Consider the following 144,179-nt stretch of genomic DNA (forward strand, 5'->3'; position numbering starts at 1 on the left):
ACTCTAGTAGATGTTGATGTTAAAATTTAGTAGATGAGGTGACCTTTGAAGCTCTGTCTTGCTTTTCAAGTAAGACAGAACAGTGGTCAGAAAGCGGCCTGTTGGTTGTTCAAATCACTTGGTTCCAAGATGGTTATAGTGATGTCTTTATCTGTGTATTTTGTTCTGCCAAAGAACAGGAAACACTGAGGCTGGCCCTTCGCTATCTCCTCTCATATCTGATCCCTCTCACTCAGTCCCGCGATATAGAAGGCCACAGATGGAAGATCCTCCTTTAATCCTAATCTGATAAAGGGCTTAAAGTGTATCCTGCTTATAGCTCAGTGGGGATGGACAGTATATAGACGTATGTAAGAGCAAGAAAACAAATACTCAGGGTGCATCAGAATAAAAAGAGGTGTTTAATGCACATATTTGTTTTATACATGATGGCCAGCTGTCAGATTACACTATAAGTGCGGAGGCAGAACATTTTTGTAGCTGTTTGCACCCATTTGTCATAAATGATAAATACAGTTTCTGCTTCTTACTAGCCATGCACAATAATGGAGATTTAGTGCCGGTTCACACTACCGCGGCACGACTTCGGGGGCGACCTGTGAAGTCGCGTGCACTGCAACTTCGGCGCAACTTGCCGACTTCATATAATAAATGTCAATGCAAGTCGCTCTGATGTCGCCCCGAAGTAGTACAGGAACTATTTTCTAAGTCGGAGCGACTTGAGTCGCTCTTATTAGAACGGTTCCCGTAGCACTGCATGGACCGTGACTTGTCAGGCTGACTAGTCGCATGACAAGTTGCGGTAGTGTGAATGGGCACTTATAAAGCCTGTTTTTTTCCCTTCCCTCTGTGTTTGCCTGTAATATATTCTTTTAATGGGTAACTAATTTTTCTATAGTGTGCTCTTCCATAGGGCTTTCTTAAGACTATGGGAAAGGTGGGCAGCACCTTACCAAAACATTGATGAGCATTGCAGTAATGAGTACTGCAGTATGCATACATTCATTTTGATTTGCACCCTAAAGCAGCCTTCTCAACTATTTTAACCCCCAGAGAGACCTTTAATATAATTTTCATGTCTCAGGAAACCCCTGCTAAGACTAGTCCATCGGGGTGGTGTCATTGGGAAAATAACCCTTACATTGGTGAGCTGGAAGAATGTTCCCCCTTAAGCCTGGTACACGCTAATAGTTTCTTTTAGTTCAACCCAGTAGGTTAAACGGAAAAAAAATGAACAGCTCCGATCAGAGCCGCTGAGCTAACAGTCCGATGGTAGTACAGCTATGTCCCCCGCTGAGCTGTTGTGTTCCCGCCAGAACACTCCGGAAGCCTATTGACTGCTGGTTTTCCAAAATGCTCATCGGACATAAGCTGGCCAAATGTCTCCCAGCTTCTGGCCAGTGTGTACTAGGCATTAGGCCCCTTTTACATGGGCCGGATCTGATTTTTCTCAGCAGGGGATCTGTCCATTGATCCCCTGCTCAGCTGAAGAGAGCGGCCAGATGACAGGTTCATGTCCACTTTGCTTATGCAGAGTGTATACGGACACAGCCCACTGTGCTCTATGGGCAGTCATATGTACAGTATGTAAACTGACTGGCTGTGAGCTTACACCCGACTGCCCCCTGATCCGATCCAGCCAGACAGAGGGGAATGGATCCCCTTTTGTTTGTTTTTGCTGGATTGGATCAGATCGGAGGTAGCCAGGTGTAAACAGACACACGTCAGTTTACATCCAACTGCCCATAGAGGAGAAAGGAGGGTCCAATTGGGTCCGGACCAGATCTCTTGTGTGAAAGGGGCCTAATAGTTTTGCTCAGATTGGCACCCTAGCAGTCATGCTGATAGCGCCGCCAAGTGGTGTTGAACCTGGAACTAAATAGGCACTATTAGATGGGAGGTCGATTAGCATCAGCTCAAGGAACCTCTTGAGGAACCCTAGGGTTTCCACGGTACCCTGGTTGAGAATAGCTTCCCTAAAGCATTTTATCTAATCTAATTATCGAATCTTTAAATGTACACTGCTTCGATTGTACCAAGGCAGGTCTGAATATCCTATCATTCGTATATAGCCAAAAGCCATATACTGTATAAGTAAACAAATAAGAGCAGAAAGAGTTCGCATTGGATAGTGAATACAAAACCAATTGAAAAAGTGAAAGGAAAAATTGGACTTTCAATAAATTGACTCAATCAGGACATATCATCAAGCTTTTTATGGAACTGTGTATCCATGCAAAATTGATTATTTATCAGGTATTGTAAATGTTATTTCTGGTAACACAGTCACAAATATTATTAAAAATACCTTTTAATAATGTGTATTACCTGTATAAGACTAGCATCAATATAAAAACATACACATAAAAAATGAGACTGCAGCAATATATTAGAAATTTTAGAAACTACAATTTATCAGCCTTTTAATGCTTATTAATAGCATTAAATCCCATATAGGTCATATAAGACAAAGTCTATCATAATATCGATAATAAAGCCTTATCATTCAAAAATAATTTACAAATCAGATCTACACTCTCTATTGAATAATTTACGATATAGGGTCCTCAACAGATCCACAATGCAGGAACAATGTGTAAATTCTAAATGTTGGCAGATGACGAGTTCAAGGTAAAGTCTCCTGATATAACGCAGTGTGGGATATCAATTCTCATATATAAAAGGTGTTCTAGAAAAAAAACAGCTTTCAGTATTACACTAGATCCATCTGACTAGAATTACTACCTTCCACACCAGTTTATCCAAGTGATTGAGATTTGCTTTATCACTACAAAGGCACAACACTTTTGGAAATTGGCACACTAGTCAAACTGTATGATTTGGTACACAAGACACGCTCATTTTCTCAAAATGGTTTTTGGTTTATTATTTGACGCACACCATTCCATCCTTGTTTCTGTGCATAAATTCTGGCACATATACACGTGTTTATTTTCTCCATTTTTTTCTGCGTGGAGGACCCTACATTGTGATTTATTTCATTAGAGAATGTAGCTCTGAATTATGGGCTATTTCTTAATGATAAGACTTTATCATGTCTATTATAACAGACTGAAAAAGGTGCTTGTTAAAGTGGTAGTAAACCGCACTTTTTTTTAAAAAAAAAAACCCTGCAAGACAAAGGCATAATGTGCATCACATACTAGCTCATTATGAAATACTTACCTTAGAACGAAGCCCTCCAGAGGCGCACTGTCACCACTGACAGGGCTTCCATCTTCACCTGGTCTTCCTTCCGGGTTCATACCCTCTAGTTAGCTGATTGGCCGTGAAGCGATGACGTCACTCCCACGCATGAGTCATGGACCCAGGGGAGTCACGAACCATAGCACGGTATGCCGTCCCTTTAAAACGCATGCGCTGTTGACATCACTGGCTGTATGTAGTGTGAATATTTCCAAAACAGTGCAAGTTTATGAGATATTCACTATACCTACAAGTAAGCCTTATTATAGACTTATCTGTAGGTACGCGTAAAAGAAAAAGGGTTTACTTTAATAAATTCTTGTTATTGATTTAGAAATCAATCTAGGGCACCATATTATGCTATGCATATGCCTTTGACTTTATGCTAGTCTTTAATACACAGTATTAAAAGCTACTCCGATCATTCACAACATAAGTGGCAATCCAGCTATAGGGCCATAAACTGCCAAAACTCAATGATGCACATGGGGAGCAAAAGTTGGCCTGTGTAGTCCGATTGAATAGAGTTGCTATTGTTGCTTAAATTGCTGAAAAAGTTCATGCTGGATCCAATAAAATGGTGCCAGAACACAGTGCATTGCAGTTTTTTGTGTATGGGACCACATAGTCACAGACCAATCAGGGTGGCCATGCTGACCCGTGTCCACAGCCAAACATGCCCACAATGGGCACCTGAGCATCAGAACTGGACCATGGAGCAATGGAAGAAGGTGGTCTATTCTGATGAATTCAAGAATTGTGTAAGGAACACAACAATGAAGTTAAGGTGTTGACCTTGCCTGATGGCCCCTACATTTTTCACATCTCAACCCAATTAAGCATCTGTGGGAGGTGCTGAAAAAACAACTCCGCTCCATGAAGGCCTCATCTTGCAGCTTACAGCACTTAAAGGATCTGTTAATGAACGCTTGGTGCCAAACACCACAGCATACCTTCAGAGGTCCAGTGGAGTCCATCTCTCGACGTGTTATGGTGGGTGGTCATAAAATTTTCAGTAATCGGTGTATATTTTATGAAATTTGTCATTGTGTTCCCAGATCCCATGTTTTAAATAATCTGTTTTGATGGGAACATGTTCCCTAAAAAAGTTTGGTAGATAATCAAAACATAAATGTAGCCTTATAACAAAGCAGAAAACAATAGCTGATTTGATCCATCATTGCTGGCCTCCATTTTAGCTGTAACTGCTAGGCAGCCCAAAAGCAAATCAAAATGCAGCATAGAAAATGAAAACAATAACTTTTTTGGCTGCTGTAACAAAACCCTTGTTTCTCCATTGCTTTGGTTTTAATAATGTATCTGATTCATCCCATATTACTTGCATCTGTTCGAGAAGGTCAGGAGGATAAATCTGAGGCTGCGGCCAGATATCTGGCTTGCTACATAATAGGATTGCACAGAGATGTTAATTAGTGTTGTTGTCTGAGAATTAAACACATGTATGCGCTAATTATGGAACTCCACTCGCTACTGCTTGCATTTAAAGGCCAACTCTGGTCATTTGTTTAATAGAATGAAGTGTTAAAACTTCTGTAAGGTTTATATCTCTGTCTTTTACAACATTATATACCTATAAAAAGTTTTTTTGACAAATGGCAACCCTTTATAGAGCAAGAACTTACGGACGCGGATATTCAATATTTAATGAAACCTTTCAGATATACGGATTGGTACTTAAAGGCTGAATTAACACGAACTTTGGGAAAATTAAAGATAAGTGCTCTGTAGGTCTGACCTCCTTCCCAAATTGATTTATTTCATGATTATATTTAGGCCTTATATATTTATAAGGAGTGGCAACGGATTAATACTCTAGGATATACATGAAAATACCCATATCCAGTAACAATAGCAAAAAATTTAAATCAATCAAAGGGACCAGCCTATGTTAAGATGTTGAGAAATTATATCTTTTTTTTTCTGTATTAATAAGTATTCATTTTTTTTCCCCCCTTCTCCTCCCTTTCTCTTTTTTTCTTCCTTCTCCCTATCCTAGAATATAGAGTAAAGATTTGTGATATTGTGATTACTATTTTTTCTTTTCTTATGTTTGTACGATTTGTTTGCTACAAAAAAATTAATAAAAAGAGATTTAAAAAATAAATAAATAAATAAAAAGTTCCCACTGGGCTTATTGTATTCAGAATACCAGAATAGTTGCTGCACCTGATTTCATGCAGTCGCTGTTTAGCTGAAAAATTTCCATCCAGTTCCTTCAATTTTTAATTTGAAGGAAATCAGATGGGAGGGGGGCAGACAACAAATTTCAGCCAGTTCATCAGTGCATGACCAGCTTTATAGACCTGCTTCTTCTTCCAACCTGAGGACTTTGACAGCGCAAAGACACAACTTTTTTTGCAGCTTCATTGTGAACTTACAGAGCGGTAATACATCAAAATATTCATCAAAGTCACTTTAATAGCTTTAGTAACTCTCGCATTGCCAAATGAGGAAGCTATAAGGTATTTTTCATCAATGCGTCTGCAGACTGAACTGCCTCTGCTCCCCCATACCAATTAATCAAGATCAAATCCTTATCCAGCAACTTTCAATTCCCACTTTGAATTTGAAACGGCAGAGACTTTCGAGACATCGCTTTCATCAGGCTGTTTGATATGCTTGACAATGACAGATGGATTGCAGGTGTGCAATTCATGTATTTTATACCTTCATTTACGTAATAGGCAGAAAGGTCGTTTTTATTGAGCGTTAGTCGAGATGTACAGTCTGTGATCATTATGTTTGCTCGTGGTGCCCAAATGAGCCTTCTACGTTTATTACTGTAATTCAGTCAGGCTGTGTATGCAGTATGCAATGTTTACAAACCAGGCGCTCCTGGGATGCCTGTACGGTGGAGGAATAGAAGTAAGCCTGTGAGGCTCCCCAGCGGTTGTTCTGCTGTTAGCCAACTAATGGCTCAGTAAAGAGATTCGCACCCAGGGCAGCCATAGGAATAATTCCAGTCCAGAAGTCAAAGCAATAATCACAAATCTGGCGCTCCTGGGGTGCCTTTAGGGTGGAGGGATAGAAATAAGCCTGTGAGGCTCCCCAGCGTTTTTTCTGCTGCTAGCCAACGAGCATAGGATGACTTGATAAAGCGCATAGCGCGAAACATGTAGTCATGGCAACCATATAGCTTGTGGTCCACCCTGGTTCCTGGTACTTCCCCGCAAGTGGCGCCTGTCCGGCTGATGTCACCGCTACGGAACTTACAGCAGAGTCCTTTCATCCTCGCGCCGGCTGGTTTCCGGCTTTGTGCACACACTGCTCAGCAGTCCTGGGAGACTGACCTCCTCGCACTTGTGTTGCTTGCTGCCAGGTGCCCTTATCCACTCCAGCCCAGGGGGATGTAAGCATTTTATGTACTTTGTTTTTCGGTTATCAATACCAATAAACTGTTAACCCTTTCTATACTGGATGTTCACCTGACTTTCTTATCCATTGCATCCCGGTGTGGTTCATGCGCTGCCTTCCTCATGTACTTTTGTGTATGCAGTATGGAATATGCTTGTTGCTTTGTTTTTTTATTTACTATAGGCCGCAACAATGGTAAAAATATCCTGTGTTGGCAGCACACTGGAGAGTCAGATGGCTGCTCTTGCATCCAATGCAGCTGCTCGGGTCTCCAGTGGTCTGATACACCTTCCTGCGCAACGCTCCAATTACAGCACTGATCAGGGAGTGTTAGGCCCCTTTCACACTTGTGTGACTTGTCTTGCGACTTGGGACTTCAAAGTCGCAATGACATGTCATACCCCATGATTTCCAATGAGTACCATTCATATCTGTTTGACTTCAAGTCGCAGCGACTTCAAAGTAGTCCCTGCACTACTTTGGTCTGACTTTGATTGCGACTTGAGATCCATAGACCTCAAGATTACACAGGCATCACTTCAAGTCACGCGACTTTCAGGCCGTACAAGTGTGAAAGGGGTCCTAATGCTGTTGATTGAGTGGTAAACTAAAATTACAGAGTTGTGTCTTACATTGACAGATATTCATTTTATATTATACATTTTAGGGTGTTTAGTCATATGTTTATTGGTATTTAACAAAAGATAATATGTATGACCTATTATCGAGGCATCCAAATCACCACGCCCTCTTATTATCTCTTTAATGGTCGGAGGGGCTTCATAACAGTTGTCCCGAGAATAAATCAACTCAAAAATAGTTAACAGCAAAGTATAGTAAAGATTATATCAGGTGTGATGTAGATTAAGTTCCTTGACCCATGTCATCCACCTTTGTTCAAATCTGAGCACAGATTGGTTTAAACCTGCTATATGTTTTTCACATGTGTATTGGATATTCACTCTGTATATCCTCCGATATGCTCAGTGCTATTTCCTGTTTCCATTTACTAGTTATGGACATGCGGGCAGCTATTAGTATATGGGAGATTATTGAGAGATATTGTTTGGGAAAGAGGTCAAGCCTTATTCCAAAAAGGGCTAGGGAGTGGTGTGGTGTAGTAAGTATCCCAGTTACCTGTGAGATTAGGTGAAACACTGAGTTCCAAAAGTTCCCCAGGACCTTGCATGCCCATAGGGAGTGGTACATGTCACTAGCTTGACCACAGTTACGCCAACATGTGGATGAAGTATCAGGGAACATATGTTTAAGTTTGACTGGTGTAATATACCACCTCTACACTATTTTTTGGCATTTTCCAGGTGTGAAGTACAGTGGGTTGATTTTGGGGTTGTGGATAGTGCCTTGTTCCACTCTTCCAGAGAGTATTCTGTCTGTAGTTCCTTTTTCCATTTATTGATTTGAGGTGGTTTGTTTTTGGTTCAACCTTATTTTGAGGGGAGAGCAAATTTACACTGTAATACAAGTTGTACACTCACTACTTTACATTGTAGTAAAGTGTCATTTCTTAAGTGTTGTCACATGAAAAGATATAATAAAATATTTACAAAAATGTGAGGGGTGTCCTCACTTTTGTGAGATACTGTAGGAGGTCCTGTTTGATGCTTTGTAAGAGGTTAGGGAAGTTGGCTTCGTACAATATAAAGTGGAAACTGGAGTAGTCAGTTTAATACCCAAATAGGCGATTGTTTTGTTATCCCATATATAAGGAAACTCCAGTTTAAGAGTTTGGTGGCCAGTATACTAATTCCCAAAGGGAGAATATGTGACTTAGTTACGTTTTATTTTGTAGTACAAGATCATCCCGAATTTCTTTATTTCTCCTGGTACTGTCCTCAGGGAAGGAGCCACGTTTGTTAGGGTCAGAAGAATATCATCCGCAAAGAGCCCGATTTTGTGCTAGTAATCAGCGATGTTAATTCCTTGTATCAGGGGATTTTGGTGAATGGCTTTGGCAAACAGTTCCACTACTAGGGTAAAAATAATTGGGGTTTGGGGACACCCTTGCCTAGTCCCATTAGTTATCTCAAACTGGTCTGATAAGGTGGTAGATGTGTAAACCTGGGCTGAGGGTCTAGAATATAATGCCAAGATGGTTGAATATATAGGGCTTGTATGCCAAAGGCTTGAAGGGTATTCCTAAGATATCCCCAATGGACCTGGTCGAAAGCCTTCTCAGCATCTAATGTTAAAAAGACCACAGGCTACTTCCTGAATTCCATGGTTGCAAGGATGTTATTCATCCTCCTAGTACCATCTGAAACTTGGCGAACTTTAACCTCTTTACCACTAGCCACTGTGCTGCTACTGCGGCACAGTGGCTCGTTATTGTCTAGCGACGTAGACCTACGTCGCTAGACTCCTCCCCCTATAGACGGCGCTCGCGCGCCGCCGGAGGCGTGCTCCCGCTGCTTTCATTCACAGCGGGAGTCGGGCCAGGGGAGGAGCGCCCGCGATCGCCGCTTCTCTGCCCCGATCGTCGGGGAATCCAGTTTGGAGATCCGCCCGCCTGTGTAAACAGAGCGGGCGGATCTCCTAAGTGACAGGGAGTGACAGATCGGAGTGTTCAGCATAGCCGCAATGTCGCAGTCCCGCAAAAAAAATCGCAGATCGCCGCCATTACGCGTTAAAAAAAAAAAAACACCAAAAATGACAGAAATCTTTCCCTTAGTTAGTAAACGCAATAACTTTTGCGCAAACCAATCAAAATACGCTTATTGCGATTTTTTTTACCAAACATAGGTAGCAGAAAACAAATTGGCCAAAAATTTAAAAAAAATTGGTTTTTACATCTTTTTTGGGGGGAATTTCATATAAAAAATGTTAAAAATATTGATATTTTTTCAAAATAAACGCTCTTTTTTTGTTTATAGCGCAAAAAGTAAAAATCGCACAGGTGATCAAACACCACCAAAAGAAAGCTCTGTTTGTGGGAAAAAAAGGACGTAAATTTCCTTTGGGTACGGCGTCGCATGACCGCGCAATTGTCAGTTAAAGTCGCACAGCGCCAAATCGCAAAAAGTGGCCCAGACGAAAGACAGCAAAATGCTCTAGTGGTAAAGTGGTTAATTAAACTAACTTGGCCCGAGTTATTTAGTGAGGGTGTGATATCAGCCAAATGGTTAGCTATTATTTTTGCAAAGATTTTTAAGTCGGTATTTAAGAGCGAGATGGGGTGAAAATTTTGTGGACTAAATGGCTCCTTCCCTAGTTTTGGTAGGGTGACGATAATTGATTTAAGCATTTCATTAGGAAAGGATCTGGAGGTTGCAGACTCTTGGAAAAGATTTTGTAAGTGTGGGGTCAGGATGGCTTGAAAGGTCTTGTAGTATTCTGAAGAAAAACTGTCCGCTCCTGGTGATTTATTGTTAGGGAGGGATTTGATGATTTTGGAGATTTCAGTCAGTGTTATAGGGGAATTTAGATTCCGTAGAGTTTCTTCAGCAATAGTTGGGAGGTTGAGGGAGGTGAGGTATGTTTGTATTGCTTTGGTGTTCGGTTGGGTAGTTGGGTAGTATAAGTTTGTATGAAGGTTGTATAAGGCTGGGTAATAGTCTCGAAAAGAGTTCGCTATGTCTTTTGGATGAAGAATTTTAGTATTGGTACCAGGTTTTAGTAGGTATGGTACTGACCTTTTCGATTGGCGCATTTTAGATTGTTTAGCCAAGAGCTTGCCAGCTTCATTTCCCTGGGTGTAGTAGGTGGCTTTCAGATTATGGGTCTGTTTTTCATGATCAGTCAGCATAAGGAGTCTTAGTTCATGTCTGTAATTCGTCAGTTCGTGTAATGTGGTGGGGTTGAAAGTTCGTTTATGTAGGGATTCTAGGGATTGGATTTTAGTAAGTATATTTACTATAGACTGCAACCTGCGTTTCCTTTCCCTCGTTGACGCTTGTATCAGCAACCCTCTGGAGTAGGCCTTTTGGGCACACCAGACATTAGACACCTTGGAATCAGGAGTTGAATTAATGTTGAAAAAGTCCTTGAGTTGTACATTAAGTCGTTTTCTACAGCCACGGTTGTTAAACAAAGAGGCGTTGTTGCACCAGAGTCGTGTCGAAAGTGGTCTTCTGTCAATGTCAGACTAATGGGAGCATCGTCCGACCATGTTATTGGCATTATTTTGGCTTTAAGAACTTTATGTAATAAGGTCAGGTCTGTGAGGAAGATGTCAATCCTAGAATGTGAGCCGTGGGGTGCTGAAAAGTATGTATAGTCTTTTTCTGCAGCGTGTGTACAGCGCCACTGGTCATATAGTAGGTTTCTCCTCAGGAAGTTTTGGAGTACCTGTCTCTAGGGATGATCGAACTATTGAAAAGTTTGGTTCGACCAGAACACCCGAATTTCAGGAAAGTTCGGTTCGGATTCCAGAACCCCATTGAAATCAATGGGACCTGAACTTCTGGAATCAAAAAACACCATTTTTAAGCCCTAAAACCCAATAAATGCCCCTAAAAAGTGCCTAGGGTTCTGGGTCATGCCCCATTAACTATTAATCACACAATAAAAAGTTCTTAAAAATTGTCATTTTTGATAAAAAAGCCAATTATTGAAAAAAAAAAAGAGAGATTTTTTTTTATTTTGACTTTGGATTTAGTATCTGGGGGGTCGAAAAATTGTACAAGTGAAGTTTCAGCTCTGTAGCATGTCCAGAACCATGAAAAGAAAAAAGATAATTTTTCAGTAGAACAGGGATGTGGGACCCTCCTTTAACACCTATATGATATTTTTTCCTGGTTCTGGACATGCTACAGAGCTGAAACTTCACAGGTACACCTTTTAGACCCCCCAGACACAAAATCACACAAAAAAAGTTCTTAAAAATTGTCATTTTTGCTAAAAAAAAAGCCAATTATTGAAAAATTATTAAAAAAAAAAGAGATTTTTTGATTTTTACTTTGGATTTAGTATCTTGGGGGTCTAAAAGGTGTACATGTGAAGTTTCAGCTCTGTAGCATGTCCAGAACCATAAAAAAAAGATTGTTTGTATTAGAAAACTTTCAGCACAGGAGGTTGGCTTCGCTGCTGTAACACCTTGCCGGTTTAATAGCAGGCATTTTTTTGGGTTCTTTGCAGTCAGGAAAAACATCTGAACTTGTGTATAGTGGTGCTGTGCACAAGCTCTGATGTTTTGCCTGCCTCCAAATACCCCCAAAAAATGCCAGCAAAAACACATTTTTTTTTTTTGACGCTAGCGTTTTTTTTGGCATTTTTTGGGGTTCTTTTGAGGCAGGCAAAACATCTGAACTTGTGTATAGTGGTGTATATACACACATACATATATTTATATACACACCTAGTCATATATAGGTGTGATAGTAGCAGAAATATATGCTTGCGCTAATGAAATCATTTACAGTAATATATTTCTGCAGCTATCACACCTATATATGGCTAGGTGTCTATATACATATAATTATGTGTGTATATATACCACTATACACAAGTTCAGATGTTTTGCCTGCCTCAAAAGAACCCCAAAAAATGCCAAAAAAAAGCGCTAGCGTCAAAAAAAAAAATGCCCAGGTGTGTTTTTGCTGGCATTTTTTGGGAGTTTTTGGGGGCAGGCAAAACATCAGAACTTGTGCACAGTACCACTATACACAAGTTCAGGTGTTTTTCCTGACTGCAAAGAACCCAAAAAAATGCCTGCTTTGAAACCGGCAAGGTGTGAAAACCGAGGAGAGAAGCTAACCCCCTGAGCTGAAAGTTTTCTAATACAAACAATCCTCTTTTTTCTGGTTCTGGACATGCTACAGAGCTGAAACTTCACAGGTACACCTTTTAGACCCCCCAGACACAAAATCACACAAAAAAAGTTCTTAAAAATTGTCATTTTTGATAAAAAAGCCAATTATTGAAAAAATTAAAAAAAAAAGAGAGGTCTAAAAAGTGTACATGTGAAGTTTCAGCTCTGTAGCATGTCCAGAACCATAAAAAAAAAGATTGTTTGTATTAGAAAACTTTCAGCTCAGGGGGTTGGCTTCGCTGCTGTAACACCTTGCCGGTTTAATAGAAGGCATTTTTTTGGGTTCTTTGCAGTCAGGAAAAACATCTGAACTTGTGTATAGTGGTACTGTGCACAAGTTTTGATGTTTTGCCTGCCTCCAAAAACCCCCAAAAAATGCCAGCAAAAACACACCTGGGCATTTTTTTTTTGACGCTAGCGTTTTTTTGGGCATTTTTTGGGGTTCTTTTGAGGCAGGCAAAACATCTGAACTTGTGTATAGTGGTATATATACACACATAATTATATGTATATAGACACCTAGCCATATATAGGTGTGATAGTAGCAGAAATATATTACTGTAAATGATTTCATTAGCGCAAGCATTTATTTCTGCTACTATCACACCTATATATGTCTAGGGGTATATATACAGACATATATGTGTATATATACCCCCTATACACATGTTCAGATGTCATGTCTTACATCAAACATGTCCTCAAAAAAGCACTGGCAGTGGCAGCCCCTGCAGCATAAAAAATGCTTGGCTGGTGAGAAGCCATATTCCAGTTCCGAAGCAACTCAGAGAAATGATCATTTCTCTATAGCGGTCACCCTGCTATGGAAGGGTTTTGTCACCCTGCCATAGCAGTCACTGCCAGTTAACCCTACACTACACTACGGTCCCTTTACACTTAACACTTTCCCTACAGAAACTAAATTTTTGAAGCTAACTTAAGTGTAAAGGAGCACTCTAACTACACTAGATATCCCTTTCCTCACACTAATAAATAGCTAAATGACACTTTTAAAGTAAAATTAACAGAACTGCTTCCACTCTCTTCCATGTCCAGTATAACAATGCTAGGAATATGGCGGGGGCGATCTTATATACTGGGGGGCGTATTCACTAATGATTGGTCTAGGGACCCCCTAGTCACTCCAATCACATTCCTAGCATTCTCCTGCCCCCTCAATTGGCTTTTGCTAATGGTTCTGGTCCAATCACAGGCTTTTAAAGCCCATTTCCTGAAGCATTGCATTTTGGGCGGTTCTGGTTGCCGAATTCCGAACTTTTTGGGCAAAAAGTTCTAAATTCGGCCGAACCTCGAACACCCAATGTTCGGGCCGAACCGATGGTCGACCCGAACCGTTCGATCATCCCTACCTGTCTCACCTGGGTTCTAGGTTTGAGATATCCAGGGTTGGGTCTATAATGGTGTTAAAGTCTCCCATCAACAGAAGTCAGCCCTTCCGGACTGCCTCTATTTTCTTATAGAGAGAATTTAAAAATTTAATCTGACCAACATTAGGAGCATAGAGGTTAATAATAGTATATAGAATATTAATAATATTGCATATTAAAATGATGTAGCGCCCTTTAGGATCTGTATAGACTTTGTGCATGGTAAAGGCCAGTGATGAACCAATGGCTATGAGTACTCCATTTTTCTTAACTGGGGCATTAGCGGTAAAAACTTGTTGGAACAACCTGTGGGAGCACTGTGGGACTTTAGTGGGTCCTGTATACAGCTTTAGAGCATGCAGCTTTAGAGCTTCTTTCCGTGCTGCCCTGCGCTTAAAAGGGCTGTTAAGCCCATGAGTGTTAAGTGAGACTAGATTGATAGGCATGGCGCAAGCATTTTGTTATGAAGAAGCGTAAATTACCAGTATCTTGGATGGAGGGTGTCCCTAGAGTCGTCATGCATGGGTTGTCAAAGGGGTCTTCAGACTTGTAGGGTATATACCAGAAACCCTTTAAAGTGATAGGTAGGCATCATGGGTGGTGAGTGTTCATCTTAAAAAATCAAGAAATGTCTGCAAGGAGTAAACATAGGTACCATGTACCAAACCATAAGTGAATACAAAGCAATTAGAAGGCTCAAAAACAAAAAAAAATTGTGCCATAGTTGCACTTAAGAAAAAAAAGAAAGAAGAAAAAGACAAAGAAAAAAAGAAACAGCAAAAGTGCAGGTAATCCCAGTGGATTATCAAGTGGCATCCACTACTTTAGGATGAATTAGGGTCTCTTTGAACTCTAATGGGAACCCTCCTGTAGTATTGTATTGCAGGGGTGAGTTAATATGGAAGTCCTCAGTGAAGATCTAATGGGTTAATAGCCCTTTCCAATAAAGGAAGTACATTATGCACCGGGGACTGATCAGCAATCTGAGATATCATAAGGGTGTCTTGGTGGAGAATTGCTACCTCTTCATTGGGCAGGGTCCTCTACAGGTGGGAGTAGATTCCATGTTCGGAAGAGACGCAGGCCTTCATCAAGTGTTGTGATTACATATTGTCTGTTGCCTCTAATGATCAGCAATTTGGCCAGTAGGCCCCATCTATATAGGATCTTGTGGTTCTGTTGCATCTTTGTAATGGTGACTAGTCTTCGTGCCATCAAAGTATGTTGGAAGAGATCTGCAAATAATTTTATCCCTGCATAGGGGTCTGGTAGTGGATTTGCTTGTCTCGTAAACTGGAGGAGGTTTTCTTTCACATGGAAAAAATTAATATGAGCTATCATCTCTGGGGATGTGCTCTGAGAGGAAAGGAGGCTTGGGTAGTCTGTGGGCTCGGTCAATATCGATTTCCCGTGCCGGGATCTCTGATAGGAGAGTGGATATCAACTGGTGGATAAATCTTTTCAGGTCTCCAGGTAGCACTGATTTTGCAACACCTCTAAATTTGAGATCGTTACGTCTAGAACGGTCCTCCAGATCTGCAATTTTTATTTTGGGTTGAGAGATTGTGTCTTCTGTATTCTTGTATACGTCCACTAGATCATTATGGGCCATTTTTTTTTCCATATGGTCCACCCTATATCCCAATTCTGCTACTTCGGTTTTTTTGTGTGTGACTGCAGAAAGCATGTCTTTGTGCAGGGTACTGCGGAGGGCGACTAGCATATTTTTCATTGTAATATCCATTATAGGCTGGCCTGTGGTGGGGAATTGTGTAATGAGATCATTAGAGTCCCCTGCTTCCACCATGGTATTGCATTCCCCTGTTTCCTCATCCCTTTTATATGTGTCTTGTAGTGAGGGATCTAGTCAGGGCCTGGATTTCTGGGGGCTCTGGGAGGGAGAAGCTTGATTACTTGCCTGCTCCGATCCGCTTGATGAGGAGCCCACTGCCATATCCAGCTTGTGGTTCCCATGGGGATGCCTGCCTCGTGGTGCCGCTGCAGAGGAGCCCGCGCCATGTTGGTTGTGAGGGCCACGGGCTGTAGTGAAGAAATCATCTAGCTGTCGGGGTCTGCCTTGGGACTTTTGCTTGCTCATTTTACTCCCAGGTGGTGTGGAGAGGGCTCTGCAGGTCTAGGATTGATTTTCGGTCCCCCTTGTCGCTGACAACCGCTGCAGGAGGCTAAGGTGTCCCGGAGCTTTATCACACTGTGGCCATCTTCCAGACTGCTGACCACACCCCCAGCACACAATATTTTAACCACTGTTGCAGCACATAGCATGTAAAAAAAAAAAAAAAAAAACTGTTTACATGGGCAAAACAGGTCATTTAAATGCAAACCTGTCACTAAAGAAACACTAGGTCTGCCATTGCTGCCCCTCCTTGTGAAAATGCTAATAGCCTGGTTTTCAACCTGGCTCTCTTACTTTAATGCTCACAATCACTGGCTCTGAACAAATATGCAGACATAGACCTACTTGGTCCTTGTCAGTGACTTAGAAAGATTTAAAACTAAGGGATCAGTATTCCAGCCAGGCAACTAGCATTTATTATTATTATACAGGATTTATATAGCGGCAACAGTTTGCGCAGCGCTTTACAATGTGAAGGAAGACAATACAGTTACAATACAGTTCAAAACAGGAGGAACTATAGGGCCATACTCGTTAGAGCTTACAATCTAGAAGGGAATTTAAAAAAAAAAATTAACTCATTTTTATTGACAAAGACATAAAACATTGGTACAGTTACCAAAATGCTCAACACGAGCATAGAAAAGAATGAGGTTCATTATAGAACATAAGGATAGATTCACAGTAACAGATGTACAGCATAATACAGCATAACAGTCCTGATACATATTCTCAGAAAAATACAATTTCAGAATTAATGATGGGCTAAACACCCCCCTGTTCGGTTCACACCAGAACATCTCCCCCCCCCCCCCCAGTCCATACCAGGCTCTTCGGGTCTGGTATGGAATTTAAGGGGAACCCCATGCCAAAATCCATACCAGACCCTTATCCGAGCTTACAGCCTGGCAGGCCAGGAAAGGGGAAGAGCGCCCCCCCCCCCCCCCAACCATACCAGGCCACATGCTAACATGAGGAGTGCCTCCCAAAGCACCTTGTCCCCATGTTAATGGGGACAAGAATCTCTCCCCGACAACCCAAAGGGCTTGGTATAGATTTTGGGGGACCCCATGCCGTTTTTTTTTTTTTATTCTGTCATAGGGTTCCCCTTAACCACCTAAATACAAGACACTTTCACCCCCTTCCTTCCTAGACCCATTTTCAGCTTTCAGTGCTCATTAGTATCTATGGGAAATATTGGACTGCTTGGCATGGCACTGCTCCCTGTCTTTTGCATTGGCGCCTATGGGAACTATTGGTCAGCTTGACATGGCACTGCTTAAGAGAGAAAGAAAGGAGGCGCAAACATCTAGTGCATTACCCTTGGACACCTTTTAGAACTTTCATACCTTCCTCAGAGCGTGACTCCCGAAACATTTCAGAGGTCCAACGACAGGGATGAATACCTCCACGTGTGATGGACTAATTTAAAGCAATACATGCTCTTTATGTGAATATGTTAATGGCTTTTTAATAAAAGTCTGGAAGGTGTCCAAGGGTAATGCACTAGGTGTTAGCACCTCCTTTCTTTCTCTCTTATGCACTTCTGCTTGGAGTTTCCCACCTGAGGAGAGCGGCATGCCTATTATTCCCATTGGAGTGAGCGTTTGGGTGATAACATTGTTTTGACGTGGCACTGCTCCCTGTCTTTAACATTGGCATCTATGGGAAATATTGTGTCAGCTTGACACGGCACTGCTCCCCGTCTTTAACATGAGTGTCTATGGAAAATATTGGACAGATTGGCATGGCACTGCTCCCCGTCTTTAACATTGGCCTCTATGGGAAATGTTGGACAGTTTGGCATGGCACTACTCCCTGTCTTTAACATTGGCGCCTATGGGAAATCTTGGTCAGCTTGGCATGGCACTGCTCACGAACTTATTATAAGTGACAGCGACACAAAACTTGGAGAGCAATGAGAGGGGACCCAGGACTACAACATATCTATACATTTTAAAAGAGGAGTATGCCTGTACACTACACTGAACTAACTCAACACACTATTCACTAACTACCTGCCTAATCTCTATTGTCACACACTATACACAGCTGCTGTGTAAGCAGCAGCCTTATATAGTGTGGGGTGTGGACTTAGCCCCTGAGCCATGATTGGCAAAAGGCACCCTACCTTTGGGCAATCATGACTCTGACAGGACATTGTGCTGGTATTGGCCAAAGCATACAGGTCAGGTGCAGTCATGCAGTGCATTATGGGGTGCTCATCGGCGGGCAAACTTCACAAACATCGAGCTCATCGGCGGGCGAACACACAAACATCGAGCCCATCTCTACTCGGAACTAGGAAGGCTAAGAAGAATCAAATAAAATCATACATATATTCGTCAAAACATGAACATTTCCATAAACTCCATTACCTAATGCATTTAGCAAATCTCTCAAGTACAGTGAGGGGAAAAAAAAGTATCTGATCCCCTGCTGATTTTGTATATTTGCCCACTGACAAAGAAATGATCAGTCTATAATAGAATAAAAAAAAAATATCCAGAAAAACACATTTCAAAAAAGTTATAAATTGATTTGCTTTTTAGATTGTTGGCAATCACAGAGGTCAGACATTTCTGGTTGTTGGCCACTATATGCACACATCTTAGGAAGGATTTTGTCCCACTATTTTTTGCAGATCCTCTCAAAGTCATTAAGGTTTCTAGGCTGACGTTTGGTAACTCGAACCTTCAGCTCCCTCCACATATTTTCTATGGGATTATGGAGACTGGCTAGGACACTCCAGGACGTTAATGTGCTTCTTCTTAAACCACTCCTTTGTTGCCTTGGCCATGTGTTTTGGGCCATTGTCATGCTGGAATACCCATCCATGACCCATTTTCAATGCCCTGTCTGAGGGAAGGAGGTTCTTTCCCAAGATTTGAAGGTAGATGGCCCCATCCATTGCAGTGAAGTTGTCCTGTCCCCTTAGCAGAAAAACACCCCCAAAACATAATGTTTCCACCTCCATGTTTGACGATGGGGATGGTTATCTTGGGGTCATAGGCAGCATTCCTCCTCCTCCAAACACAGCAAGTTAAGTTGATGCCAAAGAACTCAATTTTGGTATCATCTGAACACAACACTTTCATCAAGTTCTCCTCTGAATCATTCAGATGTTCATTAGCAAACGGGCCCTGTACATGTGCTTTCTTGAGCAGGGGGACCTTGCGGGCACTGCAGGATTTCAGTCCTTTGCGACGTAGTGTGTTACCAATTGTTTTCTATGTGACTATGGTCCCAGCTGCCTTGAGATCATTGACAAGATTCTCCCATGTAGTTCTGGGCTGATTTCTCACCTTTCTCATGATCATTGAAACTTCACGAGGTGAGATCTTGCATGGAGCCCCAAACCGAGGGAGATTTACAGATATTTTGTGTTTCTTCTATTTTCGAATAATCACACCAACTGTTGTCACCTCTCACCAAGCTGCTTGGCAATAGTCTTGTAGCCCATTCCAGCCTTGTGTAGGTCTACAATTGTGTCCCTTACATCCTTGGAAGGCTCTTTGGTCTTGGCCATGATGGAGAGATTGGAATCTGATTGATTGCTTCTGTGGACAGGTGTCTTTTATGCAGGTGACAAGCTGAGTTTAGGAGCACTCCCTTTAAATGAGTGCTCCTAATCTCAGCTCGTTACCTGTATATAAGACACCTGGAATCCAGAAATCTTGCTGATTGATAGGAAATCAAATACTTTTTTCACCCATTAAAATGCAAATCAATTTATAACTTTTTTGAAATGCGTTTTTCTTGATATTTTTGTTATTCTGTCTTTCACTGTTATAATAAACCTACCATTAAAAATATAGACTGCTTATTTCTTTGTCAGTGGGCAAACGTACAAAATCAGCAGGGGATCAAACTTTTTCCCTCACTGTATGCAGCATAACAGTCCTGATTCATATTCTCAGCAAAATACCATCACAGAATTATACAGGCTAAGAAGAATCAGATAAAATTATACATATATTGGTCAAAATATGAACATTCCCATAAACTCTATGCTTTTAGCAAATCTCTCAAGTATTAGTAATAGTAAGGGTAGAAGAACACCATGCATCCCATACATTATTGTATTTTTTTGGGTAACCCCTATGTTCAAAAATGATTTTTTCATAGGGAAACACTTGATTTACCATTTGTAGCCACTAATGGACTGAGTGAGGGGTGGGTTGGATCCACTTAAGTGCCACAGCTTTACGGGCCAAGAATAATGTTTCCATTAGCATAGTCATAGTATGTCTGCCCACTGTTCCTCATCCAAAACACCTAGCAAGTATTTTAGTGGGATACATGGTACGGGTATAGATAAGACTGCAGACAGTACATCCATCGCCCGCTTCCAATATCGTGCAATAACTGAACACAGCCACAAAACGTGTAAAATCTGCACGTGAACAAATACACCAAGCACATGTAGGAGCAGGTACGCGATGCATGACATGCAGTCTGACGGGGGTTAAGTATGATTGATTCAACATATAAAGGTATATGAGTTTGTTATTTAAAGCTGGGGATACAGATAAATGGGATGAACATACCAGCATTTTAACATCTTGCCGACAGTGCTGTAGTCAAATGACGGCTACAGTGCAATCATCCAGTTCTGGGAGGACGTCAATAGAACTGCACCCCATGTTCCAAAACAGCTGCGGCACATACCTGGCACACTCTGTGATTGCTGTGCCCATCAGTTCTGCCTATCAGTGCAGCCTCATTAGTGCATCCTCATCAGTGCCCACCAGTGCCGCCTCATCAGTGTCTATCAGTGAAGCCTATCAGTGCTTCCTATCAGTGCAGCCTATCAGTGCTTCTTATCAGTGCCACCACATCAGTGCTTCTTATTAGTGTCCATCAGTGCAACCTCCTCAGTGCACATCAGTGAAGGAGAAAAATTACCTAGTTGTAAAATTTTATATCAGAAATTAAGAAAAACTTTTTTTCCAAATTTTTGGTCTTTTTTAGTTTGTTTAGGAACTCATGATTAACTCCTGATCTGTGCCCACCAGTGCCACCTCATCAGTGCCTATCAGTGCCAGCTATCATTGCCCATAAATGCCACCTATCAGTGCCCATCAGTGCAGCCTCATCAGCGCACTTTAGTGAAGGAGAAAAATTACCTGTTTGCATAATTTTAACAAACTATAAAAACCTTTTTTTGTTTTTTAATTTTCGGTTTGTTTAGCAAAAAAAAACAAAAAAAACAGTGATGATTAACTACTTTCCGCCCACCCACCATCAAATTACGGTGGAACGGTGCGGCTCTCGTTCTGGGAGGACATCATAAGAAGGCGCCCCAGAACGGCTGCTCTTGCGTACCCGCGGGGGCATGCAGAGCGGCGATCAAGGCCGTGACCCCGATCTTGGTAAAGAGCCAATGACATGGCTCCTTATAAATGTGATCGTCAGTGTCTAATCACAGCCGGTCACATGTAAATGCAGAAGTGCCATTTATTGGCACTGTCAGAGTGTGTGGCGAGGAAAGCCAATCAGCGGCTCCTCCTCAAAGGGGAGTGCAGGACAAGTAATCAGGGCACTGATCATCAGTGCCCTGAATACAGTAAAGCAAAAACAGTGCACATCAGTGACCCCAATCAGTGCCCACCAGTGACCTCAATCGGTGCCCATTAGTGATGAAAGTCAATGCCTATCAGTGCCTGCTCATCTGTGCCACCCGTCAGTGCACATCAGTGCCTCCTGTCAGTGCCCATCAGTGCTGCCGGTCAATGCCCATCAGTGCTGTCCACCAGTGCCACCTATCAGTGCTACCTATCAGTGCTCATCAGTGCCCCAAATCAGTGCCACCTATCAGTGCCCATCAGTGTAGCATATAAGTACACCCTCATCAGTGCCCATCAGTGCAGCCTATCAGTGCCACCTCATCAGCGCACATCAGTAAAGGAGAAAAATTACTTATTTACAAAATTTACTGACAGAAACTAAGAAAAACTCTTTTTTTAAAAATTTTCTGTCTTTTTACTTTTTTTTATTAAAAAATAAAAAAACCAGCAGTGATTAAATGCCACCAAAAGAAAGTTCTATTTGTGTGGGAAAAATGTTTTATAAAAATATCAAATGGGTACAGTGTTGCATGACCGCGCAATTGTCATTCAAAGTGCGACAGCGCTGAAAGCTGAAAATTGGCCTGGGCGGGAAGGGGGTGAAAGTGCCCACCCAGTAGGCAAGTGGTTAAACATAGGGCAGCGATAGCATTCCCATATAAAAGGTTTACTGTGGGAGCAAATTTTTTTTCTGCTGATGATCTGTGAAAAAAAAAAAAAATGCCCACCCAAGACATTTCTAAAATTCAGTAAAATTGGGTAAGAAAGGTCGCAGGGCGTATACACCAATAGAGGTGGAGACGCTCATTTCATGGTGACAAGCCATGTGTTGCAGTGTGTTAGTCTCAGCGCTCAGTACATTGTGGTTTCATGTGAGGAAGTATCGGAGCCACAGTCTGCTGCTCACATACATATACTGAGACGCTGACTATGACACATCTGGAGGTGGGGGGGCTGACTGAACATAATACCCTAGATTCTCAGTAACGACAGAGGCAATGACAGATAACTACAGAGAGCTCTCTGCTGCGCGACAGGCTCTGCGAGACAGCTACCAAAACCTGCAGAATGTCGCTGATTACTGCGAGAAGAACTACATGGAGGTAAGATTGGGGCAAAGTGGAAGGAATGGGTCCTTTAAGAAGCCCTTGCTTCAACTTTACAAACTCCCAGCTAATGCCATGTTTTTTCTTTTTTTTTTCACCCTGAAAGAGAAACACATAATGAGCTAGTATCCATCGCATACTAGCTCATTATGAAATACTTACCTTAGAACGAGCCCCCGCCCGTGCCGCCCGCTTACCTCTATTACGGGTGACATGTTCAGTCGCCCATCTTCCGGGATCGCGGCATCCGACCATCTGATTGGCCGGAGCCGCGGTGACGTCACTCCAGCGCACGCGCGCGGGAGCCCGAAGGTCACGGCACGGTCTCTGAAGAAACGACACCAACGGCCGTTCCTTCAGAGCGCATGCGTCAGTGACGTCACTGGCTGCGTGTAAGGTAAATATCTCCTAAACGGTACATGTTTAGGAGATATTTACAGTACCTATAGGTAAGCCTTATCATAGGCTTACCTAGAGGTACAACTTGCAGAGGAGGGTTTACTTCCTCTTTAAATGCTAACAATGATCTTCTCTTATTTCCTACTTTTTGAACTGTTAAAGATAAATGTTTTGTTATATCTGTTTAAACAGGGTAAAAAAATACCTGTTGATCCTGCCAGAAATCCAATGAGCTCAAAAGCTCTTGTGAATTCTGCCTCTGCTGAAATCCCAACCAATGTTACCACCTCTGATAACTGTAGTCTATCAGGAGGGCAGCCTAGAGAGAGAATTCTGCTCCTCCAGAGATACAGTACAGTGTGTGAGTGTTGTCACCCTATGAAAGGAAGTGTGTTATTGATAGAATCCCCAAGTGATAAGAAAGAGGAAAAACCCTGGAAAAAAGAAAACAAATGCACCCATCACACATGAAATACACACACTCACCGGTCACTTTATTAGGTACACCTGTTCAATTGCTTGGTAAAGCCCCGTACACACGTACTGATCGTCGGCCGAACAATCGGCCGTCTTTTGTCCAGGGCTGTTGTGTCTGTTGAAAACTGCAAAAGACTTCACACGAATTTTGTCGGCCAACAACAGCCGACTGCAGAAGTGATGTCATGTGATGGTTAACTTTCCTTGTCTTTTTCCTTTTCTGAGCATGCCCAATCTTGCAAATCTGCTGTCTGTCGGCCGAAATCTGTACTGACTGGCGAACAATCGGCCGTTCTGGTGTTGGCCAACAAAAATTTTAATGCCTGCACGACAGATTCTGTTCGGCCGAAAATGCGCTGTCGGCTGTCGGAAGCATCATACTAACAAGCCTACAATCGGCCGATCGGTCGTCGGCCGAATATTTACGGCCGACAATCGGTACGTGTGTACGGGGCTTTGCACAAATTGCTAATCAGCCAATCACATGGCAGCAATTCAGTGCATGTAGGCATCTAGAAAGGGGATTTAAGGTGGCATGGCTGTTGGTGCCAGGCAGGCTGGTCTGAGTATTTCAAAAACTGCTGATCTACTGGGATTTACATGCACACCTATCTCTAGGGTTTACAGAGAATGGTTGATGTCAGAGGAGAATGGGCAGATTGGTTTTAGATGATACAAAAGGCAACAGTAACTCAAAAAACACTCGTTACAACCAAGGTATGCAGAATACCATCTCTAAAAGCACAACACATTGAACCTTGAAGCAGATGGTGCCACTCCTGTCAGCTAAGAACCGGAAACTGAGGCTACAAGTCACACAGGCTCACCAAAATTGGACAATAGAAGATTGGAAAAAAAAATGGTCTAATGAGTCTTGAGTTCAGCTGCGACGTTCAGATGGTAGGATCAGATTTTGATGTTAACAACATGAAAGCCTGGATCCATCCTACCTTGTATTAACAGTTCAGGCTGGCTGTGGTGGTGTGATGGTGTGGGGGATATTTTCTTGGCACATTTTGGGCCCCTTAGTACCAATTGAGCGTTGTTTAAACGCCACGGCCTACCTGTGTATTGTTGCTGACCATGTCCATCCCTTTATGACTACAGTGTACCCATATTCTGATGGCTCCTTCCAGCAGGATAATGCACCATGTCACAAAGCTCAAATCATCTCACCACTGGTTTCTTCACCATGACAATGAGGTCACTGTAATCCAATGGCTTCCACACTCACCAGATCTCCATCCAGTAGAGCACCTTTGGGATGTGGTGGACTGGAAGATTCACATCATGGATGTGCAGCCAACAAATCTGCAGCAACTGCGTGATGCTATTGTGTCAGTATGGACCATAATCTCTGAGGAATGTTTCCAACACATTATTGAATCTATGCTACGAAGAATGAAGGCAGTTGAGAAGGCAAAAGGGGGTTCAACCCGGTAGTAGCAAGATGTACCTAATAAAATGACCGGTGAGTGTAGATACATAGATACTATGTTAAGGTACAGATACACTTTTATGTTGCCTCATCAAAATAGAACAATGGGAAATTGACCAAACATTTTTCTCCCAATTGATTTCTTGCTAGCTGAAACAGTTGATCCTGGAGACAAGTTGTATTTTTGGCACAGAGGGATTGTTCTCCAGTGTAGAGGATGCCAACACAGGAAAGAAAAAGGTGCAAAAAAGGGTCGAATCCAAAAAAAAAAGTGGTTCATACCCAATGACTGTCACCACACATTCGCAGGCAGGAGCTACTCACTGACACACAGGGGGTCATAGTCTTATATTAGCATTTTTTGACCAACCTATGTGATTATAAGGAGTCAGTGAGTACCTTTGAGGGAAGATGTTTGATGATGGTCTTTGAGCTTGGAGCAAAATTCTATTCGGATTTGATATTCAGTTGGAAGTTTGAGCTCCAGCTATGTTTTTGAACTGCAGAAGAAATGCAAAGCTGTTATTAAAAAAAAAAAAAAGGGATACGTTAACATTCAGGAGCATTAGGATTAGAGTAGGGGTTCAGGAATTTTTAATGTGCTTAAGATAGGATGGTATTCTTTGCTGTGGGGGTTCTGTGCCAAAAAACTACCAGATCCGTTATGGAGAGCTTATCGCGTCAAATGCTGTTACAATCATTTCTGTTCAGCACATTACTACTGTATTATTACTCCACATTGATCAGCATCTTCACAAACATCACTTGCAAGGAAGACTGAGCTGCCCTAACAGGGACACAGTATATTGCCAGCTAGAAATATTTTTTGGGCTTCATCAGGCTTTTCATTGCCAGTGTTGGTCATGTCACTTAAAAAAAGTAATTAGTTACCTGAGTAAAAAAGTAACCAATTACCAGGGAAAGTAACTTGCGTTACTTTAAAAAGAAAAAATCAAATATGTCAAATAACTTGTATGAGTGGTATTTGCTGAGTGGTACTGGCTGGCTTCATGGTACACTGGTACCTGCGTGGTACACTGCCGGTGTATAGGGTTGGTGGATAGGTGTATATAGTGGTCAGTGGATGTATAGGGTGAGTAGGTAGGTGTATAGAAGGGTCAGTGGGTGTATAGGGTGGATAGATAGGTGTATATAGGGGTCAGTGGGTGTATAGGGTGGGTAGGTAGGTGTATATAGGGGTCAGTGGGTGTATAGGGTGGGTAGGTAGGTGTATATAGGGGTCAGTGGGTGTATAGGGTGGGTAGGTAGTTGTATATAGGGGTCAGTGGGTGTATAGGGTGGGTAGGTAGGTAGGTGTATAGAAGGGTCAGTAGGTGTATAGGGTGGATAGATAGGTGTATATAGGGGTCAGTGGGTGTATAGGGTGGGTAGGTAGGTGTATATAGGTGTCAGTGGGTGTATAGGGTGGGTAGGTAGGTGTATATAGGGGTCAGTGGGTGTATAGGGTGGGTAGGTAGTTGTATATAGGGGTCAGTGGGTGTATAGGGTGGGTAGGTAGGTAGGTGTATATAGGGGTCAGTGGGTGTATAGGGTGGGTGGGTAGTTAGGTGTATATAGGGGTCAGTGGGTGTATAGGGTGGGTAGGTAGGTGTATATAGGGGTCAGTGGGTGTATAGGGGGGTAGATAGTTGTATATAGGGGTCAGTGGGTGTATAGGGTGGGTAGGTAGGTGTATATAGGGGTTAGTGGGTGTATAGGGTGGGTAGGTAGGTGTATATAGGGGTCAGTGAGTGTATAGGGTGGGTAGGTAGTTGTATATAGGGGTCAGTGGGTGTATAGGGTGGGTAGGTAGGTGTATATAGGGGTCAGTGGGTGTATAGGGTGGGTAGATAATTGTATATAGGGGTCAGTGGGTGTATAGGGTGGGTAGGTAGGTGTATATAGGGGTCAGTGGGTGTAAAGGGTGGGAAGGTAGGTGTATATAGGGGTCAGTTGGTGTATAGGGTGGGTAGGTAGGTATATAAGGTGGGTAGGTAGATGTATATGGGGGGGGGGGGGGTTGGTGAATGCACAGGTACAGTGCAGGGCTCTCACGGTTCCCCTCGGCCAGTCCACTCTCCCTCTCCGCTCTCCTCCATGTCACACATGCCAGTACCGCAGACATCAATGACAGGGTCATAGAGGAGTGAGAAGGAATTACACTACTGCTATCTAGTGGCGGTAGATGTAATTGCGGTAACGCCGTTTAAGTAATGGGAACGGCATTACCGCAGGGGGAAAAGTAATCAATTCAATTACTAGTTACCCACAAAAGTAACGGTGTTAAGTAACACTGTTTACTTTAACGCCGTTATTCCCATCATTGATCATTGCTCATCCATCAGCTCACCCACTACTCACTTAATTTAAACAAAACCCAATTTTCCCATCTTTGTACATGGTTTTGTATACAGTCTTCAAGTGTATTTAAAGTGAAAAGTCTCCTTGGAATGACTTCTCCATGAACATTAAACAGCCATTCACATGTGACTTGACCAATGCATAGCATCATGTTTGACTTCTGTCTGCGATCAGGCCGTCCAGCAATCAGTATTGGAAACTGCTGGCCATTTACTAGCGACGGCATGCAAGAGTAATTGGCGGATGAACTTCCAGTTTAAATCCAAAACTTTTTTCAGCTTTTGATAGAGTGGTTGCGGAATTAGAACCCATATCAGGTTTTTTTTATGTCCATCTCCCTAATGGAGAGATGCATTCAATTTGCCCAAGCGACCATCGATACCAAGACTGATATTGACAACAAAGTTGTCATCAGAACAGGAAAAGTGGGGAAATCTGTAAAGAAGAAGTCTCACCATGAACATTTTCTTCAGGGCTTTGTGGACAATCTGCTGGCTTCTGGTGTACATCCACGGCACAGTGCAGTAGATATCTACTAGTCGTGCACCCACACCGGAACGGATGTCAAATTGGGAGCAGCAGCTGTCTCCATGTAGCCAATGCCTCACAATTGACATCAATGGGACCACCTGCAATGGGATGCACAGAACACCTGTGCATGCCGTGTGGATTAACACGACCCTCACATGGGTGTATGGTGTAGTATGCTCACGTGAACAAGGAATTACAAGAATAGAGGTGAACAGTTGCAAATTCTTTGTTGATGATGGGTGCGTAGTTCTGTTATAACTTCCTTTGTAATTCCCCCTGGGTGAATTTATAAGGAAGAAGTGGTGAACATATATTTGCTTATAAAAGGGGAAAATGCAGCGCTATAAATAAAACATTAACAAATTATATCAGTATCACGATGAAAAATTTAAAAAAACAGTGTTTAACTAAAATAAAACACTTGACTATTTCAGTTAAACACTGTTTTTTTAAATGTTTCATCTTGATATTGATATCATTTGTTAATGTTTTATTTATAGCGCTGCATTTTTCTTTTTTTTTATGCACTTTTGGTGTTTATATATTTACACTAATTGCATGCTGCTGCTTTCTGACCATTTAGGCGCTGACACTAGATTTACTGATATATTTGCTTTTTTATGTCATATACACATTGAACAGCACTCTGGCTTTGTAAAATTTGATTGAAAATAATAAAAATTATAATGGAAAAAAAAAGAACAGCACTCTGGCCCGAGTCTCAGTTTTCACAGCCAACCACTGGGGTTAAAGTGGTTTTAAAGGTTCATTTTTTCCTTTAAAATAATAAACATATCATACTTACCTGCTCTGTGCAGTGGTTTTGCACAGAGCAGCCCCAATCCTCCTCTTCTTTGGTCCCCCGCAGGTGCTTGGTGCCCCCCTCATTGCCGAGTGCCCCTAGAGCAAGCTGCTTGCTCTGGGGGCACTCGTGCGTGCTCGCTCCCGAGCTGCCTCCTTGTGTCTATGGGACACACAGAGAGCGGCTTAGTCCCTCCCCTGCTCCCTCCTCACTGGCTGTGATTGACTCAGCCAATAAGGAGGAAGAGACCCGGGAGAGCCACTGCTCTCGTGCACATCACTGTATTGTACGTATTGGGGGGGGGGGCTGTGAAGGGAGCTGCACACTGAATGTTTCACCCTTTACAACCTCTTTAAACAAAGGCTTGTCATACCCAAATATTCCTGTATGGAACACTGTCCACACATGGGCTCTCAATCAGCGGAGCATTTCCAGAAGCATAAAGAAGTCACCATCCACAAAAGTGATCAGTTCATTCTAATGCGACCCACAAAAAAGATGTGCTTAGCCACGATCAGTGGTGGAGCAGCCAAAAGCCATTCCCCTGCAAGCCACTTGCAATGGCTTCTTCATTAACCTCCCTGGCGGTATGATTGTTTCTGATTTTAGGTGCTGAAAGCGGTACCATTATTTTGCATGTAATTCTTAAGGACGAGCAGCCCAAACCAAATATTTATATATGATTTTTTTTTACTGTGCGTTCTTCTTTATAACATCTCGGGTATGATAAAGTTTGAAACACAAAATCATAAATTATAATATAATAAATAACTATAAATAAGTTAAAGTGTATATATATATATATATATATATATATATGCGTGTGTGTATATCTATATATATATGTATATATATGTGTACTGTATATACGTATACATATAGTATATATATATATATATATATATATAGGTATACATATATTATATATATATATATATACTGTATATATGTATGTGCGTGTATACATATATATATATAGATATACGTGTAACATGATAAAACTCAAGTTATAATGTGATTAGGTAATTTTGATATATTCGCTTCTTATTCAAGTGAATGGTGAGTTTTTCATTATATTAGGTCCACTTTGTTATTCCTGCTCTGAGTTTTGCATATGTTGTCAAAGGAATACTATTATTCCTGAAAATCCTAGATGCATTAGGATTAGAAGGAATTCCAATAGCTTTATAGCACTTTGTAGAAAAACATCCTGGGATGATAGGGATAAAATGTGTATGATGTCAATTTTAAATAAAACATAGGCATTAGATGGTGGTAAGATGTACAGGGATTTTTTTTAATGACCTCTTTTCCAACCATACCATCAACATAATTTTATTACAGGTATTTATATAGCACAGACAATTAAGCAGCACTTTACATATATAATATATAATATATATATTGTGACAGGAAGTCAGGTAAATCTGTGGATGTAGTCACAGACAGGAGATACATTTCCACCTGGTTTAGAGAATTCACCAATTACTATAGGGTGTCGGCTGCAGAGATAGCCAGCAGGAAGTTGAAAACCATTCAGCTGTTCAGAATGAGGAAATGAAGGCCTATATAATTTGTCCAAAGGAAGACTAAGGATTGCTGCCTCCTGCCGCTGTGTGGGCTGGGAGAGGAGGACAGTCAGATGTGTGCCCCCTGAAAGCTGTGTGAGCATGGGGAAGACCTCCTGAAGCGATGTGGCTGAGGAGGGTAACAAGTGTGAAGACTACTCAAAGTGAGGTCTTGGATTGTTTCAAGGTGAAAAGAAACCAATGGACATTTCCTGTGTGAAGGGGAAATTAATTAAGACTGAAGACTACTCAAGGTGAGGTCTTGAACTATTTCTATGTGGAAGAAAATAAATGGACTATTGAGTGTCTGCTGTAGGATCAGCAAAGTTTGCTCCAACAGTAGGTTGGAGACAGACTTCATTAGATAGGTTCCAGTGTGTGGAAGGTAGCCGCCCACAGTGGCAAGGATTTTATTTATGTTTATTTTGAATTATGCTGTTTTTGGAGCCCCACAATATATATATATATATATATATATATATATATATATATATATATATATATATACATATACTGTATATACACAAACACAATATATACAGTATATACTGTATATTACATTGACATCAGTCCCTGCCCTTCAGGAGCTTGCAATCGAGGGTCCCTAACACACACATGCATACATACTCTAAGACCAATTGAAGTGATTGTAAGTTCTCTGATTTTTATTTTCTATTAAATAACAAACATGTTATACTTACCTCCTCTGTGCAGTGGTTTTGCACAGAGCAGCCCTGATCCTCCTCTTCTCGGGTCCCTGGCTGGAGCTACTGGCCCCTCCCTCCTGTTGAGTGCCCCCACAGCAAGCAGCTTGCTATGGGGGGCACCCGAGCCGAGATGCATCTCCGTGTATCCATTAAGGATGTGAACTGCCGTTCGGCCCTGTCCCCTCTCTCTCCTGATTGGCTAACTGAGTTTGATTGACAGCAGAAGGAGCCAATGGCACTGCTGCTGTGTCTCAGCCAATCAGGAGATAGAGTCCTGGATGGCTGAGACACTCGTGGACATCGCTGGATAGAGAGGGGGGTCAAGTAAGTATTAGGGGGGCTTAGGAGGGCTGCTGCATAGAGAAGGCATGTTATCTTATTACATAGAATTCATTAAGATAAAAAACCTTCTGACTTCTGAGCTTCTTCTTTAAGCTATGAACTGCCTTTGGAGTGTGGGAGAAAACCGGAGTAAAACCAGAGACAGGTGGTCCATTTACATCTGACCAACCATAGAGGATAACAATTACGATTTTATTAGGTAGATAGTGGGTTTTGTATTGTTGAGACAATGTGTTAAATAAAGCTATTTTCTACATTACTATATGTGTCAGATCACTAGGTCCTCTTACATTATACTTGTTTATGGATACAGCACACTGTGTGTACATTTGAGGTTGAGCTCAGTCAGGTTTTTACATCTCCTTTTTTCTGATTTTTAACCATAGAGGAGAGCAAGCTGTGTCTGTGTCCGCGGGGCGGACACCGACCTATCTTCGCCAGCTCAGCAGGGATCAGCAAACAAATTCCCTGCTGAGCAAACAGATCTCAGAAGGATTCAGCCCTGTGTGAAAGGATCCTTAGGCCCCTTTCATGCAGGTGTTCAGTCTAGATTAGTTTGTCATTTTTTCAGACGGATCCAGACTAAACCACAATGCATGTCTATGGATGGGCGGATGTAAATGGATGATCATCTGTTCACCTCCGCCTACATCCATGTCCATTCAGGTACATTTTTTTAAACAGAACAGTCAATGAACAGAACAGAATAGAAGTAAACGGATATAAATTGATGCCATCTGTAAATTGAAAATAATAGGATTTTTGACTTACCGTAAAATCCATTTCTCTGATGTTCATTGACGGACACAGCTCCTAATCTTAACCATTGGGTTATACTCCCCCCCCCCTACAGGAGTAGGACACTAGGCAGAAAAAAATCAGGCTATGTCTATGGGCAGTCCCAAGGGGTATACTCCCTCTCTCTGCTATAGGCACTCAGTTTTGTTCCAAGCAGTGTCAGAAGAATTACAACTCCACAGAGGGGTGGGTGTTGTGTCTGTCAATGAACATCAGAGAAATGGATTTTATAGTCAAAAATCCCATTTTCTCTTTCCTTCATTGACGGACACAGCTCCTAATCTTCTTAACCATTGGGATGTCCCAAAACAGTGTTAAATATGAGGGGTGGGAACAGCAAAAAATAAATTCCCAAGGCTAAACTATAGCCAACCAAGTAAACAGGAGCTCAACCAAAACAACTGGAGCCCACTGAAAAGAACAATACACCCTCAAAGAGGACCAGGTCCTCTAAACATCAGCCTGCAAAACTTTGCGGCCAAAGGCAGCATCTGCAGAAGCCACCACATCCACTTTATAGAACTTTGTGAAAGCGTGTATGACAACCTTGCAAATCTGCACTGATGCCTGATGACGGAAGGCCCGGGAGGCACTGAGCGCCCTAGTAGAGTGCACTTGACAGGGAAAGGAGGAACCTGACCCTTGATGGAATAGGCCTAAACCACTGTCTGTCTGATACATCTGGAAATAGTCGCAGGGAAAGCAAGCAACCCTTTCTGAGGCCCATCCGTGAGAACAAATAGTAAGTCTGATTTCTTAAAAGACTCCATAGCTTCCGGGTACACCCTAATTGCCCAGGCCACATCCAAGGCATGCAAAGCAATTCCCTTTGGCCTGGGACACAGAGAAGGTAACACAATGTCTTCATTCAAATGAAAATCAGATACAACCTTTGGAAGGAACGACGGACAGGGGTGAAGAACCACCTTATCTATGTGAACGACCAAGTAAGGTGAACGACAGGATAACACAGCTAATTCCGACACCCTGCCAGCAGAGGTGATAGCCACCAAAAAGTCCACCTTCTGGGACAGCGCAAGCAGAGGAATCTCCCGAAGATTCTCAAATGGAGGCTTCTGGAGGACTGATAGCACCAAATTGAGGTCCCAGGGTGGTAACGGAGACGGCACTGGAGGAGCAAAGTGCCGAACTCCCTGAAGAAAGTACGCACCAGGGAGTGTGTTTTCAGGGTTTTTACTCAAACCTGTTTACAGTTCCCAGGAAGGAAGGCAAGGTACATCCAATCCTGGACCTCAAGGTGCTGAACTGCTTTAAGCTGGTGACGAAGTTCAGAATGGAGTCCATTCACACGGTGATCGCATCCCTGCATTAGGGGGATTTTCTTTCCTCTATCGACATCAAGGATGCTTACCTTCACATTATAAAATGTGTCGGTCACAAGCGCTTCCTCCACTTTGGCATGGAAGAGGAGCATTATCAGTTTGTGGCGTTACCCTTTGGTCTCGCCTCTGCTTCTCGGGTCTTAACAAAAGTGTTAGCTCCATTGCTAGCATTGTTACACCAATGGGGGATTGAGGTACTGGGCTACTTGGACGACCTCCTTCTGCGAGCGGAGTCTCCTACTGCTCTGGTGAAAAACTTGGAAATCACCATACGATCTCTGAGGGAGTTCGGATGGATTCTACATTTTCAGAAGTCTGCTCTGCTTCTGTCCACAAAGCTGGACTATCTGGGTTAGCCAGAGTGCTCCTTCCTCTGGACAAACTCCAGGAACTGCATGCTGCGATTCATCTCCTGCTGTCCAGCAGATAGTCATTCCTCTGGACTTGCATGCGGTGCTGGGCCTGATGGTGTCTACCTTCGAGGTGGTTCCATTTGCACAGTTCCATTCGAGGTCCCTGCAAAGGGAGATTCTGGCCAATGGGACAAGACTCTGCAGCCTCTGGACAAACAGATCCGGCTGAGCTGGGGAACAAAAGAGACCCTGGTATGGTGGCTTTGTTCTCAGGTGCTTCGGCTGGGCAAATCTCTCCTCCCCTTGTATTGGACAGTGGTCACCACAGATGCCAGCCTGTCTGGCTAGGGAGGCGTCCTCGGCAAAAATTCTGCACAGGGGATCTGGACACTGGAAGAGTCCAGACCACCGATCAATGTTTTGGAATTCCGAGCGATCAGACTGTGCCCGGAACATTGGACAGATTGTCTGCAGGGATGTCTAGTGCACATAATCGGACAATGGCATGTCAATCACAAGGGGGGCACGAGAAGTGTCCTGGCGGCTCTGGAGGTAGCCAGCATTCTAAGGTGGGCAGAATGGTTCGTTCCACCCCTCTCCGCTGTACACCTTTCCGGGGTGGAAAACTGGCAGGCGGATTACCTCAGTCAGCAGGCGTTGGACCAAGGGGAGTGGCCCCTTAATCTGGAGGTGTTTCATCAGTTGTGTCTCCGATAGGGCATTCTCCATCGAAATGAGGGGGCTGTCGGCCAGGAGGAATGATGCAACTCAGGCTGAGACCCGGTCGTATGCGACCTTACAAGGCAAGTGGTGGGTCTATGTCGCGGCCGACCTAGCACGGAGCTGAGGTCTGCACGCACTCATTGACCAGACTGGGGTGACCACTGGATCTATATTTTCCAGCCCCTCACCCAGTCTGGCAGTTGATTGTAGATCTCACAGGAAAAAACCAAGAGAAAAATTCTATCTAAAAATAAAAAATTTGTTAGGACCAGAGATCCCAGCAAGGAACTAGGTTCTTACTCCTGATTAGGCAGTAAAAAACTGAGCACCTATAGCAGAGAGAGGGAGTATACCCCCTGGGACTGCCCATAGGAGTAGCCAGATTTTTTTCCGCCTTGTGTCCTACTCCTGTAGGGGACAATATAACCCAATGGTTAGGAAGATCAGGAGCTGTATCCGTCAATGAATGAAAGAGAAACATGACTGAACAGATGATGTCCGTGTGAAAGGGGTCTAAGTGTTATGGACCTGTGTTAGTGTAGGTGTAGGATTATAGTTGGTGGTTGTAAAGTGGTTAAGTGGTGATGAATAATTATAGGGATGGTTAAGTGTTTAGAGTTCATGTAAGAGATGGTTTAGTGTAAGAAATGGGTCTGGTGTAGGTAGCTATATAGCATAGTGCCCATTTACTTACCATGCTCAGATGCAGAAGGCAGGCCACTTTAATTCCATTAATATCAGCAAAAATCCATTCAGAGCAGGAAAACAAGAAAAAAAGATGATAGTCAACAGGCTGCAACCTTTTCCCACAGTTCCCTGGGTTCCTGGACATGCCCATGCCCAAGAAGTAAAAATTCCTCAGCTTCCCTTCATTGGCAGCTCAGAGAGGCCACACCTGGTGAGACAAAGGTAGATGGGCAAATGATCTGAAGCCAGGTTAGGGTCCTGTCAAAACTAAGGTGCAGCCACTTCAGTAAAACAAAGCAAATGTAGCACTGCCCCCTAGGGAGCTGCTGAAGATTACACTTTAAGGATTCCCCTGGGTTACCCATAGCAACTGCAAGCAGAAATCTTTATATTCTTGGCTCAGTCAAAGATTAGTCCAGGGAATGTTGTTTTGTGTTTTTTTGTAATTGGGATGGGAGAAGGGATGAGTGGGATACTCCAACTGTTAACTATTCACAATGCTGAGGACCCTAAACTTGAGAATGCGGCAAGGCCGCTACTTCGGCCTGCCACTTGAATGAAGATAAGGTAAATGTGTCTATGGAACTTCTCTTCAGGGTACTTCCCTAGTACCCCCTTTCTCTCTGTGCCAGCTGACACCCATCCACTGACTCTACACTCCAGAGCGGTCCTCTTCCTGGGCAGACCCATGCGCAAGTTCCTCTGTACTCACGGACACTGTTTTTCCAGATTCACAGATGCCCCAACTCCTATAGTCAGCTTCTCCTGGACCTCTAGGTTCAGCCTCGCATACACTGGTTCCCCAGGCCGACTGCCTGTGACCACCACCAACTGTTGCAGAAGAGGAGGCAGCCGCCACCCTCCTGGGACCTGGCTTCCCGCCCACAGACCTCTACCTCATGTGTCCATGGCTTTTTATACCCTATCCCATAATGCACCCCTGTCTGTGCCAACCCCTGAGACAGTACCAAAAGCCTGAGTGTCATTGGTCAGGTTTCCTCCAGCATCCAACTTGCCTCCCATTGGATCTGCCGGGGACACTCCCTGAGACCAGATCAATCACACTCTGGGCACACTGAGTAGACCTAACTATCAATCCTGCTCCCTGATAAGCCGAATGCATAAATGTTTTACCTGCTGCTCTTCTGGTAAGCAGAGAGAGCCAAAAACTACACTTCTACCTAACACCTGACTAGGAGGGTGCTACACAAAGAAATTCCAAATAAACCTAAATCAGAACCTTATATGATTATCCCCATCAGAGTCCCCCCTTACATCAGGGTCCTCATCAGAGTCTCTCACTTACATCAGAGTCTACCCTTACACACTTGCAACATGGCTATCCTCCTGTAAATGCTGGGGGAAAGCGCATGGTTGGTTGTTAGGATGCCTGCAGTCCAAGCAACCAACAACAGTACAATGACAGTGCAGCCAAAGGGAATCTGTCCTAGAGACTGGAGGGGGGCATAAGAGATCATGGGCTGACCTGAAGACCTTTTTATGACCTCTATGAGAAACGACTGACCCTAGCTGCAAGCCGTCATAATTTGGAGACCCCGGTTATAGAGAATATAATATGCAGCCACATGTTACCCTGATTAAGGCACCTAGACATTGCTGTAAAGAGTCCCTGTTTGTTCAGCTTTCCTAATCAGTCTCTGCAGTGTATGCATGTTCTTTACCATCATCAACTTGTTTTCATAATTTTTTAGTGAATGCAGGTTTTTGATATTCTAAATCAAAATGCTCTCAAAGTTTTATTACTTAAAAATGATTGATCCTCTTGAAGAGCTGTCCTTGGCTTCCCTACAGGCTCCCGACAAGCGCAAGGCTCTGGAGAACACCATGGCTCTAGTCACCCAGACCCTGGCCAGCGTGGTGTCTCAAGTAGGAATTGCTGCCAGATACATGTCAGAGATGCTGGAAGAACAGAGCTTGGTTCTGCAGAAGGAGGAGGCTAAAGTCCGAATTATCTCCCAGGTTAGTTACCAGCTGTTTTCACAAAGCATGTGTTGCCTATGGGCAGAATATTTCCCATGCATCCTAAGACCTCTTCATAACCCTTTCCTCCAACAGGAACCACAAAAACTCTAATGTGAATCTGTACTACATTTTTTAAAAAAAAATTCTGCAATATACACCACATAATAGTAACTTTACAAGACAGAAAAGCCTTTATAGCATGCATCTATGATATAGTTTTACATTATTACTGTGGCCTGGGTTTCCCTGCGCCAGCTGCCACCCTTATGCACAATGGCAGTGTCCTAACTGGCCATTGAAACAATGTCATATAGTCCAATGGAACTGCAGTTGTCAGGGCTTAAAGTATTACCAAACTCTGGTTTAAAAAAATGATATTCTAGTATGTATTCTTAACTCAGAAAAGTACTGTCTTATGCTCTCAGCCTCATCAAAATCTCTAAATACTTTTTTTTTTTTTTTTGCTGCTGTGATCCACCTTCCAGTCAGAGGGTGGATAGGTTCGTTCTCTCTGGTCCCACTGCATGTAGGAACATAGTCACCTTGTCCTAGCAACAAATGATACTGGGGTAGATTTAATATAATCTGGTGCAGCTATTCATAGTAGCCAATCAGCTTCTAACTTCAGCTTTTTCAGTTAAGCTTTGGCAATACAACCTGGAAGCTGAATGGTTTCTATGCAGAGCTGCACCAGATCTTTCACTCTCCAATTTTAGTAAATAGTCCCACTGTGTAGCTGACAGCATCTCAACAAATAATGTCACTGTGTAGACGACAGCATCCTAGCAACTAGTAACACTATGTAGCTGACAACATCCTAGCAACTGGTGACACTGTGTAGATGACAGCATCCTAGCAACTGGTGAGATTGTGTAGCTGACAACATCCCAATAACAAATGACACTGTGTAGACGACAGCATCCTAGCAACTGGTGACACTATGTAGCTGACAGCATGCCAACAACTAATGGCACTGTGTAGATGTTAGCATCCTAGCAACTGGTGACACTATGTAGCTGACAGCATCCTAGCAACTAGTGACACTGTGTAGCTGACAGCCTCCTAGCACCTAGTGACACTGTGTAGCTGACAGCATCCCAACAACTAATGACACTGTGTAGACGACAGCATCCTAGCAACTAGTGACACTATGTAGCTAACAGCATTTCTAGTATGGCATCCCAACAACTAATGATGCTGTGTAGACAACAGCATCCTAGTAACTGGTGACAGCATGTAGCTGACAGCATCCCAACAACTAATGATACTGTGTAGACAACAGAATCCTAGCAACTAGTGACACTATGCAGCTGACAGCATGCTAGTACAGCATCCCAAGAACAAATGACCCTGTGTAGACAACAGCATGCTAGCAACTGGTGACAGTTTATAGCTGACAGCATCCCAACAACTAATGACACTGTGTAGATGACAGCATCCTAGTACCTGGTGACACTGTGTAGCTGATAGCGTCCTAGCAATCAGTAAGGCGGTGGCACATGCCAAGATGTATACACATTACAACCACACTCTGAATATTAGGGCTTGTCTCTCTACCCCGATACAGAGTTGGTTTTAATTGCCTTTAGTTTCCTTAGTTATGAACTGGAAGTAATTCTTTTTGAATTTGTCACAGCAGTAGCAACCTATTGTGAACGTGGTAGAAGTAAGTACTATATGTCGCACATGTCAGAACTCTTAACGAAACTGTGGCAAGGCTTTCATAAAGTAGGCACAGGACTTTCTAAATGGATCATGCCACCAGAAAAGTGTTGCACATGCTTTATTGAATCGCTCCTAATAATTTGGAAGGGTGTGATAGCTAGGTATCCACAGGCTTTTGGCAAAATAGTCTAGTATCAAAAGCCTAAAAAAGTTTTAACCCTTCCTCATTGTGTCTCAGCCTAAAAAAGGTTTGGCTAAAGTTTTTAATTTACCTTAGTCAATGTGCATAAATATGAACAGGAGCGGAGTATGTCCTTAGCCTAGGGATGGAAGTTGGAAGGTATTGCACTGTAATAAACACTATCTACAATGGAAGATGGAGAGCAAACAGTGAGAGTTCTTGTGCAGACCTTTGTGCACTGATAAAGGTAGAGCATGCGTCTGATAGCACAATAAAAATAAAACTTTCTTCACCGACTCTGCAAATGTAATGCTATGGACATAATATATTTAGAGATATGACTAAATGCTTCCATCTACTGTTATTTTGGAAAATTGTTTTTTTTTTTCATTGAAATAAATTCCATTGTCTTTTTTTGATGATTTTTGCCGTTGGAATTTGCTAGCTGTCAAGGTAATTTTAGGAATAATTACATATGCAGCTCCTTCATTTTCAAAGCCAACTCCCTAAATTGTACGAAGCAGACTCTGCAAAGAAGGACAATGATGGGCCAGCTCAACTTGAAACAAATATTTTAGTACTGAGAAATTACTGTGGGGTTATCCCCTGTCACCAGGTATCTCTCTGTGGCTACAATATCAATATTTAGTCTATGTCTCTCTTCTGCCACAAAGGGTGTCACTCTCTTGTAGTTATTTAAAAAGATGACAGCATCACAGGTTTGTATCAAGTCCAGTAGAAGGTTTATTAGAAGTCAGAGACCATAGTCAATGCATTTTGGTGGCTCATCACTCCCTTTTCATTAGGGCTGAAGAAGAAAAAATAATAAAATTACATAAAACAATATAAAACAATATACATAAAAAATTGTCAGAGCAAACAACCTATTGAAAAAGTATGGTGCATTGATGTAATAAATACGGTATATAGAATGCATAATCATCTCATTTGTTTACACCTAAGAGGGCTTTGTATGTGGATTCTGCATCATATAAATATATGCAGTTTATGTTGTGCTTACCCTCGAAGGACCCACTGTTTCTTGGGTCCCCTGTTTCTGTGCCCACAACTCTGCAAATAGCACCATACAAACAATTGATGTAGAGAGCAACCCCACCTCCAAAACCATATATTGGGGTTATCCTAACTAAGGGGAGCTATGCCATCATAATAGTTCAGCAGTCAGTAATATACCCTCTATCTTTTGCTGGCCAGCTTATTGGGGCCCAACTCTTATGTTGCAGCACCCAGGATAATGTCTCTTTCTAATACTTGCAAACAACACTGTTCATCTTTGTTAAAGTATAATGGGGTTTGGCCAATAGTCTCTCACTAACCTCTGCAATAGCAGGTGATCTCCCTCTGTTCCCTGTTTGCAGCACAACTGATCATTGTTTGTGGTGTCCTTCGCCTTGATCAGTCCCCATCAGCGTCTGTGTCTCCAGTGTCCCATAATGCCTGCCTCTGTTCCTCTCTCCCTCTCAGGTGCAGTGGTGAGTAATCTGCTGGCAGCCTGAAGCACACACAGTCACTCTGAATGTCCTTCACACTCTCTTTCTTGGCCTGGGAGCAAAAACCTACCCCTTTTCCTTCCTGTTGTAGGCTGTAACTACTCTGATATCTGTAGTTTCTTTCATAAGGCAACTTAATCTATTAGGAACTATTTTTCCCACAACCCCCTGTTCTTTACAGCGTTCATAGGGATCCAAGCGATCCTTCCTCTGTATGGTGGGCAGACCCAGCGGGCTACACAGGTTCTGTAATCACAGTCACAAATGCAGCTGTGCCTGTCCCTCTTTTGACAAAAGCAAGGACAGCATAAAAAAACAATGAAGCTGCAGCTGCTCCTCACCCTTTGAAGTGCGGACCACGACTGTAAGAAAAATAAAAAAAAACCTGTATATATATATATATATATATATATATATATATATATATATATATATATAATTACGAACAGTTTATACGAGAGGTGTCCAAAAGTTCATGGCCCGAAATGGAAGGAGTGACCACACAGACATGAAACTGGAAGAAGAGGGTTTGGAGTGGTCCATCAGCAACAGGCAAAGTGATGACAACAGCCTTCTGGGGGTGCTGCACACCCTCATAATCCCAGAAGACTGTCATCATCACTCTAGCCACTAATGGAACTCTACAAGTCTTCTTCCACTGTCTCCATTGACTACAGGAGGGGGCAAACTATTTGTAAGGAGCGAATGAAAACAGCATTTCATGCATGCACCATTTTCAGCGGTGAACATCTGGAAGAGTAGCTTGGTGCAGTGATAAAGTAACATGTCTGTGTGGTCACTTCTTCCATGTTGGGCAGTGACATTTTGGGACGCCCCTCATGTAAAGATAAAACAAAAAAAAAAAAAAACACAAAGATCTAATACAAATAGGAATATAATCATAAAACCCCATGAAACGATAAAAGCAATAACCAAGGAAACACTGCAGATAATATATAACAATAAAATTATACAATAGTAAATGATCGATCGTGATCAAATTACTCACACAACCAAAAAGCCAACCAAGAAAAAAAAGAAACAATATTTAAAAGTAACCATACTGTATACTGTATCCAGAGAGGAAGAAGAGTTTATTGTAATAGATGACATAATGATAACTTAATTAGCAGTCTGAGATATGGACGGCGAGAAATATACTATGAGTATTCTGCGTAAGAATGAATAACATATGAGGATTAATGCATGCAGAATAAAAAAAAAGTGTTAGTAAGGAATAGCAGGGGAAAAGGTGTTGGAATTATAGCAGGAAAAATAAATAGATATATACATGAGCCAGTACATATGGTTGAGATGAAAGGTACCCTGTTTGGCAGGATGTGAGAGAGAATTTGTGAGTAGAAGAGGAGGTGGAACTCAGAAGTCAACTACCTGTGCATGGCCAATGAACTGTGAGAGGGGAATTCTCCTCCCTACAGCTGCACATACTCAAACTGGAGGGGATGTTCATACCATCATTGGTAACGTAACCATATTAGGTCAATGCCATTGACCTGATATGGCTATGTGGCCATCCTAAGTCTAAGTCAATGTCATTGACATAATATGGCTATTTGGCCATCATAAGTCTAAGTCAATGTCATTGACCTGATATGGCCATGTGGTCATCCTAGATCTGAGTCAATGTCATTGACCTAAAATGGCCATTTGGCCATATTAGGTCAATGATGTGTTGCACATATGGTTAATAAACTTCACAGTGCATAAGGGGATGTGTGAAATTAGGGTGCTTTAATAAATGGTAGCTGCAATGAAATAGAGTACATTTGTCACTCTGGGAACGGGTGTAACTGACAGGACGTTCCCACCAGAAACAAGTAACTAAGTTCTCCTTTTCACTTGCTGTGCCTTCAGAAATGTGTCCTCTCTCTAAAAACATAGTTTTATTTGCAAGATTTTATTACTGAGAATATGATAGAATTTTATTTTGGGAGGGGGGGGGGGGGTAATTTATACATCATTTCTACTTTCCCTAACAAAATGTTATGTCATCCTGGACATAGGCAGATATGGTATGGTACAGCATAATTTTCTTTCTGTCTAGCAATTTCTTTAGGGGGTAAGGGGTAAGTAGCTGGTGAGGCATCCTCTCTATGACAGTTGCTCCCATGGGTGGTCAGTCACAGTTCCCCACTAGGCCAATTGCTGGTTATAATACCTGGTGGTATCTTCTTGCTAGTACACCAAGCTATTTGTTAAACTCTTTTCATAACATATTTGTGTAAGTTACTGTAATTCAAAAAGGGATGATAAAGAACTATCTGACACACTCTTACTTTTGTCCCTTCCCTCACCTAAAAGGCTAAATATACATTTGTCAAGTTAGTTTTTATTATTTATGTTTAGATTAGAACTTATTTAACAATGTCAGAAGCCGCAACATTTGGCCAAGGAAATAATTCAAAATGACAATATACAGTTCCTATAAAAATGGTTTAAATGTAAACCAGTAAAACAGGGCCTAGAAAGGAGTCGCAGTGAGCACCAGGATATACAGCGGTCGGTTAAAAACGAATAGGTGGGAATAGAAAGCATGGAGGCCTTAACTACCAGGTTTTTTGCCACGTCAGGTTATAGTTACCACTAATAACATTGTTCATTTTTGTGGCCAACTTTTTTCCTCTTTAATTCAGTTCCATCACCTAAAACTGTACTTGCCTTACTATCTACAATCAAAGTTCATGGCCGAGGAATGACAGCTGCTTTCCAGGTTCCCAATACAAAAGTAGTAGCAGAAAAAAAGACAATTGAGGTTTTTGCATTGTAAAGGAAATAATATAATAGAAGACTTGGGGGACAGTATCAGAAGGAGAGTTAAACAGTGTAGTTACAGATAAAAAGTGTAGCATTTACCCCCAGAGAGGTCACTGAAAATAACCCAGGTCTCCCTTACCTGTCCAGAGGCTGCCAGCCCAGGTACCAGCTCCAGAACACACGGGCAAAACCTAGGTTCAGTCTCGGGTGTCTTTTTGAAGAATTATTGCAGTGCTTGGGTAGAGAGATGAGGGTGCAGGATACTTGAAAGCAAGCACAGGCATTAGAGAACAAATTCTCAGGAAAAGTCCTTCCGTAGCAGCCTTTAAAGAAAATTAGCTAGCCATCCCCTCTACCTCCAGAAGTTCTTAAAAAAGAACTCCAGGCAAAATTTGTATTTTCCCATGCAGTGGGGCTGTGCCCATACAGCATGAGTTATCTGCTCGTTTTGTCCAGTGGCGCAAAGAAAAGCTATCCTTTCCCAATCCTTCCCCACTGCATGGGAAAATAAAAATGTTGCCCGAATTTCTTCTTTTAGTAGTGCTGGAGGTAGAGGGGATAGCTAGCTAGTCTCCCTGCGAGCAGTCATTATCTTTTTGAGGTTGAAGGATTATAAGAGGTGCATGGAAGTCAGCCAGCCCCCAGTCTGATGTACTCACCCTCCAGTCTGTCACCAACCAAGTAGACCTGTCTCATGATACAAAGAACAGGGGTTTAGTTGACACGCATTTGCAAACGCATGTGTAAGCTGCAGAGCCACGACATGGCACCCTGTTTTATCTGCAGTCCTAACACTTTCTAATTTAATGTCTCCACACTGGGAGCACATGGTTGCTAATGGATGGATGGGGGAACAGGTGGGAGGGAGACAGCCCAAACCTCCCCCAACCCACCCCCATCCATGACTGGTCTGTTGTCTCAAAACTCAAATAACTAAGTTGTAACGATGGTACAAACTGGAAAGGACCAGCTGAGAAGCATTAAACCTCCATCCCCTTTAGGGATGGAGACGCCGGGCACTACCTGCTTGGGTCTCACTTAAAGTCCCACCAAGCCTATTGTGTCTGTGTCATTATCTTTTTAGCAACTTCTGGAGTCTAACCCTCAAAGCACAGACACAGCTGGAGCTCTAGGCAAAAGGTCTTACTCTCAATGTACAGAGACAGCTCCCCAACCAGCTTCCCTGTAACACTCTTTAGGGAAAGAGGTCCTTCTCTATCCCAGATTCCTAAGCTAGTGCCTCCTCCCATTTTCTTTTGGTTCAGATTAGTTTAGGCCCTTGGCCAAGCACATGCTGAGACCTCATAAGAACAGCTTTTCAGTAGCACAAGCTGCCTCCCAGGGGCAGAGGCCCCAGAAGAGAGAGCACTCTGATCAGACCCTCCCAGACATTTAACCTTTCCCCAGCCATAACTTCTAGGCTTCCCTCCCAGGGATTGGCTGGGGTCAGATACATTTTCATCACTCAGTGATTAACCCTCTTAATCTTTTTCTGGAAGCTTCTTCCAGAGGCAGGCAGGAGCAATTAACCACCAGGCTTTGGGATAGACCTGACCAGGCCTGGAAAATAAATTGCTACTTAGATGGGTGCAGCAGAGCCAAAAATGTAATTTATCCAGCTTAGGGCAGAGTGCTACAAAAATATCTATAAAGTGTTACTAACTCTCTTGTAGCTGGACTCCCCAGTTTTCTCTAGAATCCAACAAATCTATTGGATGAGTGTAATGTCATCATAGGGTTTATAATGGCTGCAGCAATAATTAAAACTTGGAAAGGTGGGGATTTCCCGCCACTGGTGGCCATTCAAAAATATAGGAAGCCAGCACTTTGTTTATACAAACCTAAAAAAAATGTTAAGGTTGGATTTACTTTTAAAGGCTCATACCTGCTTTGTTCCCTTATGCATATAATAATTCAAATGCTATTTCTTTCCTAGTAGAACTGTAATTACAGCAGAGTGTATGGAATGCAGTGTGCATACTGGAAGCAGTTATAAGGCTCCGTTCACATATTGGCTTCCCGGATCGTGGGCAGAATCTCTGCGATTCTGAATCACGGCAAATCGCAGGATGCCCACGCAATTTCCGTCACCTACAATGGCACCCCAAACGTGGCACGATTTTGCAGGTTTTGTAAAATTGAGCAAACAGAAGTTCTTGTACTCGCCGAGTGACAATCGTGGCAAAATCGCGCTGCATTTAAGGTGCCATTGGAAGTGATGGAAATCACGTGGGTGTCCTGCAGTCTGCCGCGATTCTGAATCGTGGGCAGAATCGCGGTGATTCTTCCCGCGATCCAGGACACCAATATGTGAACAGAGCCTTAAAGTATTTAATAAAATCATCTGCATTCCATAGACACAGCTGTGTTTGTATTGTCCCCAAGTGGTAAGGAAATTATAGACTATCATCCATGCCTATGGTATATAACATTACAATAAAATTTTCATTCTATTTTTGTCTGCAGTTAATAGATATCCATGGCGAAAAAGTTTCCCGGCGCAAAATTGGAGGTTTGACAACTTCGAAGAAGTTCCCACACACTCAAAAAATTGTGTATGGAGAGAACAAAGGGCCACAGTCCACGTATACCAGAAATCCCATTAATTTCTCTTCCCTTGATAACACTGGTCATGGAGTCATGGTGAGCCTTTCAGTCCTTTTGTATGCTATTGCTCTTCATAAAGCCTAATTGAAGCCACATAAATGGATATTACATCAGATAAAAATTGTACATTGTACATTTTGTGTAGTTTTACATCCACTTTCCTTTGACAATAGTTGTGCAGGGTTCTTAAATACGATTGTGCAGTACAATAGCCACCAGAGTTTGACCTAGTACATTCAATAATCAGCTCTCAGTAAAAGACCTGGTCAGACACGCCCCTTCTCTGCAATATAAGTCTGTGTGAAGACACTTGTGATGAGGGGTGTGGTTATGCTTAGCGATGCCAGCACAGAGCACTGGTGTGGAAGGACAAAAGACCTTTAGGAGAAAAAGGGTATCCTAAGGCAGCATTTGTCAATCTTTTTTCAGTCCAGGCACCCTTTAAAATTACAGACAATCTCAAGACACCCTTTAAAATTCTGCACAGTCTCAAGGCAATCCATTCTAAAATGCAAAAAACTATGCTAATCGGTTTACATAATGCAGCAAAATCCAAAAGTCTAAGTTGAACACTCAAGGTTAGATGTGATTTATTCTTCCAAAGCAAATACACTTTTTGCACACTGGGCCGCTGATAGGGGGGGGGGGGGAACCACCAGTTCTCCTGTAGAGGGCCCGGGCACAGAGGAGGGGGCCCAACAGCATGGGGAATCAGTGTGGTCGGGCAGAGGGACAATTACAGAAGGAAGCTCTGTGTTGCTCTCTGCAGCAGCTGAAAGCCAGTTGCTCCCCCTCTTGCCAGCTTTCAGCTGCTGCGGGGAGGGACACAGACACAGGGCATCGTTCCTGTAATTGCTTCTCCAAAAACAATCCCCCTACCTATTCTGCCTGCTTCTTTATATCCCCCCCTCCCGCAGGACCGCAGGCTTCCCTGTCCTGTAAAAAAATAACAAATTGTAGAAAAAAAAAAAATAAACATTGTAATAAATAATTCTAAAAAAAATGTAAGATGAAATAATTTTAAAAGTTTTTAACATTAAAGAAAAAAATGATATAATTTTTTCTAAAATGTAAAAAATAAATTAAAGGCTAATTCACACAAGTTCTCTGTTATGTTTGTGTCTGCTAATAATGGTTTTAGTGTATTTTTAGTAAAATTATTGTCTTGATATATTTGGGGGGTGGGGGGGCCCGGGGGGGCCCCTGCCAGGTAGGCTGTATGAGGCCCTGTGATTTCTAACAGCAGCCCTGCTGACTAGTCATCCAATGTTTCTCTTCAACCCTAATTTCTCTCCATCAGTCAGTGTCAAACAAGGATGGTCAAACCAGGATGCTGTGGAGGCAACAGACATCCTCGTTATCAACTGATGACGTCATTGGTTTTTAGGATGCCAGTGTCTAGTCCTAATGGTGCATTATAAAAACCAATAGTTTTTTTGTAACCAAATGGCAGGCTTCACTCACCTGCTGGCTTGTATACAATTTTTGATCCAATTTTTAGGCATTTTGCCAAGGTACCTATGAAGAAACCTCAAGGCACCTCAAGGGTTAGGAAAGGCTGTGTTAAGGTATTACCAAGAAAAATCTGTCACAAACTATAACATGTGGAGGCACAAAACTATAAACAGGTAGGAGACTTTAACTGGGTTTTAAAATGATTCTAAAGGCTTTTGTTCAACCAATAAACATCTTATACTTACCTGCTGTGTGCAATGGTTTTGCACTTAACGGCCCCGAACCTCCTCTTCTGGGGTCCCCCGTCAGTGCTCTCCACTCCTTTTATTCTCTGAGTGCCCTCATAACAAGCCACTTGTAATGGGGGCACTCATGCAGTTGTGGTCCCAAGCAAGGCTGTGGTTGTCCAATGACACGCACAGCTTTGCTTATTCCCACCCCCTGCTCACTTTTTATTGGTTTTGACTGACAGCAGCAGGAACCAATGGCTCCCACTGCCATCAGAGCCTCTAGTGAGACCAGGAAGAGGAGATAAGAGCTGCAGCAAATGGGCACAGCACTGGATCGTAAGATGACTCAGGTAAGTTTTTAGGTGGGGTCTCTGGGAACTGATATTGGAGGTTTTTTTACCTTAATGCAGAGAATGCATTAAGGCGGGGGTGTCAAACTCAATTTCATCAGCTTCAGCATTAAGGATGCCCTCATAGGGCCAGTTGTATCTGTAGGACTATGTATATGTATCCAGGATGCAGGGTGCAGGAACTTAACATCATTCCCACCTTAGATTGTAAGCTCCTTGAGGGCAGGGACTGATGTGAATGTGCAATGTATATGTAAAGCGCTGCGTAAATTGACAGCGCTATTAAGTACCTGAAATAAATTCCCCCCACTGAACCGCATCAAACGGTAGGTGTGGCTAAATTGCACTAACAGTGGGAGAATCTAAAAAGGGGCAATATACAGTAGTTTTAGGGGTGCCCTATCCACAGAGAGTAGAGTTCAGGTGTGCGCTATATCCATAATGCAGAGTTCAGGAGTATACTACATACAGATTGCAGAGTTCAGGGGTGCGCTATGTACATAATGCAGCGTTCAGGAGTATACTACATACAGAGTGCAGAGTTCAGGGGTGCGCTATGTACATAATGCAGAGTTCAGGAGTATACCACAGAGTGCAGAGTTCAGGGGTGCGCTATGTACATAATGCAGAGTTCAGGAGTATACTACATACAGAGTGCAGAGTTCAGGGGTGCGCTATGTACATAATGCATAGTTCAGGAGTATACTACATACAGAGTGCAGGGTTCAGGAGTGTGCAAGGCACAGAGTGCCTTGTTCAGGAGTATGCTACATACAGGTTCCAGAGTTTAGTTCAAAAGCCATGGGTGCAAGTGCCACATAAAAAGACTGAGGGGCCAGATTCGGCCCAGGGGCCTTGTGTTTGGCACATGTGCATTAAAGTAAAAAACCTTTTTACCTTTATAACCCATTTAAGAATGGCAAAAAATGTTGGGTACACCAATTAATCCTTAGGGGTCTGTTTATAAACAATTTTCTGTGCAATGTCTCAAGTATTCCCACAGTTGTCACAATTAACCCATATAATTTGCCGAATGCGTTTATTTCCTATGATCATCAGCTCCAACTAGTGGCCATATTGCGGCATTTTCCTGAAATGCCTCAATCAGAAAATGATGAAAATTCCTTGAGATGGCTGTGAGGATGCTTGACACATTCTCACAATATTTAATAAATAGACCCCTTATCAACCAATACAATTCCTCTTAAATTGATCTGAAATAAAATGAACAAATCTGATGTGGTGACTGCTCATTATTACTAATTCTAATGTTCCTTTAAATAAGCCCATTTTACAATAGAAACGTAGAGTGATTGCCTGATTAATAACAGTGAGAAAGTATAATCAGTGATTATACTTTCTCACTGTTATTGCAGAAGTGTCAAGCAAAAAGGTCCCCAAAGCGGCTTTCATATCTCTTATTGCAGTTAGCCTACCAAATTTCAACGTCACATATAAAAACCTGTCAACCGCACACAAAGAATACAATAAAGTAGTGAAGCGCCTCATAGTAATAATTTTGGTCCCAGAAAATGCATGTTTTAGTCTGAATAAAGCCAAGGAGTAGCCACACGGGGGGGGGGGGGGATAAATCTTTCAATTCTTTTTTTTTCCTTTTTACTCTAGGGGCCTTCTCTTCAGGCCTTTAATAATTCTGTTTTGTTTTTTTTCTTCATTTAAAAAGACAGTCTGCGGTAAGTATGATTAAATGACATCATTATTAATGTGCTATTTATAATGGACTTTTAAGAAATCCGTTTAGCCAACAGCTGGTGAAAGCAATGCTGATATTATACAATGTCGGAGCCAGCAGAGCAGAAAGGCGCCCCATACAAACCACAGCCAGAGTGTTGAGCCATACCGAAAAGAGAAGTAGAACTAAAAACCAGAAATAAAATGAGACAAGTGAAACAATGACTCCAGTTCCCAGCATTGGCTGTATATATCTCAATGTCCAGTCTCTGTGGAGAGCCTGTTTTATAGAATGGAAGGCCCCATTAATACCTGAGCAGAGCAGAAACGTGGGCAGAAATGCGCGTTTCTGTCCACATTTCTGCAAACGTGTGGAAAACACGCTACGATGGGCAATACGCTTGCGGTGCAATAATTCCTAATGGCACCCCAAACATGGGTAGCAAAAATGTGCTATGCCAACTGCACTTGGCTCAGTGCCAAAATTTGGCACTTGAGTTTCTTTGGCACGTTTTTAACGTGACAGGCAGCCTATTCAAGTCCATTGGCTGTTAAGCGAAAAACATGACAAAAATGTGCTAAAACGTGTGTCTCAAAACACTATGCTAAGATGTGAATGTAGCCCTAGTAAAAAATTGCTGTCATTCTCACAGGTTAATCTAAGGGTGCTTCAGCAGCCAATAAAGAACTGTTCCAATGGATGTTACCGAGCAGCCGGCTTTATTGTATCAGAGGGTTATTGCTACATTTCAAAGGCATGTTTGCTTCAGCATTGGTTCCCAGTCTCCCAGGTAATCCGCAGTAAAGTATGTTTTTTTTGTAGACATCAGGGAGGAGTCCCCCATGCAACTCAAATTGGGTCCGTTTTTTTTTCACCTCGAAGGGTAAGAAGGTAGCTTTGCTTAACCTCAGAGGTGTCTCTAGGAAATTATTAGGGTTCAAGAACTCCTCAAGGGGAGAGGCACTGACATTTGATCAGGGGAGGACTGGGCCAGGGGGCAGGGGGGCAATTGCCCCCTGGGCTGCTCTGATGCCCTGTAAAAAGGCTGCACTGCTTCTGCCACAGACATGCCTAAATGATTCCTGGTGAAGAGAAGTAAGAAGTCCCCGCTGCTGACCTACTGAGTGCAGGATGAAGACAACAACAGAGCACAGGCCTCCCCCCCCCTCCGCCCACCCCCCAGCATGGATGGTGTAAACTGTGTCTGAGCAGAGGCTGGTTCCATGCCCCACAGGAGACTCTCCCCCGGCAAGCTCCAACCAACCTGTCCCAGCCCCCCCAACTTCCCCCTGCTGGCCAGGTTAGGAACCCAGATTCGGCCTAAAGAGTACCTGGAGCGAAGCTTCAGCCTGGAATGGGGGTCAGAAGGAGGCTGGGAAGAGGGAGAGTGGGAGGGGGGCCAAGCTGCTGCACCATGGGCCTCAGGATTGTACTTGCCCCGGGCCGAAAGTTGCCAGTCAACCCCTGCATTTATTGACGTAACACTTTTTTGGGGGCTGCCGGAGAGTTGTGGCTTTGCATATGTTGTACACTGGGACTTATGTTAAATAAATCCATACTCTACTTTTGACATCCTTTTTTTTTTTAAGTTTCACTTCCATAGCAGTAGACTGAATATCCTATAGTATTATACAATGAAGCCAAATTAAGTAAGCGTGTTCCTGATAATTGATCAGTTCCCAGCTGTCTTACAGTGCTGTGATAAAGTATTTGCCCCTTTCTGATTTTTTTTTTTTTTTGCATATTTGTCACACCTAAATGATTCAGATCATCAAACGAATTTTAATATTACATAAAGATAAACCAAATAGATCCAAAATGCAGTTTTTAAAAAAGCTGTCCAAACCTTCCAAACCCTATATGAAAAAGCAATTGTCACCCCCCGACACACCCTTGCTAAATCATGAATAAACTGTGATTAGCCACATTTTTTGGAAGGCTGAGTTAAATTTCACTTGCCACACCCAGCCCTGATTACTACCAGACCTGTTGATTTAAGAAATCGCTTCAATAGAAGCTGTCTGACGAAGTGAAGCACACTTAGTCCCGGTTCACACATATGCGATGCGGGAACCCTGCAAATTCATGTTCCAAAATGTGAACACCCATGCGATACGATTCTGGTGCGGACTTAAAAAAGGGTCCTGTGCGAGTTGTGTCCGAATCCGATGCAAATTCAGCCATACAATGCTAAATTTGCATTGCACAGACATTGCATGTGAATTGCAGAGTAGAGATGTACAGAACTGTTCGCCGGCGAACAGTTCCTGGCGAACTTCGCATGTTCGCGTTCGCCGCTGCGGGCGAACATATGCGATGTTCGGTCCGCCTCCTATACATCATCATTGAGGCAAACTTTGACCCTGAACATCACAGTCAGCAGACACATTCCAGGCCAATCAGCATACCTCCCTCCCACCTCCTATAAATAAGCAAGGGCAGCATCCATCTTAGATCATTTCTGTGTTACTGAGAGCAGGGAAAGTGCTGGTGCTGCTGCTGCTGTTATAGCTGGGGACAGTTCCCGGTCTTGTTAGCCAGTGTTCTTGGTACACTCCTGCTGTAAGGACAGCACCCCAAAAAGCCCTTCCTAGGGCTGGTATTTGAGGTTTTTTTTGGATATATATATATATCTATTGTCCCCAAAAGCCCTTTTGAGGGCTGGTATTTGTGTAATTTTTTTTGTTCTGTGATATATATATATATATATATATATATATATATATATATATATATATATATATATATATATATATATATATATTGTCCCCAAAAGCCCTTTTGAGGGCTGGTATTTGTGTAATTTTTTATGTTCTGTGATAGATATAGATATATATATATATATATATATATATATATATATATATATATATATATATATATATATATATATATATATTGTCCCCAAAAGCCCCTTTGAGGGCTGGTATTTGAGTATTTTTTTAATATATATATATATGTAGCATGTCCAGAACCAGAAAAAAAAGATCATATAGGTGTAAAAGGGGTTCCCACCATCCCTGCTCTACTGAAAATTTATCTTTTTTTTTTCTGGTTCTGGACATGCTACAGAGCTGAAACTTCACAGGTACACTTTTTAGACCCCCTAGACACTAAATCACACAAAAAAAGTTCTTAAACATTGTCATTTTTGATAGAGAGCCAATTATTGGAAAAAAAAAAAACTTAACAAAAAAAAATGTCTTTGGATTTATTGTTTGGGGGGTCTAAAAAGTGTACCTGTGAAGTTTCAGCTCTGTAGCATGTCCAGAACCAGGAAAAAAAGATCATATAGGTGTAAAAGGGGTTCCCACCATCCCTGCTCTACTGAAAAATTATCTTTTTTTTCTGGTTCTGGACATGCTACAGAGCTGAAACTTCACAGGTACACTTTTTAGACCCCCTAGACACTAAATCACACAAAAAAGTTCTTAAAAATTGTCATTTTTGATAGGGAGCCAATTATTGGAAAACTTAAAAAAAAAAAAAAAAACTTAAAAAAAAAAAAAATTTCTTTGGATTTATTGTCTGGGGGGTCTAAAAAGTGTACCTGTGAAGTTTCAGCTCTGTAGCATGTCCAGAACCAGAAAAAAAAATAGAATCAGGGTTAGGGCTAGGGTTAGGGTTAGGGTTAGGGTTAGGGCTAGGGTTAGGGTTAGGGCTAGGGTTAGGGTCAGGGCTAAGGTTAGGGTTATTTTTAGTGCTTAGGGTTAGAGGGTTAGAGTTAGAGGGGTAGGGCTACTAACTCTAACCCTAAGTATCTCACCGTAACCCTAACCCTAGCCCCTAACACTAAACCTAACCCTAACCCTCTAACCATAACCCTAACCCTCTAACCTTAACCCTAACCCTCTAAGCCTAGCCATAAAAATAACCCTAACCCTAACCCTAGCCCTAACCCTAACCCTAGCCCTAACCCTAATTCGTAATTTTTTCTGGTTCCGGACATGCTACAGAGCTGAAACTTCACAGGTACACCTTTTAGACCCCCCAGATGCTAAATCCAAAGAAATTTTTTATTTTTATTTTTTTTTAATTTTTCCAATAATTGGCTCTCTATCAAAAAATTACAATTTTTAAGAACTTTTTTTTGTGTGATCCCTCTCCAGCATGCCACAGTCAAGGTGTTTGTCCCCTTGAAACAACTTTTCCATTACTATTGTGGCCAGAAAGAGTCCCTGTGGGTTTTAAAATTCGCCTGCCTATTAAAGTCTATGGCGGTTCGCAATGTTCGCCGGTTCGCGAACATTCGCCGATGTTCGCGTTCGCCGTTCGCGAACAGCGAATTTTATGTTCGCGACATCACTATTGCAGAGCAGTGCGTTCCGAATCACATGCGATGTCTGTCATTGTACATATGCGTGAAAAGATCTCAAGAAGCAACACATCATGCCACAATCTAAAGAAATTCAAGAACAGATTAAATACAAAGTAATTGACATGTATCAGTCTGGAAAGGGTTACAAAGCCATTTCTAAGACTTTGGGACTCCAGCGAACCACGATTATCCACAAATGGAGAATACTTGAAACAGTGGTGAACCTTCCCAGGAGTGGCCGGCCTACCAAAATTATAACGACGACTCATGCAGGAGGTCATAAAAGAACCCAGATTAATATCTAAAGAACTGCAGGCTTGTAAGATTCTGGTACCTTTGGTACCCTTATTTCCCATTTCTACCTTAATATTGCGTCCCACCTTGCTAACTAGGTGGAACGCATACACCTTTAAGAACGATGACATCATCGCCGAGCGCCGCTATGAGCGGCTATTTCAATCGCCGGTTTTCTCTCACTCATTGCTCGTTCAAACCGCATGCTTGACCAGTCTTTTCCTATGCTGCCGGAGCTTCTAGCTATTCCTTTGCCTGAACAAAACCGGAACCTCGCTACCGATCCCGTATCTCGCTACCGGATCACTCTCTTGCTACTGGACCTTGCTACTACTAACCCAACTAGTGATAAGTACCCCACAGGGGATTTCTTCCTAACTAACTTACACTATCTACCTCTGCATACTAAAGGACTGTTACTATGTAAGCACTATTTCTATCATCTGCATAACTTCATAGATTGCTAGCTCTTGAGCCTACCATCATCTACATCATTGCACTAGGTTACTCTCTCTTGTATACTTCATCTTCTGTCCCTACCACCTGTTACTATACATGATTGCTAAACCTATCTGCATACTACCTATCATCACCTACCACTCTCCTGAATATTACTACTGAGTGCTCACCATTTCTAACGCCTGTCTCTCACCTCTATACTATCATATACATCCTATCACTCCAGGAACATCATATTGAGTGTATGTATATTTGCATAAAGCAGGCTGTGCACGGTGATGAGTCCTGAGAGTTGGATATGTTTGTTCAACACATCTCTACATGACTACTGAGTGTAATAATTCTGCAGCTGCAAATTCACTAACAAAAAACGCAAGAGCGTTACAGATTGAACGAGCCATAAAATATGGATTCAGCAGAATTACCCACTCAAGTAATGCAATTAAAACAACAAGTAGATGCATTGATACTTGCTCTTACAGAGGTAAAAAACGAAAATCAGGCTTTGAGACAGCAGGTTGGCCGTCTTGCACAGCTCTCTGCTGCTCAGCCCCGTGAGCCTAAGATAAACCCTCCTCTAGTGTTTACAGGTGATCGGAAAAAATTTAGTGAATTTAAAAACGCATGTCAATTGCTTTTCTTGTTAAAACCTCATACCTACCCTACTGACCAAATTAAAGTCTGTACCACTATTTCCTATCTGACGGGTGATCCCCGTGCCTGGGAAGACTCTCTCTTTGAGAAAGATGATCCACTTCTCAATTCCTATCCTTTATTCCTAGCGCAACTCGCTAGTTTATATAAAGACCCCAATAGGCAGAGTACTGCTGATACCCAATTGAGGGCTTTAAAACAAGGAAGGAGACCTGTTGAAGACTTTGTGGCAGAGTTCAAGAGATGGACCCTTGATTCAGGGTGGAATGATACATCTCTAAGAACTCAGTTCAGACTCGGCCTATCAGAAGCCGTTAAAGACGAGCTCGCCCGAGCGGATTTACCTGACACCTTGGATGCCCTGATACAGACCAGTATCAATATTGACAGACGACTGCGAGAAAGAAAGGCTGAGAAGATGGGATTGCCATTGTCCAGTCCTTCTCGGATGTCGGCTGTTGACCCTACTCCTATGGAGGTAGGAATGATACGTCCACCTTTATCCTTTACCGAACGTGCCAGGAGAAGATCCGAACATCTCTGCATGTACTGCGCCTCCCCGGATCATTTGTTAAGCGGCTGTCCCCTTGTCCGCAAAAAAGAGGGTGAGTGTTCAAATGTCTTGCTAGGGGGACTAACGACTTCCTTTTCTAATCCTTATCTTTTTATTCATTTGACATTACAGTGGGACCAAACTAGGATCACCACCAAGGCTATGATCGACACAGGATCTTGTGGGAACTATATCGATACTTGTTTTGCTACCTTAAATAAAATACCTATTATTTCAAAACTCAAACCTGTCTCTGTTAGTTTCATTAACGGTATTCCGTTATCCTCTGGTCCAATCACCAAACAGACACAAGCACTCCTTGTCACTGCCAATGAGTCTCATATGGAGACTACCACTTTTGATGTACTAACCTCACCACATTTTCCCATTATTTTGGGACTTCCCTGGTTACACATACATCAACCAATCATTGATTGGAAAACAAGAACTCTAACCTTCTCTTCTCACTATTGCGAAACCACGCGTAATCTCTCATCATATGGAAAGATCCTGTCTGTGGTGACAGATGAGATTATACCACTATGTTACCAGGATTTGTCGGAAGTCTTCCTTGAGAAAAATGCTCAAGTGTTGCCTCCCCATAGGGACTATGATTGTTGTATCGATCTACTCCCTAATAGCAAGTTGCCTTTCGGTCATGTTTATCCTCTTTCACAGGATGAACTCTCTCATCTCAAGGAATACTTGGATGAGAATTTGGCGAAAGGGTTTATCAGACCTTCTACTTCCTCTACTGCTGCAGGACTCTTCTTTGTCCGCAATAAGGATTCAAGTCTCAGGCCTATTATTGATTACAGGCAATTAAATACCATTACAATAAAGGATCGCTATCCCTTACCCCTCATTCCTGAACTTATTGAACAGGTGCGCGGGGCTACCTACTTTTCGAAATTGGACCTAAAAGGGGCATACAACCTAATCCGAATCCGTGACGGGGATGAATGGAAGACAGCATTCAGAACCAGATACGGATTGTTCGAGTACCTTGTGATGCCATTCGGGTTATGTAATGCTCCCGCAGCCTTTCAACGATTCATAAATGACATCTTCAGAGACTTACTTGATGTTTGTGTTGTAGTATATCTGGACGATATACTTATTTATTCTCAATCTTTATCTGAACACATAAAACATGTAAGACTCGTGTTGTCCAGACTACTTGCACACAACTTATACGTAAAATTAAAAAAATGTTTATTTCATAAAGAAGAAGTACTATTCCTAGGATACATCATATCTAAAAATGGAATCAAAATGGATATGAGCAAGATATCCTGTATTCTAGATTGGCCTGTGCCAACAACTCGTAAAGCATTACAAAGATTCCTCGGATTTTCTAACTTCTATAGGAAGTTTATCAAGAACTTCTCTGCTATTGTGAGACCTCTCACACAACTCACAAGTATAAAAAAAACATTCAAATGGTCAGAAGAAGCAAATGGAGCTTTCCGCTTGTTGAAATCAAGCTTTACTTCTGCTCCCATACTACGCCATCCAGACCCATCCCTTCAATACATCCTGGAGGTAGATGCGTCAAATATGGCAGTAGGAGCAGTTCTCTCCCAACGACCAACAAATACTTCACCACTTCACCCAGTTGCTTTTTCTCAAAATCACTAAGCAGCCCCGAGGTGAATTACCCAGTGGGTGAAAAAGAGTTGCTTGCCATAAAATTGGCATTGGAGAATTGGCGACACCTACTTGAGGGTACTCGATTACCAGTTCTCATATACACAGATCATAAAAATCTTCAATACCTTCAGACTAACAAGACTCTTTCCCACCGGCAGGTACGATGGTCCTTATTCTTTTTAAGATTCAACTTTTTGGTGACCTACACTCCTGCAGACAAAAATAAAAAGGCGGATGCGCTGTCACGATTAACCGAGGATAACTACGCCGAAATACCTTCAATTCCTATAATACCCTATGAACGTATTGTCGGTGTTGTTCGTTCCCTGAAGGAAGAGATTTTGCACAGCATAGGACTGGATTCACCTCCACCACAACTAAGTGCTGATGCAGAAGGCTTCCTCTATTACAACGACAAACTTTACATACCCCCTACTATGCGTACCAAGATTTTGGAATTGTCGCATGATGTGCCTATGGCAGGACATATGGGTATGACTAAAACATTCAATTTACTTACTAGGCAGTTTTGGTGGCCTGACATGAAGACGACCGTACAAAAATTTGTTTCTTCTTGTGACATCTGTGCAAGGTCCAAAATTGACACTACAAAACCATCTGGTCTACTTTGTAGTCTACCAATACCCCAGGTTCCATGGGAAGTTGTGTCCTTAGACTTTATAGTAGAACTACCACCTTCCAAAGGATTTAACACCATTCTAGTGTCAGTGGACCATCTGACCAAGATGGCACATTTCATTTCTATTAGAAGATTACCTTCATCCAAGCAAACAGCGGAATTGCTAGTGAAACATGTCTTTAAGTTACATGGTATTCCAAAGACCCTTCTGTCTGACCGTGGTTCACAGTTCATCTCCAAGTTTTGGCAAGCTCTATGTCAGATACTACGAATAGAGCGAAAACTTACTTCTCCTTACCACCCTCAGACCAACGGACAGACAGAAAGAGTCAACCAGTGCATTGAGCAATATCTACGTTGCTATACCTCATACCTACAGGACGATTGGGTGGACCTCCTCCCGCTGGCGGAATTCGCTTATAACAACGCAACCCACAGTACTACTAAGCAAAGTCCATTCTACTTGAACTATGGGTTTCATCCCACTCTTCTTCCACCACGCATCCTTCCATCAAGTAACCCAGTGGCCTCTGATTATCTCACCCAAATAAAGGACTCTCTGGGTTTACTCAACACCACCATATCACATGCCCATAGTCAACAAAAAAGGTACTACGACCTACGTAGAAAACCCTCTCCTCAATATGCTATTGGGGATCTTGTTTGGCTATCTACAAAAAATTTGAGATTAAAGATCCCTAGTAAAAAACTTGGACCTTTATTTCTGGGACCCTTCCCAATTAAGAAACTCATTGGAAAAGCTGCAGTGCAACTCACCTTACCGGCAGATCTCAAAATACATCCCATCTTTCATGTGTCGCTACTAAAACCACATGTTCCTAACCAAGGAATAAGGCCTACCATCTTGCCTCCTTCTCCAATACAAGTTGAAGGCAGAGAAGAATATGAGATCAAGGAGATTCTGGATTCTCGTATCCACAGAGGAAGACTCCAATATCTCATAAGATGGAAGAACTATGGACCCCAAGACGACACCTGGTTGGATACTGCTGATGTTCACGCACCTAGGCTTATACGAACATTTCACTCGAAATACCCGGAAAAACCAGCGATATAGGCCTTCCGGAGCCGGCCTTAAGGGGGGGGTACTGTAAGATTCTGGTACCTTTGGTACCCTTATTTCCCATTTCTACCTTAATATTGCGTCCCACCTTGCTAACTAGGTGGAACGCATACACCTTTAAGAACGATGACATCATCGCCGAGCGCCGCTATGAGCGGCTATTTCAATCGCCGGTTTTCTCTCACTCATTGCTCGTTCAAACCGCATGCTTGACCAGTCTTGTCCTATGCTGCTGGAGCTTCTAGCTATTCCTTTGCCTGAACAAAACCGGAACCTCGCTACCGATCCCGTATCTCGCTACCGGATCACTCTCTTGCTACTGGACCTTGCTACTACTAACCCAACTAGTGATAAGTACCCCACAGGGGATTTCTTCCTAACTAACTTACACTATCTACCTCTGCATACTAAAGGACTGTTACTATGTAAGCACTATTTCTATCATCTGCATAACTTCATAGATTGCTAGCTCTTGAGCCTACCATCATCTACATCATTGCACTAGGTTACTCTCTCTTGTATACTTCATCTGCTGTCCCCTACCACCTGTTACTATACATGATTGCTAAACCTATCTGCATACTACCTATCATCACCTACCACTCTCCTGAATATTACTACTGAGTGCTCACCATTTCTAACGCCTGTCTCTCACCTCTATACTATCATATACATCCTATCACTCCAGGAACATCATATTGAGTGTATGTATATTTGCATAAAGCAGGCTGTGCACGGTGATGAGTCCTGAGAGTTGGATATGTTTGTTCAACACATCTCTACATGACTACTGAGTGTAATAATTCTGCAGCTGCAAATCCATTCACTAACAAAAAACGCAAGAGCGTTACAAGGCTTCGCTTGCCTCAGTTAAGGTCAGCGTTCATGATTCAACAATAGGAAAGAGACTGGGCAAAAATTGCATCCATTGGAGAGTTCCAAGGCAAAAGCCACTGCTGACCAAAAAGAACACAAAGGCTCGTCTTACAGTTGACAAAAAACATCTTGATTATCTCCAATATGTTTGGCAAATTTTCTGTGGACTGATGAGACAAAATTTAAAGCTTTTGGAAGGTGTGCGTCCCCGTACATCTGGCGTAAAACGAACACAGCATCATAAAAAGAACAGCATCCCAACAGTCAAACATGATGGTGGTAGTATGCTGGTCTGGGGGGGCTTTGATGATTCAGGACCTGGACGACTTGCCATAATTGATGGAACCATGAATTCTGCCCTCTACCAGAAATTCCTGAATGAAAATGTCAGCCCATCAGTTCCTGATTTCAAGTTCAAGCGCATTTGTGTTATGCGGCAGGACAGTTGTCCAAAACATACTAGTAAGTCCACCTCTGAATGGCTCCAAAAAAACAAAATTAAGGTTTTGGAGTGGTCTAGTCAAAGTTCAGACTTAAATTGAGATGCTGTGGCATGACCTTAAACAGGCCGTCTATGGTAGAAAACCCTCCAATGTAGCTAAATTAAAGCAATTCTGCAAAGAAGAGTGGGTCAAAATTCTTTCATGGCGATGTCAAAGACTTATTGCTAGTTACAAACGCCTAAATGCAGTTGTTGCTGCCAAGGGTTAGGTTTAGGGGGCAATTACTTTTTTACAAGGAAAAAGGCCAGGAAGATTTGGATAGCTTTTTTCCCATAATAAATTAGATCATCATTTGAAAACTGCATTTTGTATTTACTTGGGTTATCTTTGTGTAATGTTAAAATTTGTTTGATGATCTGAATCATTTAAGTGGGACAAATATGCAAAAAAATAAAAAATCAGGAAGGGGACAACTACTTTTTTTACAGCACGGTATGACAGCTGGGACCTGATCAATTATCAGGAACACGCTTACTAAATTTGGCTTCATTGTATAATACTATAGGATATTCAGTCCACTGCCATGGAAGTGAACTTTAAAAAATAAAAAGGATGTCAAAATTAGAGTTTGGATTTATTACACGTAAGTCCCAGTGTACGACATATGGCAAAGCCACAACTCTTCCCCAGCCCCCAAAAAAGTGTTGGGTCACAGATAAAATTTCAGTGCCTCTCCCCTTGAGGAGTTGCTGAGTATAGTATAGTATAGTTTCCTAGAGACACCTCTGAGGTTATGGAAAGCTACCTTTTACCCTTCGAGGTGAAAAAAAGGGACCCAATTTGAGTTGCATGGGGGGCTCCTCCCTAATGTCTACAACGAAAACAAACTTTACTTTACCTGATTACAATTACAATTTGAGTTGCATGGCTACAAAAAAATATATACTTTACTGCGAATTACCTGGGAAACTGGGAACCAGTGCTGAGGCAAAAATTCCTTTGAACTGTAGCAATAACCCTCTAATACAATGAAGCCGACTGCTCGTAACATCCATTGGAACAGTTCTTTATTGGCTACTGTAAGAAAATACCATGCCCAGAAAAATAGATATTTACAGAAAAATTATGTGCTTAATATATTTGATGATATTATGATGAGAAATGGGACTGGTTTGTACTTGGACTGTTTCCTGTCTCTCAGTGGGTGCACCGGATGCGTTTCTTGGTGGTGAAAATATGGAAGAAAATGGGAGGGTGATTACACAAATAATAATACGGACATTAATAAATCATATCAATATTTGTAATCCACGCCCACTTCTCTCTATTCTTTTTAGGGGTAGGTCAGTAATGAAACACACAACACACACTGTAGGCGAAAAAGATTATATTGTACAAAGAATTAATTTGAAAAACCTTATCACAGACAAGGAAATATTATGTGAATCAAGAATTTAAAGATATAAACATTACAGACACATTAACAGCGGCACCCAATGCTAGCAAATAATACAACCCCTGCACCTAAGAAGACAAATGCCTTTTGAACTTACAAAAATATTCAAGCATCGACTGGAGTTCTAGCTAGCAAGCACATCCAATATTCTACTCCTCAGTCAGGTCTGCCCTTCAAGTCTGCAGCCAACGTCCCCCTCGGCAAGATCTCTCTCCCAATCTGGCTATTTAGTCAGGGTCTCACCAGATACTCCTCAGTCAAACTCTTTGTCAAGCTCCCCGTCATGCCACCATCAGGGTCTCCTCTGTCCTCTCTGGCCTTCAGTCAGGGTTTACCAGCTACTCCTCCGTCACACTCACCGTCAGGTTCCTAGTCCTGCTTTTTCCCTTAAGTCCAGTCTTTGGCTATTTTTTACTCCATCTCCCTATTTGCTATTGTAACGGAACCTCAAACCACACTGTACTTGTGGACTTCCATCAGTATACGGCTTCCTCCCAGTCATGAACATAGATACCAGATTTTCCCAGCCGCCCTACATACAAAGCTATCTGACAACTTAACTTGTACTGGAATCTCTGTTTATTGAACAGTCACAAATAATTTATATACAGCATGGACCTCCCCCTCCTGATCAGATTACCACACACACAGGTCAGGGGTTGCCTGATTACATTATCATAAGCAGATGAAATTGTATACAGATATAGAATTAACCTGAACTAATTATCTAGCCATCTGGACAGAAACACTGTGAGGTCATTAACATTTAACAATGAAATAGACAAACTTAACACAATCCACATCGCATCTCAGTAGACAGACAATAGGGAGAGCCTGCCAGTGACAGTCTGTCCGTCTCCTACTTTGAAGTACATGGAATACACATCTGAGCATTACTTTGATTATTTAGGAGTCACCGACTTCATGGAAACAGGCTATAGGTCTCACAGTGTAAAGTGGGATTAAATCTTCATATTTCTTGAGAGATATTGTTGATAAATATTACTCTCCCATTTGAAGTTATCCAAACCATTTTCTCAGTGTCCATTAAGTATCTGTCTTTCACTCCCAGTGATGGTGAGTACCGTCACAGCTATCATTCAGAAATTTCCAATTTGCTCCCACAACACAATCAAATCTTTCCCAAGAAAGCGATTGGACGGGCCCTGAGTCTACATGGCTATGATGCTTAACCAATATTAACGTCATGGCGCCTGAACCTGGATTTCAATATTTACAACTTTGTTAGCCTATCTCCTGACATAAACAGTCAGCCCACCTTGCATCCCACAGCCCCATGAGCTATGGTGCCGATGAGTCTACAAAAGGCCCCCACCTATGTTCCACAACCTTTCCAAGACAAAGGGTAAACTTCATTACAATGCATTCTGACAGCAAGGATACTTCCCCACTAGTAGAATATAATGATTGGTGCTGCCGGCTATAGCCTGCGGCGCTGATTGAGAGGAAATTTTCCAACAAGCTGATTAAACAGAAGTTGATCAGTAGATCAACTTCTGTTCAGCCAAAGTGCCTGTCCATACATGGATTGAGATTCGTCCAGTCCCTGCCGAACTAGCGGAATTGCCTTCTATGGATGGTCATCCTTAGGGTTTAGCACCTCTGCCTTGCAGCACTAGGGTCATTGGTTCAAATCTGCATGTTCTCCCTGTGCTTGAATAGGTTTCCTCCCTCACTTTAAAGACATGATCGTAGGTAAATTGGCCCCTGTCTAAAATTTGCCCTAGTATGTGTATGTATGAATGTGAGTTAGGGACCATAGACTGTGCGCTCCTTGAGGGCAGGGACTGATGTGAATGTGCCATATATATGTAAAATGCTGGGTAAATTGTTGGTGTTATATAACAACCTGTAAGAAATAGTACTTTGCTTGGGACTACAGAACAAATAATGTTTATGTTGTGCAGAATTCCAGTAGTTTTGCAAAAGGCAACTGAGAAGGGCTGGCACCACTCCACCACAAAACTGTTGTTTGTTGTCAGCCCACAACAGGGCTTAAGAGCTAATATCTGGCAGACTAACAGGTATTTTCCTTTACTTTCATGGGTCTTTAAAGGGATAAAACTTGGGAAGAATTGGAATTTGCTGCCAGGCAAGGCTGTAGGGTCAGTGGCCCACTAGTGGTGAATGCTGGCTGAATTCCTAACAAAAGTATTATTCTCTATAATGCAGGACTCTGAAACACAGCAATTATCAAAAACTGGAACCATGTCACGCAAGATAAGTGTAAAATCGATGACCCAGTCTCAGAACTCATTTGGGTAAGTGCAGAATAAGATTGATTATAATGCAAACAGCTGTTATGGTTTCAATCCAGGGATCTCCAAACTTTTTGAGCAAAGGGCCAGTTTACTATCCTTCAGGCTTTAGGGGGGCTGGACTGTGACCAGTGGGAGCAGAAAATACCTTGGCATCAGTGAAAGAAAACAATGCCCCGTCATTGGTGTCAGTTAAAGGGGTAGTTTCCCAAAGCCTGGATAAAGGTAAGCAAAGGGCCACATCCGGCCCTTGGGCCACAGTTTGGAGACCCCTGGTTTACCACTTAAGGACCAGAAGGTTTTACCCCCTTAATGACCAGGCCATTTTTTGCGATACAGCACTGCCTTACTTTAACTGACAATCGTGCGGTCATGCGATAATGTACCCAAAAAAAAATTGATGTCCTTTCCCCCCCCCAAATAGAGTTTTCTTTTGGTGGTATTTGATCACCTGTGCGGTTTTTATTTTTTGCCCTATAAACAAAAAAAGAGCGACAATTCTCAAAAAAAAACAATATTTTTTACTTTTTTGCTATAAAATATTCCCAATAAATAAAATGAATCAACTGTTTTCATCAATTTTGGCCAATATGTATTCTTCTACATATTTTTGGTAAAAAAAATCCCAATCAGTGTATACTGATTGGTTTGCGCAAAAGTTATCGCGTCTACTAACTAGGGGAAAGACTTATGTTTTTTGTATTACTAGTAACGGCAGAGATCAGCGATTTTTAGCGGGACTGCAACATTGTGGCGGACAGATCGGACACCTAACTGACACTTTTGACACTTTTGGGGGGACCAGTGACATTACTACAGTAATCAGTGCTAAAAATATCCACTGTTACTGTACTAATGACACTGGCAGGATAGGGGTTAACACCAGGGGCGATCAAAGGGTTAAATGTGTGCCTAGGGGGTGCTCTCTAACTGTGTGGGGGTTTTATTCACTGGATGAACACAGAGACCTGTGTTCCTAAATAAGAGGAACACAGGATCCCTGTGTTCATCACTGACAGAACAACGGTCTGCCGTGTTTACATTGGCAGACCGCCGTTCTGTCTCCATGGAAAGCGATCGAAAGTCCCCAGCGGACATTGCGTCAGTCGGACCCACTGATTGGCTCCCCCTCTAGCCAAATAGTTTACTGTATATATATATGAGATAACACAACTTATGCTTAAACTATCACTGTGTGTTGATACAGAAGAAGCTGTCGGATTAAGGATCCAGTCGCCCCTCCCTTGGTTCCTGATGCGTTTGCATGTCCAGAGTGAGTATTTTTTAACTTTCAATACATTTTCATGAGAAGATATCAAGATACAGGCATAAATATAAAAGAGCATGTGGGTACGAGCAATGCACAAATACACTGAACAAAATTATAAACGCGACACTTTTGTTTCTTCCCCCATTTTTCATGAGCTGAACTCTTTGGAGACGGCTTGTGGTAGAGAAATTAGCTTTCTCTACCACAAGCAACAGCTCTGTCGGACATTCCTGCAGTCAGCATGCCAATTGCACGATCCCTCAAAACTTGCGACATCTGTGGCATTGTGCCGTGTGATAAAACTGAACATTTTAGAGTGGTCTTTTATTGTGGCCAGCCTAATGCCAGACCTGTGCAATAATCATGCTGTCTAAGCAGCATCTTGATATGCCACACCTGTGAGGTGGATGGATTATCTCGGCAAAGGAGAAGTGCTCACTAACACACATTTAGCCAGATTTGTGAACAATATTTGAGAGAAATAGGCCTTTTGTGTACATAGAAAAAGTCTTAGATCTTTGAGTTCAGCTCATGAAAAATGGGGGGCAAAAACAAAAGTGTTGCGTTTTATAATTTTGTTGTTCAGTGTAGTTGCCCGAGTTGTAGTGCCCAGTGGCATAGGACCATATCAATGCACAACAGGAGCCTATAGAATCTCCAGTCAGTGAAGCAATGGCACAAACGTGATCTACAAATATTAGGTATTTAATTAGAAGGCTGGTAAGAAACAGGCTATGATGTAGTGCCAAGTTCGAGTGGGGGACAAAGTTCATTTTGAAAAGGAAGAACATTATGTTGGTGGAAAGTTATAAAAGAAAGAGATGAGAAGGTTCAGAATTCGCATTTTTTTTATTTATTTTAAAGTTAAGTCTAAAAAGTCTAAAATTAAAAAAAAAAAATCTCTTTCTCAATTGTATATAAAAAAGATAAAACAATCTTGTAAAAACATTTTAAAATAAATAGTTCCCTGAATATCACTACAAATGTCCCATTAAGGTGCTGGCAGGGGGAGCCTATATGCCACATACCTATCCCCTCTAGCAGCAAAGTAGGTGGTCACTCCCTGTCTTGTTAACTGGTTTTGGTAATCAATGCTTTGAGCCCCTAGTCAAGCATGCATGTGGGTCAGCAGTGGTAAAAATAAAAGAAACAATGCACTAGAAAAATATTTTTAACGTGGTTAATTGTAGAAATACATTTAACTTTCCAGCAGTGACTAACACTGTCCCCCAGTGAGTCTCCTCCAGAGCTGGAATGCCTGGAGAGGGCAAAGGGCTCCCTCAAAGGGTGCCAAGTCACACGGGTCCCTTCTGGACATCCTCCCCAGCAGGGACGGACTGACCATTCGGGGATTAGGGCACTGCCCGAGGGCCCAGGGTCAGTAGGGGGCCCCATGATAGGCTACACACTACAGAAAGAAGCTAGGAACTTCCATGCAGGCTATGCTGTGGTAGATATTGCCCACTCTATGTGGCTGAGCTGCAATTTGTAGGTGGGCTTTGTGTGTGGACACAGTGGGCCCCATGATCTCTGATTGCCCGGGGGCCCCATGAGTTGTCAGTCCACCCCTGCTCCCCAGTGGAAAGCTGAACAACGCTGTTTTTGGGGAACTCCTCTGAAAACACACCCTGAGTGCTATAAAGCAACAAAGAGGGAAAACCCCCAGTGGGACTTTCTAGGTCTTAAATCATAATTGAAATACTAATCAAAGCAAAAAAGCGATAATCTTTATATAAAAAAAATCAATTTTATTTTACACAAGTATAAAAAAGGGAAATGGGAAATACAAAAGATGACATAAATACATAGGACAACATGTGGGTGGCTAGCCCTAAAATGACATCATCATATGAGTATATAGGTACATAGGCAAAGACACATATAGTAATAATGAATACACCCGACACATTTCTGGAGGTTATCCGTCTTCAGGGGTGTTGAACATATTTTGTGGAGTACAAAGTACCTATAATGATGGTAAGTAAATTAGATAAAGCCATACATGACAATCAAATATGCACAAAACGGTCTCCGGATAGTTGGAAGGAGGTCGGACATAATCCCAAATGCAACAAAGGGAGGAGGACAAACCCAGGGGATCAGCGAGACCCCCAAATAAACGGCAGGAAAAACCCAGGGCCAAAGGCACTGATAGGCAAGGAATTTTAGCTGTAGTTAAGTGGCAAATGAAATGCCGCCATGGAAAGATTCATGAAGAAAAAGAGGGTAGATGTGTAGACCTCCTGCAGGATGTGAGTCAAGACCAGCACGGAAGTGTGAGAAGTAGAAGTACATTTAACTTTCCAGCAGTGTCTAACACTGTGCCCATTGAGTCTCCTCCAGAGCTGGAATGCCTGGAGAGAGCACAGGCTCCCTCAAAAGGTGCCAAGTCACACGGGTCCCTTCTGGACATTCTTCCCCAGTGGAAAGAGCCCAACAATGCTGTTTTTGGGGAACTCCTCTCAAAACACCCCCTCCATGCTAAAATGCATTTACTCTGGTATCAACATGCCAGGAGCTTCACAATTACTGCTCACTTGCCATGGAGATACCAGCAGGAATGCCTTGTGTGCCAGGCTGGTTATTTTTAAAGCAATGAGGTCAAACTTTTTATTTTTAAAATTTAAAAATTATTTATATGAACAAAAAAATACATTTAACCTTTCTAGTGCTAAAACTTTGTAAATAACAATAAATTAAAGAAACAGCTGGCATCCAAATGTGAGCCTAAATTTTTATATTGGTATTCCATTTTTTTTCTGTCTGTAATACCTTCTGTTCTCTGGCATTATTTTAGAATTCCCAATGGAACAGCTTCCAGTATTCCTAATTCCCCCATTATGGGTAATGATCTTCCATTACCCCCTCTACCTGCACTGTTTGAGCACTGTGACCCTCCTGAAGATGAAAGGCACACGACAGAACCAGGTAAGTGACAGTATCACACTGCTGACCTCTCCTGTTTTATCAACTATTGATGCTCAGCATTTTGGAAGATCAAATTTGTCGACCTACTAAATATATCTTTTATCAATTTATGTACTGTACGCTCTTTGGTTTCAGTAACAATAGTTGCTCCTTGTGTTTGCCTACAAGTATGGCTGTGCAAGGAATTGTTTGCCTAAATTGGGACAGGGCCCAGATCAGAAAATATTACAGCTGCTCAGATATCTGCCTCTCACTTCCCCATGTGGGTAGGTATCAGGTAAATGGTGACGGGTTTATACATGTAGTACTACTCCCTGGGGAGCTGCTTGAAGTGGGTTCCCCTGGGTTACCCATAGCAACAACTTAGTAATTCAAAGTACTTTAAGCATTTGGCTCAGTCAGAAATGAGGGGATGTGTTTTTTTTTTGTTGGTTTTATTTTAGAACTTGGATAGGAGAAAGGATGAGTGGGATACTCCAACCGGATGAACTATGCACAATTTTAGGACTTCTAAATATGCTGAGTGCGGCAAGGCCGCTGCTTCACCTTGTCATTCTAGTGAAGTATTTGATAAGTGAACTGAATAGTGAATTACTCTTCAGGGCCCCGCTTTGCACTCCCTTTACACCTACTCTTCAGGGTTCTATTTGGCACCCCTTAAGGCCCCTTTCACACTGTCCGTCCGTCGGGCGGAGTCCGTTTTTCTCAGCGGGGGATCGATCCGCCGATCCCCCGCTGAGCAGGCGGATGATAGCTGTGTTTCTGTGCTGTGTGCGGAGACACAGCTGTCAGTTCCCCATACATCTCTATGGGGGAATCGGATGGGAATGGACCGTCTATCCGTTCTCATCCGATCCAATCCGCCAGATGGATGGAAAATAGGGTTTCCATCTGTCCAGATTTGACGGATCGGATCGGATGTCAGCGGACATGTCTCCGCTGACATCCGATGCCCCATAGGGATGTATGGGGGGGGGACCGTTCAGATCCGCCAAAAAAACGGACAGGCGGATCTGAACGGTCCGCCTGTGTGAAAGAGCCCTTACTCTTGCATACTGTGTGAGCTGACCTTCTATTCTCCGACTTACCCACAGTTGATCCAGAGAAAGGCAAAAAAAAAACAGCAAAGTATGAACCAATTTGCTCCAGCAAGGGAAAACATTTCTTCCTGATCTCTCGAGAGATAATCGGATATTATCTTGATAAACTTTACCTATAACCTTTAGTATCCAGTTATATTACATACATTTAGGAAAGAATCCAGGCTTTTTTTAAAGCAATCTACTGAGGTGGACAGAACCAGCTCTTGAGGAAGTCTATTCCACATTTTCACAACTCTTGCTGTGAAGAAACCTTTCTGTACTTGGAGATGAAATCTATTTTCCTCAAGACGTGGAGAGTGCTCCCTTGTCCTCTGTGATGACCATAAAGTGAATAACTCAACACCAACTTCACTATATGGACCCCTTATGTATTTATACACGTTGACCATATCCCTCCTTAATCTCCTTTTCTCAAGAGAGAATAAATTCAGTTCCTCTAATCTTTCCTCATAGCTGAGCTCCTCCATGCCTCTTATCAGTTTGGTTGCCCTTTTTTGCACTTTCTCCAGTTCCAATCTCTGCATTGATGTAAAGGGAACAAAGGGGGTGATTGTAGACTTTTGGAAGAGCCTTACTACCCTTCCCCCCTCTGCATCAGGGTGCAGTTGTTGAGATGGTCTCATGTTTCAAATACCTAACAGTGCCATCTGAGATAGACACACCTGGGGCACCTATACAGCCAACATGGTGAAGACGGCATACCAACACCTTCACATTTTGAAGAGGCTTAGGTGTGCTGGCCTCGGCATTTAACTTCTCACAAATTCTGAATTATACTGAACAATTGGTAGATTATTTTCACGTATTATTATTTATCGTTACGTTCCTTTAGCAGAACATCTCCTTTTACAAAAAAATAACAGCTAAAAGTAAAGATCTATGCGCTCTTTGGACATCTGCAGGCGTAATAAAGGAGTAGTCCACAATCTACAGAACCACACTGTGCCAATAAAGGCTTCCAACATCCTAATACCAATCTTTTACCAAAAGTCCTCCAATACAATTTAATGAGAATATTGGCATTCTACTGGTAAAAAAAAAGCAGAGAGCATTGAGCAATTATTCAATTGACATCTTGTTTGGCTTTAGGAAGTGTACTGTACTGTAGATCCTCTTCTCTGACTAAGAGCTGCATCAGCCAGGAAAAATTCTGGATCTACTGTACACTTTCCAGCAATAGAGGAAATGTGCTGATTGACTTGGAGCAGAAAATGGGCACCATATTCAAAGGACTGAATGCAAAAAGCTGTGATAAGACGTGCATGCCATGGGTCATATGTGCCATTATCGCTTGATGCTTTAAAGTGGGAAAAGTTTCCAACAATAATAATTCTTGAAGGCTTTCCCTTGCAACTTTAGCACTTCAATGACAATGTTGTCACTCATATAAAAAGACAATATAAGCTCCTGTATAATATCATTATCATGAAGGTTCTGGTCTTTCAGTGATTTGTAACACTGCTGGATTTTTTTATTTTTTTTGAAGGTTTGAAAAAGAAATGTGCCCCCCTTTCCTAGAAAACTGATCCACCACATGCAGGCTTGATAATCCAATACTAAGGAGACTCAAGCAGCCCCCATAGCCCACTTGCCCTCCATCATTAAGGAGGAGCGAACCCCCCAAAAAGGGGCACCTTCCTCATAGAAGCAAAATAATGAGAGGTACTAATAACCAGTCACAACCAATTTTTCGGGTATACAATATATATATTGTATAGAATATTTTTTAGGACTTTATATAGGTTACCTGAGCTCATTCCAAGACCGCCCTTTGCCCTTTGGTTTATTTTGTGAAAGGGCCAGTGTCAAAATTTATTTGCATGAAGGTCCTGATACAGGTAGGATCCTAATTTGGCCATTTGGGAGCCGAAAAGGGGAGAAATGGTAATAAGCACCAGTGCTTTTTTTCTGCTGGAATGTGCCGGACGCTGTTCTTTTGGCAGCCCTGCCCTCTGCAACCTGTCGCATAACACAGAAGTGGACGGAGGAAACTTTCTATACCATTCACTTCCAATACCAGCTTCTGTATGCTAGTGCCAGCATGCAGGGCATGTGCCCCTACATCTGATTGCTGGTTGCCCTGGGACCGGGTCCAGAAGCTGCAGAGGGGGATGCAGAGGTGAAAGATGGGGGGGGTTGCAGAGGTTTAGAGCTGTGGTGTGGGGTGAGCTGTAGGGGTGCAGAAGTGAAATGTGGAGGGGGAAGATAAGCTATGGATTGCGGTGCAGAGCTGATTGTGAACTGGGGGTGTAAGCTGTGGATGGGGGTGTGTGCAGAGGTGACATGTTGACAGAGGTTAAAAGGGGAGTTGTGGATGGGGAGCGCATGCTAAGGTGAATTGTGGAATGTGGGGAGGGTGGGAGACGGTGAGCTGTGGATGGGGGGGGGGTGAGCTGGGGGGGGGGTGAGCTGTGGATGGGGGGGTGAACTGGGGGGAGGAGGGGGAACTGTGGGGGGAGAACTGTGGATGAGAGAAGAGAAGGTAACTTGTGGAGGGGGGAGAGCTGTGAAGAGAGGGTTAGAGGGTGAGCTGAGGACGAGAGTAGAGTAGGTGACCTGTGGATGGGGAGGTGAGTTGTTGACAAGGGGGGAGAGGGTGAGCTCTGGACGAGAATAGAGAATGTGACCGGCGGATGGGGAGGTGAGTTGTGAACAAGGGGGGAGAGGGTGAGTTGTGGATGAGAGTAGAGAAAGTGACCTGTGGATGGGGAGGTAAGTTGTGGTCAGAGGGGAGAGGGTGAACTGTGGATAGGGAGAGAAGGTGGGCTGTGGATGAGGGGAGGTGAGCTGTGGACGGGGGGGGGGGGGTTGAGTTGTGGATGAGGAGAGAAGGTTGGCTGTGGATGGGAGGAGGTGAGCTGTAGACAGCGGGGAGAAGGTGAGCCTCGACCACACCCATTATTTGGCAACATTTTACTTCTTTTTTGGCAGATTGGGGGTGGGAATAGGGGCAGGGTTGGGGTGGGAGGGGATGGGTTTGGGTTTGGGGGCAGGGAGTTGACTAGGAAGGGTGCATTCATGCACCAAAATATGTGTATTCTTCCTTTTAAATATGTGCTTTTTACTATAATAAACTTTGTATATACATTCATGGTATTGTCTGTCCCATCTGTACCAGTAAAGTCCGAAAAACAAAATTTTAGTTTTAGCTGTTAGGAAATACTGTATATGAATGTGGTACATTCGTAAGCAGCCGGATCTGTTATAGTTTATCTTGACATTTTTTTCATCTTAGGGCTGCTGAGCTCCCACAGTCTCATTGCATGCTTTCTAGTGAGGACTGCATGACCCTTTTTTTTTTTTGGATTTTTTTATTGAAAAATTGTTTTCAGACTGAGACTGAGAATTGGCAAAAAACAATGAGCCAAACCCTTTACGTAACAGTCAGATAAATTACATAAAAACTGAAAACAGGAGGTATTTCGAGAGACATCGTCCCAACAAAATTGTTTACTTCACAGCAAGGATGATACAAATTAACACCAAAAATAAATACATTTATAGAAAAGGTATACCGTAGAAAACAATAGGCATAACAAAATAAGAGTAAGGGCAGCACCAGGTATCAACCTGTGTTCCATACGAGGGGCCAAAGAGCCGAATCAAAACTCTAAAAAGCTACTAAGGGGACCATCTCTTGGAAGCCCAAATTTAGGCCTGCATAGAAGAAGAGTATATAGTGTTTGAGGAAATTAAAACTCAAGGGAACTGACGAATTACATGGTGGTATGGGTCAAAAACAATGAATAGCACCAATGAGGACACCAGAGAGAAAAAGACTAGATAACAAGAGAATGAAAGGAGAAGAGGGTCAGTAAAGAGAGAACAGAATACCTCCCCTGGGGGGTACAATCAGCTTTGGAAAGCCCAAATAGTGCTTACAAGACCAGAAACTGCGTCGGCAGACTCATCAATGGGAACTGATTGAGACAGGGCTGCCAAATCCGCAAACATTCATTGTGTTTGTCCGTTGTTAATTTCTCGTTCACAAGCATACCGTGTACCCATTGTTTCACTGCTTTGTGGCCATAAAATGTGGGTCACTAATACGTGCTGTTTTCTTGTTGTATCTGGTATTGGCTTGTGTAAAAGGGCTTCCCATGGGTCCTTACGTATGTTCAGGCACAGTACCATATTGACCATGGCTCAGACCCAAATCCATAGGCGTTTAACTTTGGGGCACGTCCACCAAAAATGCCTCGTATAGCCTGTCTCCGCACAGCCCTGAAAGCACGTTCAGAGAAAGTAGGAAGGCATTTTGCAATTCTCTCTGGGTTATAGTACCATCTGGAAATTACCTTGAACAAATTCTCCAGCGCTGTTACATTTTCTAAAGAATGAAAGAGAGCCTCCTACATCTTCATCCAGTCTGTAGGAGCCTGCGGGACCCCAAAGTCATGTTCTCACTGTGCACAATAGGAGGGAGTTTGGGCGTTGGTAATGTTCAAAAGGGAAGTGAAAATACTTGACTTGAGTGCTCGGGCAGGTGTGACACCAGTGTTTAAATGCTGTTGAGGGCTTAGAACTATCTTTTATTCCATATTAAGGAGTACAGAAAATGACGAATTTGGATAAAGTGATATTGCTCTGATTCAGGAATATTATGGGTTTCCTTCAACTGCTGAAATGTACGGATAACTTGGGCAGTCTAGAAGAAGCGAATTGTCGACAAACCTTTGGATGCATCACATTTTTCATGACAGGTTTACTGATGGTGACAATAGAGGGCTATGTCACACATTTAGGAGACAGAGTGTTGTCACCCTGCCTGAACAATGACCTTTATGGATGGATTATCAGGTTTTATTTTAAGGAAGGAGGCAGATTTAAAAATAAAAAAATGACTTTTGATATGATATTAATGTATAGCCACTGTCACAGGAGCAGCTGATTTGTGTCCCAGGGTCTTTTTCCACTGTGAAGCAGCAGCCAGGCAAGCACCAAAACAGTCCAGGGGTTGCCTTTAAAAGGTTTGATGCAGATTACCCTGGATGGGGTTTAGGGAGCTGTGGGATACTCCAGGATACTGAACAGGAATGTGAGGACACTCTCCCTTTGTCAGCAGTATCTCAGAACAGTCCCTTCAGCAGTAGTTCAGAAAATGAACAGCACTGGGACACAATTAGTAATGTCTCAGGCCAAGTAGGCCTTAACCACTTGCCGACCGCCGCAAGTACATATACTGCGGCGGTCAGCCCCTCGCAGGCAAAGTGACGTACCGGTACGTCACTAGCCTGTGAGGCTCTGGGGAGCGAGCGCGTGCCGCCGGAGGCGCGCCCCCGTTCCCGCGCGGTCACGGATCCCCCCCCGCGCATGTGTGACCGGCGGACCCGATGACCGCCGGTCACTCGGCGATCGTCGGTGGAGAGGGAGAAAGGCAGGCGGCTAATGTAAACAAGCCGCCTGTCATTCTCCCCTGTGTAGAAACAATGATCATACGGTTCTACTATGTAGGACCGTTGATCATTGTTCCTACAGCTCAAGCCACAGCCAATCACAGTTAGAATCACGCCCCTAGGGACACACACAGCCCCTCCCTCTCAAATAAAGTTAACCCCTTCACTGCCAGTGTAATTTTACAGTAACAGTGCATATGTATAGCACTGATTACTGTAGAAATGTCACTGGTAACCCCAAAAGTGTCAAAAATGTCAGTCAAGGGTTCGATCTGTCCGCCGCAATGTCGCAGTACCGCAAAAAAAATCGCAGATCGCCGCCATTACGCGTTAAAAAAAAAACAACAAAAATGACAAAAATCTTTCCCTTTGTTAGTAAACGCGATAACTTTTGCGCAAACCAATCAAAATACGCTTTTTGCGTTTTTTTTTACCAAACATATGTAGCATAAAACAAATTGGCTGAAAATGTTAAAAAAATTTGATTTTTACATTTTTTTTGGGGGGGGAATTTCATATAAAAAAATGTGAAAAATATTGTTATTTTTGCAAAATTAATGCTCTTTTTTTGTTTATAGCGCATGATCAAAAAATCGCACAGGTGATCAAATACCACCAAAAGAAAGCTCTGTTTGTGGGAAAAAAAGGACGTCAAATTCGTTTAGGTACAGCATTGCACGACCGCGCAATTGTCCGTTAAATTCACGCAGTGCAGAATCGCAAAATACTCCCTGGTCAGGAAGGGGGTAAAATCTTCCGGGGCTTAAGTGGTTAAAGGTAGCAGAACAGGGGTTAACAGCAGCGACAGTCATTGAGATCCTTCTCCCTTAGATCTGTACTCACAGTGTCCCCAGGGCTTGGATGTCTCCCTCAGTGTCAGTTAGGCTGACTCCTCTGTGAAGTTCCCAGATCAGATTTTTTGTGGCACCCCTCATTTGGCTCCTAAAGGAGTTGTAGCAGGATAGGCCCCCCAGCTAACCACAGCTGTTACCTCGATGATACAGGTAGAATCCTTATATATATTTAAATCATATATATAAAAATTAACAAGACAACCAGTCCTTCTGGCTGGGAAAAGAACCATGCTCTCTGGGGCTCCAAACTATTTATGCACACCCCAAACACCATCTGGGCAAACCTCCCCAGGGATTGGCTGGAGGTGCATAAATGTTCAGGCTGCTTATTTGACTCCCCCACACACTATGTTCTTGAAATCTACAGAAAACAGGGGAAGCAATCAAACTTGCAGCCTGCAGAGCCCAGAGCAGCCTAAAGCTATCACATGCTGCTCTGTTGTTCACAGGAGAGCCACAGAGCTAAATTTAAACCTAGCAGCCTATCTGGGAGGGTGCTACATTAACATGTGATTTTAGTAGTTAGTTTTATATGTGCTTGACCCGGGAATCTTTTTTTTTTTTTGCTGCAATGAGGTAATGTGCTTCTTTAGTTTTTGAAAATGAAATCCAAATTCAACAAACTGAGTCAAATACAGTGCCTTGAAAAAGTATTCACACCCCTTGAAATGTTCCACATTTTGTCATGTTACAACCAAAATTGTAAATGTATTTTATTGGGATTTTATGTGATAGACCAACACAAAGTGGCACATAATTGTGAAGTGGAAGGAAAATGATAAATGGTTTTCAAAATGATTTACAAATAAATATCTGAAAAGTCTGGCGTGCATTTGTATTCAGCCCTGTTGTATTCAACTAAAATCTAGTGGAACCAATTTCCTTCAGAAGTCACCTAATTAGTAAATAGAGTAAATAGACTATAAATACAGCTGTTCTGTGAAGTCCTCAGTGGTTAGTTAGAGAACTTTAGTGAAACAGCAACAGACATGTCAGGGATAAAGTTTAAAGCAGAGTTAGGTTATAAAAAAATATCTCAAGCCTTAAATATCTCACAGAGAACTGTTCAATCCAGCATCCGATAATGGAAAGAGTATGGCACAACTGCAAACCTACCAAGACATGGCCGTCCATCTAAACTGACAGGCCGGAGAAGGAGAGCGTTAATCACAGACGCAGCCAAGAGGCCCATGGGAACTCTGGAGGTGCTGCAAGGATCCACAGCTCAGGTGAGAGAATCTGTCCACAGGGACAACTATTAGTTGTACACTCCACAAATCTGGCCTTTATGGAAATAAGGCAAGAAGAAAGTCATTGTGGAAAGAAAGCCATAAGAAGTCCATTTGCAGTTTGAGAGAAGCCATGTGAGGGACACAGCAAATATGTGGAAGAAGGTGCTATGGTCAGAAGAGACCAAAATTAAACTTTTAGGCCTAAAAGCAAAACTAACACTGAACATCATCCTTAACCCACCACTGTAAAAACATGGTGGTGGCAGCATCTTGTTGTGGGGATGCTTTTCTTCAGCAGGGACAGGGAAGCTGGTCAGAGTTGATGGGAAGATGGATGGAGCCAAATACAGTGCAATCTTAGAAGAAAACCTGTTAGAGTCTACAAAAGACTTGAGACTGGGGCGGACCTTCCAGTAGGACAATGACCCTAAACATACAGCCAGAGCTACAATGGAATGGTTTAGATCAAAGCATATTAATGTGTGAGAATAGCCCAGTTAAAGTCCAGACTTAAACCCAACTGAGAATCTGTGGCAAAATTTGAAAATTGCTGTTTACAGACGCTCTCCATCCAATCTGACAGAGCTTGAGCTTTTTTGCATAGAACAGGCAAAAACTTCACTCTCTAGATGTGCAAAGCTGATAGAGACATCCCCAAAAAGACTTGCAGCCGTAATTTCAGTGAAAGGTGGTTCTACAAAGTATTGACTCAGAGGGGCTGAATACAAATGCATGTCGCACTTTTCAGATATTGATCTGTAAAAACTTTGGAAAACCATTTATCATTTTTCTTCTACTTCACAATTATGTGCCACTTTGTGTTGGTCTATCACATAAAATCCCAATAAAACACATTTATGTTTTTGGTTGTAATATGACAAAATGTGGAAAATTTTAAGGGGTATGAATACTTTTTCAAGGCACTGTAATTAACAGAATGTGATTTCCTATTTATTTTTTATTTTTTTAGTTGCTTCACACACTTAGTGATTTTAGACACAGTTCACTCTCTAGTCTCACCAACATGCATTTTCACTTCCTATATAGGTTTCAGTTTCTTGACACCTCTTGTCAAAATAATTTCCCAACTCCCCTTCGAGTCCCACATGAACTAATCAGTGTGGCTGCTTGTCTATTGTATTCAGCACTCAAAGCATTTTTTTCTAGCATATCTGGTGTTCTGGCTAGGATAAAGGTGAGATAAATAATAATGTCACCAGAAACGCAATTTATCCCTACCCCTATATGACTGAGACAAGGTTCCTGATTAGGGTTGAGCGGACACCTAGATGTCCGTGTTCGACGGGTTCGGCCGAACTTTAAAAAAAAGTCCGGGTCCGTGTCCCGGACTTTTACCGAACTTTTCCCGGACACCGAACCCCATTGAAGTCAATGGGGACCCGAACTTTAAGGCACTAAAATGGCTCTAAAACACCAAAGGAAAGGGCTAGAGTGCTGCAAATGTCAGCAAAACGTAATTAAGAGCATGGCAAGTGCTCTGCAAACAAATGTGGATAGGGAAATAACTTAAAACAACAAAAAAAAACAGAAAAATAAAACAATGTTCTTCTTCATCTCTGAAGGACGAGGCCCATATGGAGTAGGAGGGAGGTTGAGGTGGTGGTGGATGTGGCGGTGACATAGGCGTGCGCACAGGGTGTGCTGGGTGTGCCTGGGCACACCCTAATCACCTAGGGCACATAGCATTGCCAGTGAGGAGATGGGAAAGATCTCCCTGGGACCTGCTCTGCTCTATTTCTCCTTGCCTACAGGTACATGGCCCCGATACATTACTCTCCCTGCTGGCAAACACATGCATGTGTATTTCAACTTTGGGGTGCACACCTTAATGCAATAGGCTGCGCACACCTATGGGCGGTGTAGGTGGAAGCGGCGGTGGAGGAGGACCAGGGCCGGATTAACAGCATCATGGGCTTGGTGCTGAGGATTTTGAAGGGCCTTAAGGGCCGTGCCTTGCCATGCACCCAGAGGAGGAAGGGTGCAGCCATGCATGCCTAATTCAACATGGGATGCTGTCTCTGAAGCCCATAAACACATCCATGCATCGCCAACTGTCCCTCCTTGTCCGGCCTTCATGCTGTGTGGGGAGGTTCTGAGGGTGCTGCCTGGGGAAGCGAGCATAGAAGCCAGACTTCTGTGTTTACAAGTGACAGAAGAGCGGTAACAGTGAATATGGCCAACCCGGGGCCTATATAAAAGGTAGGGGCCTGGAGCTGCAGCTCCAATAGCCCCTACATTAATCTGGCCCTGAGGAGGAGGACGAGGTAGCCAACACTGCTTCTTTTCAAAAATTTTAAATGAGGGTACACCCCAAAAGAGTGAGAAAGAGCAAAAATGGAACAATGGGTGGGTAAGGTCGGTATCCATTGCTATTCTGCATAAGGTACGGAAAAGTCCCGTGGGATCCATGCCTGGTTCATTTTAATGAACGTGAGCTTGTCCACATTGTCTCTGGACAGGCGGCTGCGCTTGTCTGTTATAACGCCCCCAGCCGTGCTAAATACCCGTTCAGATAATACACTGGCTGCAGGGCACGCCAGCACCTCCAAGGCGTAAAGGGCAAGCTCAGGCCATGTGCCCAATTTGGAGACCCAGAAGTTGAAGGGGGCAGACCCGTCATTCACTACATGTAGGCGTGTGCACACATACTGCTCCACCATGTTGGTAAAATGCTGCCTCCTGCTAAGACGTTCCATCTGAGCTGCTGGTGCTGCTGTTTGTTGTGGCGTGCTGACAAAGCTTTTCCACATTTCGGCCATGCTAACCCTGCCTTCTGAGGTGCTGGCGGTGCCCTGGTTGCGTTGGCGACCTCCTCCTCCTCCTCCTCTGCCTTGTGCTTCCACTGTGGCCCCGCTGTCAGATGGGAATGCCAGCAGCATGGCGTCTACCAGCGTGCGCTTGTACTCGCGCATCTTGCGATCGCGCTCCAGTGAGTGAATTAAGGACGGTACGTTGTCCTTGTAACGGGGATCCAGCAGCGTGGCCACCCAGTAATCAGCACAAGTTAGAATGTGGGCAACTCGGCGGTCGTTGTGGAGACACTGCAGCATGTAATCGCTCATGTGTGCCAGGCTGCCCAGAGGCAACGAAAGGCTGTCCTCTGTGGGAGGTGTATCGTCCGTGTCCTCTGTATCCCCCCAGCCACGCACCAGTGATGGCCATGAGCTGGCCTGGGTGCCACCCTGCTGTGAACATGGTTCCATCTCCTCCTCCAGCTCCTCCTCCTCCTCATCCTCCTCATCCTCCAGAACTGTGCCCCTGCTGGACAATTGCGTCCCTGGCGTTTGCGTGTGCAGGAACCCACCCTCGGAGCCCCTTGCGAATGACTGCCCTGAAAGCCTTGGAAATTTTACCTCTTCATCCTCCTCCTCCTCCTCATCCTGTGCCACATCCTCTTCCATCATCGCCCGAATTGTTTTTTCAAGGAGGCATAGAAGTGGGATAGTTAAGCTGAGAACGGCGTCATTGCCACTGGCCATGTTGGTGGAGTACTCAAAACAGCGCAACAAGGCACACAGGTCTCGCATGGAGGCCCAGTTAAATTAAATAGCGGAATAGAAAATATGATCCAAAAAAAGTGTATGTATATCACACGTACACAACCACACTGGGCCCCAATTACTATTGTTTGTACCCCTAAAAGGCTAGATGAGGAGTAGGGGGAGTATGGAACAGGCAGCACCCTCAAACCTTCAGAAGTATGAGATGAACCCCAACAACTTGGAAAGGTGGATCTCTCTCACACGTACCAACACAGACTATCCCCCAATTTAACTGATCCCCAAAGGTTTTTGATTAAATAGCGGAATAGAAAATATGATCCAAAAAAAGTGTATGTATATCACACGTACACAACCACACTAGGCCCCAATTACTATTGTTTGTACCCCTAAAAGGCTAGATGAGGAGTAGGGGGGGTATGGAACAGGCAGCACCCTCAAACCTTCAGAAGTATGAGATGAACCCCAACAACTTGGAAAGGTGGATCTCTCTCACACGTACCAACACAGACTATCCCCCAATTTAACTGATCCCCAAAGGTTTTTGATTAAATAGCGGAATAGAAAATATGATCCAAAAAAAGTGTATGTATATCACACGTACACAACCACACTAGGCCCCAATTACTATTGTTTGTACCCCTAAAAGGCTAGATGAGGAGTAGGGGGGGTATGGAACAGGCAGCACCCTCAAACCTTCAGAAGTATGAGATGAACCCCAACAACTTGGAAAGGTGGATCTCTCTCACACGTACCAACACAGACTATCCCCCAATTTAACTGATCCCCAAAGGTTTTTGATTAAATAGCGGAATAGAAAATATGATCCAAAAAAAGTGTATGTATATCACACGTACACAACCACACTAGGCCCCAATTACTATTGTTTGTACCCCTAAAAGGCTAGATGAGGAGTAGGGGGAGTATGGAACAGGCAGCACCCTCAAACCTTCAGAAGTATGAGATGAACCCCAACAACTTGGAAAGGTGGATCTCTCTCACACGTACCAACACAGACTATCCCCCAATTTAACTGATCCCCAAAGGTTTTTGATTAAATAGCGGAATAGAAAATATGATCCAAAAAAAGTGTATGTATATCACACGTACACAACCACACTAGGCCCCAATTACTATTGTTTGTACCCCTAAAAGGCTAGGAGTAGGGGGAGTATGGAACAGGCAGCACCCTCAAACCTTCAGAAGTATGAGATGAACCCCAACAACTTGGAAAGGTGGATCTCTCTCACACGTACCAACACAGACTATCCCCCAATTTAACTGATCCCCAAAGGTTTTTGATTAAATAGCGGAATAGAAAATATGATCCAAAAAAAGTGTATGTATATCACACGTACACAACCACACTAGGCCCCAATTACTATTGTTTGTACCCCTAAAAGGCTAGGAGTAGGGGGAGTATGGAACAGGCAGCACCCTCAAACCTTCAGAAGTATGAGATGAACCCCAACAACTTGGAAAGGTGGATCTCTCTCACACGTACCAACACAGACTATCCCCCAATTTAACTGATCCCCAAAGGTTTTTGATTAAATAGCGGAATAGAAAATATGATCCAAAAAAAGTGTATGTATATCACACGTACACAACCACACTAGGCCCCAATTACTATTGTTTGTACCCCTAAAAGGCTAGATGAGGAGTAGGGGGGGTATGGAACAGGCAGCACCCTCAAATCTTCAGAAGTATGAGATGAACCCCAAAAACTTGGAAAGGTGGATCTCTCTCACACGTACCAACACAGACTATCCCCCAATTTAACTGATCCCCAAAGGTTTTTGATTAAATAGCGGAATAGAAAATATGATCCAAAAAAAGTGTATGTATATCACACGTACACAACCACACTAGGCCCCAATTACTATTGTTTGTACCCCTAAAAGGCTAGATGAGGAGTAGGGGGGGTATGGAACAGGCAGCACCCTCAAACCTTCAGAAGTATGAGATGAACCCCAACAACTTGGAAAGGTGGATCTCTCTCACACGTACCAACACAGACTATCCCCCAATTTAACTGATCCCCAAAGGTTTTTGATTAAATAGCGGAATAGAAAATATGATCCAAAAAAAGTGTATGTATATCACACGTACACAACCACACTAGGCCCCAATTACTATTGTTTGTACCCCTAAAAGGCTAGGAGTAGGGGGAGTATGGAACAGGCAGCACCCTCAAACCTTCAGAAGTATGAGATGAACCCCAACAACTTGGAAAGGTGGATCTCTCTCACACGTACCAACACAGACTATCCCCCAATTTAACTGATCCCCAAAGGTTTTTGATTAAATAGCGGAATAGAAAATATGATCCAAAAAAAGTGTATGTATATCACACGTACACAACCACACTAGGCCCCAATTACTATTGTTTGTACCCCTAAAAGGCTAGATGAGGAGTAGGGGGGGTATGGAACAGGCAGCACCCTCAAATCTTCAGAAGTATGAGATGAACCCCAAAAACTTGGAAAGGTGGATCTCTCTCACACGTACCAACACAGACTATCCCCCAATTTAACTGATCCCCAAAGGTTTTTGATTAAATAGCGGAATAGAAAATATGATCCAAAAAAAGTGTATGTATATCACACGTACACAACCACACTAGGCCCCAATTACTATTGTTTGTACCCCTAAAAGGCTAGATGAGGAGTAGGGGGGGTATGGAACAGGCAGCACCCTCAAACCTTCAGAAGTATGAGATGAACCCCAACAACTTGGAAAGGTGGATCTCTCTCACACGTACCAACACAGACTATCCCCCAATTTAACTGATCCCCAAAGGTTTTTGATTAAATAGCGGAATAGAAAATATGATCCAAAAAAAGTGTATGTATATCACACGTACACAACCACACTAGGCCCCAATTACTATTGTTTGTACCCCTAAAAGGCTAGATGAGGAGTAGGGGGGGTATGGAACAGGCAGCACCCTCAAATCTTCAGAAGTATGAGATGAACCCCAAAAACTTGGAAAGGTGGATCTCTCTCACACGTACCAACACAGACTATCCCCCAATTTAACTGATCCCCAAAGGTTTTTGATTAAATAGCGGAATAGAAAATATGATCCAAAAAAAGTGTATGTATATCACACGTACACAACCACACTGGGCCCCAATTACTATTGTTTGTACCCCTAAAAGGCTAGATGAGGAGTAGGGGGGGTATGGAACAGGCAGCACCCTCAAACCTTCAGAAGTATGAGATGAACCCCAACAACTTGGAAAGGTGGATCTCTCTCACACGTACAAACACAGACTATCCCCCAATTTAACTGATCCCCAAAGGTTTTTGATTAAATAGCGGAATAGAAAATATGATCCAAAAAAAGTGTATGTATATCACACGTACACAACCACACTAGGCCCCAATTACTATTGTTTGTACCCCTAAAAGGCTAGATGAGGAGTAGGGGGGGTATGGAACAGGCAGCACCCTCAAATCTTCAGAAGTATGAGATGAACCCCAAAAACTTGGAAAGGTGGATCTCTCTCACACGTACCAACACAGACTATCCCCCAATTTAACTGATCCCCAAAGGTTTTTGATTAAATAGCGGAATAGAAAATATGATCCAAAAAAAGTGTATGTATATCACACGTACACAACCACACTAGGCCCCAATTACTATTGTTTGTACCCCTAAAAGGCTAGATGAGGAGTAGGGGGGGTATGGAACAGGCAGCACCCTCAAACCTTCAGAAGTATGAGATGAACCCCAACAACTTGGAAAGGTGGATCTCTCTCACACGTACCAACACAGACTATCCCCCAATTTAACTGATCCCCAAAGGTTTTTGATTAAATAGCGGAATAGAAAATATGATCCAAAAAAAGTGTATGTATATCACACGTACACAACCACACTAGGCCCCAATTACTATTGTTTGTACCCCTAAAAGGCTAGGAGTAGGGGGAGTATGGAACAGGCAGCACCCTCAAACCTTCAGAAGTATGAGATGAACCCCAACAACTTGGAAAGGTGGATCTCTCTCACACGTACCAACACAGACTATCCCCCAATTTAACTGATCCCCAAAGGTTTTTGATTAAATAGCGGAATAGAAAATATGATCCAAAAAAAGTGTATGTATATCACACGTACACAACCACACTAGGCCCCAATTACTATTGTTTGTACCCCTAAAAGGCTAGATGAGGAGTAGGGGGAGTATGGAACAGGCAGCACCCTCAAATCTTCAGAAGTATGAGATTGTGTTCACTGTACCCCACAAAGATTGAGTTCACTGCACCCCACAATGATTGTGTTCACTGCACCCCACAAAGATTGTGTTCACTGCACCTCACAAAGATTGTGTTCACTGTACCCCCCAAAGATTGTGTTCACTGCACCCCACAAAGATTCTGTTCACTGTACCCCACAAAGATTGTGTTCACTGCACCCTAAAAGGATGTTGTTCACTGCACCCCACAAAGATTGTGTTCACTGCACCCTAAAAGGATGTTGTTCACTGCACCCCAAAAAGATTGTGTTCACTGTACCCCCCCAAAGATTGTGTTCACTGCACCCCACAAAGATTGTGTTCACTGCACCCCAAAAAGATTGTGTTCACTGTACCCCCCAAAGATTGTGTTCACTGCACCCCAAAAAGATTGTGTTCACTGTACCCCCCAAAGATTGTGTTCACTGCACCCCACAAAGATTCTGTTCACTGTACCCCACAAAGATTGTGTTCACTGCACCCCAAAAAGATTGTGTTCACTGTACCCCCCCAAAGATTGTGTTCACTGCACCCCACAAAGATTCTGTTCACTGCACCCCACAAAGGATTTTGTTCACTGCACCCCAAAAAGATTGTGTTCACTGCACCCCAAAAATGATTTTGATCACTGCACCCCAAAAAGGATGTTGTTCACTGCACCCCAAAAATGATTTTGTTCACTCCACCCCAAAAAGATTGTGTTCACTGCACCCCACAAAGATTGTGTTCACTGCACCCCAAAAAGATTGTGTTCACTGTACCCCCCAAAGATTGTGTTCACTGCACCCCACAAAGATTCTGTTCACTGTACCCCACAAAGATTGTGTTCACTGCACCCCAAAAATATTGTGTTCACTGCACCCCAAAAAGGATGTTGTTCACTGCACCCCAAAAAGGATGTTGTTCACTCCACCCCAAAAAGATTGTGTTCACTGCACCCCACAAAGATTGTGTTCACTGCACCCCAAAAAGATTGTGTTCACTGCACCCCAAAAATGATTTTGTTCACTGCACCCCAAAAAGGATTTTGTTCACTGCACCCCAAAAAGGATGTTGTTCACTCCACCCCAAAAAGATTGTGTTCACTGCACCCCAAAAAGATTGTGTTCACTGCACCCCACAAAGGATTTTGTTCACTGCACCCCAAAAAGATTGTGTTCACTGCACCCCAAAAAGGATGTTGTTCACTGCACCCCAAAAAGGATTTTGTTCACTGCACCCCAAAAAGATTGTGTTCACTGCACCCCACAAAGGATTTTGTTCACTGCACCCCACAAAGATTGTGTTCACTGCACACCAAAAAGGATTGTGTTCACTGCACCCCAAAAAGATTTTGTTCACTGCACCCCAAAAAGATTGTGTTCACTGCAGCCCAAAAAGATTGTGTTCACTGCAGCCCAAAAAGATTGTGTTCACTGCAGCCCAAAAAGATTGTGTTCACTGCAGCCCAAAAAGATTGTGTTCACTGCAGCTCACACACAGAAAAATGGATGTGGATCACTGACACCTGCCTATCTCCAATCCCACACCACACAGCAATATCGATTGTAGTTTGTAGAACACAGTTTCCCTAAAATTCAGCAGACTCTGTCCCTAACAGGATTGAGAAGAGATCGTAGATCAGGATTGAGTGCAGATTCACCCCACCCCCCACACAGCAATATCGATTGTAGTTTGTAGAAGACACTGACCCTATAATTCAGCAGACTCTATCCCTAAAATGCCTACAACTCGCCCTGCCTAAACACTCCGACCTGTCCCTCAATTCTATCCGGACACAAATGTTTTTTTCCTGCCTATCTTTCCCTAATCAGCAGCCAGCACATTGATGTGTGCTCTGTCCCTTAGCTAAGCAGCAGAATGACGCTGCTGCGGCGGCTGCCTCGAACTTATAAAGACTTGGTCACATGCTTCAGACGGCCAATCACAGCTACTAAGACATTTGCAGGCATGGCTGGGATGGCTTAAGGCACACCAGTTAAACGATTGTTGATTGGCTGTTGAAAGCCCGCCATGAAAAGAGCGCCAAAGCATGCAAAACCCGGAAATAAAACGACCGAACACGGATTTTTACCCGAACATACAGTAAAGTGTCCGTGTCCGTGTTCGGGTAAAAAAAATCCAATTATTCGGTACGAACACGAATAATACAGTCCGTGTTCGCTCAACACTATTCCTGATTCTTCTATTCTAACTGAATTCTGCATTTTTGCCACAAGATGGCACTGTGCTTGAAAGTAAGCTTATCACAGGACTTTACAGTACTATATGGTGAACACTGCATGCTGTGGTAGGTTTTTTTTGTAGTAGGATTTTGGGTTTGTGTCCCATCAAAGTCTCTGTCTGCAGAAGGTTTTTACTTTCACCCCGTTCCTGCCCAGACCAATTTTCAGCTTTCAGCGCTGTCGCACTTTGAATGACAATTGCACGGTCATGCAACAATGTACATATATGAATTTTTTTTAATTATTTTTTTGAGACAGATAGAGCTTTCTGTTGGTGGTGTTTAATCACCCCTGTTTATTTATTTATTTATTTTTTTGCTGAACAAACAAAAAAGAGCAAACATTTTGAAAAGAAAAACCCTTTTCTTTGTTTCAGTTGTAAAATTTTGCAAATAAGTAATTTATTTTCTTCATTTATGTGCGATGATGAGCCTTCACTGATGGGCATTAATAGGCTGCTCTAGCGGGCACTGTTAAGCTGCACTGATGGGCACTTATGAGACAGCACTGATGGACACTGATCAGGCAACATTCATAAGGCGGCACTGATGAGGTGGCACTGATGGGCACTGATATGTTGCACTGATGGGCACTGATATGCTGCACTGATAGACACTGATTGGCACTGATGGGGCTGCATTGATAAAAAGGGCACTGATTGTTAGTGTAAATGTGCCCTGTCACAAGATAGCCAGTTATCAGCTTTACTTTCCGCAGTTACTAACAGCGCTATGAAAAGAAAATGCCAATACCCAGCATTTGTTTACATGTGATCAGCTGTGATTTAACAGAGCTGATCACATGGTAAAGGGCTGCTGTGAATGGCATTTTACCTCGATCTGTGATCAGCTGTGTCCTTAGGAAGCACACCCTGGGGCAGGGTTCTGGGAGGACGTCAATAGACGCCCTCCCGAAAATATGCGACCACGCCTTAGCTGTCATTCCGCTATAGCGTGGTTGGCAGGAGGTTAAAGCGATAATAAACCCTCCGTTTTTTTATGCACTTTCAGCAGTTGATTTATTTATGTACTGAGTATGCAGCTTCTTTATTTTTTAACTGCTTTCCGACCGCCCGCCGCAGTTATACTGCGGCAGGCAGCCACTCCTGGGCAAACCGACGTAGCTATACGTTGATCGCGAGCAGGAGGCTAGGGGGCGAGCGTGCGCCGCCAGTGGCGCGCCAGCAAGGAAGCCGATGTAGCGGGCAGACCTGACACCCGCGATCGCTCCCCGCTGAGAAAGAAAACACAGCTGACCGTTCTTCTCCCTGAAATGATCATAGAGCCTTCCATATAGGATCACATGTCTCTATGGTAATTTCAGAAGCCACGCTCCCCCAAAGTTAGAATCACTCCCCTAGGCTCACATTTAACCCTTTGATCACCCACAGTGTTAACCCCTTCCCTGCCAGTGTCATTATTACAGTAACAGTGCATATTTTTAGCACTGATTACTGTAGTATTGTCGCTGGTCCCCCCAAAAGTGTCAAAAATATCAGTCAGGGGTCCGATCTGTCCGCCGCAATGTCGCAATCCCGCAAAAAATTGCAGATTGCTGCCATTACTAGTAAAAAAAAAAAAAAAAAAACAATAAAAATGACATAAATCTTTCCCATAGTTAGTAGACGCAGTAACTTTTGCGCAAACCAAACAAACTGCGCTTATTGTGATTTTTTTTAACAAAAATATGAAGCAGAAAACAAATTGGCCTAAAATGTTAAAATTTTGATTTTTAGATTCTTTTCTGTTTATATAGCAGAATGTGAAAAATATTGTTTTCTTTTTTTTCAAAATTTTTGCTCTTTTTTTGTTTAAAGCGCAAAAAAATAAAAATCGCACAGGTGATCAAATACCACCAAAAGAAAGCTCTGTCTGTGGGAAAAAAAGGACATCAATTTTATTTAGGTACAGTGTCGCACAACCGCGCAATTGTCGGTTAAATTAACGCAGTGCCGAATCGCAAAAAACGGCCTGGTCATTAAGGGGGTAAAACCTTCTGGTCTTAAAGTGGTTAATCCTTATCTATAATCCAGTATAAGCTTATTTCATGACCCTTTACACAGATTTCCAGTTTCAGGGTGGCTCCTTTCTCTTGCAGCATCCTATCGAGCCACCCTTGAATGCAGGAACTGGAGTTGTGTCTCCCTGCACTGTGTGCATCAATAGAAACACAAAGCCCTGTAGCTTGGGATGCCAAGGCACTCCCTTGCTCCCCCTCCCCCTCTCCCCTCCCTTCTCTAAGCTAGAACACTGACTGGAGACTACACTGTCCACCGTGAAGACTGGAAGTTCAGGGAAGCAGCACTGGGAGAACGGGAGCCAACAGCATTAAAAGCTGTAAACGGCTGGGCTATGAATTTTAACAAAGAGTTTACTGGGGAATGTTTATTGTAATGTGCTCAATGTGTTCATCTGAAATGCTGAGGGTTTAATTTTACTTTAAGTGGGTTTCCTCTAGGCTCACCAGCTTCCTCCCACACTCAAAAACATACATGTGGCTTCATTGACTTCCCCTCATATTAGACTTGTTTTGTGACAGTATAGATATGACTGTGCAAGGAACAATAGAGCGTGATCTCTTCTGAGGACAGAATGGGATGTGATCACCAGTGTAAAGCAATGCAGAAGAAGCAAAAATGTTATATAAAATAGAACAATAATTAACCACTTTACGACCAGTCACTGTGCCTCTACTGCGTCACAGTGGCTCGTTCCTGTCCAGCGACATAGACCTACGTCGCTGGACTCCTCCCCTTGTGGGCGGCGCCCACGCACCGCCGGAGGCTCGCTCCCGCTGTATTCAGTCACAGTGGGAGTCGGGCCAGGGAGGAGTGGCGGCGATCGCCGCTGCTCTTCCCCGATCGTCGGGGAATCGAGTTTGGAGATACGCCCGCTTGTGTAAACAAAGCGGGCGGATCTCCTATGTGACAGACAGTGACAGATTGCAGGGTTCAGCATAGCTGAACATGCGATCTGTCCCTGTGTCACTCAGTCACCTCCCCCCACACACGTTAGTAAGCACCAGGCATACATTAACCCCTCCCTCTCCAATAAAATTATCCCCTTCCCTGCCAGTGTCATTTTTACAGTAACAACGTATATTTATAGCACTGATTACTGTAGTAATGTCACTGGTACCCCCAAAAGTGTCAAAAATGTCAGTCAGGGGTCCGATCTGTCCGCCGCAATGTCGCAGTCCCGCAAAAAAATCGCAGATCGCCGCCATTACTCGTTAAAAAAAAAACACCAAAAATGACAAAAATCTTTCCCTTTGTTAGTAAACGCAATAACTTTTGCGCAAACCAATCAAAATACGCTTATTGCGATTTTTTTTTTTACCAAACATAGATAGCAGAAAACAAATTGGCCAAAAATTTAAAAAAAATTTGATTTTTACATTTTTTTGGGGGGGGGGGAATTTCATATAAAAAAATGTGAAAAATATTGTTATTTTTTCAAAATTTACGCTCTTTTTTTGTTTATAGCGCAAAAAGTAAAAATCGCACAGGTAATCAAATACCACCAAAAGAAAGCTGGGTTTGTGGGGAAAAAAAGGACGTAAATTTAGTTTGGGTTCGGCGTCGCATGACCGCGCAATTGTCAGTTAAAGTCGCACAGTGCCGAATCGCAAAAAGTGGCCTGGACGTAAGACAGCAAAATCCTCCGATGGTAAAGTGGTTAAAGTAACTTACATGCTAGCGGCATACCCAGCTTAGCTCAAATGTCAAGCTTACCCTGACCTGATCAAAGGTCTCACCACCAAGGTCCAGAAAACCATGAAGGCAGGAAGGGGTCAAACCCAAATCCACCCAATTCTGATAAATCTATAGGTATTGACAGGTATTGGATACCAATGATGGCTTGGATGGCAGATCATCTGTGCACTGCAAATGGCCTGAAAGGAAAATTCTCGTTTTAGTGGACAGATTGGAAATTTCAGCCTATCTACTGTTTTACATGTCTCCATCCTGGTAGGAGGAGGTGATCAGTATAGTTCTAATTTCATCGGAGAAGCTGCATGGATTTTGGGATTGAGGTGTGACTCAATGAGGATAGCCTCAGACTGACAAATGTTCATGGAGGATTTAAAAAAATGTATATAGGATTTTAATATAAAAATGTATGGTATGCATATCACAAATATGGAAAATAAAATGAAGATAATATCCATTCAAAACAGATTTTTACAGAAGCGATAGATGGAGAAGAGGGATTCCTACTTCCTAGTAAAATCTTGAGGATGAGTGACATCTAGTGGCTATTGTGGTTACTACTACATCTATTTCAAGATTTAAAGCAGAACTATGGGCAAAACGTTTTTGAATACAGTAGGGGGGGGGGGGTTATAATTATGTAGCACCCTCCTAGGTAGGTGCTAGAAAAAGTATATATGTGGTCTGTTGAGTCTGGGGAGTCTCCCCACTGTATCCAATGAGGGCTCTTGTTGGACAGTGGAGGAAACCTGGCCAATAGAGCACCCCGGCTTATAGCTGTCTCAGTGGGCGGAGGTTGCTGCAAGGCACCCTGGGATCAGATATAAGTCTGAGAGGAGCATGTGACAGGTCGTCTTTGGCGGGAAGCAGAGTCCCAGGAGGAGGCTGATGGCTGTATCTCCTACTGTCAGAGCAAGTGAGGGTGTTCTGGGTGGTCGGCCTAGAGGACTGAGGCTGAGCTGGGCTGCAGGAAAGGAGTGCTGTGGACCGAGTGGAGCTGCTGGACAGAAGTTTCCTGGAAAAACAGTGTTGTGAGTACTCAAAACTGCCCAGGGGTCTGCCTAAGAGAGGGGACCACTCCAGAAGGTCAAAGGGGTCTGGGAGCCAGCTAGCCAGTAGTGGTGGCTTAGAAAGGGGGTGCCAGTATCCAGGGGCGTACCTAGAGCATTTGGCACCCGGGGCGGATCCTATATCTGGCACCCCCCGGCGTGCAGGCGACGAACCGCACATTGACCCGGCGACCAGGCCCCTCCTCCTCTGCAAAAACGGCGCCGATTGACCTGAGGCGCCAGACAGAAATACATGTAACTGGCAGTGGCATACTTACTGTGTGCTACTGCCAGTGGTGTCACTAGGTGCAGTAAACCATGGTGTCAACCCCCCCAAAAAAATGTTTCCTGTTTTCTGAAAGCGTGCCAAAGATGCAGCATGCAAGACTTTTGGTGCGCTTTCAGAAAAAAAAAAATCTATAGGACTGCAGTAATAACTGCGAGTAAAATGTAGGAAGACCCCCTTTACATTACACAGCCCCCGTACCCCTGGACCCCTTTACATTACACAGCCCCCGTACCCCTGGACCCCTTTACATTACACAGCCCGCCCATTGGAACCCTTTACATTACACAGCCCCCCCCTCATGGAACCCTTTACATTACACAGCCCACACCCCCCTCATGGAAACCTTTATGTTACACAGCCCCCGCCCCCCATAAAACCTTTTACATTATATAGCCCCCATCCCCCAAAAGAACCCCTTACATTACACAGCCCCCACCCCCCCCCCCATAGAACCCTTTACATGACACAGCCGTCGCCCCCCCCCCCCCTCAACAGAACTCTTTACATTATACAGCCCCCCAATAGAACCCCTTTACAATACAAACCCCCCTCCAATAGAACCCTTTACAATACAAACCCCCCCCCCCATAGAACCCCTCCAAAATGCAGACCCCCCCAATAGAACCCCTTTACAATGCAGACAACTCCCTCCCCCCCCCCAATAAAACCCCTCTACAATGCAGACACCCCCCAATAGAACCCCTTTATAATGCAGACACCCCCCCCCCCAATAGAACCCCTTTACAATGTAGACAACCCCCCCCCCCCAATAAAACCTCTCTACAATGCAGACACCCCTCAATAGAACCCCTTTATAATGCAGACACCCCCCCCCAATAGAACCCCTTTACAATGTAGACAAACCCCCCCCCCCAATAAAACCCCTTTATAATGCAGACACCCCCCCAATAGAACCCCTTTACAATGTAGAAAACCCCCCCTCCAATAAAACCCCTTTACAATGAAGACCCCCCCCCATAAAACCCCTCTACAATGCAGACCCCCCCCCCCCAATAAAACCCCTCTACAATGCAGACAACCCCCAATAGAACCCCTTTATAATGAAGACACCCCCCCCCAATAGAACCCCTTTACAATGTAGACAACCCCCCCCCCCATAAAACCCCTCTACAATGCAGACACCAGCAATAAAACCCCTCTATAATGCAGACAACCCCCCCCCCAATAAAACCCCTCTATAATGCAACACCCCCCCCAATAAAACCCCTCTATAATGCAGACACCCCCCCCCCCCAATAAAACCCGTCTATAATGCAGACACCCCCCCCCCCCCAATAAAACCCCTCTATAATGCAGACACACCCCCCCCAATAAAACCCCTCTATAATGCAGACCCCCCCCCCCCAATAAAACCCCTCTATAATGCAGACACCCCCCCCCCCAATAGAACCCCTTTACAATGTAGACAACCCCCTTACAATGGAGACCCCCCCAATAGAACAACTTTATAATGCAGACACCCCCCCCCCCAATAGAACCCCTTTACAATGTAGACAACCCCCCCCCCCCCAATAAAACCCCTCTATAATGCAGACACCCCCCCAATAGAACCCCTTTACAATGTAGACAACCCCCTTACAATGGAGACCCCCCCCCCAATAGAACAACTTTATAATGCAGACACCCCCCCCCCAATAGAACCCCTTTACAATGTAGACAACCCCCCCCCAATAAAACCCCTCTATAATGCAGACACCCCCCCCAATAGAACCCCTTTACAATGTAGACAACCCCCTTACAATGGAGACCCCCCCCAATAGAACAACTTTAAAATACAAATCGATATCCCCCCCCCCTCCCTTACCTTATGTGGAGCAGAGGAGGAGAGCAGAGAGGGAGGAACTGTTCAAAGAGAATGGGAGAGAGGCTCACGAGCCCTGCATACACAGCGGTCAGCGGGAAATGCCGAAGTTAAATGTGCTTAGTAGTTAATGAGCCGTGATTGGTTGCTAGGCGGTCCTAGCAACCAATCGCCTTCTCATTATCTAGCACACTTAACTCCGGCATTTCCTGCAGTGTATGCAGGGCTCGTGAGCGAAGTGAGTCTCTCTCCCTTTCTCTGCTATACAGTTTCTCCTCCGGCGGCCGGCCCCGGGTGTCACCCTGGTGCTCGCTGACACCCCCCTAATGTGTGGCACCCGGGGCGGACCGCCCCCCGCCCCCCCTATTGGTACGCCACTGCCAGTATCTAAGCCCTGAAGATTAGAGAGAGAAAGGGTGTGCCGGTGCGGGCCCTGAAGTGTTCAGCAGTGTATTCAAGTAGCTACCTCAGCAGGAGTGCTTATTTTGGCTCTGAGGAAGAGGGTCCTCCCTCGAAACGCGTAAGCTACATCAGGTATTGAGGACGCCATCACCCTATCCAGCAGTGGAGAAGTGTCCTGGAAGCGAGCGGTGCCCATTTCCTATATGCTTGTTCATATGCTACGTTTGTGAGTATATTGTACGCTACCCTTCTTTGATTTTAATAAACTTTTAAGTGGTAATGCAATTTTTTTCTTGCCATCTGTGTCCTATTAGGGAGATTTCCCTTCACTTCTTGCCCCATAGCAAAAAAAAAAAGAAGTGAGAAGAAATCCCTCCAAAATAAGGGAATCCCCCTCACAAGCGCTGCTTGACAGAAAAAAGGGGGTGAGTGGGGGAAATACACTGACAGCCCATGCTCGCCTCTTCCCTTGTCATAGCACCACCGCCGTGCGGGGGGGGGAGGGAGGATTAGAGAGCCCAGGCATCAGCGGTGGCAGCTTCCCAGTACAGCTGGCATGCCCACAGAGTGCCATAGCTTCGCCATCACTGACCGACCTATGGCCTGCTTGGTGGATTGTCTGAAAGAATATCAATGCGTGCATCATACTTCTCCTAACCAATCAGGAGCTAACCGGTGGTGAATATGTCATAAAGGAATTTTTTCTTAGTAGCCTTGTAGGTTAGAGGACCTCCCATGTTTAGGAGCAGTCTGGGGACCCCATGAGAATGTTAGGAGGACCTTGGAATATTTCATAAAATTCATTGCCACCTGCAAAGCTAGGAATGAACAATTCAACAGTTTGCATGTGTGAGCCATTATTTTTTGTTTATTATTATACAGGAACTTTATAGTGCCAACGGTTTGCATCGCACTTTACAATATAAAGGGAGACAGTACAATTACAACACAGTTCAATACAGAAGGAATAGGAGGGCCCTGCTCATGGAGCTTACAATCTAAGGTGGTACAGAAGGTAATAGCTGCGGGGGATGATCTGATGGAGGTGACTCGGTACAGTTCTTAGGTGGAGGTGGAGGTGGAGGTGGGGTGGGCTTCCCTGAATCAATGAGTTTTCACGGATCACCTAAATGCAGATAGGGTAGTAGTTGACCAGACATACTGGGGTAGGGAGTTCCAGAGGATGGGAGAGGTTCTGGAAAAGTCCTGGAGGCGAGTGTCGGAGGAAGTAACAAGGGAGCTAGAGAGCAGGAGGTCTTGGGAGGAGCGGAGAGGATGATGTGGGTGATATCTGTAGATGAGGTTGGTGATTTAGCTGGAGGCAGTGTTGTGGATGGCTTTCCCCATTGTATTTAGTGTTTTGAATTTAATATGTTGGGCTAGTGGAAGCCAGTGAAGGCTTTGAAAATCCAGGATGAATATAGAGAAGAAAATGACCCATGTGGGAAAATGACCTGTAGGAGTTGGGTCTAGCATGTTTGTGTTTTCCGAGAAGAACTTCCACCAAAGAAGTAGGTGGTCTGGTGGGGAGGGATGAAGCCCTAAGTACCGATGTTATAAGTCATGGAGACTGTGAGTCTTGTCACCTGTATAAGCATACCTGAGCTAAAGCCTATTGACATAAGTGGATTTATAAATGTACAACACTGTTGGGTTTATTCAGTAACACAGTGCAATGTCCATGTTAAAAAAATACAGTTATACAGAATATCAATCAGATGTCAACAGGGGTTGATGCAGAGATTGAGACTAGATCCTATTGTGCCCATAACCTTGTGTAAGGGTAGTCTTCTGTAACTTAACCAACTTGACTAAATGAATCAATGCATAATGGGATAACATGTCCCAGGTCTCTTCTTCTATATTCTGCTTATAGTCACAGTAAGTGCTCCCGCCATCAAATTACCATTGGTGTTGGTCATTCAGATGGCTGAACTCACCAGAGGGGAGTTGTATATTTTTGTGTTGAATAAGAAGGGAACATTGGAGTAGTCTGACCCCTACAAGGTGACCCCCATTCCGTAGAATGTCACTTACTAAGCCAGCCTTTTAACATAGAGGAACCCTTGAAATCACTTTCAGGTTTTAGGGAACCCCCACCAATATTTGTCTACAGCTAACAGTTCATTAGACTGGTGATCAACTGGAAGAATGCTTTATACATTGGATGTCATTTGGAAGGTTTCCCCTTACATTAGTGGTCAATGTAAAGAATGTGCCTTAGATTCATGGTTAAAGTGGTTGTAACTCTAAAAACTCTCCTGTCCTTTAAGGCATGATATATAGCATAGTGCTTTAGCAGTGTCATTTGTCCCTTTCCATGTTGTACAATAGCTAGTGGATCATGCCTAATCATGGCTGCTCCATGATAGCGTGGTCAATTTACGTTTCTATGTCCCCTATCATCTGTCAATTCCATAGTCTGTAGTCTGTGAAGTTAATCTCCTCCCCGCCCCTCCCTTCCTGCATTAATTGAGTATTCTGCTGCAGCTGCTCCTTCTCTTTGGTAAAGTGTTTATTTAGGAACACAGGTCTCTGTGTTCATCTATTGAGTCCATCCCCCACACAGTTAGAAAACACTTCCTAGGAGCACACTTAAAGAGGAAGTAAACCCTCCTCTGCAAGGTGTACCTATAGGTAAGCCTATGATAAGGCTTACCTATAGGTACTGTAAATATCTCCTAGGCTAAACATGTACCGTTTAGGAGATATTTACCTTACATGCAGCCAGTGACATCACTGGCGCATTCGTTTTGAAGGAACGGCCGCTGGTGCCGTTCCTTCAGAGCCCCGTGCCGTGACCGTCGGCTCCCGCGCGTGTGCGCAGGAGAGACATCACCGTGGCTCCGGCCAATCAGATGGCCAGATGCCGCAATCCCGGAAGACGGATGACTGAACATGTCGCCCGTCATACAGGTAAGCGGGCGGCACGGCGGGGGCTTGTTCTAAGGTAAATATTTCATAATGAGCTAGTATGCGATGCATACTAGCTCATTATCTGTTTCTCTTTCAGGTTGTAAAAAAAAAAAAAAAATGTTCAATGAGGTTACAACCTCTTTAAGCCTTTGATCGCCCCTGGTGTTAACCCCTTCCCTGCCAGTGTCATTTGTACAGTAACAGTACATATTTCGAGCACTGGCTACTTTTGTAATGTCACTGGTCTCCTCAAAAGTGTCAGTTAGGTGTCTGATCTGTCCACCGCAATGTCGCAGTCCCGCTAAAAATCGCTGATCGCCGCCATTACTAGTGAAATAAATAAATAAAAATGACATAACTCTATCCCCTAGTTTGTAGATGTGATAACTTTTGCGCAAACCAATCATTTTGGTTTGCGCAAAAGTTACACCAAAAGTTTTTCACCAAAAAATATGTGCCAGAATACAAATTGGCCTAAATTGATTTTTTTTTATTGGATGTGTTTTATAGCAGAAAGTAAAAAGTATTGGGTTTTTTTGTTCAGAATTGTCAATTTTTTTTTTTTTTTGTTTATAGCCCAAAAAATAAAAACTGCAGAGGTGATCAAATACCACCAAAAGAAAGCTCTATTTGTGGGGGAAAAAAGGGCATTTATTTTATTTGAAGTGTGAGGAATGTCCCTTATATTGAAGGTCAGTGGGAAGAATGTCCCTTGCATTAGTGGTCAGTGGGAAGATTGTCCCTTACATTGGTGGTCAGTGTGAAGAATGTCCCTTACATTGGTGGTCAGTGTGACGGAATGTCCCTTACATTGGTGGTCAGTGTGAAGAATGTTCCTTACATTGGTGGTCAGTGTGACGGAATGTCCCCTACATTGGTGGTCAGTGGGAAGAATGTCCCTTACATTGGTGATCAATAGGAAGAACGCTCCTTACTTTGATGGTCTGTGTATTAGAAAATGAGAGAGTCTTTGGATAAGATATGGGAGGTCATACAGGCACCTCAAGAACAATTGTGTTCGCTGTTCCTACATCACTGGGTGTCAGTTTACTAAAATTAGATCACTGAAAATATATAATATATATAAATATTTATGTGGGGCCACTACATGTTACATATTGCTCTTTGTTCTTATTGAATAAGTCCATATACCTCTTCCATGTTAGTTTACTCATGCACCAAGCATAGAAATCTCAAGTCTGTTAATTATTCAGATTTCTTTAGATTTTATTGAAAATAACTGTATTTATAGTAATCCATAAACGTGTCTGGAAAGATTTTACATTACATTAAACAGTAACAAGATAAGGCTCGTCCTTCTGACCTGCATTTTGCAATTCATACACTAGATGGCAACATTTGATAATTATGTTCACAAGCCAGACTAATCACTGATGGAGGAATCCCTGCATTTATGTAATACATTTATAAAGTCGTCCCTAATGCTTAACCTTAATTTGTCGCAAGACCTTCCTATTAAAAATAAAGCGCTAGATATTTTTTCCAAAATTTCTAGCTTGCATTAGGAACCCGATGCTGAATGTATTGTTTATGCAGCACCCAAATTAAATTTTTTAGGTCCTTATTGAGGATCTGAGATATGGCAAAGAGTAGTACCTTTGTCTGCCCACTTCCATACCGGGCCAATTCTGGCACTCCGCTCCTACATGTAAAAAATCATCATTTGTTTGCTAGAAAATTACTTAGAACCCCCAAACATTATCTATGTTTTTTTTAGCAGAGACCCTAGAGAATAAAATGTCGGTTATTGCAACATTTTATGTCACACAGCATTTGCCCAGCAATTTTTCAAACACTTTTTTTTTTTTTTTAACAGTTTCATAAATTAAAAAATGAATTAAAAAAAATGCTAAAGTTAGCCCAATTTTTTTGTATAATGTGAAAGATGATGTTATGCCGAGTAAATAGATACCTAACATGTCACGTTCTAAAATTGCACACAATCCTGCAATGGCACCAAACTTCAGTACTTAAAAATCTCCATAGGCAACGCTTTAAAACATTTTACAGGTTACCTGTTTAGAGTTACAGAGTAGGTCTCGGACTAGAGTTCTTGCTCTCACTGTAACATTTGCGGCGATACCTTACATGTGTGGACTGAACGCCGTTTACATATGTGGGCGCGATTTATGTATGCGTTCACTTCTGCATGCGAGCACGCGGGGACGGGGGCACTTTAAATTTATTTATTTTTTTGTTTATTTTATTTATTTATTTATTTTACCCTTTCCCTTTAATTTTTTTTTTGTTTGTTTTTTTTTTTTATCACTTTTATTTCTATTACAAGGAATGTAAACATCTCTTGTAATAGGAACAGTGACTGACAGGTCCTCTTTATGGAGAGATCTGGGGTCAGTAAGACCTCAGATCTCTCCTACAGGCTGGAAAGCCTGAGATCAAAAAAAAAAAAAATAACCGATCTCGGCTATCTAGCCGAGATCACGGCAGTATTTACAACTTGGTATTCTCTATGGTGTATTTCTGCTGGTGGCGGATTCCTTCTCCGGCTAGCTGATCGCACGGGGGAGCCGGTAGAAGCACCAGAGGGTGGCGAGAGGCTGGGATGTCCCCTCCCACCGCCCGTAAGAACCATCAACTGGCTGAAAAGCTGCTATAAATGTTCTTATGGTAAAGAGAATTGCCGGTTAAAAAAAATTATATCTGAATGATGCTTGCAGCTGCACCCATCCTTTAGATATCCCCCACTCAAAGCCCAGGACGTCCAGCGGTATGGAAGTGGTTAAAACCATTATTTTTTTTTTTTTACATAATTTAAGTTTTTACAGCAATATAATACAATGAGTACAAGCATAACAACCTTATATTATACAATGATGCCGTCATCAATGTAAAACCAGCCTAAATATATTAAATAGGGGATTCACAACATATAGTCCCGCCTGTCAAGTTTTACACCACTTCAAGATTAAGTCCTTAGTGAGGGGAAACACATTGGGGATGGAAGTGGACAGGTTTTGATATACACTATACTACCAAAAGTATTGGGCCTTTACATACATAAACATTAATGGCATCCCAGTCTTAATTCAATATTGAGTTGGCCCATCCTTTGCAGCTATAACAGCTACAACTCTTCTGGGAAGGGTGTCCACAAGGCTTAGGAATGTGTCTATGGGAATATATGACCATTCTTCCAGAAGCGCATTTGTGAGGTCAGGCACTGATGTTGGACGAGAAGGCCTGGCAAGCAGTCTCAGCTCTAATTCATCCCAAAGCTGTTCTATAGGGTTGAGGTCAGGACCCTATGCAGGTCATTCAAGTTCCTTCACCCCAAACTCGCTCATTCATGTATTTATGGACCTTGCTTTGTGTACTGGTGCTCAGTCATGTTGGAAGAGGAAGGGGCCATCCCCAAAATGTTCCCACAAAGTTGGGAGCATGAAATTGTCCAAAACGTCTTGGTATGCTGACGCCTTAAGAGTTCCCTTTACTGGAACTAAGGAGCCACCCCAACCCCTGAAAAACAACCCCACAACATAATCCCCCCTCCACCAAATGACTTGGACCAGTGCACAAAGCAAGGTTCATAAAGACATGGATGAGTGGGTTTGGGGTGGAGAAACTTGGTTTATCTGCACAGAGGCCTGACCTCAACCCTGATAGAAAACCTGTGGGACGAATTAGAGCGGAGAATGCGAGCCAGGCCTTCTCATCCATATCCGTGCCTAAAATGTGCTAGAACAATGTGTCCTCAGACACTCTAAAGACATGCTGGTAGGTTAATTCGCTCCTGTCTAAATTGGTCCTAGTATGTGTGTCCATGAATGTGAGTTTTTTTTTAATCATTTTTTCTTTTTTTTTTTCAGATGCCCGGCTCTCCCACTTCTCACCTACAGAAAATACTGAGGAGTTTCTCCCTCCACCTCCTACTCTTGATTATGCAAAGACAGATACACATTGGCCTAAAGTAAATGGTATGAGATAAACCATACACCAACCCTGCCTACATCCCATTCATACATTTCCAATCCAACTGTCTGGCAGGCAGGATAGATAGATAGATAGACAGACAGACAGACAGACAGACAGACAGACAGACAGACAGACAGAATAAGATGTCTATTTTATCGATTTTTTGGAGCCCTTTGTCCATCTTTGCTCCTCAGTTTTCCGCTCTTTGATCAGATGTGTAGACCACTATAAAATGCTTTCTTTATTTACCCAATGTATTACAGAACACCAAAGCTTTATCCAGTCTGTAAATTATTGAATTTATTATTAAGAAATAAAAAAAAAAAAACCAAAGCCAGCTTTTTCTGCAATATTTACCCTTAGGCCCCTTTCACACATACGGTCCGATCCGCCTGCCAGTTTTTCAGGCGGATCTGATCGTATGCTCCATGCATCCCTATGGGGCAGCGGATGTCAGCGGAGACATGTCCGCTGACACCCGCTGCCATACGATCCGATCCTGTCCGTCAAATCCGGACGGATGGAAACCCTATTTCCCATCCGTCCAGCAGATAGGATGGGATCGGATAAAAACGGACAGGCGGTCCGTTCTCATCCAATTCCCCCATAGGGCATACCTGCCAAATGTCCCGTTTTTCCCGGGACAATCCCGGAAAATAGGAGCCTGTCCCGGGTAATTTACATTGTCCCTGTTAATCAGGGACAATGTAAATCATCAAAACCACACAGTGTCGCTCTCACCCCAGCTATGTGTTGTAGTTCTGGCAGCAGGTTGTCTCTCTCTGGGTGCCTGCTCACTCTTCCCGCCTGTCGCAAATTTAACGTGTCACCGGAGGCAGGGTGTCAGCATGATGCACTTTCCGAAATTCGCCAGCAGGGGGAGGCAGAGCACCTTCCGACAAGCTGACACTTTAGAATTGCAGGGATTCGTGATGAGAATTTTAAACTTTAGGCAGAAGTAGTGCAGCTGAATGGGAGAATTATTCCAACTCTGCTACTTTGGCCTCAAGTTTTCAATTCCCTTTTCAAATTCCTGTAATTCTCTTTTTATGAAGTAGACCCTATAATCTGATAAGTAGGCGGAGATTAATTATGCAGAGTGGGCGGAGCTTCGGGGAAGTGGGTGTGGTAAGTAATTGATAGCTGTGCTGCAAAGTGTCCCTGGAAATTTTTTTCAAATGTTGGCAACTATGCCATAGGGGACAGCGGGGCTCTGACAGCTCCTTCTCCGCACACAGAGCAGAGACGGAGCTGTCATCTGCCTGCTCAGCGGGGATCGGTAGATCAATCCCCCATTCAGCAGAACGGCTCCGTCAACGGAACAGAGCCGTGTGAAAGGGGCCTTAATCTAGAGACTTCCTCAGGAGTAATTTTTTTCTGCCACCTGATGGCCACATCATTCAACCTATTCCTTATGGACCCCCCCCCCCCCCAGCCTGTGACTGGACAGTGAAAGAAGGAGCAGTTCCGTGTTGAGCTTCTTCTCATTGTCCAGTTCTGCTGTACAAGAGGTTGATACCAAGTTTAGTTTTAAAGGATAAGTTCACATTTTGTAACATGTTACTCCCATAGCCCCCCGTTCCCCCGATCTCCTAGCGGGGGTCTTCTCTAGCTGTCACAATCTGCAAAAAATGCGGCCGTGTGGGACTCCAGCCACATCATCCATTCACGGTGTAGTTCATTAGGTCTTCCTGTCGCAGTGGGGTTTATTTACTAAAGCTAGAGAGGACAAAATGAGTCACAATTCTGCAGAGAAACCAATCAGCTTCTAACCTCAGCTTGTTTAATTAAGATTTAGTAATAAAACCTGGAAGCTGATTGGTTTCTCTGCAGAATTGTGACTCATTTTGCCCTCTCTAGCTTTAGTAAATAAACCCCAGTGCAACTTACTGGCTGTATTGGACACACAGACAGTCTGCAGGACCGTAGCATTACACCCACAATCTGCTGATCGTAGGTGTAATGCTTTACAGGTCCTTTACAAACAAAATGATAAATGTGTTTTTTACCTGATAAAACAAAATTAGCTTTTTTTTTTTTTTGTAAAGGTGAAGTTATCCTTTAACCTCCCATGATTCTTTTGGATTTTAGGTGCATTTTGCATGTAATTCTTGTGAATGAGCAGCCCAAACCAACTGTATACATTTATTATATATATTATATATATATATGTATGTATACATATATTATGTATACATATATATTATATATATATATATATATATATATATATATATATATAATGTATACAGTTGGTTTGGGCTGCTCATTCACAAGAATTACGTATATATATATATATATATATATATATATATAAACTTGTGTGTTTGAATTTGCCGCCGGTTCCACCCCCCGGCGGACGTCACGTCGCCGGAGACGGAAGCCGGGGCTCGCAGACGATCGGGAGGAAGCTCCGCCGCCGCTGACTGCCCGCATTCTTCGCTGGATCCCGGAGAAAAGGTAAGTAAAACCTCTACCAGGATCCATCGATCTTCCTAGCGGTACCCCGAGTGTGGCTCGGGGTTACCGCTTTTGGCTCTAAAATCTAACCCAGAGTCACATTTGGGAATACCGCTAGGAAGGTTAAGAGCCCATTCAGACTAGCGCGACTTGTCAGGCAACTTGCCAGCCTGACAAGTCGCGGTAGGTCGTGGTCCATTGAGTTGTACAGGACCCGTTCTAATAGGAGCGACACAAGTCGCTCCGACTTAGAAAAAGGGTCCTGTACTACTTTGGGGCGACCTGGGAGCGACTTGCATAGACTTCCATTATGTGAAGTCTCTGCAAGTCACGCCGAAGTCGCGGTGCACAGCGGTGCACGTGACTTCACAGGTCGCCCCCCCAAAGTCGGATCTCCTCAGTGTGAACCGGCTCTAAGTGTTTGCTATAGCCAGGTTGTATCTTTAACTAACAAAATTCCTTGTTTTCCAGGTTCTCAATTTTCCAGCTACCCACTTGCAGAATATATTGATGATTCTCTGCCACCACCTCCCGCCCCTGACTATGAAATAACAGATTCCTATTGGCCAGCTGGAAATGGTATGTCAGTTTTGGTAACTAACCTTGAGTTATTTATAATCACTAGGGGCCTGGGATACATGTAATTAAGTAAAAAAAAGGCCTTTCCCGAATATAGGTTGGTTTAGGAAACACAGACACTTTGCTTTTGTTAAAGCCCGTTTGAAGCCTTGGATTTGTATTTGCTATACAGTCAGGCTGCAGAACAAGTTAAGAACTTAGCACTGTTTTCCTTAGTTTTTTGGCTGTCAGTGTGACCCTCTGGATTCTAAGCTTTCTGAGTCTCCTCAAACCAGAACAAGCAGACCATAAGGGACATCTGAAATCCTGGTCTATATACTTGTTCTTCTTAGGTGATTGAGTAGGTCTCAAAACCAGAGGATCAGAATGACAGCCAAGTTACTAACATCTGTAGCCAAATATAGAGGTTGCTAGTTGACTGGCTGCTAAAGTTTCATCACCTTGAATCACCGGTCCAGAATTCCAACGTAGCCAACCAGGTCAAACTGAAGTCAGAACTCCAGAAATTCCCCCTTGTTACGAGGGAATAACGTAAAAAGTATTGAAGCTATTGGATGGAGATGATAGACAGGCAATTAGCATTTTAAGGAGAATTCAGCAATTGCAGCTTCCTTCTTTATCTCAGTATAGGCACCCTTTAACCACTTGCTGACCGCCTGCCGCAGATATACTGGCTCGGCTGCGTGAATTGCTGTACCCATACGTCGCTCGTCGGGCATGAGCATGGGGGATGCGCACGCGGTGATTCGCGAGATGGGGAAGCTGATCTGCGAGGCCGGCGGCCGCAATGTCTGCCGGGCACCCGCAAATTACTCCCCGGGAAGACAGAACGACAATCTGCTGTTGTAAACATGGCAGACCGCTGTTCTGTCAGTTATCATCACAGGACTCCTGTGTTCTCCCTATTTACGATCACAGGTCCCTGTGTTGATCCAAAAAGCCCATCCCCCTCTCCATGTTGACGGGGACAAGGGCCTCTTCCCGACAACCCTGGGCTGTGGTAGTGGGGGTCTGCAGGTGAGGGGCTTATCGGAATCTGGAAGCCCCCTTTAGCAAGTACCCCTACCCATTCACCGAAAAAATGTAAAAAAGGAAAAACCCCATAAGACAGTTTTTGACTAATAAAGTCCTTTATTAAAAATAAAAAAAAAACAATAGTGTCCCTCTATATAAATCCATCGTCAATTACGACACGCGCCGACCCGAAAAATAGAAAAAATGTCATGTGACGTCAGAAGGGGGCAGTGCCAACAGGTGGCGTAAACGGGTGGCCACACCCCTTGCCTATAAAACAGCTGTCAAAGCTGAAGTGCGGCATACAGTGGGTAGCCTCAAAAGAGGCAAAGCAGGCAAAGAGGCAAAGCAATTTTGAAATGTTGTCTATTTTTCGGGTCGGCAGGTGTCGTGATTGACGATGGACTCACATCGAGGGACACTATTTTTTTTTTCTTTTTAATAAAGGACCTGCAAAAACAACTTTTGTTGTTTTTGGGACTTGTCTTATGTGGTTTTTCCTTTTTTACACTTTTTTGGCGAATGGGTAGGCGTACGATGTACCCAATACCCATTCACATGGGGGGGGCAGGATCTGGGAATCGGGATCCCCCTTGTTAAAGGGGGCTTCCAGATTCCGATAAGCCCCCTCACCCGCAGACCCCCACAACCACCGCCCAGGGTTGTCGGGAAGAGGCCCTTGCCCCCATCAACATGGTGACAAGGTGCTTTGGAGGAGCACCCCAAAGCACCCGCCCCATGTTGAGGGCAAGTGGCCTGGTATGGTTCAGGAGGGGGGGGGGGCGCTCGCTCGTCCCCCTCATCCTGAGCTGCCAGGCTGCATGCTCAGATAAGGGTCTGGTATGGATTTTGGTAGGGACCCCACGCTTTTTTTTTTTTTTTGGCGTGGAGTTCCCCTTAAAATCCATACCAGACCTGAAGGGCCTGGTATGGGCTGGGGGGGGATCTTACACCGTTTTTTTTTTTCATGTTTTTTTTTCTGTATGGCTGGGAGCCGACAATACATTACAGTCGCGAGCAAGTTTAAATTATATATTTTCCTTTAAAAATGTCAGTATTGATGCAGCAGGCTACATACATGGCACAAATGCACCACTTTACAGGCACATTAAGGTGACCCCTCAGGCACGATATTTAAAGAAATTTTTCATTTTTATTGTTTCATTTTAAGCATTATTAAAATCACTGCTCCTGTAAAAACGATTGTTTTGAAAAAAAAATTTATTGCATTTATACATGTCTACCAGGGCAGTATCCGGGTCCCCATACATTTATGGCAATAACTTGCATATAAGCCTTTAAAATTAGGACTTTTGATTTTTCATGTTTGTGTCCCATAGAGTTTAATAAAGTTTGCATGTATGCAAGAATTTTTTCCCTGTTCGAGATGTTCTGGTGTCAACCGAACAGGGGGTGTTCGGCCCATCACTAGTGACAACCCAAAATTCTGAATTTTCTTTCTTCGGTTATAACGGGACAAATAGAGAGGGTGCATCTCCCTAACAGGAACAGCAATAAAAACCTGTCAGGTGTTCTAATCCCTCTCCACTCTATCCAAAACTAAAAAAAAGTTTGTCTTTAGTTATACGATATTGTCTTGATAGTCTGTGTTTGAAGGTAATTATTTGGGTGCTATGTACAGCACAGACAGTTCTCCTGCATCTATTAGGTCCTATAAGTACGCAGATATTGATTATCGATGTTTGATTGTGCGTTGCTGTGTATTAGCAGCCAGCCTGACTATATCTGTTCATTGTACAGCTCCTGATGTCCCACCGTGTCCTCCTCCTCCTCTGGATGACCTTCCTCCTCCTCCAGACTGCTAGACACAGCGATTTCTCAGAAGAACTCCGGGAGGGGTACAGAGGGCAGGCAGCTTTCTGTTTCTCTTTTTCCTACACCAAACGCATTTCAAGACTTTGACGTTTTTCCTGACTACTAAGAAAATAGAAACACGATAAATGGGTAGACATTATCCCAGATAGGCTGTTGGTCTCATTTTGCACTGTTTTTCTTGTTCCATATATAGTAATGATCCAGCCCATAGCGAGTGGGCCTGGATTACATTGTCACTTATTTTAATAAATATTTTTAACATTAGATTCATGATCCAACCAGGGAACAGTTATGTGTCGGAATACACATGACATTTAGCAATACGGTGTCAAGGAGAGGCCAAATGTTTGATATGTGTGCCTGCACAGTAGGGGCCCTTTTAGCCTCTATGGAGAAAACTAAAACTGGTGCGCTCAGAATCTGGTGCAGCTGTGCATAGTAACCAATCAGCTCCTAATTTCAGATTGTTCAATTAAGCTTTTACAATAAAATCTGGAGACTGATTGGTTCTTATGCATAGATGCACTACATTCTGTTTGCTCCAGTTTTAGTAAATCTCCCCATTATTTGTTCTCATTGGACACTCTAGACCAGTGGTGGTCAATTTGAATCTACTAGAGGGCCTCAAGTGCGGCACCTGCCAAATCCAAAGGGTCACACATTAGCAGCGCATTGAGGTGCATTGCAATGCATTACAGGTTAGGCAGCCCATTTAAAATGAATGGGCTATAATGCACCTCAACGCCCAAAAATGTCAGCCCTGTTGCATTTTTGCAGCGTATTCTAATGCACACTGAAGAAGGTGTAGTACAATAACCCCAGTATAGGTGTCAATGGCTGTAATAATATCACCATCATTGGTGTCAGTGTGTGTATTAATAACCTCCATTATTGGTGCCAGTGAGTGCAATAATAACCCTCAACATTGGTGTCAGTGGACACAATAATATCCTCCACTTTGGTGTCAGTTAGTGCAACAATACCCCCATCATAGATGTCAGTGGATGCAATAATTAACCCCCAGCATTAATGTCAGTGGACACATTAATTGTCCCCAGTACTGATGTCAGTGGATGCAATAATGACCCCCATCATTGAAGTCAGTGGATGCAATATTAACCCCCAACATTGATGTCCGTGGACACAATAATAATCCCCAACATTGATGTCAGTGGACACAATAATAACCCCCAACATTAATATCAGTGGAGGCAATAATGACACACAACATTGATGTCAGTGGACTTAATACTAAACCCCAACATTGATGTCAGTGGACGCAATAATAACCCCCAACATTGGTGTCAGTGGACGCAATAATGACCCCCATCATTAATGTCAGTGAATGCAATAATAACCCTCAGCATTGGTGTCAGTGGACGCAATAATAACCTCCATCTTTGGTGTTAGTTATCCCCATCATTAAAGTCAGTGGATGCAATAATAACCCCCAGCATTAATGTCAGTGGGCGCAGTAATAACCCCTAGCATTGATGTCAATGGATGCAATAATGACCCCCAACATTGATGTCAGTGGACGTAATTATAACCCCCAACGTTGATGTCAGTAGACATATTAATAACCCCCAACATTGATGTCAGTGGATGAAATGATAACCCCCAACCTTGGTGTCAGTGGCCGCAATAATGACCCCAACAATAATGTCAGTGAGTGCAATAATAACCCTCAGCATTGGTTTCAGTGGACACAATAATAATCACTAGCATTGATGTCAGTGGACGCAATAATAACCCCCATCAGTAATGTCGGTGAGTGCAATATTAACCCTCAGTATTGATGTTGTGGATGCAATAATGACCCTCGATATAGGTGTCAGTGGGTAAATAATAACCCCAAACATTGGTGTCAGTGAACGAAAAACAACCCCCAACATTGGTGTCAGTGGATGCAATAAAAATCTCCAACATTGATGTCAGTGACTGCAATAATAGCCCCCAGCTCTGGTGTCAATACCATTGACCACCACTAACACACACGCACACACGCAGTGAAATTTCCCTCCCCATCCCCCTGCAATGGTGGTCAATGACGGTGATTGGTGCTTTGGTGGTCATGGCAATGAAAGGTAATGTCCCCCGATCCCTCCTCCCTGCATTGGTGGTCATGGCAGTACCAGTTAACAACCCCCCCATCCCCCTCCTCCTCCCTTGGTGATCAGTGGCTGTGAAAGTTATCAACCCCTCACCCCCCTGCATTGGTGATCACTTACTTGATTACATTCTCCTGCACTGCTCTCTCTCTCTCCCTAGGCTGGGACTTTACTTCTTCTGTGGCAGATAACTTCACCCCACAGTACAGTTCCTCTTTTGGTGTCGGGTGCTGAAATACAGAAAGCATTCCAGCACTCGGGTGCCACTGCAAATATGCTCCCTAACTGGTGCCCATAAGGTCATCATCAGCGCATATAGAGGGCCAGTGGGTTGAATGTGACCCATGGGTTGTGTGTTGGGCACTAGGGACCTAGACCAGTGATGGCGAACCTTTATGAGCCCGAGTGCCCTCAGTGTGCTTCTTCTCCTTCATTGTCCAACCAGAGGCTGGGCTGGACCAGGCTTGGTGCTTAACTGCAGGATAATCTGAGAAATCCGGGACCTGGCTACAGTATGATGGCTGGAAGGGGTGACAGGCATCATTTGGACAGAATAACAAAACCTTTCCCAGGTAAACTGTTCCTGTAGACATATTTTACCTATGTATTTAACGGTTTGTCTGGAGATCAGCTTTAAATCAAAACAAAATTTTAGAGTCATGTTTTCTGTGATGTTGCTTTGAGATAGTATTGTAACACTTAAATAAAATTATTTTTATGTGCGTTTCACAGTTTTACTTTCTTTGCTGTATTTGTTATCTATATTATATTATATATGTAGACCTGAAGGCAAATATGTTAGTTCTCTGTACATAAGGATTGAAGTCAGCAATCCAGCTGAACAAGTTGCAAATCAAGAGTCAACTGCAATAGTATCTAAGGCATGCTAAAGTGACATCTCAAGCAGCACTATCCCTTATAAGAATATTGCTTAAAAGATCATTTTAGCATGCCTTTAAGTATAAAGCTGGCCATAGATGGATCAAAATTCATCTAGTTCCGCAGGGATCGGCTGAATTTCAATTCATGTATGGCCACCCCATTTGAGAAAAGTCGACTGTTTGACTGCTGAGAAAGGAAAACTTTTGCCGATCAGAGGATTCCTGCTGTCAGAATGTATTCTCTCAGCAGGGCTGATTTCTCTATCCACCTTTCTTGTGTGGATGTAGGAACCAACTAGTTTTTGTTTTTTTTCTGATCAGCCCTCCGGCAGGCATCTGTGGCTGCCTTTTCTGTGATCAGTGTTTTATAAAGTACTTATTTTGTTAACTTCAGTCCATACAGCCAAAGCAGCTAACAGTTTAATATTCTGTCTACAGTTTACAGACACACAAGAGCCAATGAGCATATTACAGTGTTTTTGGGTTGTGGAAGGAACACTTTGTGTGAGAACAGCAGTCCAGCTCTCCAGTGTGAGAACAGCAGTCCAGCTCTCCAGTGACAGAGCGGCGACCAGGCTCTCCAGTGTGAGAGCGGGGGGTCCGGCTCTCCAGTGTGAAAACCGGGGGTCCGGCTCTCCAGTGTGAGAGAGGCGGTCCAGCTCCCCAGTGTAAGAGAGGAGGTCCAGCTCTCTAGTGTGAGAGAGGCGGTCCAGCTCCCTAGTGTGAGAGAGGCGGTCCAGCTCTCTAGTGTGAGAGAGGCGGTCCAGCTCCCCAGTGTGAGAGAGGCAGTCCAACTCTCCAGTGTGAGAGCGGCGGTGTTGCTCTCCAGTGACAGAGCAGCGGTCCTGCTCTCCAGCGTGAGAGCGGGGGTCAGGCTCTCCAGTGTGAGAACGGTGGTCCGGCTCTCCAGTGTGAGAGCGGCGGTCCAGCTCTCCAGTGACAGAGCAGCAGTCCGGCTCTCCAGTGTGAGAGTGGGGGTCCAGGCTCTCCAGTGTGAGAACGGCGGTCCAGGCTCTCCAGTGTGAGAGTGGGGGTCAGGCTCTCCAGTGTGAGAACGGCGGTCCAGGCTCTCCAGTGTGAGAGTGGGGGGTCAGGCTCTCCAGTGTGAGAGCGGTGGTGTGGCTCTCCAGTGAAAGAGCGGCTTTCCAGTGTGCTGCAGCAGAGGGCAACTTTTAAAGTCCAAACAACACACAAAAAAAACCCAACAAAACCAATGCTATATTAGTACTGCTTTTGCTAGACATAAAGAATGCATTGTGTTTATTTTTAGTAAATACATGTATAGTATCTCACAAAAGAGAGTGCACGCCTCACATTTTTATAAATATTTTATTACAAAATTTGACAACACTGAAGAAATGACACTTTACTACAATGTAAAGTAGTGAGTGCACAGCTTGTATAACAGTGTAAATTTGCTGTCCCCTCAGAATAACTCAACACACAGCCATTAATGTCTAAACCGCTGGCAACAAAAGTGAGTACACCCCTAAGTGAAAATGTCCAAATTGGGCCCAATTAACCATTTTCCCTCCCCAGTGTCATGTGACTCATTAGTGTTACAAGGTCTAAGGTGTGAATGGGGGGCAGGTGTGTTAAATTTGGTGTTATCACTCTCACTCTCTCATACTGGTCACTGGAAGTTCAACATGGCACCTGATGGCAAAGACCTCTCTGAGGAGCTGAAAAAAATAATTGTTACTGTACAAGATGGCCTAGGCTATAAGAAGAGCTAAGTACAGCTAGAGGCATTGAATCCAGAGGCATTGTGTAACTGACCATACAGTGGTTTCATGGGACAGGTTGCACTCAGAACAGGCCTCACCATGGTTGACCAATGAAGTTTAGTACACGTGCTAAGCGTCATATCCAGAGGTTGCCTTTGAGAAATAGACGTATGAGTTCTGCCAGCATTGCTCCAGAGGTTGAAGGAGTGGCGGGTCAGCCTCTCAGTGCTCTGACCATACGCTGCACACTGTATCAAATTGGTCTGCATGGCTGTTGTCCCAGAAGGAAGCCTCTTTTAAAGATGATGCACAAGAAAGACCGCAAACAGTTTGCTGAAGACAAGCAGACTAAGGACATGGATTACTGGAACCATGTCCTGTGGTCTGATGAGACCAAGATAAACGTATTTGGTTTAGATGGTGTCAAGCGTGTGTGGTGGAAACCAGGTGAGGAGTACAAAGACAAATGTGTCTTGCCTACAGTCAAGCATGGTGGTGGGAGTGTCATGGTCTGGGGCTGCATAAGTGCTGCCGGCACTGGGGAGCTACAGTTCACTGAGGGAACCATGAATGCCAGAGGCCACACAAAATATTGACACTTTGGCCCAATTTGGACATTTTCACTTAGGGGTGTACTCACTTTGGTTGCCAGCGGTTTAGACATTATAGGCTGTGTGTTGAGTTATTTTGAAGGGACAGCAAATATTCACTGTTATGCAAGCTGTACACTCACTACTTACATTGCAGCAAAGTGTCATTTCTTCAGTGTTGTCACATGAAAAGTTATAATAAAATATTTTCAAAAATGTGAGGGGTGTACTCACTTTTGTGAGATACTGTACATATGCCTATAAATACATATTCAATATAGCACTGCTAAACATTTGTAGAGGTAACATCTGCATAGTATACTGGTATTGCAAGTGCAATACCATTGTATAATTGGGCATGATATAATCAATGTGTGAGCCAAAAATGCTAGAAGTGTTGGATAACAATCAGAAGAGTCCACGCATCAATTTTAGAATGCAGACGTTTACACAGGACTCAAGGTGTGTTATATCAGAGCTAAGTACAGCCAGAGGCATTGAATCCAGAGGCATTGTGTAACTGACACAATTAGTTATGTCTTTATTTAAAATGCTGAGCTGGGCGGCTTTAACTTGAGTGCTTCTCTTGATCCCTATTCTATGTTTGGCTGTCCTTCACCTTTCTGGGTCATTGGCCCCCTTACTTATGCTTTTAGAGAAAAACGCAATTTAGCACTATTTGCACCTAAACTGTTGAGATAACATAAGCCCAGTGTAAAAAAAAAAACAACTTGTTCTGTAAGAATAAAGAATGTTTTGTGGGTTTCTATGGCTTTCAAGTATACCTTTCCAAAGTTGGAAGCATAGTGGCACCTTCATATCGTGCTCCATCCCCTGTTTCAGAAGTGTTTCTCCTTACCCTAAAACTCATTTGGGCTGAGATCTGGAGAAATTGGAGGCCAAATCAACACCTTAGACTTGTTGTGTTCCTCAAACCATTCTTGAACCATTTTTGCAGTTTGGAGGGGGGCGGATTATCCTGCTAAAAGAGGCCATTGCCATCAAGAAGTACAGTTTCCATGAAAGGGTGTACTTGGTCAGCAACAATATTTTGACAAGTGGTAAGTGTTAAAGTGACATCCACTTGAATGGCAGGACCCAACATTGCCCAAAGCAACACACTGGCTCCGCTGACCCCTTTTCATACTGCATCTTGGTCTTTCTCTTTCCCAGGTAAGCAAAGCACACGCACCCGGCCATCCACATGATGCAAAAGAAAACGTGATTCATCAGACCAGGCCACCTTCTTCCATTGCTGTTTGGTCCAGTTCTAATGCTCATGTGCCCATTTTAGGTGCTTTTGGTTGTGGAAACGAGTCAGCAAGGGCACCCTGACTGATCTGCATCTATGCAGCCCCGACTGCAACAAATTGTAATGCACTGTGTGGTCTGACACCATTCTATCAGAACCAGCATGAACTATTTCAGAAATTTGAGCTCCAGTAGCTCTTCTATTGGATCCCTACAGGCTTCAATGAGCATTGAACTTCCATGACCCTGTTGCCGGTTCACTGTTTTTTCCTTTCTTGGACCACAAGGGCTGTAGTTTTGGAGTTGCTGTGTTCCATTCGTCTAGCCCAGGCATCACTAAATAGGGGACCGGGGTCTGGATCCAGACCAAGTTACTGTCTCATCTGGATGGCATTTAGGAGCAAGTTCTTTTTCCATAGACCTCGACATTGTAATTCTTACAGCAGAGAGCGGGAGGCAGGACAGTTCTGAAAGACAGCAGGAGGCACAGCAGCACTGGATGGAGGGTGGGAGCTGGCCGAATTTACTTTCCAAGTTTACCAGCAGGTGATTGGCTGCTAGGACGCAGGGTGGTCCCAGCAACCAATAACCAGCTTGTAAATATGAAAAGTTAACTCCGGTAGCTCCCACCCTCCATCCGTTGCTGCTGTGCCTCTTGCTCTCCTTCTAGAACTGTCCTGCCTCTCTGTTCTGCTGTAAGAATGACGGCGTCAGAGTCTGAGGGAAAGAACTAAATGGTGCAAGGTGGTGAAAGGAGGCAGAGGACACTATTGTGGAGGGGAGGGAGTGATGTAAAGGTGGGCAGAGGATACTACTGTGGGGGGCTGTTAATGTGAATTGTGGTTCAGGACACTGCTGCAAATGAAGAGGGGGTGTGATGTGAAGGGGGTTCAGAAACCTTCTGTGAAAGAGGTAGAGGGAGGGGTGTGACTGGGCTTTGAGAACACTACTGTGAAGGTTAAACTGTGATATGGGGGACTGTGAGGTAAGGGGGGGGGCTGTAATATGTAGGGGGGCACTGATGTAAGAATGAGACTGTGATATAAGAGGAGGGGGCTGTGATGTGAAGGATCTGAGTCATAGCACAAATATACAATTCTGACCCGCTGGAAGAAAATTCTACTGACTGGACCTTGTGAATTTTAATTTAATATCCCTGGTCTAGCCATTAAAATTCGGTCCTTATTAAAGTTGCCTAAATCCTTAGGCTTGCCCATTTTTTCTGCTTTCAACACATCAACTTCCGGGGCAACATGTTCAGTTGCTGCCTAATACTGTATATCCCACCCACTTTCAGATGCCATTGTAACAAGATAATCAATGTTGTTCACTTTACCTGTCAGGGGTCATATGTTATGGATGATCAGTGTATGATAATCACTACTCCACCCCATGCAGAGGAATACATACACTATATTGTCAAAAGTATTGGGACACGTTCCTTTACACGCACATGAACTTTAATGGCATCCCAGTCTTTGTCCGTAGGGTTCAATATTGAGTTGACCAACCCTTTGCAGCTATCACAGCTTCAGCTCTTCTGGGAAGGCTGTCCACAAGGTTTAGGAGTGTGTCTATGGGAATGTTTGACTATTCGTCCAGAAGCGTATTTGTGAGGTCAGCGACGAGAAGGCCTGGCTCGCAGTCTGCGCTCTAATTTATCTTAAAGGTGTTCTATAAGGTTGAGGTCCGGACTCTGTGCAGACCAGTCAAGTTCCTCCTCCCCAAATTCGCTCATTCGTGTCTTTATGGACCTTGCTTTGTGCATTGATGTGCAGTCATGTTGGAACAGTAAGGGGGCATCCCCAAACTGTTCCCACAAAGTTAGGAGCATGAAATTGTCCAAAATGTCTTGGTATTCTGACACCTTAAGAGTTCTCTTCACTGGAACTAAGGGGCCAAGCCCAACCCCTGAAAAACAACCCTGCACCATCATCCCCCCTCTACCAAATAATTTGGACCAGTGCACAAAACAAGGTCCATAAAGACATGAATGAGTGAGTTTGGGGTGGAGGAACATGACTGGCCTGCACAGAGTCCTGATCTCAACCTTTGGTATTAGAGCCGAGACTGCAAGCCGGGCCTTCTCTACAACATCAGTGCCAAATTCGCCTGACCTCACAAATGCGCTTCTGGAAGAATTGTCAAACATTCCCATAGACACACCCCTAAATCTTGTGGACAGCCTTTCCAGAAGAGTTAAAGCTTTTATAGCTTCAAAGGGTGGGCGACCTCAATATTGAACCCTACGGACTAAGACTGGGATGCCAATAAAGTTCATGTGCGTGTAAAGGCAGGTGTCCCAATACTTTTGACAATATAATGTATGTATTTGTATTTCTGGTTCTATAAGGCCCCTTTCACGTGGGGCAGAATCCGTCTAAGTGGATCCATCTGCTCAGCGGTGGATCTTTCTGGTGATCCCTGCTAAGCAGGCGGATGATTGGTCCGTGTCTGCTCTGCTATGCAGAGCAGACACGGACACAGCCCACTGCTCTCTATGGGGCAGTCAGATGGAAATGGACTGCATGTCTCTTTCTATCTGATTGTCATCCGATCCGCCGGAGGGATGGCGAATGTATCCCGATTCCCGACCCCATCTGTCTGTTTTTAGCAGACAGGATCAGATGCCGGTAGGTGACAGCAGACATATTTCCGCTGATATCCGGTGCCCCATAGAGAACAATGGGTGGTCTGATCTGGTCCGCCTGAAAAACGGCAGGCAGATCCGATCAGTCCTAGCTGGTGAGAAAAAGGCCTAGGGTGTGTTTTGTACACAGGATATTTTCTGCTAGCTGCCCATAACTTTAATTTTTTCACCACACCCAGACATGACAGCTAGTAATCGGGGAAGTCATCCAGGCCTGTACAGAGAAGATAAGGTTGATGATTCAGCTTTCTGTTTTCATTATAGACACTCAATGTCCACACTGTGACTTCCCTGCTTGTAATGATTTTGAGGTTTGGAAAGAACGGTGAGGACCGGTTTATGCCATTGTAAGGGTCACCCTAACCCACATCTCATTAAAGAACAACATCTTTTGGTTTGCTAACATATTATTTTAGGGACCATGTCCTAATCTGTTGTATCCCTAATTAGAATTAGAGTGTGTTTTGCTATACTGTAACCAGCCTGAGAATTTAATTGACCTTTTCCTGGACTTTGCAGGTCTTCCTGGTTAATTGATTCTGCCTGTTAATGTGCAGGGGGCTCCAGTAATTAGAGTGAGAAAGGACAACCATTGAGTTATGGATATGTAATTGACCCAACCAAATCCTGATGCTCTTGTTCAGAGGTATGGTATATATTCAGGGCAGCGTTCCAGAGTGTTCTTTACCTCCTGGGCTTTTTCCTGGAAAGGATGTGTCTAGAAGGATCTCTACTTGGGCCTTTCAATAATATGGGTGTCATGGACTTGCAATAGTTTGGCAAAGCTTACCTGTCCCATCATGTCTGTATTAGAGGTCAGACTGCACTTCTGGTTCCTTTTTATCACCTCTCCTTCCTGTTCCTGCCCCACCCAGGTCATCACAGGAAGTCTATATTAACCAGTGCACTGCAGGTCTGCTTTGCTGTTCAACAGTGTTAGTTTCCTGTTCCTGTTTGCCGTGTGCTTGATCTACTTTTCTGTGTACCGACTTTGGCTTGTCTCTGACTATTCCTGTTTGCCTGTTACCCTGACCTTTGGCCTGCCCCTTGACTACCCTTGTCTGCCTGTTACCCCGACCTTGGCTTACCCATCACCATTCCGTGTGTCCTGAGTGGCTGCTTTCCTTCTCTCCCTACGGAGCGTGACCTGGGGGACCCCAGGGGCCGCGACCTGGGCCCAGCTGCAGCCAAGTCCATCCTCACCACTAGAGGCTCTGGTGAACACTTGCTGGGTCTTAGACTCCGTGCCCTGGAGAATCTTGGGCTCATGTTCTGGTCTATCCGCAGCAGTCTGCTATCGGGTTCGCTACCTTGCGCTGCGCCCCTGCCTCCAACAGGGTGCAGTTGTCACCTGGCCACAGGTGATCTGACAGTGGGAAATATGCTGTAAGCCCAGGATTGTAGCTCCCTGAGGACAGGGATATCTGGAGGGAGCTGAGCTTGCAAAGAATTTACTTTCTGAAGAATGTTGCAGAGGAACTGGGTAGAAGCTACTTTTGGCCATTGTAAGAAGGGTTCCATGCCCATACATGGGCTTTGACTGCTACCAAAGGGCAAGGTATAACTTGATTAGCAAGAGATTCACTTCAGTTCTTTTAACCTGTTCCCGCCGACATGGCGCATAAATGTGGCCTTCAATGCCGACAGGCTGCATATATGCAGCCCTATGTAAATGCTTTTCTGTGCTGAGAGCTAGTAGGTTAATTGTCTCCTGTCTAAATTGTCCCTAGTATGTGTATGAATGTGAGTTTAGGACCTTAGATTGTAAGCTCCCTGAGGGCAGGGACTGATGTGAATGTACAATATACAGGTTCATCTCATAAAATTAGAATATCATCAAAAAGGTAATTTATTTCAGTAATTCAATTTAAAAAGTTAAACTCTTATATTTTATACAGATGCGTTACACGCAGAGTGATATATTTCAAGCATTTCTTTCTTTTAATTTTAATGATTATGGCTTACAGCTAGTGAAAACCCAAAATTCAGTATCTCAGAAAATTAGAATATTACATAAGACCAATAAAAAAAAGGATTTTTAATACAGAAATCTTGGCTTACTGAAAAGTATGTCCATGTACAGTATAGTATGCACTCAATACTTGATCGGGACTCCTTTTGCATGAATTACTGCATCAACGCGGCGTGGAATGGAGGCGATTATCCTGTGGCTCTTCTGAGGTGTTATGGAAGCCCAGGTTGCTTTGATAGCGGCTTTCAGCTCGTCTGCATTGTTGGTCTGGTGTCTCTCATCTTCCTCTTGACAATACCCTACAGATTCTCTATGGGGTTTAGGTCAGGCGAGTTTGATGGCCAATCAAGCACAGTGATACCATGATCAATAAACCAGGTATTGGTACTTTTGCCAGTGTGGGCAGGTGCCAAGTCCTGCTGGAAAATAAAATCAGCATCTCCATTAAGCTGGTCAGCAGAAGGAAGCATGAAGTGCTCTAGAATTTCCTGGTAGAGGGCTGCGCTGACTTTGGATTTGATAAAAAACAGTGGACCAGCACTAGCAGATGACACGGCTCCCCAAATCATCACTGACTGTGGAAACTTCACACTGGACCTCCTGCAACTTGAATTCTGTACCTCTCCACTCTTCCTCCGGACTCTGGGACCTTAATTTCCAAATCAAATGCGAAATTTTCCACAGTCCGTGATGATTTGGGGAGCCATGTCTTTTTCTGGTATTGGTTCCCCCTGCTTACCAGCTTCATGAGGATGCTGATTTCATTTTCCAGCAGGACTTGGCACCTGCCCACACTACCAAAAGTACCAATACCTGGATTAACAATCATGGTATCACTGTGATTGATAGGCCAGCAAACTTGCCCGACTTAAACCCCATGAATCTGTCCTGAGTGAGTTTGTCACACCAATAACGTTTTTTTTTTGTTTTTTTTTTACTGTAGCTAGTGTGGTAAGTACTATATAAGAATAGATTTACCATGCCACCAGTGGTAGGGTTGAGTTCACGCCAAAAAGAGGTGGCACTGGATGAGTTATTACTAAACATGGTAGACAGTACTGTACAGTTGTAGTCTCTATTTATAGGCCAAGGTTAGGTTTGTCTGCAGACTGTAGTCGCAGTACTGACTGAAACAGGAACCAGAACTCAAGAAAAGATTGCAGAAACACCAAGCAAATCACATAGTACAAGCAATGAGAAAAGGAATTTTTGCTGGGGCATTGTTCCAGTGCACCACCTAAGGCTGGTTACAATCTTTAGATGGCAAGTGGGATCCAGCCACCATCAAGTATTTTTTGGAATAATTACCATAAATTACCAAATTTCCAAATTTGCATCAAGAAAGCTTGATGTGAATGCCTATGAATGGAGCATATCCACAATGCAGTATTCTACAGTATTAAACCCAGCAGGAGGTACTTATATCAACTGATCTCTGAATGAGCAGGGAAATGAACCACACACTAGAGCAACCACTCTCAACTAGGATTCCTCCAGAGGTTGCCACAGGTTCCTTGAGCTGTGGCAGATTAACCTCCCATTCGATGGTGCCTTCATTGTTCTAAGGCCAATTCCACTTGTAAAGCCCTCTTCAAATATCAGGCAAAATCAACCAGTACAGTAGATACCGGCTGACATTCATGTACAGGTCCTTGTTTGACAGAAGGCGATCTCAGGGCCAGCTTCTGTTGAACGAGCATGCTGGAAAACCAGCAGCCAATTGGGTTTTCGATCAGTGCTCTCAGCTAATGGCAGCAAGCGATGACTGGTGTGTTTTGGCGGCGGGTGGGGGTATCACTGTACTAACATTGAAAAGTTAGTACAGAGAAATCCTCATGAGCTGCTCAGTCTTTTTGGTTCCGCCCGCTTACCATGTGTACCAGGTTTTAGGGTTGCATTCTGACTTTTCTGATGGGGGTATTCTTTCCACCGTCCAGCAATGCAAGGGGCATTTTTTTTACCACTAGCCCCAAATTAAGTGGTTTTAGCAGAGGTTCCTTGAGACCCAAAAATAATTTCAAGGATTTCTTTAGGATGAAAATGGTTGAGAAAGGCTGCACTAGAAACTGTTAGAGATCATCAGACACCTCGCAAACTAAATTGGTGTGCCCATAAGACATTGATTATTTTTTATTAAGTCCATTTTTCTTTAAATAATTTCCTGTCTCTATAAACCATATCTTAGAGCCAATTACCTTTGTTATAGAAAAATGTTAAAGTAACTTTCGATTTTACACAATGGTCTTTGTCTTTCTGACATAATGTTCCACTTTGTAGTACAAAAATCTCTGTCTTTGTCCTTAGATAACCTTGAAACATATTGGAGCTTGGAAGCCCTAAAGGAAAAACTTCCCAGTCTAATATAAAATTGATGTGATGGAAGAAGTACTGTTTCGCTGGTTAGAACCAACACTGCACAGGTGCACAAATGCCAGCATAATGAATTTTACATCTGCCAGGCTTTCTAAAGATATCTGATTGCTGTAATGCAATGCTTCTTTTGTTTTTGCACTTGCAGACCCTTTGTATAAATTTTTACCTGCTATTTCAAAATGGCATACAGTGCCTTGTGAAAGTATTCGGCCCCCTTGAACTTTGCGACCTTTTGCCACATTTCAGGCTTCAAACATAAAGATATAAAACTGTAATTTTTTGTGAAGAATCAACAAGTGGGACACAATCATGAAGTGGAACGAAATTTATTGGATATTTCAAACTTTGTTAACAAATAAAAAACTGAAAAATTGGGCGTGCAAAATTATTCAGCCCCTTTACTTTCAGTGCAGCAAACTCTCTCCAGAAGTTCAGTGAGGATCTCTGAATGATCCAATGTTGACCTAAATGACTAATTATGATAAATAGAATCCACCTGTGTGTAATTAAGTCTCTGTATAAATGCACCTGCACTGTGATAGTCTCAGAGGTCCGTTTAAAGCGCAGAGAGCATCATGAAGAACAAGGAACATACCAGGCAGGTCCGAAATACTGTTGTGGAGAAGTTTAAAGCCGTATTTGGGTGTAAAAAGATTTCCCAAGCTTTAAACATCCCAAGGAGCACTGTGCAAGCGATAATATTGAAATGGAAGGAGTATCAGACCACTGCAAATCTACAAAGACCTGGCCGTCCCTCTAAACTTTCAGCTCATACAAGGAGAAGACTGATCAGAGATGCAGCCAAGAGGCCCATGATCACTCTGGATGAACTGCAGAGATCTACAGCTGAGGTGGGAGACTCTGTCCATAGGACAACAATCAGTCGTATACTGCACAAATCTGGCCTTTATGGAAGAGTGGCAAGAAGAAAGCCATGTCTTAAAGATATCCATAAAAAGTGTTGTATAAAGTTCGCCACAAGCCACCTGGGAGACACACCAAACATGTGGAAGAAGGTGCTCTGGTCAGATGAAACCAAAATCGAACTTTTTGGCAACAATGCAAAACTTTATGTTTGGCGTAAAAGCAACACAGCTCATCACCCTGAACACACCATCCCCACTGTCAAACATGGTGGTGGCAGCATCATGGTTTTGGCCTGATTTTCTTCAGCAGGGACAAGGAAGATGGTTAAAATTGATGGGAAGATGGATGAAGCCAAATACAGGACCATTCTGGAAGAAAATCTGATGGAGTCTGCAAAAGACCTGAGACTGGGACAACAAGACAATGATCCAAAACATAAAGCAAAATCTACAATGGAATGGTTCACAAATAAACATATCCAGGTGTTAGAATGGCCAAGTCAAAGTCCAGACCTGAATCCAATCGAGAATCTGTGGAAAGAACTGAAAACTGCTGTTCACAAACGCTCTCCATCCAACCTCACTGAGCTCGAGCTGTTTTGCAAGGAGGAATTGGGCAAAAATTTCAGTCTCTCGATGTGCAAAACTGATAGAGACATACCCCAAGCGACTTACAGCTGTAATCGCAGCAAAAGGTGGCGCTACAAACAGAGATGTATAGTAACGAAGAAGAACTACTTAAGTACTGTACTTAAGTACCGAAATGCAGTATCTGTACTTTCCTAGAGTAGAATTTTTTTCTCCTACTTCTACTTTTACTTCACTACATTTTTTGATGATTTCGATACTTCTACTCAAGTATTTTTTTTTTGTGCTGCATAGTTACTCGTTACTTTTAAAAAAATTACCACTGTCAGAACAGTAGATGGCAGGTTGCATAAAGCTCAAAAAAATGTGTATAATGTCATTTGTAAATCAGCGCATATGAAAATAAAGGCTGTGTATAATAAAAGCTGCTATACCAAATCTTTCCAATAAAAAGAAAATATGAAACAAACAAATAAATGGTGCTACAGCGCTTAAAGTGCATCAAGAAACTACTAACAAACACAACTTGGCTGTGCGAATAAAGTGTCTGTGCAATTGATATAATATCATTGTTGCCCCAATTGCCCTGCCCACACTCCACACAGTATCAAAAATAAAGTGACATGAATGTGCTAAAGCCTAAATGCAGTGAAAATAATTATTCCCACAATGTAACAGTAAATTCAATTCATATAAAATATGACAATAAATCACAATAAAATAAGTTATGAAATAAGTTAGGTCAGGTGCGTGCAACAAGTTGAAGTGTGTAAACCTATCTATAACGAAAAGTCCATAAATGAATTCCAGTGTGCAAATCTAAAGTGTCACTTCACTTGTCAGATGCTTCCACCTCCTTCAGTGCTCGAGTGACCGACCAACACACTTAATGGTGGTGGCACTGGTGGATAGCGTCTGGGTGGCACTGTGGCACTGACTGCACTGGTTCAAAAAGCCATATATATTTAATTATTTCAATTCTCAATCTCATAGGTCCTCTCCTCATAATATATTAATAATTTAGGTGATGAACTTCTTGGCGGCCCTGGCAGGATGACGGGGACACCTGCCACTTCTGGAGCCGAGCCGCTGTGATTCCCCAACATGTGACAAAGTGACAGCCAGGAGATCTAGTGGCTAGTAGTGCTCAACAATACCGCTTTTATATATAAAAATGAAATAAAATATACTGACTCACAATTTAGTAGTAGATAGCATGTAGCAGTAGGCAGCACAACTCAATTCAATCAATCCCACAGCCTCGCTCGCGCCGCGGCCCGCGGAATCACTGTCATGATCATCAAGTTAAGACCGCACTGGAGGAGCCGTGCTGCCGTCTTCCCACTCGAGGTCTCTGCCTCTAAACGTGTTGTGTGTCACTCAGACTCCACCCCTTAGGGCACTTACTGAGAGGAGTTGTGACGCAGGCGGCCAGACGCGGGAGCATTTTCTTCGTCATCTCATCTTCTTCTCTCTGTGAGTGAGGTGGACCGTGGAGAGGGCCTAATCCTTGCCATGGCAAATGTGCCATTTGAGAATCAAATAATCAATATAAAATATTAATATATTATATACACACGGGTCATGGGTGGCTTTTTTGAACCAAGAAGAGTGAGACTGACGACTATGATGATTATCCGACCATCCATGGTCCATGGACCATAAGTGTTGTGTTGTGGTGGTGCCTGTGCTTCCTGCGGCCTGCCTCTGCCTGTGCGGCTGTGCCTGCACTGCAGTCAGGGCCGGTGCAAGGATTTTTGACACCCTAGGCGAAACTTAATTTTGCCGCCCCCATTGGCTCCGCCCCTGACTCCACCCCTTTGTCAGTTTTAAATGGTTTTATTTAACCCTCTAACTGCTACATCTGCAAGACGGCTTGTTCTTTTAAAAAACTATTGACTTACTAGTAGGATCAGTATGTGAAAACAAAAGCGAGAAAACCTAAAAACAAGAAAGAAAACGAATGCAGGCACCCATCTAAGAACTAGTAAGCTGCAGTACAATAAATATTTTGCTTTACTTTACCACTTGCCAACCACCCGCCGCAGTTTTACTGTGGCAGGCTGGCTAGGCTGCGCAAAACAACATAGCTCTATGTCAATCGTGCGCGTGGTGCTGGGGGCAAGCACGTGCTGCCGTTGGTGCACTCCCCTACTAGGCAGCATGGATGCCAATCCACGGGACAGGCGGCTGTGAATGCAGATGGGCACCCGCAATCGTTCCCCACTGAGAGAGAAGAACGGTCAGCTGTTGTAAACACATCTGACCGTTCTTCTCCCTGGAATGATCACAGAGGTCATGTGATCCTTCTATATAGGATCACAGGTCTCTATGGTCATTTCAGAAGCCCATCCCCCATACAGTTAGAATCACTCCCCTAGGCTTACATTTAACCCTTTGATCACCCTGGGTTAACCTCTTCCCTGCCAGTGTCATTACAGTAACAATGCATATTTTTAGCACTGATTACTGTAGTAATGTCACTGGTCTCCCCAAAAGTGTCAAAAATGTCAGTTGGGGGTCCGATCTGTCCGCCGCAATGTCACAGTACCGCTAAAAATCGCAGATCCCCGCCATTACTAGTAAAAAAAATAAATAAAAATGACATAAATCTTTCCCCTAGTTTGTAGACGCAATAACTTTTGCGTAAACCAATCAGAATACGCTTATTGCGATTTTCTTCAATTTTATTTTGGTGCAGCGTCGCATGACTGCGCAATTGTCAGTTAAAATAATGCAGTGCCAAATCGCAAAATATGGCCTGGTCATTGAGGGGGCAAATCCTTCTGGTCCAGAAGTGGTTAATACCACTTTAAGTGCTGGTTCACACTTGTGTGATGTCAGACATCGCATGCGATTTACACCACATTGCTGCACAGATCACATGCAATGTCTGTGCGATGTGATTTCAGCCATACAAACTGTAAGGCTGAAATCGCATCACATTTGCACCAAAATGGTGCAGGTCTCAATTTTTGGTCCACACTGGAATTGGATCGCATGGATGTTCATACCTATGCGATCTGATTCCTGCACCATTACACAGTTCGCACTGTGATCTTTGAACCAATCTGGGGGGGGGGTGTCATTAACCTTACATTGACATCCCCAGTGATTCACAGATCTCAGTGTGAACCAGTGTGCAATTCTGGTGCGATGCGGGAACCGGCACTGAATCGCAGGGTTTCCTGCATTGCACCAGTGTGAATCGGGACTAAGTGCCGGTTCACACTTGTGCGATGCGGGAAGGCTGCGAATATACAGCCTGTTCCTGCATCGCATCCGCACATCTGGTAGTTCACACTGTCATATGCGATATACAGGGGGTGTCAATTAAATGTTAATGACACCCCCAGTTTGATCGCATATTGCAGTGCGATCTGACAGTTTGCACAGAATCGGATCGCACAAGTGTAAACCACTGTGCGATCCGATCCTGAGGCATCTCAAAAAATGCCTCCTGTGCAAGTTTGCTGCGGATCCGCTGCGAATTCAGCCATACAAAGTGTATACAAAGTGTATGGCTGAACTCGCATCCGCACAGGAGATCGCATGTAATGAAGGAGCAGTGCGCTCCGAATTACATGCGATCAGCGCATCTGCACAAATGTGAACCGCCACTAATACATAGGGAGATGATGGGAAGGAAGGAGTTTATTAACATTAACAGAAAGGGGTAAAGCTATTTCCAGTGCTAGCAAAGACAGAGAGAGAAGGGTCAGGGAGAGAGAGGGGTGACAGGTAGAGGGGGGGGGGGGGGGGCAAGGTCTGGAGGGTCTGGTCAGTGAAGTGTTACCTCATGTGGAGTGATCCCCGGGCTCCTTCAGCAGCTTCTCAGTGTAAAGTGTCAGCTCGGCTTTTTAATCTTCCCGCCCACCTTCCTTCACAGACGGAGCTCAGCACACATGAGGGGGAGGGGGGAGAAGAGATATGTGAAGCCCAGGGCACGCACGCTGCAGCCGTGGAGCAGTGAGAGATACACAGACAGACTGTCACCTCTCTCTTACTGATGATTACAGAGGCGCGGCATCGGCCGCCTCTGTTCTCGTACATCGCAGACTGTCAGGGACTCGGAGGGAGACCCTGATCAGTCTGCAGAGCCGAACAGAGAGGAGAGGGACAGACTAAGAGGGGGAAATCAGCGGCAAGGCGCCCTACAGGCAGTGCGCTCTAGGCGATTGCCTAACTCGCCTAGTGGTAGCGCCGGCCCTGACTGCAGTGGCCACTGGCAGTGGCACTTGACTTGACTTGAGCAAAGCAAATGAGCACTACTAGTGTGAAGGACAGGTGGTGGAATCATGTTCTGACAAGTTCTTATAATGAAAATAATATAGACAGCTTTTTGAACCAGTGCAGTGCCAGTGCTACTAAGGTGAGAGGCAGAGAGAGAGGCTATCCAGTCCACCACTTTACTTGAGCAGATCACAGAAGAAAGGTGGAAGCAACTGACAGCAAGTGACAAGCACTTCTTAGATTGCACACTGGAATTCAGTTATGGACTTTTCGTTATAAAGTTTAGTTTACACACTTAAACTTGCACCTAACTTATTCACAATCACAACTTATTTTATTGTGGTATTGTCATATATATTTTATATGAATTACATTTACATTGTGGGAATAATTTGAACTGCATTTAGCACAGACATGTCACTTTATTTTTGATACTGTGGGCGATGATTTTGAATACAAGAAGAATATATATAATTGCAGGCACTTTATTAGCATTTTTAGCACAGCCACTTTGTTAGTAGTTTTTGATGCATTTTTCACTTTAAGCGTTGTAGGTTTGATGAAGCTGGCCTGGCACATCATCATCAATTGAGCAAATCAAATCAAACCGCGATTAAGAAGACTGCGCATGCTCCTGTTCTGCCTTTTGATCAGCTGAAAAGATGGACGAACCAAAAAGACCACCTTCCACCCCTGGCCCTTCAACTTCAAGTGATCTGCCTGGCTATGAGAGTGAGGAAGCTCAGGAAGGAGACCACCCCTGGCTTTAAAAGGTGGATGCTTTAAAAGGGGAAGGGAGGGACATACTTTATCTGTTTTTTGTTTACAAAAAGTTACAGCCTAATGAATTGTGATTGTCCTTTAGGTTAATCATTTGAATAAATCATTTGAAATAATAAAAAACAATATGATGTTCAAACTTTTGACTTCTTTCTTTAATAACTACATAACACAGTACTTGTACTTCTACTTTCAGTACTTGAGTAGAATTTTTTTTTCAAAACTACTGGTACTTTTTACTTTTAGTACTTAAGTAGCAAATTTTTTGAAAAAACTACTTGCAATACTTAAGTAAAAAAAATGTTGAATACTTTAGTACTTCTACTTAAGTAACTTTTTCTGCGAGCACTTCCACTTCTACTTAAGTCACTTTTTGATCGAGCACTTGTACTTTTACTCAAGTAGAAATTTTGAGTACTTTATACAAGTCTGGCTACAAAGTATTAACTTAAGGGGACTGAATAATTTTGCACGCCCAATTTTTCAGTTTTTTATTCGTTAAAAAAGTTTGAAATATCCAATAAATTTCGTTCCACTTCATGATTGTGTCCCACTTGTTGTTGATTCTTCACAGAAAATTACAGTTTTATATCTTTATGTTTGAAGCCTGAAATGTGGCAAAAGGTCGAAAAATTCAAGGGGGGCGAATACTTTTGCAAGGCACTGTATGTACTAACAAAAGTTTTCTGCCAATGTGCAGCAGGTGGGCAATATAAATTACATTTACCATATTATATATTGTAGAAGTGAACAGTTATAGTAGGCACAATTTCCAATTGAAGAGCAGATGCTGATGGATGTCGAGGAATGTTGCTTGGACATGGGTGAATTGTTGGTGTTACAAAGTTGCACTAAGAGTGGGAAGGGCTTATACAGTAACATATGGCTCAGTTCTTTTATCCAAGAATACTGTTTTATTACTGTGCCTAAAGCAAGAGTCTAACAGGGGTCATAAGTGAGAAATGCAAAGAGTGTGTGTGGGGGGGGGGGGGGGGTCAGGAGTGTGTAGAAGCACAAGTCAAAGAGTACAAACAAAAAATGGCCTTCCTACTTAAGCCAAAATCTCTCCCAGTACAGATCCCCTCCAAAAATCACCTTCCCAGAGTACAGATCCCCCTACCCACTTCCCCCAGTACAGCTCCCATTAGCACAGATCCCCCCCAGTACAGATCTATCCCCTTTATTAAACCCACTCACCAGACTAGCTAGTGTAAAGTTAGATCAGTGAGAGGAAGCTCTCCTTCAGCTATGTCATGTAACCAAAACTGAGGAGGAGGCAGAGTATCCCTCTCTCTGAATTTCTGATATCTCTTACCCCGTCACCTGTCTCTGGGACCTGATAAGTAACAGGGGCAGCAGTTGCAGTACTTCGGGTGTGCAAGCAGTTTCAGTGCTAGCTGTGGATGCTCTGTAGATGCTCTGGGGGTGCCCCCCCCCCTTATCTACTCCCTTGGCTTGAACTGGTAGAAGAAAATTCTTCCCAGTGAATTTTTTATAAAATGCAATGAATGATTCAAAAGTGAAAATATGGTAAATGTCAATGTTCACCACTTTGTAACTATGCAATAAAGGAAAGGTAAGAGTTAGGGCCCATTCACACCTTTCCAGTGTAATGTGTCGAGTTGTTCTGCACTGCATTTCCAAAATAGTCCCTGTCTGTTTTTTTTTGTTGTTGAATTTGGTGCATTGCCAGCCCATTAAATTGAATAGGCTGCCTTAACACAACACACATTGGGTGTGTGAAGGTATGGAGGTTTAGTGCATAATTACTTCTGCTAGATCTAAAATACTTACCAAAAAGCACAATGTTTGCCCTCAGCATAATTTTTTCCATTTACCACTCATGAGAAAACATGCAGTGTTCATATTCGTGAATGACTAAGCAATTTGTTCTGTAATCATGTCCTGGTTTAACCCAGCTATATGTTTTTAATACAAAACCCCGCAAGCCATCCAATTAATTCATTAAAGCGAAATAGTATTTTTCTATCAATACTGGTTAAAATTAGATCTGCCTTTTTTTTTTGGCACCCCAGGATGCATCGGTCACTGTACCTCTTTCAAGGTAATCTGAGAGTGCGTCAATATGCCAGACACTGGTGAAACTATTATAATAAAGAAAACTCTCACGCTGAAACCAAGAAAAATACAGTACAGTAAACCCCCCTCCATTGCGGGGGTTACATTCCGTACCCAGCCGCGAAAAGTCAAAATCCGCGAAATAGAAAAACCCTATTAAAATGCATTGTAGGCATGTTTTTTTACTGTCACTGTACGTTTAAAAGCATTTTGAGGTCTTTAAACACACTTTTAAAACAATAGAAACTCATTTAAACACATAATAGATACTAAGAGACAGAGCAAGAGCTATGGAAAACACAAAAATATTTCATTTTAATGATTTATATAGTAAAATAACATTACAGAAAAAAAACGCAATATACCGGGACCGCAAAAACTGAACCGTGATGGAGCGGGGGTTTACAGTATATATAAAGTATATACAGTAAATAGTGTAAGTATATACTATAAATAGTGATCTAATACATATATGTAAAAGTGATCAAATATATCAATAATCACCCAAAACAAAAATGTGCTGCAGCTTAATCATTTCAAGATAATAATAGTAGTAGTGAATATCGAATCCATCCCCAGGGCGTGGCTACACGGCCCACCAGAAGGAGTGATCGGGTGAGCGGCGGTGTTTCTCGGAGGTCCAACATACCATCGTGGAGGTGGTGAGGACCGGGAGAGTACCCCAGACCCATACCATTTTATATGCGCTAATGTTTTGTGAAGCTTGTAAGTGCAATCACATTGGGTTTTATTGCAATGTTTGGACTGTATTGCACTAGTGGGGCTCTTCTTTTCTTCTTTTATATATCCATGGGAGAGGAGAAGGTGGCCTGAAAGAGTAACATGAGGTGGATTATCATGATTGCAATGCCTGTATAACTGCGCTTTTGGCCCTAACCATGAAGATGGTGGGCAATATTGTAGGGTGAGTTGCCTAGCTGAGGGGTGAGAAATCACAGAGGTGGTGGATTTTTGGCGACCCTTTTTTTCTGCATCATCTGATCACCAATTTTCATTAACTTTATTCATATTTACTGTCACCATTGTCTTATTTGGTTCACAACGGATGTGGACTGACTTTTGATTTGGTTCATCGGTGTGTACCAATCCTTATTTAATGTCATGTCACAGTGACTCTGAATGAACTTATTTATATTTATATTGATTTATTCATTCATCTATTCATTTATGCATACAGGGTTTGTATGCTATGCACGGCTAGTTGGATTAGATATTCACTACTACTTTTAAGGGTGAAACTATAGCCATAGCAGCCCATGCAGTTGGCTATGTATCGGATGCCAGATACATTGGGAAAGATTTTTGGAGGAAGGGATAATAGTTCCTAGACTAGAGCCATTGGTGAATCAGTCATGATATTGGGGTAAAAAGGCTGTAGGGCTTCTCAAGAAAAAGGCGAAAAATTCCTGGCTCCGCAGAAAGTTTAGTTCCACGATAGCAGACTTTGGTTATTGTGGCGAAGAAGTGAAGGAAAGCAAATGAGTATGAAGTGATACAAGACACGGGTTTGGTAGGTATTGGAAGAGTGGTTTAAAAACAGAAGAATGTTAAACATGCCTGGCCAGCAGTAGAACGGAGTCCCATCACAGGACTGAGTAAAGGAACTATGATAAAAGGCTACATTATGGTATCTAGAAGGAAAAAGTAAGCGCAGCCTAGGATTTCCAACATAAGATCCTGTAGATATATAACTTGGGAGCTGAGGGCAAAATCTCCTGTAAAAATCATCTCTTTTTATGATAATTTCTTGTTTTATAGGCCTTGGCTAGAATATTGTGAAAATGTGCAAACAAGCTTATGGGATTAATTTACTATATTCAGCAGTGTACACCAATCATCCATACCATTATGACATGGACTCTAGACATCTGAAGGTCTGAAAGTATGCTATGGTATCTGGCACCAAGTTGCCAGTAGTAGATTTTTTAAGTCCTTTAAAGTGACTTTAAAGTAGATTCTTTAGGTCCCTATTATATTTAGCAGGGTACACCAATCAGCCATACCATTATGACATGGACTCCACTAGACCTTTGAAGGTCTGAAAGTATGCTATGGTATCTGGCACCAAGATGCCAGTAGTAGATTCTTTAAGTCCTTTAAAGTGATATTAAAGGTTTTTTTTTTTTTTTTTAAATAACAAACATGTCATACTCACCTGCTCTGTGCAATTGTTTTGCAAAGAGTAGCCCAGACGCTCGTCTTCTCGGGTCCCTTGCCGGTGCTCCTGGCCCCTTCCTCCTGCCGAGTGCCCCTAGAGCAAGCAGCTTGCAATGGGGGCACCTAAGCAGACTCATTCCCGAGCTGTAGCTCTGCGTGTCCATTCACACACAGAGCCGCAGCTCGAACCCTACTCCCTCTCTCTCCTCATTGGTTCACTGGCTGTGATTGACAGCAGAGGAAGTCAATGGCTGTCTCAGCCAATGAGGAGGGAGACATTCAAGGCTCTGGTGCAAATCGCTGGATCAAGATGGGGCTCATGTCAGTATTAGGAGGGGCTGCTGCACAGAGGAGGTTGTTTACCTTCATAAATAGAATGTATGAAGGTAAAAACCTTGAGCCTTTAGAACCACTTTATGTTGTGAGGTGGGGCCTCCATAGAACAGGCTTGCTTTTTTTTAGCACATCCACAGATGTACAATTAGAATTAAATCTGGAGTCCCAGTCAACACCTTCAAGTCGCCTTCACAAACAAAGCTGCTCCAGATGAGGGATTAGCTGTCCATCTACTAGCCACTTGAGGTGAAGGTGCTAGTACACCTCATCTGCAAAGCTACAGAAAGAAAAAGGATCCGGAATCTTCTGCACTTCTTCGGCCTTTATTGTATGTTCCATAAAATCATCGCAGACAGTGTTGGGTACAGCTGGAAGTTAACACGTTAACTAGCGCTTACTTATAACCTCCTATCATCATGACAAACATAACTAAATATCTACTATCTGTATAACAATGGGACTGATCTCACCTGATGATAGGACTCCTCCCATCCCCAACAAACAAGGAGCATTAGGAGCGACAAATCAAAAGGGTGGAGCAGTTTCAAAGCAACATACATTGTACAATCTCATCATCCTCTATCGGTTTTTTAAAAAAAAATCAACACTCCTAACACACTACCTTATATGTCCACATCAAAAGTATCAACCAATATGTGCAATTAATTATATCTATCAACAGTACCTATATTTCCAGTGGACAGAACAAACTGGTAGATGTAGGGAGATAGAAGACATCTTATACAAGTGACAGTCAGAACATACGTCTGGCAGTTCACTTGTTTCCTATAGATGAATTTACATCATACATAACAAGAATAGTGAAAGATATAAAAACATAATACAGTAAACCCCCGCTCTATCGCGGTTCAGGTTTTGCGGTCCCGGTATATTGCGTTTTTTTCTGTAATATTATTTTACTAATTAAATCACTGAAAATTAATTATTTTTGTGTTTTCCATAGCTCTTGCTCTGTCTCTCAGTATCTTTTATGTGTTTAAATGCGTTTCTTTTGTTTTAAAAGTGTGTTTAAACACCTTATAATGCTTTTAAAAGTACAGTGACAGTTAACAAAAACATGCCTACAGTGTATTTTAATAGGGTTTTTCTATTTCGCAGATTTTCACTTTTCGCGGATGGGTCCACGTAATGGAGGGGGGTTTACTGTAATGTCAGTCGAAAAAAATGGATACTCATCAACCCTTCTATGTCCTTATGAAGTTGTATGGGCTAAGATGCAGTGTGTCACCCACTTTAAAAAGGGACTGACAACCCACTGAGATGTTATCTAGTATAAATATTTAGTCAGCCTCCTGAGTCATAATGCAAATACCAAGGCAAAAGCCAATCTATCATTAACCACTTAAGCCCCGGAAGATTTTACCCCCATTCCGACCAGGGGTTTTTTTGCGATTTTTTACTGTGTGACTTTAATGGACAATTGCGCGGTCCTGCGACGCTGTACCTAAACGAATTTCACGTCCTTTTTTTCCCACAAACAGAGCCTTTTTTTGGTGGTATTTGATCACCTGTGCGATTTTTTGATCATGCGCTATAAACAAAAAAAGAGCGTAATTTTTGCAAAAATAACAATATTTTTCACTTTTTTTTATATGAAATTCCCCCCAAAAAAAAATGTAAAAATCAAAATTTTTTAACATTTTCGGCCAATTTGTTTTATGCTACATATGTTTGGTAAAAAAAAATCTCAAAAAGCGTATTTTGATTGGTTTGGGCAAAAGTTATCGCGTTTACTAACAAAGGGAAAGATTTTTGTCATTTTTGGTGTTTTTTTTTTTAACGAGTAATGCCGGCGATCTGCGATTTTTTTTGCTGTACTGCGACATTGCGACGGACAGATCAGACCCTTGACTGACATTTTTGACACTTTTGGGGGTACCAGTGACATTACTACAGTAATCAGTGCTATATATATATATATGCACTGTTACTGTAAAAATGACACTGGCAGGGAAGGGGTTAACTGTATTGGACAGGGAGGGGTTAAGTGTGTCCTAGGGGCGTGATTCTAACTGTAGTGGGACATGGCTACTAGTGTAAAAACAGAGATCAACGGTCCTACATAGTAGAACCGTCTGATCTCCATTTTTACACAGGGGAGAATGACAGGCGGCTTGTTTACATAAGCCGCTCTGCCTTTCTCCCGCTGTACCGACGATCGTAGTGTGACCGGCGGACATCGGGTCCGCCGGTCACACGCTCGCACTCCTCCCTGAACGAGCCGAGGCGGGCGCGCGCCCGAGCGGGCGCACGCTCGCCCGCTATTGGCTCAAATCCCAGTGACAGGCGAGCGACGTAGATCTACGTCACTCTGCCTGGCCGGGGCTGACTGCCGCAGTAAATATACTGTGCACAGTCGGCAACCGGTTAAAAAGGGACTGACAACCCACGGAGATGTTGTCTAGTATAAATCTTTAGTCAGCATCCTGAGTCATAATGCAAATACCAAGGCAAAAGCAAATCTACCATTAAAACCAAAGGCCAACATGCAGGCTCGAAGAATCCTCCGTCCGTAGAAACCAGAACAGCCCCACACATAGAGAGAGCAGTGATCCCAACGCTCAGCAGTGAAAGATGTCTCCTACACCAAGAAAAAACAAAAAACCTGTATAGAAAAACATTACTGCATGTTGGAGAAACCCTCTCCCCCTGACGCGATGTCTGTTGCTCATCAGCAGACAGGCCCGGAATGGCAGTATGGCACTTGCCCGGTGGGCCAAGCCCGCCGGACCGCATTTCTTTCTGGGGCCCAAGGCAGCTGGGCTGCTCCTTGAGCCTGCACCGTTCACCCAGCCACTCTGTGACTGGCTGCCAGTACAGTTAAATGTGGATGTGCTAAGATGTTAGTATTTTGAAATACCTATTTATAAAAATGAGTGAGGTACCACTCGAAATTGAGACCTTCTGGAACTCTAGTTTTTAAAAGGAATATCCAGTGTACCTCACATTTACCTAACAGCCTAAATACATCTCCCCCTCTCTTGGGAGTAACAACTTTCTCTATTGCTTGTATACAAATAGCTATTGTGTTACCTCTGTGTATCTCATTAAAGTGTCTCCCTACACTGGTATCATGTTTCCTAATGGTATCATATACAGTATCTCACAAAAGTGAGTACACCCCTCACATTTTTGTAAATATTTTATTATAACTTTTCATGTGACAACACTGAAGAAATGACACTTTGCTACAATGTAAAGTAGTGAGTGTACAGCTAGTATAACGTATAACAGTGTACATTTGCTGTCCCCTCAAAAAAACTCAACACAGCCATTAATGTCTAAACTGCTGGCAACAAAAGTGAGTACACCCCTAAGTGACAATGTCCAAATTGGGCCCAATTAGCCATTTTCCCTCCCCAGTGTCATGTTACTTGTTAGTGTTACAAGGTCTCAGGTGTGAATGGGGAGCAGGTGTGTTAAATTTGGTGTCATCGCTCTCACTCACTTATACTGGTCACTGGAAGTTCAACATGGCACCTCATGGCAAAGAACTCTCTGAGGGTCTGAAAAAAATAATTGTTGCTCTACATAAATATGGCTCAGGCTATAAAAAGATTGCCAAGACCCTGAAACTGAGCTGCAGCGCGGAGGCCAAGACCATACATAACAGGACAGGTTCCATTCAGAACAGGCCTCGCCAAGGTCAACCAAAGAAGTTGATTGCACATGCTCAGCGTCATATCCAGAGGTTGTCTTTGGGAAATAGACTTATGAGTGCTGCCAGCATTGCTGCAGAGGTTGAAGGGGTGGGGGGTCAGCCTGTCAGTGCTCAGACCATACGCCGCACCCTGCATGAAATTGGTCTGCTTAACTGTCGTCCCAGAAGGAAGCCTCTTCTAAAGATGATGCACATGAAAGCCTGCAAACAGTTTGCTGAAGACAAGCAGACTAAGGACATGGATTACTGGAAACATGTCCTGTGGTCTGATGAGACCAAGAAAGCCTTATTGGGTTCAGATGGTGTCAAGCGTGTGTGACGGCAACTAGGTAAGGAGTACAAAGACAACTGTGTCAAATTGTGTGCATGTTATCAGGCTAAAATCACCAGGGTATGTAAACTTTTGATCAGGGTAATTTGGGTAGTTTCTGTTGTCATTATGATTTAAAAAAGAGTAAACACAGTTGATTGATAATAAATGGCTTCAGCCAAACACTAACCATGAGTGAAAGAAACGTTTTTGTGTTATCATTCATATTCTCTGAAAAATGGTCAAGAAATCATAAATTCTGCCAGGGTATGTAAACTTATGAGCACAACTCAAATGTATATTCCTAACCTTGGAGAAATCTAAACTGTAGAGAAAACTGGTATATCTTGTCCTGCTCTATCTTCTTTTCTTTCTTTTAATAATGAGGATCTATGTGTATTTGTAGCTATATTAAGGACTCTATGTAAAACTGGTTGGGAGTACCCACGTTGAGAAAAACGGTGACACATTGCTTCAGATTCATTCGTAAAATCCAAATTATAATTTTATTGATGACCTCATGATCATCTGGAAAGGAGACATGAAGAGTTTCGAAAAATCTATGAGCAAAAAGAATACCAATGATAGAATCATAAAATTCACTTAGACAGTCAGACATAATAGCATTCATGTTCTGGATTTGGAGATTTTTAAAGAATAAGGTAGTTTATACACGCGTAGTCGCTTCAAACCCACTGATCCGAATTACATTGAAGGACAAGTTAGCACCAGGAGTAATAGATCCACCAATAACCATAAAAAAAGAATGGTATCTTTGGTTTTCTGTCAGGTATTCACGCTTGTGGGAAATGCATGGGGTGTAAATTTGCTAGAGATAATCTAAAAAAAACGTAAAGAATTTGTATCTACTAGTACAACTAATAGATACAAATCAAAGATTTAACCACATGTTCTACAATAGGGGTTATTTATATGTTAGAATGTAGCCGTGGGCTACAGTTATGTAGGTTGGACCTCTAGGAGTTTACAAGAGAGGATAGCTGAACACATCAAAAATTTTAGAAAAGATGTCACGACGCACAGCGCCTCTAAACATTTTAATGAAAAAATTCCTAAATTTCTGCAATTATGGGGTATAGAAAAAGTTGATAAACACTGGAGAGGGGGCAACTACATAAGACAACTTAGTCAAAGGGAATTCTTTTGGATTTTTGAGACCAAAGTACTCTCACCAAGAGGTTTAAACATAGAATTTGACCTAAATAGTTTTATCAGTGATAGTCAAGAAATGATTAATAGTGTTCTATTTTAGGGCAATGAGATATGATTTATGTGGGACTCTCATAAAATGTAGAGGATAGTGGTAAATATAATTATAAAAGGTTTTTCAGTTGGGTTAACTTATTCTATTTTATTTATTTTTATAATTTCACTTATAGTGTATATGTAAACTATATACGCTGTCTTTTGTGATGTAATATTTTTATTGTAATGATGTATGGGTAGTTTTATATGTGATCTTATATGATTTTATAAAATATTTTTTTTTTTTTGCATTTATGTTATACATTGTATATGATGATGTTAGGGTAATTTATCATTATTTATAATAGATATGTGACACGTTCCCGACCTAATAGGAAGGATTAAATATACGGGTTTGGTTCATGTGCCACTATGTTATTAGATTGTTTGATGTTGTGGTTTTATAACGGGTTTATGTGAGGTATGGTTGTGGAATACAGCGAAGATGTCAGCTTCATCAAATATATCCTGCATCGGGAATATTAGGTGTAGAGCCGCTTATGCGATGGTGATTGAGGCATCTGTGTATAGGAAGTAGCTGGCGGCTCCCCTATGGTGTGGCGATCGCTCTGAGTTTGTGTATGCGGGCTGAGTGTCCCCTGTGGAGGGATAGCTGGGCTTGAGGGCAGTGTCACCGGACTGTCAGTTCCGGTTAACACACGCAGCCTTTTTGGAGTCTGCAGGAGAGGACGCTTGGGGGGAGAGTGTAAGTGATGAATGGAAGCAGCATCCCTGTTCCCTATGTGATATGGAATCGTCAGCTGACTCATCTTAGCCAACTCACTCAGCGATGCACAGTATTTGGGGATATGGGAGCTGATGATTAGAGGAGGGGGCATGAGAGAATAGGATCAGTATTTCAGTCTCCTATAGGATGAGGAACTCATCAAGTTGACACACTATTGAATCAGATAACAGGAAGGTGAATTTATTGGTGATATAAAAGAGGGTATGTCATATTTTAGCTCCACCCCACTGAAGAAATTTGTTTGAGAACGCAACGCGTGTGGACTGGAGGCAGGAACTGACATTTGGCTATACCCACAACCATTACCGATTTTTACGGCTGAAAGCCAGTAGATGTACACTAGGAGCATATTAACCACTTTACCACCGGAGGATTTTGCTGCTTTACGTCCAGGCCACTTTTTGCAACTTGGCACTGTGCAACTTTAACTGACAATTGCGCGGTCATGCAACGCCGTACCCAAACGAAATTTACGTCCTTTTTTTTCCCACAAACAGAGCTTTCTTTTGGTGGTATTTGATCACCTCTGTGCTTTTCTTTTTTTGCGATATTAATAAAAAGATAGCGACAATTTTGAAAAAATAACAATATTTTTCTACTTTGACAGTTAAAAAATATCCAATATATTCAATTTTTGTCATATATTTAGGCCAAAATGTATTTAGCTACATGTCCTTGACAAAAAAATTCTCAAATCCGCTTTAAGACCGGAAGGTTTTACCCCATTTCTGACCAGGCCATATTTTGTGATTTTTTTCCCCACAAACAGAGCTTTCTTTTGGTGGTATTTGATCACCTGTGCGGTTTTTACTTTTTGCGCTATAAACAAAAAAAGAGCGTAAATTTTGAAAGAATAACAATATTTTTTCACATTTTTTTAGATGAAATTCCCCCCCCCCCCCCCCAAAAATGTAAAAATCAAATTTTTTTAACATTTTAGGCCAATTTGTTTTCTGCTACATATGTTTGGTAAAAAAAAATTGCAATAAGGGTATTTTGATTGGTTTGCGCAAAAGTTATCACAGCTACTAACTACGGGAAATTTATGTCATTTTTATTGTTTTTTAACTAGTAATGGCGGCTAACAAACAAATAGAAAGAACTAGTAATGGCGGCGTTCTGCGATTTTTTTTGCGGGACTGCGACATTGCTGCGGACAGATCGGACCCCTGACTGACAGTTTTTGACACTTTTGGGGGTACCAGTGACATTACTACAGTAATCAGTGCTATAAATATGCACTGTTACTGTAATAATGACACTGGCAGGGAAGGGGTTAACTTTATTGGTGATCTAGGGGTTAATTGTATGCCTGGTGCTTACTGACGTGTGTGGGGGGAGGGGATTGTGTGACACAGACACAGATCGCAGGATCAGCTATGCTGAATCCTGTAATCTGTGACTGCCTGTCACAGAGGAGATCCGCCCGCTCTGTTTACACAAGCGGGCGGATCTCCACACTCGATCCCCGACGATCGGGGAAGAGCAGCGGTGATCACCGCCTCTTCTCCCCTGGCCCGACTCCCGCGCCGCCCACGAGGGGAGTAGGTCTACGTCGCTGGACGGAATCCTGCCAGTTTGCCGCAGTACCAGCTCAGTAAGCGGTCGGCAAGTGGTTAAAGCTGGCACGGCTTAGTGCTATATTATGTGAGTGAGTTATTTTCATTTGTGTGATAATAAAAGTTTTTACAGAGAGCACTAGATATATTGTTTATGTTCCCTATGGTCAACTATTATATATGAGGAAAAACTGGAATCCTGATACAGCCAGAGGCATCCATCCATCCAGAGTTTGACCAACCCTAATGGGGAACAGCGTTCTGTGACTCTCTGGTGAAACAGGAGTCCAAGCTGGAGGTGAGCTGCTAGGAATCACTGGTGGTGGAGTCTTTTTGAGCGCCTGTTTTTGAGTTGATAATCTCACACAGAGGTGGCAGGATTATCCGTTGATCCTTTGGACTGATTAAATTTATTATCCCTGACAGAGGTGGCAGGATTCATTTGTTTATTTATTTTTTGCATTGATTGAATATTACTGAAGACTTCTTTCCTTCGAACATGTAAAAGATACATTGTATGTTTATTTCACTTGGAGTTTTTTGTATTTAGTCACTTTGTATCGATCCTTACTCACGATACTAAAAGATCTTTTTATGTAGAAACAATGTTGGGTGTACACAGATGAGTAGAGATTGCGCTATATTTTCATTACAGTTACATTAGTAAAATCCACCTCCACTGAACCGATTCAGCGGACCCTTAGTCGTTGTCCTACTGGAATCCCCCTGATAGTATGTCTTGGTGGCCTGAATCAGCTCTCAAAACTGTTTTGCCAGACAACGGTTTTCTAAATAGGTTGGTTACAATTTTACCACCCTGCTGTGTTAATTGTACATCTAGGAAAGATATTGTGTACTCATCCTTGCAGCCTGTAAATTTTAAATGTTCAGATACTCTACAAATCACTCTAATGAGAAGTCAGAGGCATTAAACACAAAGATGGGGTCGTCTATGTAATGATGAAAAAACTTTATCTGGGACCTAAAAAGATTCCCTTCACCATAAATGTATACCCTCTCCCACCAACCCATGTATAGGTTGGCGAGAGAGGGAGAAAATCTAGCACCCATAGACACTCCACAATCTCTGGCAAAATAATTCTCCATCAAATTGGAAAAAATTATGTGCAGGCAAGTAGCCCAAACTGTCCAAAATAAACTCCTTCTGGACACAGGGCCGGCCTTTGGGGTGTGCGAGCTGTGCGGCCGCACAGGGAGCCATGGGCAACAGGGGCACCGTGCGGCCATCACAGCTCGCAGATGATCAGGCCACACAGCGGGAGGTAAGCGGCGACCGCGGCCTGGAGGTTCAGTGTGGGGGTCTCTGATGTAAGGGGGCTCTGTGTGTGGGGGTCTCTGATGTAAGGGTAGCTCTGTGTGGGGGGCTCTGATGTAAGGGGGGCTCTGTGTGGGGGGTCTCTGATGTAAGGGGGGCTCTGTGGGGGGAGTCTCTGATGTAAGGGGGGCTCTGTGGGGGTCTCTAATGTAAGGGGTCTTTGATGTAAGTGGGGGGCTCTGTGGGGATCTCTAATGTAAAGGGGTATTTGATGTAAGGGGGGCTCTGTGAGGGGTCTCTTCTAATGTAAGGGGGGCTAAATTATTAGCAATCATAAAAAAAGTCAAATAAAGTGCAAAAAAGTGCAAGAAAATGTGCAGGGGGGGGTCACACACGCGGTGGGGGGGCGCCACAGGATTAGCTCGCACAGGGCGCCTGAACACCTAAGGCCGGCCCTGTCTGGACACATGTAAGACCACTGTATCTATTTAAATAAAATGTGATAGCCTTCAATCCTATAACATGGGGAATGCTTGAGTACAAGCTAGCCACATCACGTCACCTAGATGTAGTTTTCCCCCCAATTTAAAATTCTCCAAACTACCTGGTAACTGTTTAGTGTCCCTTAGGAAACTGGGTAACTCCCTAACCAGGGGTTGTAACTGAATATCTACCCACTGGCCCAATCTCTCATTTAGGGCCCCTATCCCAGACACTATAGGTCTACCAACTAGGGGATCAAGACCTTTGTGGGTTTTAGACAGTTGGTAGGAAACCACCATAACTGGAACTTGGGGCACTAGAATCTCACCTTCTTCCTTATTAAAAACTCCAATCTCTACTTATTTGTCTATTAGGGCTGTCAATCTTCCTTTATATCATTTTGTGGGGTCACTTTTTAATTTTTCATAGGTGACATAATCGTACAATTGACGCAGGGCTTCCTTTTTGTATGTCAAAGCATCTTGAACAACTATAAAGCCCCGTACACACGTACCGATTGTCGGCCGTAAATATTCGGCCGATGACCGATCGGCCGATTGTAGGCTTGTTAGTATGATGCTTCCGACAGCCGACAGCGCATTTTCGTCGTGCAGGCATTAAAATTTTTGTTGGCCAACACCAGAACGGCCGATTGTTCGCCAGTCAGTACAGAATTCGGCCGACAGACAGCAGATTTGCAAGACTGGGCATGCTCAGAAAAGAAAAAAGACAAGGAAAGTTAACCATCACATGACATCACTTCTGCAGTCGGCTGTTGTTGGCCGACAAAATTTGTGTGCAGTCTTTTGCAGTTTTCAACAGACACGACAGCCCTGGACAAAAGATGGCCGATCTTTCGGCCGACGATCAGTACGTGTGTACGGGGCTTAAGTCCTCCTTTGTCTGAACCTTTTTTTAACAATATCAGGATCTTTACTTAACTTAATAAGAGACTTTTGTTCCTCAGGAGACATATTGTCATTGGCAATGGAACCCCACACAACTGTACATGATGCCAACCTAGTGAGATCTTGTTCTACTAACTTTTGATATTCATCCATAACTTTGCCCCTTGAATTGACTGGATAAAAAACAGGCCTAACCCAAAAGTTAACCTGGTTAACATTCACAGTACTCTCTTCTATTATGTTGCCAGAATCACCCATAAGATCCTGCAGGTCCATAATTCTGATCAGTGAAATCGGGAACCCATGTGTTGCCTTCCTGTTTCCTCTCCATACTGACACTATTTTCCACAAGACAATAATTGTTTGGGTCATGTAATTGCTCTTACAAACTTATTTACATCAAGAATAGTGTCAAAAAGGTTAAAGTGTCTTTTAGGACAAAGGTTTAGTCCTTTGGACAATAAAGCGACGTCTCCTGCTGTCAGTTCTTTATTAGAAAGATTTAAAACATTGTGGCTCAACTCCGATTTAGACCCCTCAAGGTATAGCCACCTTTTCCTTCTGAGCTTTTTTCCCCCTCGTCTTGTTTTTTTGTACGATTGTAATTTTTCTTTTTCTTGGTATTGCTCCATTGATTCTCCTTATGTGTTTGCACTGCTGGCGCCTATAGGACCTGGGGGTCTCCTGATGTAACCCAGGTCTGATCCATCCCATCTGTTTCTGTATTGGAGAAACGAACCCTTTTGCCAGTATTTCCAGAGTGGTTTTGTTTTCTCTATTTTTGGAATCTTTGGGGACTCCTCCAAATGTACACTGAGTTGGTTTCATAATCATTCTTATCTCTCATAAACTTCTCCTTTTTTATAGAGATAATTTAAGTTTTCTTTCTTATCCAACCTGTCATTGAGACATCTATACAGATCTTTAAATAATGGATTGTCTTTAGAGGGAGTGATTTCTTTCTTGAGGCCACCTTCTTTCATTGCTTTGTGGTCGACTTCTGATGCTCTTGTGCCCATTGTAGGAGCTTTTGGCTGTCCCATACACAAGAAACTGAGATGTACTGTGTGTTCTAACAAATAGATCCTTTCTATCGCAACTATTTCAGCAATTTGAGCTTTAGCAGCTCTTTTATTGGGTTGGACTACACGGGCCAGTCTTCGCTCCCCACGTGTATCTATGAGCCTTGGCCACCCATGACCTTGTCAGCGGTTCACTGCTTTACCTTCTTTAGACCTCTTTTGGTAGATCCTGGCCACTGCAAACCAGGGAATATTCCCCAAGAACTGCAGTTTTGGAGTTGCTCTCACTCAGTCATCTAGCCATTGCAGTTTGGCCCTTGTCAAATCACTCAAATCCTATACACACTATACCATTTTCTTTACATTTTTTTCCTTTAGATTTACCAAAACCATATAATATGAGGTCAGACCTAAACACTTTCAATTTGTATGCAATCAGACAGGCTCTTGCACAACATAGTTGAAGGTTAAGCCTCGTACACACGCAACGATAGTTGGCTGTGAATTTTCAGCCAACGTCTGATCGGCCGATTGTCGGCTTGTTAGTATGATGCTTCCGACAACCGACTGCGACTTTTTTCGGCTGAACAAAATCTGGTGTGCATGCTATAAAATTTTTGTTGGCCGTCAACAGAACGGCCGATTGTTCATCAGTCAGTACAGATTTCGGCAGACAAAAATGTGATGAGCAAGACTGGGCATGCTCAGAGAAGAAGAAACACACGAAAAGTAAACCAGAACATGACATCACTTCTAAAGTTGGTTTTTGTTGGCCGATAAAATTTGTGTGCAGTCTAGAGCGGTGTTTCTCAACTCCGGTCCTCAGGGCACACTAACAGGCCAGATTTTAAGTATTACCTTGGGGAGATGCAGACTAGAATACTGCAATCACTGAGCAGCAAATGATATCACCTGGGATGTATTTCAGTTTTCTTGCAAACCTGGCCTGTTAGTGTGCCCTGAGGACCGGAGTTGAGAAACACTGGTCTAGAGCACATTTCAACCAACACAACAACACTGGACAAAAGACGGCCGATCGGTCGGCCAACAATCGTTGCGTGTGTACGAGGCTTAAATCTAAAGGAAATCTACCAACAAAAGTTGTATAGTCTGTATCCAGCTTTACCTTGCTCACTTTCTGTCCTTTCAACACATCACCTTTAGGAACAGCATATTTAGTTGCTGCCTAATATATCTCACCCACCTGTATGTGCCACTGAAATTAAATAATCAATGGTATTCACTTTACCTGTCAATTATCATAAT

General features: G+C 43.1%; 2 protein-coding genes across 2 annotated transcripts in view; one reads left to right on the top strand and one right to left on the bottom strand.

Annotated features, from left to right (window-relative positions):
• The window catches only part of GNGT2 (G protein subunit gamma transducin 2), a gene marked incomplete at its 3' end in the record, with an annotated part of 4,603 nt that extends 4,400 nt beyond the window's left edge, over positions 1-203 (bottom strand). The window contains exon 1 of the mRNA XM_082271705.1: positions 1-203. This exon is cut by the window's left edge and continues 147 nt beyond it.
• A 22,109-nt stretch (positions 204-22,312) lies between these two features.
• On the top strand, positions 22,313-107,529 carry ABI3 (ABI family member 3). The gene is made up of 9 exons (XM_082271933.1): positions 22,313-22,547; positions 36,892-37,059; positions 45,661-45,837; positions 64,153-64,241; positions 65,446-65,511; positions 68,306-68,436; positions 101,050-101,157; positions 104,087-104,194; positions 106,970-107,529. Exons 1-9 carry the CDS (start codon positions 22,443-22,445, stop codon positions 107,032-107,034), a joined length of 1,017 nt encoding a protein of 338 aa, XP_082128059.1. The 5' UTR covers positions 22,313-22,442; the 3' UTR covers positions 107,035-107,529.
• Positions 107,530-144,179: the final 36,650 nt, after the last annotated feature.

Source organism: Pelophylax lessonae, assembly GCF_965119305.1.
Source record: "Pelophylax lessonae genome assembly, chromosome: 11".
Classification (NCBI taxonomy): domain Eukaryota; kingdom Metazoa; phylum Chordata; class Amphibia; order Anura; family Ranidae; genus Pelophylax; species Pelophylax lessonae.

Coding starts and splice junctions, on each gene's coding strand:
- ABI3 (XM_082271933.1), top strand. CDS start 22,443: ATGACAGATAACTACAGAGAGCTCTCTGCTGCGCGACAGGCTCTGCGA. Junction 37,060..45,660: donor AAGTCCGAATTATCTCCCAG/GTTAGTTACCAG, acceptor TTTTGTCTGCAG/TTAATAGATATCCATGGCGA. Junction 101,158..104,086: donor ACATTGGCCTAAAGTAAATG/GTATGAGATAAA, acceptor CTTGTTTTCCAG/GTTCTCAATTTTCCAGCTAC.